The sequence below is a fragment of the Coregonus lavaretus genome (assembly GCF_964263955.1).
Source record: "Coregonus lavaretus genome assembly, contig: HAP1_SCAFFOLD_527, whole genome shotgun sequence".
Taxonomy (NCBI): Eukaryota; Metazoa; Chordata; class Actinopteri; order Salmoniformes; family Salmonidae; genus Coregonus; species Coregonus lavaretus.
The window spans coordinates 185154-329332 of NW_028165900.1; the positions used below are offsets into that span (position 1 = coordinate 185154).

General features: G+C 48.9%; 4 protein-coding genes across 6 annotated transcripts in view; 2 read left to right on the plus strand and 2 right to left on the minus strand.

The window, feature by feature from the left end:
• LOC311115318 (ribosome biogenesis protein wdr12-like) overlaps positions 1-31161 on the minus strand; it is a 38979-nt gene extending 7818 nt beyond the window's left edge. Inside the window, exons 1-9 of the mRNA XM_084190508.1 lie at positions 31020-31161; positions 30551-30645; positions 20703-20797; positions 20175-20281; positions 19190-19305; positions 17644-17798; positions 16889-16934; positions 16695-16783; positions 1794-1934 (exon numbers count right to left, since the gene is read on the minus strand). Of these exons, the coding sequence (XP_084046634.1) occupies positions 1794-1934; positions 16695-16783; positions 16889-16934; positions 17644-17798; positions 19190-19305; positions 20175-20281; positions 20703-20797; positions 30551-30645; positions 31020-31060 (885 nt within the window). The 5' untranslated portion in view covers positions 31061-31161. The remainder of the gene's footprint in view (positions 1-1793; positions 1935-16694; positions 16784-16888; positions 16935-17643; positions 17799-19189; positions 19306-20174; positions 20282-20702; positions 20798-30550; positions 30646-31019) is intronic.
• Positions 31162-46661: 15500 nt separating this feature from the next.
• LOC311115315 (nucleolar protein 58-like) lies at positions 46662-61745 on the minus strand. 2 transcript variants are annotated; one of them, XM_084190504.1, is made up of 12 exons: positions 61552-61745; positions 60834-60910; positions 60636-60688; positions 59533-59794; positions 59203-59267; positions 58508-58915; positions 58132-58295; positions 57882-58016; positions 52202-52263; positions 48414-48556; positions 47242-47375; positions 46662-47151 (listed from the first exon to the last, which is right to left on the minus strand). In XM_084190504.1, the coding sequence occupies exons 1-12, from the start codon at positions 61594-61596 to the stop codon at positions 47095-47097; spliced, it is 1605 nt and encodes a 534-aa protein (XP_084046630.1). In that variant the 5' UTR covers positions 61597-61745; the 3' UTR covers positions 46662-47094. The 2 variants fall into 2 exon arrangements, with proteins under 2 accessions (XP_084046630.1, XP_084046631.1); XM_084190505.1 differs by having other exon boundaries at positions 47242-47369; positions 61552-61709.
• Positions 61746-65764: 4019 nt separating this feature from the next.
• On the plus strand, positions 65765-106364 carry LOC311115316 (FMR1-interacting protein NUFIP1-like). 2 transcript variants are annotated; one of them, XM_084190506.1, is made up of 10 exons: positions 65765-66175; positions 66527-66597; positions 69335-69439; positions 71434-71496; positions 72213-72289; positions 82058-82150; positions 82383-82540; positions 104284-104415; positions 105339-105574; positions 105726-106364. In XM_084190506.1, exons 1-10 carry the CDS (start codon positions 65968-65970, stop codon positions 106314-106316), a joined length of 1734 nt encoding a protein of 577 aa, XP_084046632.1. In that variant the 5' UTR covers positions 65765-65967; the 3' UTR covers positions 106317-106364. The 2 variants fall into 2 exon arrangements, with proteins under 2 accessions (XP_084046632.1, XP_084046633.1); XM_084190507.1 differs by having other exon boundaries at positions 65877-66175; positions 69338-69439.
• Positions 106365-121729: 15365 nt separating this feature from the next.
• Positions 121730-144179, plus strand: part of LOC311115321 (TSC22 domain family protein 1-like) — a 27326-nt gene continuing 4876 nt past the window's right edge. The window contains exons 1-2 of the mRNA XM_084190509.1: positions 121730-124034; positions 141661-141712. Of these exons, the coding sequence (XP_084046635.1) occupies positions 121753-124034; positions 141661-141712 (2334 nt within the window). The 5' untranslated portion in view covers positions 121730-121752. The remainder of the gene's footprint in view (positions 124035-141660; positions 141713-144179) is intronic.

The window sequence follows — 144179 nt, forward strand, 5'->3', positions numbered from 1 at the left end:
GTCTAGGGAGTCTCTCCCCAGTGTGGTCTAGGGAGTCTCTCACCAGTGTGGTCTAGGGAGTCTCTCCCCAGTGGGGTCTAGGGAGTCTCTCCCCAGTGGGGTCTAGGGAGTCTCTCCCCAGTGGAGTCTAGGGAATCTCTCCCCAGTGTGGTCTAGGGTTAGGGAGTCTCTCCCCAGTGTGGTCTAGGGAATCTCTCCCCAGTGTGGTCTAGGGTTAGGGAGTCTCTCCCCAGTGGGGTCTAGGGAGTCTCTCCCCAGTGTGGTCTAGGGTTAGGGAGTCTCTCCCCAGTGTGGTCTAGGGAGTCTCTCCCCAGTGTGGTCTAGGGAGTCTCTCCCCAGTGTGGTCTAGGGAGTCTCTCCCCAGTGTGGTCTAGGGAGTCTCTCCCCAGTGTGGTCTAGGGAGTCTCTCCCCAGTGGGGTCTAGGGAGTCTCTCCCCAGTGTGGTCTAGGGTTAGGGAGTCTCTCCCCAGTGGGGTCTAGGGAGTCTCTCCCCAGTGTGGTCTAGGGTTAGGGAGTCTCTCCCCAGTGGGGTCTAGGGTTAGGGTTAGGGTTAGGGAGTCTCTCCCCAGTGTGGTCTAGGGAGTCTCTCCCCAGTGGGGTCTAGGGTTAGGGAGTCTCTCCCCAGTGTGGTCTAGGGAGTCTCTCCCCAGTGGGGTCTAGGGTTAGGGAGTCTCTCCCCAGTGTGGTCTAGGGTTAGGGAGTCTCTCCCCAGTGGGGTCTAGGGTTAGGGAGTCTCTCCCCAGTGTGGTCTAGGGTTAGGGAGTCTCTCCCCAGTGTGGTCTAGGGTTAGGGAGTCTCTCCCCAGTGTGGTCTAGGGTTAGGGAGTCTCTCCCCAGTGTGGTCTAGGGAGTCTCTCCCCAGTGTGGTCTAGGGAGTCTCTCCCCAGTGTGGTCTAGGGAGTCTCTCCCCAGTGGGGTCTAGGGAGTCTCTCCCCAGTGGGGTCTAGGGAGTCTCTCCCCAGTGTGGTCTAGGGTTAGGGAGTCTCTCCCCAGTGTGGTCTAGGGAGTCTCTCCCCAGTGTGGTCTAGGGAGTCTCTCCCCAATGTGGTCTAGGGAGTCTCTCCCCAGTGTGGTCTAGGGAGTCTCTCACCAGTGTGGTCTAGGGAGTCTCTCCCCAGTGTGGTCTAGGGAGTCTCTCACCAGTGTGGTCTAGGGAGTCTCTCCCCAGTGTGGTCTAGGGTTAGGGAGTCTCTCCCCAGTGTGGTCTAGGGAGTCTCTCCCCAGTGTGGTCTAGGGAGTCTCTCACCAGTGTGGTCTAGGGTTAGGGAGTCTCTCCCCAGTGGGGTCTAGGGTTAGGGAGTCTCTCACCAGTGTGGTCTAGGGAGTCTCTCCCCAGTGTGGTCTAGGGAGTCTCTCCCCAGTGTGGTCTAGGGAGTCTCTCCCCAGTGTGGTCTAGGGAGTCTCTCCCCAGTGTGGTCTAGGGAGTCTCTCCCCAGTGTGGTCTAGGGAGTCTCTCCCCAGTGTGGTCTAGGGTTAGGGAGTCTCTCACCAGTGTGGTCTAGGGTTAGGGTTAGGGAGTCTCTCCCCAGTGTGGTCTAGGGAGTCTCTCCCCAGTGTGGTCTAGGGTTAGGGAGTCTCTCCCCAGTGTGGTCTAGGGTTAGGGAGTCTCTCCCCAGTGGGGTCTAGGGTTAGGGAGTCTCTCCCCAGTGTGGTCTAGGGAGTCTCTCCCCAGTGTGGTCTAGGGAGTCTCTCCCCAGTGTGGTCTAGGGAGTCTCTCCCCAGTGGGGTCTAGGGAGTCTCTCCCCAGTGTGGTCTAGGGAGTCTCTCACCAGTGTGGTCTAGGGAGTCTCTCACCAGTGTGGTCTTCACGCCTCCGGTCTCGGCGTTCCAGAGTCGGATGGTGTGGTCCCAGGATGCACTGCAGATCTCCTCGCTGTCCAACCAGAGGACAGACGACACCGCCTCGTTGTGACCAGACAATGTCATGAGGGGAGTCTAGAGGAGGAAGATGATTAATACACTACTGATCAACTGGATAGGAGCCCTGGGAGCCCCTAACCCTGGGTAACATCATGAGGGGTATCTAGAGGAGGAAGATGACCTGGGAGCCCCTAACCCTGGGTAACATCATGAGGGGTATCTAGAGGAGGAAGATGACCTGGGAGCCCCTAACCCTGGGTAACATCATGAGGGGTATCTAGAGGAGGAAGATGACCTGGGAGCCCCTAACCCTGGGTAACATCATGAGGGGTATCTAGAGGAGGAAGATGACCTGGGAGCCCCTAACCCTGGGTAACATCATGAGGGGTATCTAGAGGAGGAAGATGAGGGACCTGGGAGCCCCTAACCCTGGGTAACATCATGAGGGGTATCTAGAGGAGGAAGATGACCTGGGAGCCCCTAACCCTGGGTAACATCATGAGGGGTATCTAGAGGAGGAAGATGACCTGGGAGCCCCTAACCCTGGGTAACATCATGAGGGGTATCTAGAGGAGGAAGATGACCTGGGAGCCCCTAACCCTGGGTAACATCATGAGGGGTATCTAGAGGAGGAAGATGACCTGGGAGCCCCTAACCCTGGGTAACATCATGAGGGGTATCTAGAGGAGGAAGATGACCTGGGAGCCCCTAACCCTGGGTAACATCATGAGGGGTATCTAGAGGAGGAAGATGAGGGACCTGGGAGCCCCTAACCCTGGGTAACATCATGAGGGGTATCTAGAGGAGGAAGATGACCTGGGAGCCCCTAACCCTGGGTAACATCATGAGGGGTATCTAGAGGAGGAAGATGACCTGGGAGCCCCTAACCCTGGGTAACATCATGAGGGGTATCTAGAGGAGGAAGATGAGGGACCTGGGAGCCCCTAACCCTGGGTAACATCATGAGGGGTATCTAGAGGAGGAAGATGACCTGGGAGCCCCTAACCCTGGGTAACATCATGAGGGGTATCTAGAGGAGGAAGATGACCTGGGAGCCCCTAACCCTGGGTAACATCATGAGGGGTATCTAGAGGAGGAAGATGAGGGACCTGGGAGCCCCTAACCCTGGGTAACATCATGAGGGGTATCTAGAGGAGGAAGATGAGGGACCTGGGAGCCCCTAACCCTGGGTAACATCATGAGGGGTATCTAGAGGAGGAAGATGACCTGGGAGCCCCTAACCCTGGGTAACATTGAGGGGTATCTAGAGGAGGAAGATGACCTGGGAGCCCCTAACCCTGGGTAACATCATGAGGGGTATCTAGAGGAGGAAGATGACCTGGGAGCCCCTAACCCTGGGTAACATCATGAGGGGTATCTAGAGGAGGAAGATGACCTGGGAGCCCCTAACCCTGGGTAACATCATGAGGGGTATCTAGAGGAGGAAGATGACCTGGGAGCCCCTAACCCTGGGTAACATCATGAGGGGTATCTAGAGGAGGAAGATGACCTGGGAGCCCCTAACCCTGGGTAACATCATGAGGGGTATCTAGAGGAGGAAGATGACCTGGGAGCCCCTAACCCTGGGTAACATCATGAGGGGTATCTAGAGGAGGAAGATGACCTGGGAGCCCCTAACCCTGGGTAACATCATGAGGGGTATCTAGAGGAGGAAGATGACCTGGGAGCCCCTAACCCTGGGTAACATCATGAGGGGTATCTAGAGGAGGAAGATGACCTGGGAGCCCCTAACCCTGGGTAACATCATGAGGGGTATCTAGAGGAGGAAGATGACCTGGGAGCCCCTAACCCTGGGTAACATCATGAGGGGTATCTAGAGGAGGAAGATGACCTGGGAGCCCCTAACCCTGGGTAACATCATGAGGGGTATCTAGAGGAGGAAGATGAGGGACCTGGGAGCCCCTAACCCTGGGTAACATCATGAGGGGTATCTAGAGGAGGAAGATGACCTGGGAGCCCCTAACCCTGGGTAACATCATGAGGGGTATCTAGAGGAGGAAGATGACCTGGGAGCCCCTAACCCTGGGTAACATCATGAGGGGTATCTAGAGGAGGAAGATGACCTGGGAGCCCCTAACCCTGGGTAACATCATGAGGGGTATCTAGAGGAGGAAGATGACCTGGGAGCCCCTAACCCTGGGTAACATCATGAGGGGTATCTAGAGGAGGAAGATGACCTGGGAGCCCCTAACCCTGGGTAACATCATGAGGGGTATCTAGAGGAGGAAGATGACCTGGGAGCCCCTAACCCTGGGTAACATCATGAGGGGTATCTAGAGGAGGAAGATGACCTGGGAGCCCCTAACCCTGGGTAACATCATGAGGGGTATCTAGAGGAGGAAGATGACCTGGGAGCCCCTAACCCTGGGTAACATCATGAGGGGTATCTAGAGGAGGAAGATGACCTGGGAGCCCCTAACCCTGGGTAACATCATGAGGGGTATCTAGAGGAGGAAGATGAGGGACCTGGGAGCCCCTAACCCTGGGTAACATCATGAGGGGTATCTAGAGGAGGAAGATGACCTGGGAGCCCCTAACCCTGGGTAACATCATGAGGGGTATCTAGAGGAGGAAGATGAGGGACCTGGGAGCCCCTAACCCTGGGTAACATCATGAGGGGTATCTAGAGGAGGAAGATGACCTGGGAGCCCCTAACCCTGGGTAACATCATGAGGGGTATCTAGAGGAGGAAGATGACCTGGGAGCCCCTAACCCTGGGTAACATCATGAGGGGTATCTAGAGGAGGAAGATGACCTGGGAGCCCCTAACCCTGGGTAACATCATGAGGGGTATCTAGAGGAGGAAGATGAGGGACCTGGGAGCCCCTAACCCTGGGTAACATCATGAGGGGTATCTAGAGGAGGAAGATGACCTGGGAGCCCCTAACCCTGGGTAACATCATGAGGGGTATCTAGAGGAGGAAGATGACCTGGGAGCCCCTAACCCTGGGTAACATCATGAGGGGTATCTAGAGGAGGAAGATGACCTGGGAGCCCCTAACCCTGGGTAACATCATGAGGGGTATCTAGAGGAGGAAGATGACCTGGGAGCCCCTAACCCTGGGTAACATCATGAGGGGTATCTAGAGGAGGAAGATGACCTGGGAGCCCCTAACCCTGGGTAACATCATGAGGGGTATCTAGAGGAGGAAGATGACCTGGGAGCCCCTAACCCTGGGTAACATCATGAGGGGTATCTAGAGGAGGAAGATGACCTGGGAGCCCCTAACCCTGGGTAACATCATGAGGGGTATCTAGAGGAGGAAGATGACCTGGGAGCCCCTAACCCTGGGTAACATCATGAGGGGTATCTAGAGGAGGAAGATGAGGACCTGGGAGCCCCTAACCCTGGGTAACATCATGAGGGGTATCTAGAGGAGGAAGATGACCTGGGAGCCCCTAACCCTGGGTAACATCATGAGGGGTATCTAGAGGAGGAAGATGACCTGGGAGCCCCTAACCCTGGGTAACATCATGAGGGGTATCTAGAGGAGGAAGATGACCTGGGAGCCCCTAACCCTGGGTAACATCATGAGGGGTATCTAGAGGAGGAAGATGACCTGGGAGCCCCTAACCCTGGGTAACATCATGAGGGGTATCTAGAGGAGGAAGATGACCTGGGAGCCCCTAACCCTGGGTAACATCATGAGGGGTATCTAGAGGAGGAAGATGAGGGACCTGGGAGCCCCTAACCCTGGGTAACATCATGAGGGGTATCTAGAGGAGGAAGATGACCTGGGAGCCCCTAACCCTGGGTAACATCATGAGGGGTATCTAGAGGAGGAAGATGACCTGGGAGCCCCTAACCCTGGGTAACATCATGAGGGGTATCTAGAGGAGGAAGATGACCTGGGAGCCCCTAACCCTGGGTAACATCATGAGGGGTATCTAGAGGAGGAAGATGAGGGACCTGGGAGCCCCTAACCCTGGGTAACATCATGAGGGGTATCTAGAGGAGGAAGATGAGACCTGGGAGCCCCTAACCCTGGGTAACATCATGAGGGGTATCTAGAGGAGGAAGATGAGGGACCTGGGAGCCCCTAACCCTGGGTAACATCATGAGGGGTATCTAGAGGAGGAAGATGACCTGGGAGCCCCTAACCCTGGGTAACATCATGAGGGGTATCTAGAGGAGGAAGATGACCTGGGAGCCCCTAACCCTGGGTAACATCATGAGGGGTATCTAGAGGAGGAAGATGACCTGGGAGCCCCTAACCCTGGGTAACATCATGAGGGGTATCTAGAGGAGGAAGATGACCTGGGAGCCCCTAACCCTGGGTAACATCATGAGGGGTATCTAGAGGAGGAAGATGACCTGGGAGTGGGTAACATCATGAGGGGTATCTAGAGGAGGAAGATGACCTGGGAGCCCCTAACCCTGGGTAACATCATGAGGGGTATCTAGAGGAGGAAGATGACCTGGGAGCCCCTAACCCTGGGTAACATCATGAGGGGTATCTAGAGGAGGAAGATGAGGGACCTGGGAGCCCCTAACCCTGGGTAACATCATGAGGGGTATCTAGAGGAGGAAGATGACCTGGGAGCCCCTAACCCTGGGTAACATCATGAGGGGTATCTAGAGGAGGAAGATGACCTGGGAGCCCCTAACCCTGGGTAACATCATGAGGGGTATCTAGAGGAGGAAGATGAGGGACCTGGGAGCCCCTAACCCTGGGTAACATCATGAGGGGTATCTAGAGGAGGAAGATGACCTGGGAGCCCCTAACCCTGGGTAACATCATGAGGGGTATCTAGAGGAGGAAGATGACCTGGGAGCCCCTAACCCTGGGTAACATCATGAGGGGTATCTAGAGGAGGAAGATGAGGGACCTGGGAGCCCCTAACCCTGGGTAACATCATGAGGGGTATCTAGAGGAGGAAGATGAGGACCTGGGAGCCCCTAACCCTGGGTAACATCATGAGGGGTATCTAGAGGAGGAAGATGACCTGGGAGCCCCTAACCCTGGGTAACATCATGAGGGGTATCTAGAGGAGGAAGATGACCTGGGAGCCCCTAACCCTGGGTAACATCATGAGGGGTATCTAGAGGAGGAAGATGACCTGGGAGCCCCTAACCCTGGGTAACATCATGAGGGGTATCTAGAGGAGGAAGATGACCTGGGAGCCCCTAACCCTGGGTAACATCATGAGGGGTATCTAGAGGAGGAAGATGACCTGGGAGCCCCTAACCCTGGGTAACATCATGAGGGGTATCTAGAGGAGGAAGATGACCTGGGAGCCCCTAACCCTGGGTAACATCATGAGGGGTATCTAGAGGAGGAAGATGACCTGGGAGCCCCTAACCCTGGGTAACATCATGAGGGGTATCTAGAGGAGGAAGATGACCTGGGAGCCCCTAACCCTGGGTAACATCATGAGGGGTATCTAGAGGAGGAAGATGACCTGGGAGCCCCTAACCCTGGGTAACATCATGAGGGGTATCTAGAGGAGGAAGATGACCTGGGAGCCCCTAACCCTGGGTAACATCATGAGGGGTATCTAGAGGAGGAAGATGACCTGGGAGCCCCTAACCCTGGGTAACATCATGAGGGGTATCTAGAGGAGGAAGATGACCTGGGAGCCCCTAACCCTGGGTAACATCATGAGGGGTATCTAGAGGAGGAAGATGACCTGGGAGCCCCTAACCCTGGGTAACATCATGAGGGGTATCTAGAGGAGGAAGATGACCTGGGAGCCCCTAACCCTGGGTAACATCATGAGGGGTATCTAGAGGAGGAAGATGAGGACCTGGGAGCCCCTAACCCTGGGTAACATCATGAGGGGTATCTAGAGGAGGAAGATGACCTGGGAGCCCCTAACCCTGGGTAACATCATGAGGGGTATCTAGAGGAGGAAGATGACCTGGGAGCCCCTAACCCTGGGTAACATCATGAGGGGTATCTAGAGGAGGAAGATGAGGACCTGGGAGCCCCTAACCCTGGGTAACATCATGAGGGGTATCTAGAGGAGGAAGATGACCTGGGAGCCCCTAACCCTGGGTAACATCATGAGGGGTATCTAGAGGAGGAAGATGACCTGGGAGCCCCTAACCCTGGGTAACATCATGAGGGGTATCTAGAGGAGGAAGATGACCTGGGAGCCCCTAACCCTGGGTAACATCATGAGGGGTATCTAGAGGAGGAAGATGACCTGGGAGCCCCTAACCCTGGGTAACATCATGAGGGGTATCTAGAGGAGGAAGATGACCTGGGAGCCCCTAACCCTGGGTAACATCATGAGGGGTATCTAGAGGAGGAAGATGACCTGGGAGCCCCTAACCCTGGGTAACATCATGAGGGGTATCTAGAGGAGGAAGATGACCTGGGAGCCCCTAACCCTGGGTAACATCATGAGGGGTATCTAGAGGAGGAAGATGACCTGGGAGCCCCTAACCCTGGGTAACATCATGAGGGGTATCTAGAGGAGGAAGATGACCTGGGAGCCCCTAACCCTGGGTAACATCATGAGGGGTATCTAGAGGAGGAAGATGACCTGGGAGCCCCTAACCCTGGGTAACATCATGAGGGGTATCTAGAGGAGGAAGATGACCTGGGAGCCCCTAACCCTGGGTAACATCATGAGGGGTATCTAGAGGAGGAAGATGACCTGGGAGCCCCTAACCCTGGGTAACATCATGAGGGGTATCTAGAGGAGGAAGATGACCTGGGAGCCCCTAACCCTGGGTAACATCATGAGGGGTATCTAGAGGAGGAAGATGACCTGGGAGCCCCTAACCCTGGGTAACATCATGAGGGGTATCTAGAGGAGGAAGATGACCTGGGAGCCCCTAACCCTGGGTAACATCATGAGGGGTATCTAGAGGAGGAAGATGACCTGGGAGCCCCTAACCCTGGGTAACATCATGAGGGGTATCTAGAGGAGGAAGATGACCTGGGAGCCCCTAACCCTGGGTAACATCATGAGGGGTATCTAGAGGAGGAAGATGACCTGGGAGCCCCTAACCCTGGGTAACATCATGAGGGGTATCTAGAGGAGGAAGATGAGGGACCTGGGAGCCCCTAACCCTGGGTAACATCATGAGGGGTATCTAGAGGAGGAAGATAGGACCTGGGAGCCCCTAACCCTGGGTAACATCATGAGGGGTATCTAGAGGAGGAAGATGACCTGGGAGCCCCTAACCCTGGGTAACATCATGAGGGGTATCTAGAGGAGGAAGATGACCTGGGAGCCCCTAACCCTGGGTAACATCATGAGGGGTATCTAGAGGAGGAAGATGAGGGACCTGGGAGCCCCTAACCCTGGGTAACATCATGAGGGGTATCTAGAGGAGGAAGATTAGGGACCTGGGAGCCCCTAACCCTGGGTAACATCATGAGGGGTATCTAGAGGAGGAAGATGACCTGGGAGCCCCTAACCCTGGGTAACATCATGAGGGGTATCTAGAGGAGGAAGATGACCTGGGAGCCCCTAACCCTGGGTAACATCATGAGGGGTATCTAGAGGAGGAAGATGACCTGGGAGCCCCTAACCCTGGGTAACATCATGAGGGGTATCTAGAGGAGGAAGATGACCTGGGAGCCCCTAACCCTGGGTAACATCATGAGGGGTATCTAGAGGAGGAAGATGAGACCTGGGAGCCCCTAACCCTGGGTAACATCATGAGGGGTATCTAGAGGAGGAAGATGACCTGGGAGCCCCTAACCCTGGGTAACATCATGAGGGGTATCTAGAGGAGGAAGATGACCTGGGAGCCCCTAACCCTGGGTAACATCATGAGGGGTATCTAGAGGAGGAAGATGACCTGGGAGCCCCTAACCCTGGGTAACATCATGAGGGGTATCTAGAGGAGGAAGATGACCTGGGAGCCCCTAACCCTGGGTAACATCATGAGGGGTATCTAGAGGAGGAAGATGACCTGGGAGCCCCTAACCCTGGGTAACATCATGAGGGGTATCTAGAGGAGGAAGATGACCTGGGAGCCCCTAACCCTGGGTAACATCATGAGGGGTATCTAGAGGAGGAAGATGACCTGGGAGCCCCTAACCCTGGGTAACATCATGAGGGGTATCTAGAGGAGGAAGATGACCTGGGAGCCCCTAACCCTGGGTAACATCATGAGGGGTATCTAGAGGAGGAAGATGACCTGGGAGCCCCTAACCCTGGGTAACATCATGAGGGGTATCTAGAGGAGGAAGATGACCTGGGAGCCCCTAACCCTGGGTAACATCATGAGGGGTATCTAGAGGAGGAAGATGACCTGGGAGCCCCTAACCCTGGGTAACATCATGAGGGGTATCTAGAGGAGGAAGATGACCTGGGAGCCCCTAACCCTGGGTAACATCATGAGGGGTATCTAGAGGAGGAAGATGACCTGGGAGCCCCTAACCCTGGGTAACATCATGAGGGGTATCTAGAGGAGGAAGATGACCTGGGAGCCCCTAACCCTGGGTAACATCATGAGGGGTATCTAGAGGAGGAAGATGACCTGGGAGCCCCTAACCCTGGGTAACATCATGAGGGGTATCTAGAGGAGGAAGATGAGGGACCTGGGAGCCCCTAACCCTGGGTAACATCATGAGGGGTATCTAGAGGAGGAAGATGACCTGGGAGCCCCTAACCCTGGGTAACATCATGAGGGGAGAACATTCCAAACATGTCTGAAGACCCAGTTCACTACCACAGAACAAAACATAGCTATAACCCATCGCTAACGCTCCTCACCCTGGTCTGATAGGGTTAGTCTGGGTTAAGGTAAGGGTTAGGCTGCTCTCCTCACCCTGGTCAGTCTGATAGGGTTAGTCTGGGTTAAGGTAAGGGTTAGGCTGCTCTCCTCACCCTGGTCAGTCTGATAGGGTTAGTCTGGGTTAAGGTAAGGGTTAGGCTGCTCTCCTCACCCTGGTCAGTCTGATAGGGTTAGTCTGGGTTAAGGTAAGGGTTAGGCTGCTCTCCTCACCCTGGTCAGTCTGATAGGGTTAGTCTGGGTTAAGGTAAGGGTTAGGCTGCTCTCCTCACCCTGGTCAGTCTGATAGGGTTAGTCTGGGTTAAGGTAAGGGTTAGGCTGCTCTCCTCCCCCTGGTCAGTCTGATAGGGTTAGTCTGGGTTAAGGTAAGGGTTAGGCTGCTCTCCTCACCCTGGTCAGTCTGATAGGGTTAGTCTGGGTTAAGGTAAGGGTTAGGCTGCTCTCCTCACCCTGGTCAGTCTGATAGGGTTAGTCTGGGTTAAGGTAAGGGTTAGGCTGCTCTCCTCACCCTGGTCAGTCTGATAGGGTTAGTCTGGGTTAAGGTAAGGGTTAGGCTGCTCTCCTCACCCTGGTCAGTCTGATAGGGTTAGTCTGGGTTAAGGTAAGGGTTAGGCTGCTCTCCTCACCCTGGTCAGTCTGATAGGGTTAGTCTGGGTTAAGGTAAGGGTTAGGCTGCTCTCCTCACCCTGGTCAGTCTGATAGGGTTAGTCTGGGTTAAGGTAAGGGTTAGGCTGCTCTCCTCACCCTGGTCAGTCTGATAGGGTTAGTCTGGGGTAAGGTAAGGGTTAGGCTGCTCTCCTCACCCTGGTCAGTCTGATAGGGTTAGTCTGGGTTAAGGTAAGGGTTAGGCTGCTCTCCTCACCCTGGTCAGTCTGATAGGGTTAGTCTGGGTTAAGGTAAGGGTTAGGCTGCTCTCCTCACCCTGGTCAGTCTGATAGGGTTAGTCTGGGTTAAGGTAAGGGTTAGGCTGCTCTCCTCACCCTGGTCAGTCTGATAGGGTTAGTCTGGGTTAAGGTAAGGGTTAGGCTGCTCTCCTCACCCTGGTCAGTCTGATAGGGTTAGTCTGGGTTAAGGTAAGGGTTAGGCTGCTCTCCTCACCCTGGTCAGTCTGATAGGGTTAGTCTGGGTTAAGGTAAGGGTTAGGCTGCTCTCCTCACCCTGGTCAGTCTGATAGGGTTAGTCTGGGTTAAGGTAAGGGTTAGGCTGCTCTCCTCACCCTGGTCAGTCTGATAGGGTTAGTCTGGGTTAAGGTAAGGGTTAGGCTGCTCTCCTCACCCTGGTCAGTCTGATAGGGTTAGTCTGGGTTAAGGTAAGGGTTAGGCTGCTCTCCTCACCCTGGTCAGTCTGATAGGGTTAGTCTGGGTTAAGGTAAGGGTTAGGCTGCTCTCCTCACCCTGGTCAGTCTGATAGGGTTAGTCTGGGTTAAGGTAAGGGTTAGGCTGCTCTCCTCACCCTGGTCAGTCTGATAGGGTTAGTCTGGGTTAAGGTAAGGGTTAGGCTGCTCTCCTCACCCTGGTCAGTCTGATAGGGTTAGTATGGGTTAAGGTAAGGGTTAGGCTGCTCTCCTCACCCTGGTCAGTCTGATAGGGTTAGTCTGGGTTAAGGTAAGGGTTAGGCTGCTCTCCTCACCCTGGTCAGTCTGATAGGGTTAGTCTGGGTTAAGGTAAGGGTTAGGCTGCTCTCCTCACCCTGGTCAGTCTGATAGGGTTAGTCTGGGTTAAGGTAAGGGTTAGGCTGCTCTCCTCACCCTGGTCAGTCTGATAGGGTTAGTCTGGGTTAAGGTAAGGGTTAGGCTGCTCTCCTCACCCTGGTCAGTCTGATAGGGTTAGTCTGGGTTAAGGTAAGGGTTAGGCTGCTCTCCTCACCCTGGTCAGTCTGATAGGGTTAGTCTGGGTTAAGGTAAGGGTTAGGCTGCTCTCCTCACCCTGGTCAGTCTGATAGGGTTAGTCTGGGTTAAGGTAAGGGTTAGGCTGCTCTCCTCACCCTGGTCAGTCTGATAGGGTTAGTCTGGGTTAAGGTAAGGGTTAGGCTGCTCTCCTCACCCTGGTCAGTCTGATAGGGTTAGTCTGGGTTAAGGTAAGGGTTAGGCTGCTCTCCTCACCCTGGTCAGTCTGATAGGGTTAGTCTGGGTTAAGGTAAGGGTTAGGCTGCTCTCCTCACCCTGGTCAGTCCGATAGGGTTAGTCTGGGTTAAGGTAAGGGTTAGGCTGCTCTCCTCACCCTGGTCAGTCCGATAGGGTTAGTCTGGGTTAAGGTAAGGGTTAGGCTGCTCTCCTCACCCTGGTCAGTCCGATAGGGTTAGTCTGGGTTAAGATAAGGGTTAGGCTGCTCTCCTCACCCTGGTCAGTCCGATAGGGTTAGTCTGGGTTAAGATAAGGGTTAGGCTGCTCTCCTCACCCTGGTCAGTCTGATAGGGTTAGTCTGGGTTAAGGTAAGGGTTAGGCTGCTCTCCTCACCCTGGTCAGTCTGATAGGGTTAGTCTGGGTTAAGGTAAGGGTTAGGCTGCTCTCCTCACCCTGGTCAGTCTGATAGGGTTAGTCTGGGTTAAGGTAAGGGTTAGGCTGCTCTCCTCACCCTGGTCAGTCTGATAGGGTTAGTCTGGGTTAAGGTAAGGGTTAGGCTGCTCTCCTCACCCTGGTCAGTCTGATAGGGTTAGTCTGGGTTAAGGTAAGGGTTAGGCTGCTCTCCTCACCCTGGTCAGTCTGATAGGGTTAGTCTGGGTTAAGGTAAGGGTTAGGCTGCTCTCCTCACCCTGGTCAGTCTGATAGGGTTAGTCTGGGTTAAGATAAGGGTTAGGCTGCTCTCCTCACCCTGGTCAGTCCGATAGGGTTAGTCTGGGTTAAGATAAGGGTTAGGCTGCTCTCCTCACCCTGGTCAGTCCGATAGGGTTAGTCTGGGTTAAGGTAAGGGTTAGGCTGCTCTCCTCACCCTGGTCAGTCCGATAGGGTTAGTCTGGGTTAAGGTAAGGGTTAGGCTGCTCTCCTCACCCTGGTCAGTCCGATAGGGTTAGTCTGGGTTAAGGTAAGGGTTAGGCTGCTCTCCTCACCCTGGTCAGTCCGATAGGGTTAGTCTGGGTTAAGGTAAGGGTTAGGCTGCTCTCCTCACCCTGGTCAGTCCGATAGGGTTAGTCTGGGTTAAGGTAAGGGTTAGGCTGCTCTCCTCACCCTGGTCAGTCCGATAGGGTTAGTCTGGGTTAAGGTAAGGGTTAGGCTGCTCTCCTCACCCTGGTCAGTCCGATAGGGTTAGTCTGGGTTAAGGTAAGGGTTAGGCTGCTCTCCTCACCCTGGTCAGTCTGATAGGGTTAGTCTGGGTTAAGGTAAGGGTTAGGCTGCTCTCCTCACCCTGGTCAGTCTGATAGGGTTAGTCTGGGTTAAGGTAAGGGTTAGGCTGCTCTCCTCACCCTGGTCAGTCTGATAGGGTTAGTCTGGGTTAAGGTAAGGGTTAGGCTGCTCTCCTCACCCTGGTCAGTCTGATAGGGTTAGTCTGGGTTAAGGTAAGGGTTCGGCTGCTCTCCTCACCCTGGTCAGTCTGATAGGGTTAGTCTGGGTTAAGGTAAGGGTTAGGCTGCTCTCCTCACCCTGGTCAGTCTGATAGGGTTAGTCTGGGTTAAGGTAAGGGTTAGGCTGCTCTCCTCACCCTGGTCAGTCTGATAGGGTTAGTCTGGGTTAAGGTAAGGGTTAGGCTGCTCTCCTCACCCTGGTCAGTCTGATAGGGTTAGTCTGGGTTAAGGTAAGGGTTAGGCTGCTCTCCTCACCCTGGTCAGTCTGATAGGGTTAGTCTGGGGTAAGGTAAGGGTTAGGCTGCTCTCCTCACCCTGGTCAGTCTGATAGGGTTAGTCTGGGGTAAGGTAAGGGTTAGGCTGCTCTCCTCACCCTGGTCAGTCTGATAGGGTTAGTCTGGGTTAAGGTAAGGGTTAGGCTGCTCTCCTCGCCCTGGTCAGTCTGATAGGGTTAGTCTGGGTTAAGGTAAGGGTTAGGCTGCTCTCCTCGCCCTGGTCAGTCTGATAGGGTTAGTCTGGGTTAAGGTAAGGGTTAGGCTGCTCTCCTCACCCTGGTCAGTCTGATAGGGTTAGTCTGGGTTAAGGTAAGGGTTAGGCTGCTCTCCTCACCCTGGTCAGTCTGATAGGGTTAGTCTGGGTTAAGGTAAGGGTTAGGCTGCTCTCCTCACCCTGGTCAGTCTGATAGGGTTAGTCTGGGTTAAGGTAAGGGTTAGGCTGCTCTCCTCACCCTGGTCAGTCTGATAGGGTTAGTCTGGGTTAAGGTAAGGGTTAGGCTGCTCTCCTCACCCTGGTCAGTCTGATAGGGTTAGTCTGGGTTAAGGTAAGGGTTAGGCTGCTCTCCTCACCCTGGTCAGTCTGATAGGGTTAGTCTGGGTTAAGGTAAGGGTTAGGCTGCTCTCCTCACCCTGGTCAGTCTGATAGGGTTAGTCTGGGTTAAGGTAAGGGTTAGGCTGCTCTCCTCACCCTGGTCAGTCTGATAGGGTTAGTCTGGGTTAAGGTAAGGGTTAGGCTGCTCTCCTCACCCTGGTCAGTCTGATAGGGTTAGTCTGGGTTAAGGTAAGGGTTAGGCTGCTCTCCTCACCCTGGTCAGTCTGATAGGGTTAGTCTGGGTTAAGGTAAGGGTTAGGCTGCTCTCCTCACCCTGGTCAGTCTGATAGGGTTAGTCTGGGTTAAGGTAAGGGTTAGGCTGCTCTCCTCACCCTGGTCAGTCTGATAGGGTTAGTCTGGGTTAAGGTAAGGGTTAGGCTGCTCTCCTCACCCTGGTCAGTCCGATAGGGTTAGTCTGGGTTAAGGTAAGGGTTAGGCTGCTCTCCTCACCCTGGTCAGTCCGATAGGGTTAGTCTGGGTTAAGGTAAGGGTTAGGCTGCTCTCCTCACCCTGGTCAGTCTGATAGGGTTAGTCTGGGTTAAGGTAAGGGTTAGGCTGCTCTCCTCACCCTGGTCAGTCTGATAGGGTTAGTCTGGGTTAAGGTAAGGGTTAGGCTGCTCTCCTCACCCTGGTCAGTCTGATAGGGTTAGTCTGGGTTAAGGTAAGGGTTAGGCTGCTCTCCTCACCCTGGTCAGTCTGATAGGGTTAGTCTGGGTTAAGGTAAGGGTTAGGCTGCTCTCCTCACCCTGGTCAGTCTGATAGGGTTAGTCTGGGTTAAGGTAAGGGTTAGGCTGCTCTCCTCACCCTGGTCAGTCCGATAGGGTTAGTCTGGGTTAAGGTAAGGGTTAGGCTGCTCTCCTCACCCTGGTCAGTCCGATAGGGTTAGTCTGGGTTAAGGTAAGGGTTAGGCTGCTCTCCTCACCCTGGTCAGTCCGATAGGGTTAGTCTGGGTTAAGGTAAGGGTTAGGCTGCTCTCCTCACCCTGGTCAGTCTGATAGGGTTAGTCTGGGTTAAGGTAAGGGTTAGGCTGCTCTCCTCACCCTGGTCAGTCTGATAGGGTTAGTCTGGGTTAAGGTAAGGGTTAGGCTGCTCTCCTCACCCTGGTCAGTCTGATAGGGTTAGTCTGGGTTAAGGTAAGGGTTAGGCTGCTCTCCTCACCCCGGTCAGTCTGATAGGGTTAGTCTGGGTTAAGGTAAGGGTTAGGCTGCTCTCCTCACCCCGGTCAGTCTGATAGGGTTAGTCTGGGTTAAGGTAAGGGTTAGGCTGCTCTCCTCACCCCGGTCAGTCTGATAGGGTTAGTCTGGGTTAAGGTAAGGGTTAGGCTGCTCTCCTCACCCCGGTCAGTCTGATAGGGTTAGTCTGGGTTAAGGTAAGGGTTAGGCTGCTCTCCTCACCCTGGTCAGTCTGATAGGGTTAGTCTGGGTTAAGGTAAGGGTTAGGCTGCTCTCCTCACCCTGGTCAGTCTGATAGGGTTAGTCTGGGTTAAGGTAAGGGTTAGGCTGCTCTCCTCACCCTGGTCAGTCTGATAGGGTTAGTCTGGGTTAAGGTAAGGGTTAGGCTGCTCTCCTCACCCTGGTCAGTCTGATAGGGTTAGTCTGGGTTAAGGTAAGGGTTAGGCTGCTCTCCTCACCCTGGTCAGTCTGATAGGGTTAGTCTGGGTTAAGGTAAGGGTTAGGCTGCTCTCCTCACCCTGGTCAGTCTGATAGGGTTAGTCTGGGTTAAGGTAAGGGTTAGGCTGCTCTCCTCACCCTGGTCAGTCCCAGCTGTTCAGTCTTCTGTTTCTTCCTGGGTCTGCTGGGAGTCTCCTCTTCCTCCTCCTCCTCCTCCTCCGTGGCCACTGGCAGGACAACAGAACAGTTAGCAGGGATAACACAGGAGATCCACAGTTAACATGGATCCTATAGAGAGCAGGGAGCTGTAAACTAATCCAATAGGACTGTACCTGCTGACCAGATCTTCAGCATCTTGTCCCAGGAACCACTGCAGAACTGAGAGGAATGAAGACAAAACACATCTATTAGTTCCTGAGCAGTGACGTAGACAGCTGCATATCTAGAATAATAATAATAAATCATATTTCTCCCCCTCTTCTCCTTCCTGTCTTCTCCCCCCCTCTTCTCCTTCCTGTCTTCTCCCCCCCTTCTCCTTCCTGTCTTCTCCCCCCCTTCTCCTTCCTGTCTTCTCACCCCTTCTTCTCCTTCCTGTCTTCTCCCCCCCTCTCCTTCCTGTCTTCTCCCCCCCTTCTCCTTCCTGTCTTCTCCCCCCTTCTCCTTCCTGTCTTCTCCCCCCCTTCTCCTTCCTGTCTTCTCACCCCTCTTCTCCTTCCTGTCTTCTCACCCCTCTTCTCCCCCCCTCCTCCTTCCTGTCTTCCCCTTCCTGTCTTCTCACCCCTCTTCTCCCCCCTTCTCCTTCCTGTCTTCTCACCCCTCTTCTCCCCCCCTTCTCCTTCCTGTCTTCTCACCCCTCTTCTCCCCCCCTCCTCCTTCCTGTCTTTTCCTTCCTGTCTTCTCACCCCTCTTCTCCCCCCGTCCTCCTTCCTGTCTTCTCCTTCCTGTCTTCTCACCCCTCTTCTCCTCCATGTCTTCTCCTCCCCCCCTTCTCCTTCCTGTCTTCTCCCCCCCTCCTCCTTCCTGTCTTCTCCTTCCTGTCTTCTCACCCCTGTCTTCTCCTCCATGTCTTCTCCTCCCCCCCCCTCACCTTAGTGCGTGTGGGATCAGTGGCGATAGTGTCAACGCTCCCAGCGTGTCCACGGCAACAGTGTCTAGCTTTCAGCTTGTTCCTCTCAGAGTTCCACTCCCACAGCAGAATGGTTTGGTCCAGAGAGGCAGTGAGCAGCAGGGAGGTCAGACCATCTAGACAAACATAGGGGTGTCAGGATGAGACCATCTAGACCAGGGTTCCCCAACTGGCCGCCCCCGCAGGTGATTTTATTTCCCTAACCCAAGTTGAGCAATTCTATTTTAAAATTGTTGGAAATAAAAAACGGTAAAAACACCAGCAAATCAGCTCCAAGTGACCCAGACCCTCCCCCTCACCTCTCTTCATCCTCCCCCTCACCTCTCTTTATCCTCCCCCTCACCTCTCTTCATCCTCCCCCTCACCTCTCTTCATCCTCCCCCTCACCTCTCTTGACCCAGACCCTCCCCCTCACCTCTCTTACATTTTACGTCATTTAGCAGACACTCTTATCCAGAGCGACTTACATTATTTAATTTTTATTTTTCATACCCCCGTGGGAATCGAACCCACAACCCTGCCGTTGCAAACGCCATGCTCTACCAACTGAGCTACATCCCTGCCGGCCATTCCCTCCCCTACCCTGGACGACGCTGGGCCAATTGTGCGCCGCCCCATTGGTCTCCCGGTCACGGCCGGCTACGACAGAGCCTGGATTCGAACCAGGATCTCTAGTGGCACAGCTAGCACTGCGATGCAGTGCCTTAGACCACTCACCTCTCTTGACCCCCCCCCCCCCCCCCCTTGACCCAGACCCTCCCCCTCACCTCTCTTGACCCTCCCCCTCACCTCTCTTGACACAGACCCTCCCCCTCACCACTCTTGACCCAGACCCTCCCCCTCACCTCTCTTGACCCTCCCCCTCACCTCTCTTGACCCTCCCCCTCACCTCTCTTGACCCTCCCCCTCACCTCTCTTGACCCTCCCCCTCACCTCTCTTGACCCAGACCCTCCCCCTCACTCTTGACCCAGACCCTCCCCCTCACCACTCTTGACCCAGACCCTCCCCCTCACCTCTCTTGACCCAGACCCTCCCCCTCACCTCTCTTGACCCTCCCCCTCACCTCTCTTGACCCAGACCCTCCCCCTCACCTCTCTTGACCCTCCCCCTCACCTCTCTTGACACAGACCCTCCCCCTCACTCTTGACCCAGACCCTCCGCCTCACCACTCTTGACCCAGACCCTCCCCCTCACCTCTCTTGACCCAGACCCTCCCCCTCACCTCTCTTGACCCTCCCCCCCCTCTCTTGACCCAGACCCTCCCCCTCACCTCTCTTGACCCAGACCCTCCCCCTCACCTCTCTTGACCCTCCCCCCCCTCTCTTGACCCAGACCCTCCCCCTCACCTCTCTTGACCCAGACCCTCCCCCTCACCTCTCTTGACCCAGACCCTCCCCCTCACCTCTCTTGACCCTCCCCCCCCTCTCTTGACCCAGACCCTCCCCCTCACCTCTCTTGACCCAGACCCTCCCCCTCACCCCTCTTGACCCAGACCCTCCCCCTCACCTCTCTTGACCCAGGCCACGTCCTTCACCACGTCCGTGTGTCCGGCCACCGTCATCACAGCCTTGCCCTCCAGAGACCAGATCCTGGCCGTCTTATCGTAGGAACCCGTCAGGATCCTGGAGCAGACATCATTAACATAGGGTATCTGGGTTAGGGCCTCTTACCATTCAGAGTCTGGGGTTAGACATCATGTCTCTTACCATTCAGAGTCTGGGGTTAGACATCATGTCTCTTACCATTCAGAGTCTGGGGTTAGACATCATGTCTCTTACCATTCAGAGTCTGGGGTTAGACATCATGTCTCTTACCATTCAGAGTCTGGGGTTAGACATCATGTCTCTTACCATTCAGAGTCTGGGGTTAGACATCATGTCTCTTACCATTCAGTGTCTGGGGTTAGACATCATGTCTCTTACCATTCAGAGTCTGGGGTTAGACATCATGTCTCTTCCCATTCAGAGTCTGGGGTTAGACATCATGTCTCTTACCATTCAGGGTTAGACATCATGTCTCTTACCATTCAGAGTCTGGGGTTAGACATCATGTCTCTTACCATTCAGAGTCTGGGGTTAGACATCATGTCTCTTACCATTCAGAGTCTGGGGTTAGACATCATGTCTCTTACCATTCAGAGTCTGGGGTTAGACATCATGTCTCTTCCCATTCAGAGTCTGGGGTTAGACATCATGTCTCTTACCATTCAGAGTCTGGGGTTAGACATCATGTCTCTTACCATTCAGAGTCTGGGGTTAGACATCATGTCTCTTACCATTCAGAGTCTGGGGTTAGACATCATGTCTCTTACCATTCAGAGTCTGGGGTTAGACATCATGTCTCTTACCATTCAGAGTCTGGGGTTAGACATCATGTCTCTTACCATTCAGAGTCTGGGGTTAGACATCATGTCTCTTACCATTCAGAGTCTGGGGTTAGACATCATGTCTCTTACCATTCAGTGTCTGGGGTTAGACATCATGTCTCTTACCATTCAGAGTCTGCCTCCACTGAGCTGATCCAGTCATCATGCATCATACACTCCTCTGGTTGGGGAGCGGTGAACCTCTCCACATACTCGATCTCCACCACATCTTCCTGTAACACACACACACACACACACACACACAGTCAAAACACGCTTCAAGTCATATTGTCATACTAAGCAGGCTATTAGTAAACCCTACTGTCCAGAGGTCCTCCGAGTGTCCAGAGGTCCTCCTACTGTCCAGAGGTCCTATTAGTAAACCCTACTGTCCAGAGGTCCTCCGAGTGTCCAGAGGTCCTCCTACTGTCTAGAGGTCCTATTAGTAAACCCTACTGTCCAGAGGTCCTATTAGTAAACCCTACTGTCCAGAGGTCCTCCGAGTGTCCAGAGGTCCTCCTACTGTCCAGAGGTCCTCCTACTGTCTAGAGGTCCTCCTACTGTTCAGAGGTCCTCCTACTGTCTAGAGGTCCTCCTACTGTCCAGAGGTCCTCCTACTGTCCAGAGGTCCTACTGTCCAGAGGTCCTACTCACCGTTGAGATGCCTTCAGCCTCCATGTGATTGGACAACGACGTCCGCAGGAACTGACCTCGCACCAGGAAGTCAAATTCAATCTGGCTGTGAGACCCTTCAACAACAAAACACACACAAAGATGAGACACCCAATATGATGCTAATACATTAGTCAACAGTGATCTTCAACCAGTCCTGAAATAATGCAATTTGAGAATAATAGTTAAAAGGACAAACAATATGTTTAATGTGACATAAGGCCAGATATGATCAATATGTTTAATGTGACATAAGGCCAAATATGATCAATATGTTTAATGTGACATAAGGCCAGATAAGGAATGGACAACGGCAGCAGGTGAATATTGGTCTCCTGAGTGTAGACATGTCTTCCTATAGACCTGGGGCTCTCAGATGTCTCCTGAATATAGAACGGAGGACCTTGTATCTCCTGTTATTAGGGATCAACGAGTTGAAGAGAATGAGGAAGAGTCTGAAGAGCGGAAAGGAAACAGAGTCGGGAAAAGGAAATCCGCGACGTGTCCACGAGGACATTGCTGGTTTGTCTGGTCCGTTTGGGGTATCGGGGTGGGTGGAGAGTTAGGAAGCATGGGGGTTTGTCTGGTCCGTTTGGGGTATCGGGGTGGGTGGAGAGTTAGGAAGCATGGGGTTTTGTCTGGTCCGTTTGGGGTATCGGGGTGGGTGGAGAGTTAGGAAGCATGGGGGTTTGTCTGGTCCGTTTGGGGTATCGGGGTGGGTGGAGAGTTAGGAAGCATGGGGTTTTGTCTGGTCCGTTTGGGGTATCGGGGTGGGTGGAGAGTTAGGAAGCATGGGGTTTGTCTGGTCCGTTTGGGGTATCGGGGTGGGTGGAGAGTTAGGAAGCATGGGGTTTGTCTGGTCCGTTTGGGGTATCGGGGTGGGTGGAGAGTTAGGAAGCATGGGGTTTGTCTGGTCCGTTTGGGGTATCGGGGTGGGTGGAGAGTTAGGAAGCATGGGGTTTGTCTGGTCCGTTTGGGGTATCGGGGTGGGTGGAGAGTTAGGAAGCATGGGGTTTGTCTGGTCCGTTTGGGGTATCGGGGTGGGTGGAGAGTTAGGAAGCATGGGGTTTTGTCTGGTCCGTTTGGGGTATCGGGGTGGGTGGAGAGTTAGGAAGCATGGGGTTTGTCTGGTCCGTTTGGGGTATCGGGGCGGGTGGAGAGTTAGGAAGCATGGGGTTTTGTCTGGTCCGTTTGGGGTATCGGGGCGGGTGGAGAGTTAGGAAGCATGGGGTTTTGTCTGGTCCGTTTGGGGTATCGGGGTGGGTGGAGAGTTAGGAAGCATGGGGTTTTGTCTGGTCCGTTTGGGGTATCGGGGTGGGTGGAGAGTTAGGAAGCATGGGGTTTTGTCTGGTCCGTTTGGGGTATCGGGGTGGGTGGAGAGTTAGGAAGCATGGGGTTTTGTCTGGTCCGTTTGGGGTATCGGGGTGGGTGGAGAGTTAGGAAGCATGGGGTTTGTCTGGTCCGTTTGGGGTATCGGGGTGGGTGGAGAGTTAGGAAGCATGGGGTTTTGTCTGGTCCGTTTGGGGTATCGGGGTGGGTGGAGAGTTAGGAAGCATGGGGTTTTGTCTGGTCCGTTTGGGGTATCGGGGTGGGTGGAGAGTTAGGAAGCATGGGGTTTTGTCTGGTCCGTTTGGGGTATCGGGGTGGGTGGAGAGTTAGGAAGCATGGGGTTTTGTCTGGTCCGTTTGGGGTATCGGGGTGGGTGGAGAGTTAGGAAGCATGGGGGTTTGTCTGGTCCGTTTGGGGTATCGGGGTGGGTGGAGAGTTAGGAAGCATGGGGTTTTGTCTGGTCCGTTTGGGGTATCGGGGTGGGTGGAGAGTTAGGAAGCATGGGGTTTTGTCTGGTCCGTTTGGGGTATCGGGGTGGGTGGAGAGTTAGGAAGCATGGGGTTTTGTCTGGTCCGTTTGGGGTATCGGGGTGGGTGGAGAGTTAGGAAGCATGGGGTTTGTCTGGTCCGTTTGGGGTATCGGGGTGGGTGGAGAGTTAGGAAAGGTGCAGTCAGTCAAGGCAGCATGAAATGGATTCATTATGATTGATGTCAGTGGGGGCTGCTGAGGGGAGGACGGCTCATAATAATGTCCGGAACGGAGCCAATGGAATGGCATCACCATGGAAACCATGTGTTTGATACCATTCCACTGATTCAGCTCCAGCCATTACCACCAGTTAGTCCTCCCCAATTAAGGTGCCACCAACACCCTATATCCCAGAGGGATGGGGCTTCGTTCAACTGGGGGAACAAGAGGTTTTAGTCTGCGGAAGGGGTTATAACAGTGTCTCCAAGTGTAGAGGTTGGCTGGAGGGAGGAGAGTCTGGCCCTGATGCTGTGCTGTGAGGTGGCTGGAGGGAGGAGAGTCTGGCCCTGATGCTGTGCTATGAGGTGGCTGGAGGGAGGAGAGTCTGGCCCTGATGCTGTGCTATGAGGTGGCTGGAGGGAGGAGAGTCTGGCCCTGATGCTGTGCTGTGAGGTGGCTGGAGGGAGGAGAGTCTGGCCCTGATGCTGTGCTGTGAGGTGGCTGGAGGGAGGAGAGTCTGGCCCTGATGCTGTGCTATGAGGTGGCTGGAGGGAGGAGAGTCTGGCCCTGATGCTGTGCTGTGAGGTGGCTGGAGGGAGGAGAGTCTGGCCCTGATGCTGTGCTGTGAGGTGGCTGGAGGGAGGAGAGTCTGGCCCTGATGCTGTGCTGTGAGGTGGCTGGAGGGAGGAGAGTCTGGCCCTGATGCTGTGCTGTGAGGTGGCTGGAGGGAGGAGAGTCTGGCCCTGATGCTGTGCTATGAGGTGGCTGGAGGGAGGAGAGTCTGGCCCTGATGCTGTGCTGTGAGGTGGCTGGAGGGAGGAGAGTCTGGCCCTGATGCTGTGCTGTGAGGTGGCAGGAGGGAGGAGAGTCTGGCCCTGATGCTGTGCTATGAGGTGGCTGGAGGGAGGAGAGTCTGGCCCTGATGCTGTGCTGTGAGGTGGCTGGAGGGAGGAGAGTCTGGCCCTGATGCTGTGCTATGAGGTGGCTGGAGGGAGGAGAGTCTGGCCCTGATGCTGTGAGGTGGCTGGAGGGAGGAGAGTCTGGCCCTGATGTTGTGCTATGAGGTGGCTGGAGGGAGGAGAGTCTGGCCCTGATGCTGTGCTGTGCGGTGGCTGGAGGGAGGAGAGTCTGGCCCTGATGTTGTGCTATGAGGTGGCTGGAGGGAGGAGAGTCTGGCCCTGATGCTGTGCTATGAGGTGGCTGGAGGGAGGAGAGTCTGGCCCTGATGCTGTGCTGTGAGGTGGCTGGAGGGAGGAGAGTCTGGCCCTGATGCTGTGCTGTGAGGTGGCTGGAGGGAGGAGAGTCTGGCCCTGATGCTGTGCTGTGAGGTGGCTGGAGGGAGGAGAGTCTGGCCCTGATGCTGTGCTGTGAGGTGGCTGGAGGGAGGAGAGTCTGGCCCTGATGCTGTGCTGTGAGGTGGCTGGAGGGAGGAGAGTCTGGCCCTGATGCTGTGCTGTGAGGTGGCTGGAGGGAGGAGAGTCTGGCCCTGATGCTGTGCTATGAGGTGGCTGGAGGGAGGAGAGTCTGGCCCTGATGCTGTGCTATGAGGTGGCTGGAGGGAGGAGAGTCTGGCCCTGATGCTGTGCTATGAGGTGGCTGGAGGGAGGAGAGTCTGGCCCTGATGCTGTGCTATGAGGTGGCTGGAGGGAGGAGAGTCTGGCCCTGATGCTGTGCTATGAGGTGGCTGGAGGGAGGAGAGTCTGGCCCTGATGCTGTGCTATGAGGTGGCTGGAGGGAGGAGAGTCTGGCCCTGATGCTGTGCTGTGAGGTGGCTGGAGGGAGGAGAGTCTGGCCCTGATGCTGTGCCCCGAGGGCTGGAGGGAGGAGAGTCTGGCCCTGATGCTGTGCTATGAGGTGGCTGGAGGGAGGAGAGTCTGGCCCTGATGCTGTGCTATGAGGTGGCTGGAGGGAGGAGAGTCTGGCCCTGATGCTGTGCTATGAGGTGGCTGGAGGGAGGAGAGTCTGGCCCTGATGCTGTGCTATGAGGTGGCTGGAGGGAGGAGAGTCTGGCCCTGATGCTGTGCTATGAGGTGGCTGGAGGGAGGAGAGTCTGGCCCTGATGCTGTGCTATGAGGTGGCTGGAGGGAGGAGAGTCTGGCCCTGATGCTGTGCTGTGAGGTGGCTGGAGGGAGGAGAGTCTGGCCCTGATGCTGTGCTATGAGGTGGCTGGAGGGAGGAGAGTCTGGCCCTGATGCTGTGCTATGAGGTGGCTGGAGGGAGGAGAGTCTGGCCCTGATGCTGTGCTGTGAGGTGGCTGGAGGGAGGAGAGTCTGGCCCTGATGCTGTGCTGTGAGGTGGCTGGAGGGAGGAGAGTCTGGCCCTGATGCTGTGCTGTGAGGTGGCTGGAGGGTGGAGAGTCTGGCCCTGATGCTGTGCTATGAGGTGGCTGGAGGGAGGAGAGTCTGGCCCTGATGCTGTGCTATGAGGTGGCTGGAGGGAGGAGAGTCTGGCCCTGATGCTGTGCTGTGAGGTGGCTGGAGGGAGGAGAGTCTGGCCCTGATGCTGTGCTATGAGGTGGCTGGAGGGAGGAGAGTCTGGCCCTGATGCTGTGCTGTGTTTATATATGCAGAGGCATTGAGAAGGGGCCAGGGTGTTCTGTATGCAGAGGCATTGAGAAGGGGCCAGGGTGTTCTGTATGCAGAGGTATTGAGAAGGGGCCAGGGTGTTTATATATGCAGAGGCATTGAGAAGGGGCCAGGGTGTTTATATATGCAGAGGCATTGAGAAGGGGCCAGGGTGTTCTGTATGCAGAGGCATTGAGAAGGGGCCAGGGTGTTCTGTATGCAGAGGTATTGAGAAGGGGCCAGGGTGTTCTGTATGCAGAGGTATTGAGAAGGGGCCAGGGTGGAGAGGGAGGGAATGCTCCATCCGTCCCTTGTAGCTCAGTTGGTAGAGCGTGGCGCTTGCAACGCCAGGGTTGTGGGTTCGTTTTTCCACGGGGGGCCAGTATGAAAAATGTATGCACTCACTAACTGTAAGTCGCTCTGGATAAGAGTGTCTGCTAAATGACTAAAATGTAAAAATGTTGTGATAGAAGAGCCTACGGCAACAGTGAACGTTCCCATGTCAGCGTGTGGAACCCAGAATATGTACCTTGATATATCCAGGTTCTTGGCCTTCATCGCGATAGTCATGAATTGTGCTGTGCAAGTAGAAAGCAGGTCAGAGATAACTGCCATTATTGTGAAAGCGGACAGATGTTTTCTGGAAGTTGGAGACATAACTGCAGAGGATCTACAGAAGATGTTGGAAGGAGTGCCGCCCTCCCAGGCCGAGGAGGGATTCATTTACCTGAACTCTGTAGTATGGATAGTGGGCTAAGGGACCTGAACTCTGTAGTATAGATAGTGGGCTAAGGGACCTGAACTCTGTAGTATAGATAGTGGGCTAAGGGACCTGAACTCTGTAGTATAGATAGTGGGCTAAGGGACCTGAACTCTGTAGTATAGATAGTGGGCTAAGGGACCTGAACTCTGTAGTATAGATAGTGGGCTAAGGGACCTGAACTCTGTAGTATAGATAGTGGGCTAAGGGACCTGAACTCTGTAGTATAGATAGTGGGCTAAGGGACCTGAACTCTGTAGTATAGATAGTGGGCTAAGGGACCTGAACTCTGTAGTATAGATAGTGGGCTAAGGGACCTGAACTCTGTAGTATAGATAGTGGGCTAAGGGACCTGAACTCTGTAGTATAGATAGTGGGCTAAGGGACCTGAACTCTGTAGTATGGATAGTGGGCTAAGGGACCTGAACTCTGTAGTATAGATAGTGGGCTAAGGGACCTGAACTCTGTAGTATAGATAGTGGGCTAAGGGACCTGAACTCTGTAGTATAGATAGTGGGCTAAGGGACCTGAACTCTGTAGTATAGATAGTGGGCTAAGGGACCTGAACTCTGTAGTATAGATAGTGGGCTAAGGGACCTGAACTCTGTAGTATAGATAGTGGGCTAAGGGACCTGAACTCTGTAGTATAGATAGTGGGCTAAGGGACCTGAACTCTGTAGTATAGATAGTGGGCTAAGGGACCTGAACTCTGTAGTATAGATAGTGGGCTAAGGGACCTGAACTCTGTAGTATAGATAGTGGGCTAAGGGACCTGAACTCTGTAGTATAGATAGTGGGCTAAGGGACCTGAACTCTGTAGTATAGATAGTGGGCTAAGGGACCTGAACTCTGTAGTATAGATAGTGGGCTAAGGGACCTGAACTCTGTAGTATAGATAGTGGGCTAAGGGACCTGAACTCTGTAGTATAGATAGTGGGCTAAGGGACCTGAACTCTGTAGTATAGATAGTGGGCCAAGGGACCTGAACTCTGTAGTATAGATAGTGGGCTAAGGGACCTGAACTCTGTAGTATAGATAGTGGGCTAAGGGACCTGAACTCTGTAGTATAGATAGTGGGCTAAGGGACCTGAACTCTGTAGTATAGATAGTGGGCTAAGGGACCTGAACTCTGTAGTATGGATAGTGGGCTAAGGGACCTGAACTCTGTAGTATAGATAGTGGGCGAAGGGACCTGAACTCTGTAGTATAGATAGTGGGCTAAGGGACCTGAACTCTGTAGTATAGATAGTGGGCTAAGGGACCTGAACTCTGTAGTATAGATAGTGGGCTAAGGGACCTGAACTCTGTAGTATAGATAGTGGGCTAAGGGACCTGAACTCTGTAGTATAGATAGTGGGCTAAGGGACCTGAACTCTGTAGTATAGATAGTGGGCTAAGGGACCTGACCTCTGTAGTATAGATAGTGGGCTAAGGGACCTGAACTCTGTAGTATAGATAGTGGGCTAAGGGACCTGAACTCTGTAGTATAGATAGTGGGCTAAGGGACCTGAACTCTGTAGTATAGATAGTGGGCTAAGGGACCTGAACTCTGTAGTATAGATAGTGGGCTAAGGGACCTGAACTCTGTAGTATAGATAGTGGGCTAAGGGACCTGAACTCTGTAGTATAGATAGTGGGCTAAGGGACCTGAACTCTGTAGTATAGATAGTGGGCTAAGGGACCTGAACTCTGTAGTATAGATAGTGGGCTAAGGGACCTGAACTCTGTAGTATAGATAGTGGGCTAAGGGACCTGAACTCTGTAGTATAGATAGTGGGCTAAGGGACCTGAACTCTGTAGTATAGATAGTGGGCCAAGGGACCTGAACTCTGTAGTATAGATAGTGGGCTAAGGGACCTGAACTCTGTAGTATAGATAGTGGGCTAAGGGACCTGAACTCTGTAGTATAGATAGTGGGCTAAGGGACCTGAACTCTGTAGTATAGATAGTGGGCTAAGGGACCTGAACTCTGTAGTATGGATAGTGGGCTAAGGGACCTGAACTCTGTAGTATAGATAGTGGGCGAAGGGACCTGAACTCTGTAGTATAGATAGTGGGCTAAGGGACCTGAACTCTGTAGTATAGATAGTGGGCTAAGGGACCTGAACTCTGTAGTATAGATAGTGGGCTAAGGGACCTGAACTCTGTAGTATAGATAGTGGGCTAAGGGACCTGAACTCTGTAGTATAGATAGTGGGCTAAGGGACCTGAACTCTGTAGTATAGATAGTGGGCTAAGGGACCTGACCTCTGTAGTATAGATAGTGGGCTAAGGGACCTGAACTCTGTAGTATAGATAGTGGGCTAAGGGACCTGAACTCTGTAGTATAGATAGTGGGCTAAGGGACCTGAACTCTGTAGTATAGATAGTGGGCTAAGGGACCTGAACTCTGTAGTATAGATAGTGGGCTAAGGGACCTGAACTCTGTAGTATAGATAGTGGGCTAAGGGACCTGAACTCTGTAGTATAGATAGTGGGCTAAGGGACCTGAACTCTGTAGTATAGATAGTGGGCTAAGGGACCTGAACTCTGTAGTATAGATAGTGGGCTAAGGGACCTGAACTCTGTAGTATGGATAGTGGGCTAAGGGACCTGAACTCTGTAGTATGGATAGTGGGCTAAGGGACCTGAACTCTGTAGTATAGATAGTGGGCTAAGGGACCTGAACTCTGTAGTATAGATAGTGGGCTAAGGGACCTGAACTCTGTAGTATAGATAGTGGGCTAAGGGACCTGAACTCTGTAGTATAGATAGTGGGCTAAGGGACCTGAACTCTGTAGTATAGATAGTGGGCTAAGGGACCTGAACTCTGTAGTATAGATAGTGGGCTAAGGGACCTGAACTCTGTAGTATAGATAGTGGGCTAAGGGACCTGAACTCTGTAGTATAGATAGTGGGCTAAGGGACCTGAACTCTGTAGTATAGATAGTGGGCTAAGGGACCTGAACTCTGTAGTATAGATAGTGGGCTAAGGGACCTGAACTCTGTAGTATAGATAGTGGGCTAAGGGACCTGAACTCTGTAGTATAGATAGTGGGCTAAGGGACCTGAACTCTGTAGTATAGATAGTGGGCTAAGGGACCTGAACTCTGTAGTATAGATAGTGGGCTAAGGGACCTGAACTCTGTAGTATAGATAGTGGGCTAAGGGACCTGAACTCTGTAGTATAGATAGTGGGCCAAGGGACCTGAACTCTGTAGTATAGATAGTGGGCTAAGGGACCTGAACTCTGTAGTATAGATAGTGGGCTAAGGGACCTGAACTCTGTAGTATAGATAGTGGGCTAAGGGACCTGAACTCTGTAGTATAGATAGTGGGCTAAGGGACCTGAACTCTGTAGTATGGATAGTGGGCTAAGGGACCTGAACTCTGTAGTATAGATAGTGGGCGAAGGGACCTGAACTCTGTAGTATAGATAGTGGGCTAAGGGACCTGAACTCTGTAGTATAGATAGTGGGCTAAGGGACCTGAACTCTGTAGTATAGATAGTGGGCTAAGGGACCTGAACTCTGTAGTATAGATAGTGGGCTAAGGGACCTGAACTCTGTAGTATAGATAGTGGGCTAAGGGACCTGAACTCTGTAGTATAGATAGTGGGCTAAGGGACCTGAACTCTGTAGTATAGATAGTGGGCTAAGGGACCTGAACTCTGTAGTATAGATAGTGGGCTAAGGGACCTGAACTCTGTAGTATAGATAGTGGGCTAAGGGACCTGAACTCTGTAGTATAGATAGTGGGCTAAGGGACCTGAACTCTGTAGTATAGATAGTGGGCTAAGGGACCTGAACTCTGTAGTATAGATAGTGGGCTAAGGGACCTGAACTCTGTAGTATAGATAGTGGGCTAAGGGACCTGAACTCTGTAGTATAGATAGTGGGCTAAGGGACCTGAACTCTGTAGTATAGATAGTGGGCTAAGGGACCTGAACTCTGTAGTATAGATAGTGGGCTAAGGGACCTGAACTCTGTAGTATAGATAGTGGGCTAAGGGACCTGAACTCTGTAGTATAGATAGTGGGCTAGGGGACCTGAACTCTGTAGTATAGATAGTGGGCTAGGGGACCTGAACTCTGTAGTATAGATAGTGGGCTAAGGGACCTGAACTCTGTAGTATAGATAGTGGGCTAAGGGACCTGAACTCTGTAGTATAGATAGTGGGCTAAGGGACCTGAACTCTGTAGTATAGATAGTGGGCTAAGGGACCTGAACTCTGTAGTATAGATAGTGGGCTAAGGGACCTGAACTCTGTAGTATAGATAGTGGGCTAAGGGTAGGTAGTGTAGTATATTTAGTTTGGGGTGAGGTTTGGGGGTTGTGTTTATTTCTAGTTAAATTTTTTGAACAGATGAAGTACATATACAGTTGGTGGCTGTAATGCAACATTATATTGGATGCCAACCACCATTAAACCCCAACGAGGAAGGAAAGGAAAGCACCATTAAACCCCAACCAGGAAGGAAAGGAAAGCACCATTGTAAACTCTATTCTCACCATGCTTTGCTTCCAGCAGCTTGTTGATGACGTTGCTGAGTTCCTGCACCTCTGAGGCAGCAGGGATGGAGAAAGGGACGTCATCTACGGAATATCTGAGGGACAACGTTGGTAGGTTGTTATATAAATAACTCAACATGACTAAGTCACTGCTAACAGACAAATAGACCGTTGGCTAGGTAACGTCAAACTTGTTGTAGTTATCAGCTAGGCTAGCACACATAACAACCCATAGGATTTGTATTCACAATCTCCCCTGGTCAAACTAGCTAACACTAACTTCAATAAATCAACATTGTCGAAGCACCTTTATGCAGTTCGCCAGCTAAGGATACAATATGATTAACAACAGCATGGCTAACACTCCCATAGAGTTCTCCTTCATGCTCGCTAGCAAGTTAGCTAGCTAGCTTACTGGCAAAAGAGAACGCTAACTGGCTATCTTCACAATTCAGCAATAAATACTTACTTTTTGTTGTCCGTAAAGAACCTTGTTTGTAACTGAGACATGTCTCTTCTGGTGTTGAACACTAACTCTATAAAACTGCTTCCTAGACTGCGTTGCTATACACATCAAGCAGTACGTCATGCCATGTGGTTCAGAATCAGCGTGCCTGCGTCAGCTGTGGCAGACATATTAGTGGATCACAGAAAAGTCAAAAGTCGATAACTTTTCCCTACTCCTCTAGTAATGTCTTGGGGGGTGGGGGGGCCTAAACGTAAAATAGTTTTTTTTGTCCTGAAAGCAGCCATCGAGCACCCCCTAGCATATTTAGGGACATTTTCTGGCCATACATCGTATATTATAGACGAGATGATAGCCAGCAATGCATGTTAAAAGGCCTTTTCACACTGCATTGTTGCTAACCCCAGGCTATTTTTTATTTTATTTATTTAACCTTTATTTAACCAGGTAAGCCAGTTGAGAACAGGTTCTCATTTACAACTGCGACCTGGCCAAGATAAAGCAAAGCAGTGCGATAAAAACAACACAGAGTTACATATGGGGTAAAAAAAGCATAAGGTCAAAAATACAACAGAAAATATATATACAGTGTGTGCAAATGTAGCAAGTTATGGAGGTAAGGCAATAAATAGGCTATAGTGCAAAATAATTACAATAGTATTAACACTGGAATGCTAGATGTGCAAGAGATGATGTGCAAATAGAGATACTGGGGTGCAAAATAGCAAAATAAATAACAATATAGGGATGAGGTAGTTGGGTGGGCTAATTTCAGATGGGCTGTGTACAGGTGCAGTGATCGGTAAGGTGCTCTGACAACTGATGCTTAAAGTTAGTGAGGGAGATAAGAGTCTCCAGCTTCAGAGATTTTTGCAATTCGTTCCGGTCATTGGCAGCAGAGAACTGGAAGGAATGGCGGCCAAAGGAGGTGTTGGCTTTGGGGATGACCAGTGAGATATACCCGCTGGAGCGCAGACTACGGGTGGGTACTGCTATGGTGACCAATGAGCTAAGATAAGGCGGGGATTTGCCTAGCAGTGATTTATAGATGGCCTGGAGCCAGTGGGTTTGACGACGAACATGTAGTGAGGACCAGCCAACAAGAGCGTACAGGTCACAGTGGTGGGTATTATATGGGGCTTTGGTGACAAAACGGATGGCACTGTGATAGACTACATCCAATTTGCTGAGTAGAGTGTTGGAGGCTATTTTGTAAATGACATCGCCGAAGTCAAGGATCGGTAGGATAGTCAGTTTTACGTTTGGCAGCATGAGTGAAGGAGGCTTTGTTGCGAAATAGGAAGCCGATTCTAGATGTAACTTTGGATTGTAGATTCTTTATGTGAGTCTGGAAGGAGAGTTTACAGTCTAACCAGACACCTAGGTATTTGTAGTTGTCCACATACTCTAGGTCAGACCCGTCGAGAGTGGTGATTCTAGTCGGGTGGGCGGGTGCCAGCAGCGTTCGATTGAAAAGCATGCATTTAGTTTTACTAGTGTTTAAGAGCAGTTGGAGGCTACTGAAGGAGTGTTGTATGGAATTGAAGCTCGTTTGGAGGTTTGTTAACACAGTGTCCAATGAAGGGCCAGATGTATACAAAATGGTGTCGTCTGCGTAGAGGTGGATCTGAGAGTCACCAGCAGCAAGAGCGACATCATTGATATACACAGAGAAAAGAGTCGGCCCAAGAATTGAACCCTGTGGCACCCCCATAGAGACTGCCATAGGTCCAGACAACAGGCCCTCCGATTTGACACACTGAACTCTATCTGAGAAGTAGTTGGTGAACCAGGCGAGGCAGTCATTTGAGAAACCAAGGCTATTTAGTCTGCCAATAAGAATGCGGTGGTTGACAGAGTCGAAAGCCTTGGCCAGGTCGATGAAGACGGCTGCACAGTACTGTCTATTATCAATCGCGGTTATAATCGCGGTTATAATATCTAAGAATGGCTTTGGGCTAGCTTATCCAGTGTTCACACAAGCGTTTGTTAACCCTGGTCTAAACTCCGCCCTCAGCTGATGATTCAACCCTGGGCTAAACTCCGCCCTCAGCTGATGATTCCACCCTGGTCTAAACTCCGCCCTCAGCTGATGATTCCACCCTGGGCTAAACTCCGCCCTCAGCTGATGATTCCACCCTGGGCTAAACTCCGCCCTCAGCTGATGATTCAACCCTGGGCTAAACTCCGCCCTCAGCTGATGATTCCACCCTGGGCTAAACTCCGCCCTCAGCTGATGATTCACACTTGTATTCCAAAGCCCTGGGCTTACGGACAAACACATTTGTGACCAATGTTAAGCAATAAGGCATTCATTAACATTCTTTCCTCTTGCTTCTAAATCAAATCAAATGTATTGGTCACATACACATGGTTAGCAGATGTTGTTGCGAGTGGAGCGAAAGGCTTGTGCTTCTAGTTCCGACAGTGCAGTAATATCTAACCAGTAATATCTAACAGTTCCACAACCAATACCTAATACACACAAATCTAACTAAAGGAATGGAATAAGAATATATAAATATATGGATGAGCAATGTCATTATCAGAGCAGCATAGGCTAAGATGCAATAGATAGTATAGAATACAGTATATACATATGAGATGGGTAATGCAAGATATGTAAACATTATTAAGATAGTATAGAATACAGTATATACATATGAGATGGGTAATGCAAGATATGTAAACATTATTAAGATAGTATAGAATACAATATATACATATGAGATGGGTAATGCAAGATATGTAAACATTATTAAGATAGTATAGAATACAATATATACATATGAGATGGGTAATGCAAGATACAGTGGGGGAAAAAAGTATTTAGTCAGCCACCAATTATGCAAGTTCTCCCACTTAAAAAGATGAGAGAGGCCTGTAATTTTCATCATAGGTACACATCAACTATGACAGACAAAATGAGAAAAAAAATCCAGAAAATCACATTGTAGGATTTTTAATGAATTTATTTGCAAATTATGGTGGTCATTGGCGCTCCACCGTTCCTTGTTGCACACTGTTTACATTTACATTTACATTTTAGTCATTTAGCAGACGCTCTTATCCAGAGCGACTTACAGTTAGTGAGTGCATACATTATTTATTTATTTATTATTTTTTCATACTGGCCCCCCGTGGGAATTGAACCCACAACCCTGGCGAACCCACAACCCTGGCGTTGCTACATCCCTGCCAGCCATTCCCTCCCCTACCCTGGACGACGCTGGTCCAATTGTGCGCCGCCCAATGGGTCTCCCGGTCGCGGCCGGCTACGACAGAGCCTGGATACGAACCAGGATCTCTAGTGGCACAGCTATGCCTTAGACCACTGCGCCACTCGGGAGATATGCCTGTTGCCAGGTATACGTTGCTATCATAATAACCTGTAGAGTCAGCACTTTTTGCAGTACCCATGTCCTTGGACGGTTCACAGATCAAAGAAGCAGTGTAGTCTAGTATTTTGAGACACAAGTTCTTATCTCATCTTACCCCCTAACGTTCCTCACATGAATCACAGCCTGTTATGTGAAACAATTTATATCAGTATAGTACAAACCTATGCTTATCATTAATGCATTCCTTCTAAGTTATTCATCACAAACATTTATGAGAATAATAAATCCCCACAATAGAAAACAATATATACATATGAGATGGGTAATGCAAGATATGTAAACATTATTAAAGTGACTAGTGTTCCATTTATTAAAGTGGCCAGTGATTTTCAAGTCTGTATGTAGGCAGCAGCCTCTCTGTGCTAGTGATGGCTGTTTAACAGTCTGATGGCCTTGAGATAGAAGCTGATTTTCATTCTCTCGGTCCCAGCTTTGATGCACCTGTACTGACCTCGCCTTCTGGATGATAGCGGGGTGAACAGGCAGTGGCTCGGGTGGTAGTTGTCCTTGATGATCTTTTTGGCCTTCCTGTGACATCGGGTGCTGTAGGTGTCCTGGAGGGCAGGTCGTTTGCCCCCAGTGATGCGTTGTGCAGACTGCACCACCCTCTGGAGAGCCCTGCGGTTTTGGGCGGTGCAGTTGCCGTACCAGGCGGTGATACAGCCCGACAGGATGCTCTCAATTGTGCATCTCTAAAAGTTTGTGAGGGTTTTAGGTGCCAGGCCACATTTCTTCAGCCTCCTGAGGTTGAAGAGACGCTGTTGCGCCTTCTTCACCACACTGTCTGTGTGGGTGGACCATTTCAGTTTGTCAGTGATATGTACGCTGAGGAACTTAAAACTTTCTACCTTCTCCACTGCGGTCCTGTCGATGTGGGGTGCTCCCTCTGCTGTTTCCTGAAGTCCACGATCATCTCCTTTGTTTTGTTGACGTTGAGTGAGAGGTTATTTTCCTGACACCACACTCCGAGAGCCCTCACCTCCTCCCTGTAGGCTGTCTAATCGTTGTTGGTAATCAAGCCTACTACTGTTGTGTCGTCTGCAAACTTGATGATTGAGTTGGAAGCGTGCTTGGCTACGCAGTCATGGGTGAACAGGGAGTACAGGAGGGGGCTGAGCACACACCCTTGTGGGGCCCCAGTGTTGAGGATCAGCAAAGTGGAGATGTTGTTTCCTACCTTCACCACCTGGGGGCGGCCCGTCAGGAAGTCCAGGACCCAGTTGCACAGGGCGGGGTTCAGACCCAGGGCCTCGAGCTTAATGATGAGCTTGGAGGGTACTATGGTGTTGAATGCTGAGCTATAGTCAATTAACAGCATTCTTACATAGGTATTCCTCTTGTCCAGATGGGATAGGGCAGTGTGCAGTGTGATGGCGATTGCATCGTCTATGGATCTATTGAGGCAGTAAGCAAATTGAAGTGGGTCTAGGGTGACAGGTAAGGTAGAGGTGAAATTATCCTTGACTAGTCTCTCAAAGCACTTCATGATGACAGAAGTGAGTACTACGGGGCGATAGTCATTTAGTTCAGTTACCTTTGCATTCTTGGGTACAGGAACAATGGTGGCCATCTTGAAGCATGTGGGGACAGCAGACTGGGAAAGGGAGAGATTGACTATGTCTGTAAACACACCAGCCAGCTAGCCTGCGCATGCTCTGAGGACGTGGCTAGGGATGCCGTCTGGGCCGGCAGCCTTGCGAGGGTTAACGCCTCTAAATGTCTTACTCACGTCGGCCACGGAGAAGGAGAGCCCACAGTCCTTAGTAGCTGGCAAATAACTTCTTTAGCTTGTCTGATAGCAAGACGTCGGTGTCCTAGCATTTTATTTCCATCAGTCAGTACGTTTACATGCACAGTAATCATTTGATATTAAACTGATTATGGCAGTAGGCAGATGATGCTGTAGTCATGGAAACACCGTACTCTGCTTATCTTAATAGACATCAGCTCAAACTCTAAGGAAGCAAACACCGATTAAAACACCTGGTTTTCTGAGCAGTCTTTCCAATGAATAGGACATGGAAACACCTTCATTGTTGTTCCAGCAGTGTATTTAATCTTAGCCTGTGCTAGCACCAGCCGAGAGTGCCTCCCTCCTTAGTGAAAGTGAAGTGAGTTCGGAGCAACTGAATGTATGCGTCTTAGAAGTAGTCGTCACATAGAAACTTCATATGTCCGAACTCATAACCAAATATGCTTCCCAAAAATAACATGGTCGCTGTGGTAGAATTTTAATTTAAATGTTCTGCATTTATCAGTCCCATGATGACAAAGCGAAAACAGGTTTAGCCATTTTTGCAAATGTATTAGAAATAAAAAACAGATACCTTATTTACATAAGTATGCAGACCCTTTGTTATGAATCTCGTAATTTTGCTCAGGTCAATCCTGTTTCCATTGATCTTCCTTGAGATGTTTCTACAACTTGATTGGAGTCCACCTGAGATAAATTCAATTTGGAAAGGCACACCTGTCTATATAAGGTCCCACAGTTGACAGTGCATGTCAGAGCAAAAACCAAGCCATGAGGTCGAAGGAATTGTCCGTAGAGCTCCGAGACAGGATTGTGTCGAGGCACAGATCTGGGGAAGGGTAACAAAAATGTCTGCAGCATTGAAGGTCCCCAAGAACACAGTGGCCTCCATCATTCTTAAATGGAAGAAGTTTGGAACCACCAAGACTCTTCCTAGAGCTGGCCGCCCGGCCAAACTGAGCAATCGGGGGAGAAGGGCCTTTGTCAGGGAGGTGACCAAGAACCCAATGATCACTTTGACAGAGCTCCAGAGTTCAGCCCGCTTGGAGTTTGCCAAGAGGCACCTAAACGACTCTGACCATGACAAACAAGGTTATCTGGTCTGATGTTACCTAGATTGAACTCGGGAGCGTGATTCCCATTACATAACAGGGCACTCCGGGAACGTGATTCCCATTACATAACAGGGCACTCCGGGAACTCGGGAGCCTGATTCCCATTACATAACAGGGCACTCCGGGAACTCGGGAGCCTGATTCCCATTACATAACAGGGCACTCCGGGAACTTTGAGGCTGATTCCCATTACATAACAGGGCACTCCGGGAACTCGGGAGGCTGATTCCCATTACATAACAGGGCACTCCGGGAACTCGGTAGCCTGATTCCCATTACATAACAGGGCACTCTGGGAACTCGGGAGCCTGATTCCCATTACATAACAGGGCACTCCGGGAACTCGGTAGCCTGATTCCCATTACATAACAGGGCACTCCGGGAACTCGGTAGCCTGATTCCCATTACATAACAGGGCACTCTGGGAACTCGGTAGCCTGATTCCCATTACATAACAGGGCACTCCGGGAACTCGGGAACGTGATTCCCATTACATAACAGGGCACTCCGGGAACTCGGGAACGTGATTCCCATTACATAACAGGGCACTCCGGGAACTCGGGAACGTGATTCCCATTACATAACAGGGCACTCCGGGAACTCGGCAGCCTGATTCCCATTACAAATACAGCACTGACTCTTCAACAACAACATATTTGTTTCTTCTGCAAACACTTGCCATGTGCCACTACGTTCATCCCCCTCTGGCCTGCTAGGGTTAACCCTAACCCTAACCCTAACCCTAACCCTCTGGCCTGCTAGGGTTAACCCTAACCCTAACCCTCTGGCCTGCTAGGGTTAACCCTAACCCTAACCCTCTGGCCTGCTAGGGTTAACCCTAACCCTAACCCTAACCCTAACCCTAACCCTCTGGCCTGCTAGGGTTAACCCTAACCCTAACCCTAACCCTCTGGCCTGCTAGGGTTAACCCTAACCCTAACCCTAACCCTCTGGCCTGCTAGGGTTAACCCTAACCCTAACCCTAACCCATCCACCTCTGGCCTGCTAGGGTTAACCCTAACCCTAACCCTAACCCTAACCCTAACCCTCTGGCCTGCTAGGGTTAACCCTAACCCTAACCCTAAGGCCTGCTAGCCCCCCTACCTCTACGAAAGCACAGTTCCCGCTCACTACGTTCATCCACCTCTGGCCTGCTAGGGTTAACCCTAACCCTAACCCTAACCCTCTGGCCTGCTAGGGTTAACCCTAACCCTAACCCTCTGGCCTGCTAGCCCCCCTACCTCTATGGAAGCACAGTTCCCGCTCAGCCCAGTCACTTGCCATGTGTTCAAACACTTTCTAGGTTCAAAATATGTTGAAAAGCTGTCAACTACCTTATCCATTTCCCATCTGAGAAGGCCTATGTATTAAGCTAGGTCACATGTAGGGTTAAGGAGTGGTTTCACAGACTACACCTAGTTCTGGACTAGAAAGACATTTGTCTGGAGATTTTCCATTGATCTGGCTTTATAGTCCAGGACAAGGCTCAATCTGTGTCTGGGACACCTCATAAATGAGTGGAATGGGATGATGTCTTACATGAAAAAACACCTTTACAATACCAAGTACATTAATGGGGTAAATCTATTCTAAGAGAATGTATTAGGCTGTTTGAGAGAAGGTTTGAATCCTAATCAACTCATCCAATGTGAGTACATCTGTTGTTGAAGTACAGTAGATCAATAAAGCTACAGTACTCTAGCAGTAGTCAAGCTGCTTATGCTGAAAAGCCTTGTTAGTGCATAGGTGAAATTAGCATAGGAATTTCCTGTCTTTCAGCTTCAGACAAAAGCTAATATTTCACTTTAAAAAATGTTTTTGTATGAATATATATGAATGATAGTAAAAAGCTTTGGAGCGCCTTAAATTAAATTTTGGGAAAAAAGGCAAACTCAGCTCCATCATTCACTGAATCAGATGGCTCATTCATCACAAAGCCAACTGATATTGCCAACTACTTTAATACTTTTTTCATTGGCAAGATTAGCAAATGTAGGTATGACATGCCAGCAACAATTGCTGACACTACCATCCAAGTATATCTGACCAAATTATGAAAGACAAGCGTTGTAATTTTGAATTCCGTAAAGTGAGTGTGGAAGAGGTGAAAAAGTATTGTTGTCTGTTAACAATGACAAGCCACCAGGGTCTGACAACTTGGATGGAAAATTGCTGAGGATAATAGCGGACGATATTGCCACTCCTATTTGTCATATTTTCAATTTAAGCCTACTAGAAAGTGTGTGCCCCCAGGCTTGGAGGGAAGCAAAATTCATTCTGCTACCTAAGAATAGTAAAGCCCCCTTTACTGGCTCAAATAGCCGACCAATCAGCCTGTTACCAACCCTTAGTAAACTTTTGGATAAAATGGTGTTTGACCAGATACAACGCTATTTTACAGTAAAGAAATTGACAACAAACTTTCAGCAAGTTTATAGAGAAGGACATTCAACAAGCACAGCACTTACACAAATGACTGATGATTGGCTGAGAGAAATTGGTGGTCCTCTGTAGCTCAGCTGGTAGAGCACGGCGCTTGTAATGCCAAGGTAGTGGGTTCGATCCCCGGGACCACCCATACACAAAAATGTATGCACGCATGACTGTAAGTCGCTTTGGATAAAAGCATCTGCTAAATGGCATATTATTATTATTATTATAAATTGATGATAAAAAGATTGTGGGGGCTGTTTTGTTAGACTTCAGTGCGGCTTTTGACATTATTGATCATAGCTTTACACCCCCTGCTATATTGTGGATAAAGAGTTACCTGTCTAACAGAACACAGAGGGTGTTCTTTAATGGAAGCCTCTCCAACATAATCCAGGTAGAATCAGGAATTCCCCAGGGCAGCTGTCTAGGCCCCTTATTTTTATCAATCTTTACTAATGTCATGCCACTGGATTTGAGTAAAGCCAGAGTGTCTATGTATGTGGATGACTCAACACTATACACGTCAGCTACTACAGCGACTGAAATGACAGCAACACTTAACAAAGAGCTGCAGTTAGTTTCAGAATGGGTGGCAAGGAATAAGTTAGTCCTGAATATTAACAAAACTAAAAGCATTGTATTTGAGTGAAATCATTCATCTCACCCCCTAACCCCAGGCTCAGTCACACCCCCTAACCCCAGGCTCAGTCTCACCCCCTAACCCCAGGCTCACCCCCTAACCCCAGGCTCAGTCACACCCCCTAACCCCAGGCTCAGTCTCACCCCCTAACCCCAGGCTCAGTCTCACCCCCTAACCCCAGGCTCAGTCTCACCCCCTAACCCCAGTCTCACCCCCTAACCCCAGTCTCACCCCCTAACCCCAGGCTCAGTCTCACCCCCTAACCCCAGGCTCAGTCTCACCCCCTAACCCCAGGCTCAGTCTCACCCCCTAACCCCAGTCTCACCCCCTAACCCCAGTCTCACCCCCTAACCCCAGGCTCAGTCTCACCCCCTAACCCCAGGCTCAGTCTCACCCCCTAACCCCAGGCTCAGTCTCACCCCCTAACCCCAGGCTCAGTCTCACCCCCTAACCCCAGGCTCAGTCTCACCCCCTAACCCCAGGCTCAGTCTCACCCCCTAACCCCAGTCTCACCCCCTAACCCCAGGCTCAGTCTCACCCCCTAACCCCAGGCTCAGTCTCACCCCCTAACCCCAGTCTCACCCCCTAACCCCAGGCTCAGTCTCACCCCCTAACCCCAGTCTCACCCCCTAACCCCAGGCTCAGTCTCACCCCCTAACCCCAGTCTCAGTCTCACCCCCTAACCCCAGGCCCAGTCTCACCCCCTAACCCCAGTCTCACCCCCTAACCCCAGGCTCAGTCTCACCCCCTAACCCCAGGCTCAGTCTCACCCCCTAACCCCAGGCTCAGTCTCACCCCCTAACCCCAGTCTCACCCCCTAACCCCAGTCTCACCCCCTAACCCCAGGCTCAGTCACACCCCCTAACCCCAGGCTCAGTCTCACCCCCTAACCCCAGTCTCACCCCCTAACCCCAGTCTCCCCCCCTAACCCCAGTCTCACCCCCTAACCCCAGTCTCCCCCCCTAACCCCAGTCTCACCCCCTAACCCCAGTCTCACCCCCTAACCCCAGTCTCACCCCCTAACCCCAGTCTCACCCCCTAACCCCAGTCTCACCCCCTAACCCCAGGCTCAGTCTCACCCCCTAACCCCAGGCTCAGTCTCACCCCCTAACCCCAGTCTCACCCCCTAACCCCAGGCTCAGTCTCACACCCCCTAACCCCAGGCTCAGTCTCACCCCCTAACCCCAGTCTCACCCCCTAACCCCAGTCTCACCCCCTAACCCCAGGCTCAGTCACACCCCCTAACCCCAGGCTCAGTCTCACCCCCTAACCCCAGTCTCACCCCCTAACCCCAGTCTCCCCCCCTAACCCCAGTCTCACCCCCTAACCCCAGTCTCCCCCCCTAACCCCAGTCTCACCCCCTAACCCCAGTCTCACCCCCTAACCCCAGTCTCACCCCCTAACCCCAGGCTCACCCCCTAACCCCAGGCCCAGTCTCCCCCCCTAACCCCAGTCTCACCCCCTAACCCCAGGCTCACCCCCTAACCCCAGGCCCAGTCTCACCCCCTAACCCCAGTCTCACCCCCTAACCCCAGTCTCACCCCCTCACCCCAGTCTCACCCCCTAACCCCAGTCTCACCCCCTAACCCCAGTCTCACCCCCTCACCCCCTCACCCCAGTCTCACCCCCTAACCCCAGTCTCACCCCCTAACCCCAGTCTCCCCACCTAACCCCAGTCTCCCCCCCTAACCCCAGTCTCCCCCCCTAACCCCAGTCTCACCCCCTAACCACAGGCTCACCCCCTAACCCCAGTCTCACCCTAACCCCAGTCTCACCCCCTAACCCCAGGCTCACCCCCTAACCCCAGTCTCACCCCCTAACCCCAGTCTCACCCCCTAACCCCAGTCTCACCCCCTAACCCCAGGCCCAGTCTCACCCTAACCCCAGTCTCACCCCCTAACCCCAGTCTCACCCCAGTCTCACCCCCTAACCCCAGTCTCACCCCCTAACCCCAGGCCCAGTCTCACCCCCTAACCCCAGTCTCACCCCCTAACCCCAGTCTCACCCCCTAACCCCAGTCTCACCCCCTAACCCCAGTCTCACCCCCTAACCCCAGGCCCAGTCTCACCCCCTAACCCCAGTCTCACCCCCTAACCCCAGTCTCACCCCCTAACCCCAGGCTCAGTCTCACCCCCTAACCCCAGGCTCACCCCCTAACCCCAGTCTCACCCCCTAACCCCAGGCTCAGTCTCACCCCCTAACCCCAGTCTCACCCCCTAACCCCAGTCTCACCCCCTAACCCCAGGCTCACCCCCTAACCCCAGGCCCAGTCTCACCCCCTAACCCCAGTCTCACCCCCTAACCCCAGGCCCAGTCTCACCCCCTAACCCCAGGCCCAGTCTCACCCTAACCCCAGGCCCAGTCTCACCCCCTAACCCCAGTCTCACCCCCTAACCCCAGGCCCAGTCTCACCCTAACCCCAGTCTCACCCCCTAACCCCAGTCTCACCCCCTAACCCCAGTCTCACCCCCTAACCCCAGGCCCAGTCTCACCCTAACCCCAGTCTCACCCCCTAACCCCAGTCTCACCCCCTAACCCCAGTCTCACCCCCTAACCCCAGGCCCAGTCTCACCCCCTAACCCCAGTCTCACCCCCTAACCCCAGTCTCACCCCCTAACCCCAGGCTCAGTCTCACCCCCTAACCCCAGGCTCACCCCCTAACCCCAGTCTCACCCCCTAACCCCAGGCTCAGTCTCACCCCCTAACCCCAGTCTCACCCCCTAACCCCAGGCTCACCCCCTAACCCCAGGCCCAGTCTCACCCCCTAACCCCAGTCTCACCCCCTAACCCCAGTCTCACCCCCTAACCCCAGGCTCAGTCTCACCCCCTAACCCCAGGCTCACCCCCTAACCCCAGTCTCACCCCCTAACCCCAGGCTCAGTCTCACCCCCTAACCCCAGTCTCACCCCCTAACCCCAGTCTCACCCCCTAACCCCAGGCTCAGTCTCACCCCCTAACCCCAGTCTCACCCCCTAACCCCAGTCTCACCCCAGGCTCAGTCTCACCCCCTAACCCCAGTCTCACCCCCTAACCCCAGTCTCACCCCCTAACCCCAGTCTCACCCCCTAACCCCAGGCCCAGTCTCACCCCCTAACCCCAGGCTCAGTCTCACCCCCTAACCCCAGTCTCACCCCCTAACCCCAGTCTCACCCCCTAACCCCAGTCTCACCCCCTAACCCCAGTCTCACCCCCTAACCCCAGGTCTGTCTGTCAGAGTTTAATATACACTGCTCAAAAAAATAAAGGGAACACTAAAATAACACATCCTAGATCTGAATGAATGAAATAATCTTATTAAATACTTTTTTCTTTACATAGTTGAATGTGCTGACAACAAAATCACACAAAAATTATCAATGGAAATCAAATTTATTTGGAGTCACACTCAAAATTAAAGTGGAAAACCACACTACAGGCTGATCCAACTTTGATGTAATGTCCTTAAAACAAGTCAAAATGAGGCTCAGTAGTGTGTGTGGCCTCCACGTGCCTGTATGACCTCCCTACAACGCCTGGGCATGCTCCTGATGAGGTGGCGGAAGGTCTCCTGAGGGATCTCCTCCCAGACCTGGACTAAAGCATCCGCCAACTCCTGGACAGTCTGTGGTGCAACGTGGCGTTGGTGGATGGAGCGAGACATGATGTCCCAGATGTGCTCAATTGGATTCAGGTCTGGGGAACGGGCGGGCCAGTCTATAGCATCAATGCCTTCCTCTTGCAGGAACTGCTGACACACTCCAGCCACATGAGGTCTAGCATTGTCTTGCATTAGGAGGAACCCAGGGCAAACCGCACCAGCATATGGTCTCACAAGGGGTCTGAGGATCTCATCTCGGTACCTAATGGCAGTCAGGCTACCTCTGGCGAGCACATGGAGGGCTGTGCGGCCCCCCAAAGAAATGCCACCCCACACCATGACTGACCCACCGCCAAACCGGTCATGCTGGAGGATGTTGCAGGCAGCAGAACGTTCTCCACGGCGTCTCCAGACTGTCACATGTGCTCAATGTGAACCTGCTTTCATCTGTGAAGAGCACAGGGCGCCAGTGGCGAATTAGCCAATCTTGGTGTTCTCTGGCAAATGCCAAACGTCCTGCACGGTGTTGGGCTGTAAGCACAACCCCCACCTGTGGACGTCGGGCCCTCATAGAGTCTGTTTCTGACCGTTTGAGCAGACACATGCACATTTGTGGCTTGCTGGAGGTCATTTTGCAGGACTTGCAGTGCTCCTCCTGCTCCTCCTTGCACAAAGGCGGAGGTAGCGGTCCTGCTGCTGGGTTGTTGCCCTCCTACGGCCTCCTCCACGTCTCCTGATGTACTGGCCTGTCTCCTGGTAGCGCCTCCATGCTCTGGACACTACGCTGACAGACACAGCAAACCTTCTTGCCACAGCTCGCATTGATGTGCCATCCTGGATGAGCTGCACTACCTGAGCCACTTGTGTGGGTTGTAGACTCCGTCTCATGCTACCACTAGAGTGAAAGCACCGCCAGCATTCAAAAGTGACCAAAACATCAGCTAGGAAGCATAGGAACTGAGAAGTGGTCTGTGGTCACCACCTGCAGAACCACATCTTTATTGGGGGTGTCTTGCTAATTGCCTATAATTTCCACCTGTTGTCTATTCCATTTGCACAACAGCATGTGACATTTATTGTCAATCAGTGTTGCTTCCTAAGTGGACAGTTTGATTTCACAGAAGTGTGATTGACTTGGACATACATTGTGTTGTTTAAGTGTTCCCTTAATTTTTTTGAGCAGTGTATATTGCATTTGGAAACTATTCAGACCCCTGGACTTTTTCCACATTACAGCCTTACTCTAAAATTGATTAAATAAAAATCCTCAATCTACACACAAAACCCCATAATGACAAAGCGAAAACAGTTTTGCCATTTTCGCTAATTTATTACAAATAAAATAACAGAAATACCTTATTTACATGAGTATTCAGACCCTTTGCTATGAGACTCAAAATTGAGTGCAGATGCATCCTGTTTCCAGTGATCATCCTTGAGATGTTTCTACAGCTTTGAGTCCACCTGTGGTAAATTAAATTGATTTAATATGATTTGGAAAGGCACACACCTGTCTATATAAGGTTCCACAGTTGACAGTGCACGTCAGAGCAAAAACCAAGCCATGAGGTCGAAGGAATTGTCCGTAGAGCTCCGAGACAGGATTGTGTCAAGGCACAGATCTGGGGAATGGTACCAAAACATCTCTGCAGCATTGAAGGTCCCCAAGAACAGTGGCCTCCATCATTCTTAAATGGAAGAAGTTTGGAACCGCCTAGACTCTTCCTAGAGCTGGCCGCCCGGCCAAACTGAGCAATCGGTGGAGAAGGGCCTTGGTCAGGGAGGTGACCAAGAACCCGATGGTCACTCTGACAGAGCTCTAGAGTTCCTATGTGGAGAACCTTCCAGAAGGACAACCATCTCTGCAGCACTCCACTAAAATCAGGCCTTTACGATAGAGTGGCCAGGCGGAAGCCACTCTTCAGTAAAAGGCACATTCAAACACCCGCTTGGAGTTTGCCAAAAGCCACCCAAAGGACTCTCAGACCATGAGAAACAAGATTCTCTGGTCTGATGAAACCAAGATTGAACTCTTTGGCCTGAATGCCAAGCATCACGTCTGGAAGAAACCTGGCACCATCCCTACGGTGAAGCATGGGTGGCAGCATCATGCTGTGGGGATGTTTTTCAGTGGCAGGGACTGGGAGACTAGTGAGGATCGAGGGGAAGATGAACGGAGCAAAGTAGAGAGATCCTTGATGAAAACCTGCTCCAGAGCGCTCAGGACCTCAGACTGGGGCAATGGTTCACCTTCATAGGAGTGGCTTCGGGACAAGTCTCTGAATCTTCTTGAGTGGCCCAGCAAGAGCCCAGCCTTTAACCCGATCTAACATCTCTGGAGACCTCAAAATAGTTGTGCAGCATCGCTCCCCATCCAACCTGACAGAGCTTGAGAGGATCTGCAGAGAAGAATGGGAGAAACTCTCCAAATTTGTAGTGTCATACCGAAGAAGACTCGAGGCTGTAATCGCTGCCAAAGGTGCTTCAACAAAGTACTGAGTAAAGGGTATGAATACTTATGTAAATGTAATATTTCAGTTTTGTATTTTGAATACATTTGCAAAATATCTATAAACTTGTTTTTGCTTTGTCATTATGGGGTATTATGTGTAGATTGATTAGGGGGGGAAAAAACTATTTAATCAATTTTAGAATAAGGCTGTAATGTAACAAAACGTGGAAAGGTGTCTGAAAACACTATAGCTAGAATGAAGGGAAATACCATCGTCTGAGAAAATGGATTTAATCCACCAGAGCAGAAGTTGACTGTTATGGACAAAGACTTGTGGGAAACAACAGACATCAAAACAGCTTTTAAAAATGGTATGTTGTTAAACCAGTGGAGAAATGAAATGTTTTAACATGAACATTGACAAGCTGATATTGTATACAATCCATTGGCTCTTTAGGTTACAGTATACTAAAAAAGGGTCATCTTAAACGCAAATCCACACAGTAGGATTTTTACACGATCATTAAGTCTCATTCCTAATCATAACATATCAGCTGCTGGTCATTCTGAAATAACCTCGGTCTCCAGTTCCTCTCTCCGCTAGCCTTTAAACGGCTAATACATGACAGTCAGGGCCCTGGTAGATACATGTGCAACGACAACTAAAAGTCCTAATATAATACAGTTTCTCCCCAACCAGAAGCAGATTATTCTCCCTCTTCCTCCTTGACCTTCTTCTTTTTCTTCTTCTTCTTCTTTGATGACTAAATCACAAGAAATAGGGTTATGGTTAGTATGTTTGTTCAGACAGAACAGCTGAGATGAGCATGTCCCCATCATGCATTGCTACGTACTTCCTCTGTGGGAGAGACGGTCGCCTCCTCTTCCTCCTCCTTCACGTCCATCGCCTCCTCCGCTGCCTCGGCTTTCCTCGCCTTCTTTTTCTTCTTCTTGGGAGTTTCTTCTGCTGCCGTTGACGCCTCTGGTTCTGAATGAAAACAGAACGCACCGTGAGACAAGACAACTTAATACAGACTGCTGAGATTTTTTTATTTTATATGAATAGACGGCTGAGAATGGGTCTCATGTTCTGGATTGTGTTATAGACGGCTGAGAACGGGTCTCATGTTCTGGATTGTGTTATAGACGGCTGAGAACGGGTCTCATGTTATGGATTGTGTTATAGTCGGCTGAGAACAGGTCTCATGTTATGGATTGTGTTATAGACGGCTGAGAATGGGTCTCATGTTATGGATTGTGTTATAGGCGGCTGAGAACGGGTCTCATGTTATGGATTGTGTTATAGACGGCTGAGAACGGGTCTCATGTTCTGGATTGTGTTATAGACGGCTGAGAATGGGTCTCATGTTATGGATTGTGTTATAGGCGGCTGAGAACGGGTCTCATGTTATGGATTGTGTTATAGACGGCTGAGAACGGGTCTCATGTTATGGATTGTGTTATAGACGGCTGAGAATGGGTCTCATGTTATGGATTGTGTTATAGGCAGCTGAGAACGGGTCTCATGTTATGGATTGTGTTATAGACGGCTGAGAACGGGTCTCATGTTATGGATTGTGTTATAGACGGCTGAGAACGGGTCTCATGTTATGGATTGTGTTATAGACGGCTGAGAACGGGTCTCATGTTATGGATTGTGTTATAGACGGCTGAGAACGGGTCTCATGTTATGGATTGTGTTATAGACGGCTGAGAACGGGTCTCATGTTATGGATTGTGTTATAGACGGCTGAGAACGGGTCTCATGTTCTGGATTGTGTTATAGGCGGCTGAGAACGGGTCTCATGTTATGGATTGTGTTATAGGCAGCTGAGAACGGGTCTCATGTTATGGATTGTGTTATAGACGGCTGAGAACGGGTCTCATGTTATGGATTGTGTTATAGACGGCTGAGAACGGGTCTCATGTTATGGATTGTGTTATAGACGGCTGAGAATGGGTCTCATGTTAGGAATTGTGTTTATATAAATAGGATGTTGTATTATGGAAGAGGGGCCCAACTGACCTTCCACAGGTTCTTTCTTGGGTTTCTTGGATTTGACTGCCACCGGTGTGACCACCTCTTCCTCCTCCACCTCCTCAAACTTCCTCTTCTTGGAAACAGAGGGGAGGGTGGAGTCTCCGGAGGGGTCGTACACCTTCACGTCACTATGGAGACACGACAGAATGTTAACATAGACATGACAAAACGTTAGTTACCAGTAGGGCTGGTAATTAGTCGACTGGTCGATAGGCCGTTAGTCGACCAAGACGTTTTTTAGTCGAGCAGTAGCAAATCATTTTTTTTTGTGTGTAACACTAGACACCCTTCTGATTCGCTCCCATTTCATTGCGGAGGCCGAGGCTAACCCTAGTGCGGAGGCTAACCCTAGTGCGGAGGCTAACCCTAGTGCGGAGGCTAACCCTAGTGCGGAGGCGGAGGCTAACCCTAGTGCGGAGGCTAACCCTAGTGCGGAGGCCGAGGCCAACCCTAGTGCGGAGGCTAACCCTAGTGCGGAGGCCGAGGCCAACCCTAGTGCGGAGGCCGAGGCTAACCCTAGTGCGGAGGCGGAGGCCAACCCTAGTGCGGAGGCAAACCCTAGTGCGGAGGCTAACCCTAGTGCGGAGGCTAACCCTAGTGCGGAGGCTAACCCTAGTGCGGAGGCTAACCCTAGTGCGGAGGCTAACCCTAGTGCGGAGGCTAACCCTAGTGCGGAGGCTAACCCTAGTGCGGAGGCTAACCCTAGTGCGGAGGCTAACCCTAGTGCGGAGGCCAACCCTAGTGCGGAGGCCAACCCTAGTGCGGAGGCCAACCCTAGTGCGGAGGCCGAGGCCAACCCTAGTGCGGAGGCTAACCCTAGTGCGGAGGCTAACCCTAGTGCGGAGGCTAACCCTAGTGCGGAGGCCGAGGCCAACCCTAGTGCGGAGGCTAACCCTAGTGCGGAGGCCGAGGCCAACCCTAGTGCGGAGGCCGAGGCCAACCCTAGTGCGGAGGCCGAGGCCAACCCTAGTGCGGAGGCCGAGGCCAACCCTAGTGCGGAGGCCGAGGCAAACCCTAGTGCGGAGGCTAACCCTAGTGCGGAGGCTAACCCTAGTGCGGAGGCTAACCCTAGTGCGGAGGCTAACCCTAGTGCGGAGGCTAACCCTAGTGCGGAGGCCAACCCTAGTGCGGAGGCTAACCCTAGTGCGGAGGCTAACCCTAGTGCGGAGGCCAACCCTAGTGCGGAGGCCAACCCTAGTGCGGAGGCCAACCCTAGTGCGGAGGCAAACCCTAGTGCGGAGGCCAACCCTAGTGCCGAGGCTAACCCTAGTGCCGAGGCTAACCCTAGTGCGGAGGCTAACCCTAGTGCGGAGGCTAACCCTAGTGCGGAGGCTAACCCTAGTGCGGAGGCTAACCCTAGTGCGGAGGCTAACCCTAGTGCGGAGGCCAACCCTAGTGCGGAGGCTAACCCTAGTGCCGAGGCTAACCCTAGTGCCGAGGCTAACCCTAGTGCCGAGGCTAACCCTAGTGCCGAGGCTAACCCTAGTGCGGAGGCTAACCCTAGTGCGGAGGCTAACCCTAGTGCGGAGGCGGAGGCCAACCCTAGTGCGGAGGCTAACCCTAGTGCGGAGGCTAACCCTAGTGCGGAGGCCAACCCTAGTGCGGAGGCTAACCCTAGTGCGGAGGCCGAGGCTAACCCTAGTGCGGAGGCTAACCCTAGTGCGGAGGCCAACCCTAGTGCGGAGGCTAACCCTAGTGCGGAGGCTAACCCTAGTGCGGAGGCCAACCCTAGTGCGGAGGCTAACCCTAGTGCGGAGGCTAACCCTAGTGCGGAGGCTAACCCTAGTGCGGAGGCCAACCCTAGTGCGGAGGCTAACCCTAGTGCGGAGGCTAACCCTAGTGCGGAGGCTAACCCTAGTGCGGAGGCCAACCCTAGTGCGGAGGCTAACCCTAGTGCGGAGGCCAACCCTAGTGCGGAGGCCGAGGCCAACCCTAGTGCGGAGGCTAACCCTAGTGCGGAGGCCAACCCTAGTGCGGAGGCCGAGGCCAACCCTAGTGCGGAGGCCAACCCTAGTGCGGAGGCCAACCCTAGTGCGGAGGCCAACCCTAGTGCGGAGGCTAACCCTAGTGCGGAGGCCAACCCTAGTGCGGAGGCCGAGGCCAACCCTAGTGCGGAGGCTAACCCTAGTGCGGAGGCTAACCCTAGTGCGGAGGCTAACCCTAGTGCGGAGGCCGAGGCCAACCCTAGTGCGGAGGCTAACCCTAGTGCGGAGGCCGAGGCCAACCCTAGTGCGGAGGCCGAGGCTAACCCTAGTGCGGAGGCGGAGGCCAACCCTGGTGCGGAGGCTAACCCTAGTGCGGAGGCTAACCCTAGTGCGGAGGCTAACCCTAGTGCGGAGGCTAACCCTAGTGCGGAGGCCAACCCTAGTGCGGAGGCCAACCCTAGTGCCGAGGCTAACCCTAGTGCGGAGGCTAACCCTAGTGCGGAGGCTAACCCTAGTGCGGAGGCTAACCCTAGTGCGGAGGCTAACCCTAGTGCGGAGGCTAACCCTAGTGCGGAGGCTAACCCTAGTGCGGAGGCTAACCCTAGTGCGGAGGCTAACCCTAGTGCGGAGGCCAACCCTAGTGCGGAGGCCAACCCTAGTGCGGAGGCTAACCCTAGTGCGGAGGCCGCAGGGATGGTACAGTCCAAGAAGGGGAGTGTGGCTAAGACGTACAATGTATGTCTCACCAGAATGCGCTCTCTCTCGCCAATTCGTGCAAATTCATTGTTTGCGTTTGATTTTTAGTCTATCAATTCCCCATTACATTCATCACTAGTAGAACATTTACTGTTAATTCCAATCATTTATAATCTACAATGTTTGTTCGGTTAATGCACTCAATATATTATTTTCCCAGTCTTTTACCGTTCTCATTGTCGGAGTGGACACATTGTTTGCAGAGTGCACAACCTACGCTATAATATATATATATATATATATTATTTACATGACATTTACGTCATTTAGCAGACGCTCTATATATACACACATACATATACACTCACCTGCTACAGATGTGAGAAACAACTTTTGGTTGATTTCATTCCATTTACGAGTTTTGTCAATTTAGTCCTTGTCTTTTGTTTGGAGCTCCTGTCCATGTTGAGTAAAGACGCATAGAAGTAGTCCTAGAGGCTACCTGGCCTGAACTCTAATGGAGGCATAAATGTGCCCATTTGGGGATCTGATAGTATTTATGATTGGCTTAACGGACTACCACTAATGACCTGTGGAGCTTCTCACAATGTTTTCTTCACCTCAAACAGCAAGAAAACAAAGTCTGTTTTTACATCCATTGAGAATTACAATCGTTCCTCAATGTATTTGAAAAATCTTCCCAGCTCTCTCCATTTCGATTACCACTCAGCGTGAAAGGGAAAAGTAATGCTCTGATCAATTCTTATCCAGAGACACGACAGACGGCTAGTTACCAGAGACACGACAGAAGGTTAGTTACCAGAGACACGACAGACGGCTAGTTACCAGAGACACGACAGACGGCTAGTTACCAGAGACACGACAGACGGCTAGTTACCAGAGACACGACAGACGGCTAGTTACCAGAGACACAACAGACGGCTAGTTACCAGAGACACGACAGACGGCTAGTTACCAGAGACACGACAGACGGCTAGTTACCAGAGACACGACAGACGGCTAGTTACCAGACACACGACTAGTTACCAGAGACACGACAGACGGCTAGTTACCAGACACACGACAGACGGCTAGTTACCAGAGACACGACAGGTTAGTTACACAACACAGTTGTCTCCAGGTGTAACTCACCTCTTGTGTTGGTATTTGTCAGACTTGGCCATGGCTTTGCCTGTTCCACTGATTCTTCTGATCTGAAGGGAGAAACCAGGGTCAGTACAATATTAGGGGAGGAGTAGGGGACTAATAAGAGTAGGGGACCACAGTAGGGGACTAGTAGATTAGGGGACCAGTAGATTAGGGGACTAGTAGATTAGGGGACCACAGTAGGGGACTAGTAGATTAGGGGACCACAGTAGGGGACTAGTAGATTAGGGGACCACAGTAGGGGACTAGTAGATTAGGAGACCACAGTAGGGGACTAGTAGATTAGGGGACCACAGTAGGGGACTAGTAGATTAGGGGACCAGAGTAGATTAGGGGACTAGTAGATTAGGGGACCACAGTAGGGGACCAGTAGATTAGGGGACAACAGTAGGGGACTAGTAGATTAGGGGACCACAGTAGGGGACCACAGTAGGGGACTAGTAGATTAGGGGACTAGTAGATTAGGGGACTAGTAGATTAGGGGACCACAGTAGGGGACTAGTAGATTAGGGGACCACAGTAGGGGACCAGTAGATTAGGGGACCACAGTAGGGGACCAGTAGATTAGGGGACCACAGTAGGGGACTAGTAGATTAGGGGACTAGTAGATTAGGGGACTAGTAGATTAGGGGACCACAGTAGGGGACTAGTAGATTAGGGGACCACAGTAGGGGACTAGTAGATTAGGGGACCACAGTAGGGGACTAGTAGATTAGGGGACCACAGTAGGGGACTAGTAGATTAGGGGACCACAGTAGGGGACTAGTAGATTAGGGGACCACAGTAGGGGACTAGTAGATTAGGGGACCACAGTAGGGGACCAGTAGATTAGGGGACCACAGTAGGGGACTAGTAGATTAGGGGACTAGTAGATTAGGGGACTAGTAGATTAGGGGACCAGTAGATTAGGGGACTAGTAGATTAGGGGACCACAGTAGGGGACCAGTAGATTAGGGGACCACAGTAGGGGACTAGTAGATTAGGGGACCAGAGTAGATTAGGGGACTAGTAGATTAGGGGACCACAGTAGGGGACCAGTAGATTAGGGGACAACAGTAGGGGACTAGTAGATTAGGGGACCACAGTAGGGGACCAGTAGATTAGGGGACCACAGTAGGGGACCAGTAGAGTAGGGGACCACAGTAGGGGACTAGTAGATTAGGGGACCACAGTAGGGGACTAGTAGATTAGGGGACCACAGTAGGGGACTAGTAGATTAGGGGACTAGTAGATTAGGGGACCACAGTAGGGGACTAGTAGATTAGGGGACCACAGTAGGGGACTAGTAGATTAGGGGACCACAGTAGGGGACTAGTAGATTAGGGGACCACAGTAGGGGACTAGTAGATTAGGGGACTAGTAGATTAGGGGACCACAGTAGGGGACTAGTAGATTAGGGGACCACAGTAGGGGACTAGTAGATTAGGGGACCACAGTAGGGGACTAGTAGATTAGGGGACCACAGTAGGGGACTAGTAGATTAGGGGACCACAGTAGGGGACTAGTAGATTAGGGGACCACAGTAGGGGACCAGTAGATTAGGGGACCACAGTAGGGGACTAGTAGATTAGGGGACTAGTAGATTAGGGGACCAGTAGATTAGGGGACCAGTAGATTAGGGGACCACAGTAGGGGACCAGTAGATTAGGGGACCACAGTAGGGGACTAGTAGATTAGGGGACCAGAGTAGATTAGGGGACTAGTAGATTAGGGGACCACAGTAGGGGACCAGTAGATTAGGGGACAACAGTAGGGGACTAGTAGATTAGGGGACCACAGTAGGGGACCAGTAGATTAGGGGACCACAGTAGGGGACCAGTAGAGTAGGGGACCACAGTAGGGGACTAGTAGATTAGGGGACCACAGTAGGGGACTAGTAGATTAGGGGACCACAGTAGGGGACTAGTAGATTAGGGGACCACAGTAGGGGACTAGTAGATTAGGGGACCACAGTAGGGGACTAGTAGATTAGGGGACCACAGTAGGGGACTAGTAGATTAGGGGACCACAGTAGGGGACCAGTAGATTAGGGGACCACAGTAGGGGAGCAGTAGATTAGGGGACCACAGTAGGGGACTAGTAGATTAGGGGACTAGTAGATTAGGGGACCACAGTAGGGGACTAGTAGATTAGGGGACCACAGTAGGGGACTAGTAGATTAGGGGACCACAGTAGGGGACCAGTAGATTAGGGGACCACAGTAGGGGACTAGTAGATTAGGGGACCACAGTAGGGGACTAGTAGATTAGGGGACCAGAGTAGGGGATCAGTAGATTAGGGGACCAGTAGATTAGGGGACAACAGTAGGGGACTAGTAGATTAGGGGACCACAGTAGGGGACTAGTAGATTAGGGGACCACAGTAGGGGACCAGTAGATTAGGGGACCACAGTAGGGGACCAGTAGATTAGGGGACCACAGTAGGGGACTAGTAGATTAGGGGACTAGTAGATTAGGGGACTAGTAGATTAGGGGACCACAGTAGGGGACTAGTAGATTAGGGGACCACAGTAGGGGACCAGTAGATTAGGGGACCACAGTAGATTAGGGGACCAGTAGATTAGGGGACCACAGTAGGGGACTAGTAGATTAGGGGACCACAGTAGGGGACTAGTAGATTAGGGGACCACAGTAGGGGACTAGTAGAGTAGGGGACCACAGTAGGGGACCACAGTAGGGGACCACAGTAGGGGACTAGTAGATTAGGGGACCACAGTAGGGGACTAGTAGATTAGGGGACCACAGTAGGGGACTAGTAGATTAGGGGACCACAGTAGGGGACTAGTAGATTAGGAGACCACAGTAGGGGACTAGTAGATTAGGGGACTAGTAGATTAGGGGACTAGTAGATTAGGGGACCACAGTAGGGGACTAGTAGATTAGGGGACCACAGTAGGGGACTAGTAGATTAGGGGACCACAGTAGATTAGGGGACCAGTAGATTAGGGGACCACAGTAGGGGACTAGTAGATTAGGGGACCACAGTAGGGGACTAGTAGATTAGGGGACCACAGTAGGGGACTAGTAGAGTAGGGGACCACAGTAGGGGACCACAGTAGGGGACCACAGTAGGGGACTAGTAGATTAGGGGACCACAGTAGGGGACTAGTAGATTAGGGGACCACAGTAGGGGACTAGTAGATTAGGGGACCACAGTAGGGGACTAGTAGATTAGGAGACCACAGTAGGGGACTAGTAGATTAGGGGACCACAGTAGGGGACTAGTAGATTAGGGGACCAGAGTAGATTAGGGGACTAGTAGATTAGGGGACCACAGTAGGGGACCAGTAGATTAGGGGACAACAGTAGGGGACTAGTAGATTAGGGGACCACAGTAGGGGACTAGTAGATTAGGGGACCACAGTAGGGGACCAGTAGATTAGGGGACCACAGTAGGGGACTAGTAGATTAGGGGACCACAGTAGGGGACTAGTAGATTAGGGGACCAGAGTAGGGGACTAGTAGATTAGGGGAGCAGTAGATTAGGGGACCACAGTAGGGGACTAGTAGATTAGGGGACCACAGTAGGGGACTAGTAGATTAGGGGACCACAGTAGGGGACCAGTAAATTAGGGGACCACAGTAGGGGACTAGTAGATTAGGGGAGCAGTAGATTAGGGGACCACAGTAGGGGACTAGTAGATTAGGGGACCACAGTAGGGGACTAGTAGATTAGGGGACCACAGTAGGGGACTAGTAGATTAGGGGAGCAGTAGATTAGGGGACCACAGTAGGGGACTAGTAGATTAGGGGACCACAGTAGGGGACTAGTAGATTAGGGGACCACAGTAGGGGACTAGTAGATTAGGGGACCACAGTAGGGGACTAGTAGATTAGGGGACTAGTAGATTAGGGGACCACAGTAGGGGACTAGTAGATTAGGGGACCACAGTAGGGGACTAGTAGATTAGGGGACCACAGTAGATTAGGGGACCAGTAGATTAGGGGACCACAGTAGGGGACTAGTAGATTAGGGGACCACAGTAGGGGACTAGTAGATTAGGGGACCACAGTAGGGGACTAGTAGAGTAGGGGACCACAGTAGGGGACCACAGTAGGGGACTAGTAGATTAGGGGACCACAGTAGGGGACTAGTAGATTAGGGGACCACAGTAGGGGACTAGTAGATTAGGGGACCACAGTAGGGGACTAGTAGATTAGGAGACCACAGTAGGGGACTAGTAGATTAGGGGACCACAGTAGGGGACTAGTAGATTAGGGGACCAGAGTAGATTAGGGGACTAGTAGATTAGGGGACCACAGTAGGGGACCAGTAGATTAGGGGACAACAGTAGGGGACTAGTAGATTAGGGGACCACAGTAGGGGACTAGTAGATTAGGGGACCACAGTAGGGGACCAGTAGATTAGGGGACCACAGTAGGGGACTAGTAGATTAGGGGACCACAGTAGGGGACTAGTAGATTAGGGGACCAGAGTAGGGGACTAGTAGATTAGGGGAGCAGTAGATTAGGGGACCACAGTAGGGGACTAGTAGATTAGGGGACCACAGTAGGGGACTAGTAGATTAGGGGACCACAGTAGGGGACCAGTAAATTAGGGGACCACAGTAGGGGAGCAGTAGATTAGGGGACCACAGTAGGGGACTAGTAGATTAGGGGACCACAGTAGGGGACTAGTAGATTAGGGGACCACAGTAGGGGACTAGTAGATTAGGGGAGCAGTAGATTAGGGGACCACAGTAGGGGACTAGTAGATTAGGGGACCACAGTAGGGGACTAGTAGATTAGGGGACCACAGTAGGGGACTAGTAGATTAGGGGACCACAGTAGGGGACTAGTAGATTAGGGGACCACAGTAGGGGACTAGTAGATTAGGGGACTAGTAGATTAGGGGACCACAGTAGGGGACCAGTAGATTAGGGGACCACAGTAGGGGACTAGTAGATTAGGGGACCACAGTAGGGGACTAGTAGATTAGGGGACCAGAGTAGGGGACTAGTAGATTAGGGGAGCAGTAGATTAGGGGACCACAGTAGGGGACTAGTAGATTAGGGGACCACAGTAGGGGACTAGTAGATTAGGGGACCACAGTAGGGGACCAGTAAATTAGGGGACCACAGTAGGGGACTAGTAGATTAGGGGAGCAGTAGATTAGGGGACCACAGTAGGGGACTAGTAGATTAGGGGACCACAGTAGGGGACTAGTAGATTAGGGGACCACAGTAGGGGACTAGTAGATTAGGGGACCACAGTAGGGGACTAGTAGATTAGGGGACCACAGTAGGGGACTAGTAGATTAGGGGACCACAGTAGGGGACTAGTAGATTAGGGGACCACAGTAGGGGACTAGTAGATTAGGGGACCAGTAGATTAGGGGACCACAGTAGGGGACTAGTAGAGTAGGGGACCACAGTAGGGGACTAGTAGAGTAGGGGACCACAGTAGGGGACTAGTAGATTAGGGGACCACAGTAGGGGACTAGTAGATTAGGGGACCACAGTAGGGGGACTAGTAAAGTAAGGGACCACAGTAGGGGACTAGTAGTGAGACTAGTTGGATATCTCTGTTCAATAATACAAGCTCAGATGAGGTAGTGACTGAAAAGCATCAGGTAGTTTCAGGACTGTTGACATTAGTCATCATCATCACTGCTTGGCATCTCATGTAGTCTGGTTGTTCTGGGCCTCCACCAGAGATCTACTTACTCCCTTCTCCTCTAGGTGGCGTAGTCTGGCCTCCAGCTTGGCACGGTTCTCAACTCCCATCTCAGCGTTGGTGTCCTCTCCCAGGGCATCGTAGCGGATCGCCAGAGATGCTTTGGCTGCCAGCATCCTGGAGATCTGAGAGGCCAGAAAGCAGCTGGATCAGAACGGTATCACCCCTGGAACATGACAGCAGTCCCGTAGTGTGAAGAGACATTCTACTTCTAGTGTTGGGATGGAACAAAAGCCTCACCTTGCCCTTGTTCTTGGCAGAGGTCTGCCCCACCAGAGAGGCGTGGTAGATGAGACCATATTTAGGCGTGTCCCTGCGTGTCTTCAGGGCTCTGAACAGGGCCTTCTCTGCTCCCAGGATCTGGACTGTGGAGGCCGGGTGCTTGGCCAGGTTCAACAGGGACCCTGTCAGAGAGAACCACAACATTTAGGAGCAGTTGGACTTTCCAGCTGCCTGCTACAGGTGTCCAGGTAAGAGGTCTCAATACAAGCTCAGATGAGGTAGTGACTGAAAAGCATCAGGTTTCAGGATTGTGACATATAGTCGTCATAATCACAGCTTGTTTTGTGTTGTGAATGATTCCTGCTGTGTGATTGGCTGTTATATCATGACTCACCGGCGTGGGAGATGAGCCGCGCCCCCACCAGTTCCCCCACCATGACAGTCAGGTTGGGAGCGATAGCCATCATCCTGTTCTTCAGATAGTCGTACAGCTGGGTGCGGTACTCTGTGATCTCTATCACCTGGTCACACAGGTGCATAATGTTACCGATGTCCTCCTCTGACACCTCCGTTCCCATGGAGATCTCTGCAGCCAGTTTGACCTCTGCCTCAACCTCTTCAGGTAGATGTTCGGACAGGTCCGTGGTGGCCACGTTGGTACGGGCCCCTATCTTCCGGACACTCTTGCAGTAGGCCAGGTTGTCTGTGATGATCTTCCCCACCTCGGGGAAGTGCCAACCGTACCACTCCCTGCAGCGCATGATGTAGTTGTTGAGCTCCTTGTCCAGGTCATCTAGTAGAGCTAGACAGACCATAATACTAGTTACAGAGCTAGACAGACCATAATACTAGTTACAGAGCTAGACAGACCATAACACTATTTAGAGACAGACCATAACACTAGTTACAGAGCTAGACAGACCATAACACTAGTTACAGAGCTAGACAGACCATAATACTAGTTACAGAGCTAGACAGACCATAATACTAGTTAGAGACAGACCATAATACTAGTTACAGAGCTAGACAGACCATAATACTAGGTACATTAGGTTGTGGCCCATCCCTGGTCTAAGAGGAGGTACTTACAGATAGCTTGAACTATCATGGTATCCACTTTGTCAGGGCTGAACTTCAGCTTGTAACGGGACAAACTGTGGAAACAGAAACAGATCAGGATCTTCCATAGCAGCCTTTCAGGTCTTTTATGAATATGACAGAGGTGCTGCCTCAGGGGTAGTGACGAATGCTGAGGAAATCTACACGAGGTTTCAGACAGCAAGATATAATCATCGGCAACACACTTCATGTTAATGATTTTAAATGTAAGTAAATTATAAAGTGTTAGTCTAATGTATTTTTCGTTATAAGACTAGTCTAATGGAGATCCTAATGAATCCAGTGTGTGATCCACCCTACCTGTGAGCCAGTCCCAGAGACATGGCGCTGATCTCCCGGGGGGGCAGGCCAGTGATCAGGGCCTCCATCTGTGTCCTGATCCCTCTCATCAGTTCAGCCACCGCAGGGCTGTGGACGCAGCTCAGGTTCAACTTCTCCTTGATCACGCCTCCCAGTTTAGCGTCGCTGATGGCCAGCTGTTCATGAGCTTCTTTAGCCACCACTTTCTTCAGGATCTTCTTCAGACTCTTCCCCATTTTCCCTTCTGTCATGGCAGTGGCCGCTGGGCACAGGAGAGGGAAGGTGTGTTATAGATCCACGTGAGAGAGAGAGATCCAACATGAAGACAGGAGAGAAGGTACACTACATGACCAAAAGTATGTGGACACCAACTCTAAATATGGAGTTGGTCCCCCCCTTTGCTGCTATAACAGCCTCCACTCTTCTGGGAAGGCTTTCCACTAGATGTTGGAACATTGCTGTGGGGACTTGCTTCCATTCAGCCACAAGAGCATTAGTGAGGTCGGGCACTGATGTTGGGCGATTAGGCCTGGCTCGCAGTCTGCGTTCCAATTCTTCCCAACGGTGTTCGACGGGGTTGCGGTGAGGACTTGATGCAGGCCAGTCAAGTTCTTCCACACCGATCTCGTACACTATAGTGAGAGCAGGAAGTGTATACTGGCTTCGGCTTCTCACGATGGACAAACAGCATTAACCTGCCTGGCAGAGTGTAACAGTGTTGCTTCCGTCCGTCTCCTCGCCCCTACCTGGGCTTGAACCAGGGACCCTCTGCACACATCGACAACAATCACCCTCGAAGCACCGTTACCCGTCGCTCCACAAAAGCAGCGGCCCTTACAGAGCAAAGGGAAACAACTACTTCAAGGTCTCAGAGCAAGTGACGTCACCGATTGAAATGCTACTAGCGCGCACCGCTAACTAGCTAGCCAGTTCACACTGGTTTCACTCACTCCCCTTTTGACCTTCTCCTTTTCTGCAGCAACCAGTGATCCGGGTCAACAGCATCAATGTAACAGTGTTGCTAGTGTGTAACTAGCTGGTTCCATGGGCACTACCTGGTAGACTATAGTGAGAGCAACAGGAAAGGGGAAAGGAGTCTGTACCTGCCAAAGCCTCTGTTGTGTCCTGGAATTTCTCAAAGTGCTTCAACTTCACTCTGGAAGGAGAAATGGTGCAACGTGTTATTTGACAACTCCAGAATCATGTTCGTTATGCTGATAATATGTAATACTACTGTTCATTGACAACGTATTCAATCGAATCTAAACACTCCTTTATCCAAACATGGGGCCAAAACTCACACTTTGTTGGCCTTCTCCGGCGTTTCGAACTCCTTCCATAAACTGTCCACCTCTTGGAGCTTTGACTCGTCGAGGACCTGGAACAAAAAAAGGTTTAAAGATCTATCAAGTACACAGGCATTCCTTAAATTACCTTCATTTAACTAAACTCGGTTTACATGTGTTGTCATTCAAACTCCTCTGTGAACTGGGTCATGATCAGTAACGGGTGAGCCTGGCAAGAAAGCCAGCATGCGGTCCTTCCAAAATACCACGCACCAGTTATGCTAACTAGGCTAGGAAGAGTAGCCTATTTTAACTGTTGGGTAAGCATTGGCAGCAAATAAATAATTCAACTTTAAAAACGGCAAAACGGGTTCAAATAGTTGTACAGTTACAAAAGTCCAGTCCAAGGTAGCAAAGTATCCGTGGCTATCCAGCAGATATCCGTAGCTTGTTAACTTGCCACATGCAACGTGGTTGCTTGACTACTGCGTGTTGGATGAGAAGGCCCAGCTGCAGTGAAAATAAGGATTGCACGCCAGAACTACCACGACGACCTGAATAGAGAACCAACGGGTACTGTAAACACAGTGAAACAGTTCTTGACATCGAAATAGTTTGTATTTTAATGCAATAGATGGCTAGCTGCACTGCGAAAACGGTTAGATTATTTAAAATGTCATGCATCCATCTAAAAATCTTAGAATTTAGAATATAACTTTAGCTAAATACTCACTTTAAATATTGCATAACCAGCAGCGGTTTCAAATAAAACAAGCATCTCTGACGCTTTTTCACCAAGTTTAAACAAATAATGTATCTCCTTCTCTAGTCACCACGCTGCTCCAACTGAAGAGTGCTGCACGCGGTGATCTGTGTGCTGCACCCGGAAGCACGTTCTCTCTTCAACATCGCGAGAACTTGCAGAATGAACCACCCGGAAACACGTTCTCTCTTCAACATCGCGAGAAGTTGCAGAATGAACCACCCGGAAACACGTTCTCTCTTCAACATCGCGAGAAGTTGCAGAATGAACCAACAGGAAACACGTTCTCTCTTCAACATCGCGAGAAGTTGCAGAATGAACCACCCGGAAACACGTTCTCTCTTCAACATCGCGAGAAGTTGCAGAATGAACCACCCCGGAAACACGTTCTCTCTTCAACATCGCGAGAAGTTGCAGAATGAACCACCCGGAAACACGTTCTCTCTTCAACATCGCGAGAAGTTGCAGAATGAACCAACAGGAAACACGTTCTCTCTTCAACATCGCGAGAAGTTGCAGAATGAACCTTTTGGAGGCATAAACAAATCAGACAATAACATTTTGGTCGCGTACCGCCAACACAAATTTAGCAGTTGTTATCGCGGGTGTAGAGAAATGCTTATGTTCCATACAGTAATACCTAGCAATACAAAACAATACGCGCAAATTCCACCGAAATAAGACAGGAATTACGTTTTTTTTTTTTTTAAGTATATATGTTTGCTGTCACACACTGGTTAGTTGTTTTACAGGCTCAGCTGTAGTAGTATGGCGACCCTGGAGCAAATTAGGGTTTTTTACCTTGTTGGCTTGGTATTCAAAACAGAGACCTTTCGGTTAATGGCCCAACACTAACCACTAGGCTACCTAGTCCGGAATATAAATATATACACTACCAGTCAAAAGTTTGGACACACCTACTCATTCAAGGGTTTTTCTTAATTTTTAATATTTTCTACATTGTAGAATAATAGTGAAGACATCAAAACTATAAAATAACACATATGGAATCTCTTTGCCTGTTTGACGAACATCAATACAGGACTAAGATTGAATCGTACTACACCGGCTCTGACACTCGTCGGATGTGGCAGGGCTTGAAAACTATTACAGACTACAAAGGGAAGCACAGCCGCGAGCTGCCCAGTGACACAAGCCTACCAGACGAGCTAAACCACTTCTATGCTCGCTTCGAGGCAAGCAACACTGAAGCATGCATGAGAGCACCAGCTGTTCCAGATGACTATGTGATCAAGCTCTCCGTATCCGACATGAATAAGACTTTTAAGCAGGTCAACATTCACAAGGCCAGACGGATGCAGACGGATTACCAGGACGTGTACTCCGAGCATGTGCTGACCAACTGGCAAGTGTCTTCACTGACATTTTCAACATGTCCCTGACTGAGTCTGTAATACCAACATGTTTCAAGCAGACCACCGTAGTCCCCGTGCCCAAGGACACTAAGATAACATGCCTAAATGACTCCCGACCCGTAGCACTCACGTCTGTAGCCATGAAGTGCTTTGAAAGGCTGGTCATGGCTCACATCAACACCATTATCCCAGAAACCCTAGACCCACTCCAATTTGCATACCGCCCCAACAGATCCCCAGATGATGCAATCTCTATTGCACTCCACACTGCCCTTTCCCGCCTGGACAAGAGGCACACCTACGTGAGAATGCTATTCATTGACTACAGCTCAGCGTTCAACATCAACGATGAGACAGCCTATAGGGAGGAGGTCAGAGACCTGGCCGTGTGGTGCCAGGATAACAACCTCTCCCTCAACGTGATCAAGACAAAGGAGATGATTGTGGACTATTATATTATTACAACAGGAAAAAAAAGAGGACTGACCACACCCCCATTCTCATCGACAGGGCTGTAGTGGAACAGGTTGAAGCTTCAAGTTCCTTGGTGTCCACATCACCAACAAACTATCATGGTCCAAACACACCAAGACAGTCGTGAAGAGGGCACGACAAAGCCTATTCCCCCTCAGGAGACTGAAAAGATTTGGCATGGGTCCTCAGATCCTCAAAAAGTTATACAGCTGCACCATCGAGAGCATCCTGACTGGTTGCATCACCACCTGGTATGGCAACTGCTCGGCCTCCGACCGCAAGGCACTACAGAGGGTAGTGCGTATGGCCCAGTACATCACTGGGGCCAAGCTTCCTGCCATCCAGGACCTCTATACCAGGCGGTGTCAGAGAAAGGCCCTAAAATTTGTCAAAGACTCCAGCCACCCTAGTCATAGACTGTTCTCTCTGCTATCGCACGGCAAGCGGTACCGGAGAACCAAGTCTAGGTCCAAAAGGCTTCTTAACAGCTTCTACCCTCAAGCCATAAGACTCCTGAACAGCTAATCATGCCTACCCGGACTATTTGCATTGCCATCTGATGCAGCACTCCATCACTCTCCTTCTTGGTAAAATAGCCCTTACACATCTAAAATAAGCAAAGAGAAATGACAGTCCATCATTACTTTAAGACATGAAGGTCAGTCAATACGGAACATTTCAAGAACTTTGAACGTTTCTTCAAGTGCAGTCGCAAAAACCATCAAGCGCTATGATGAAACTAGCTCTCATGAGGACCGTCAAGGCAAAGGATGGCTATTTAAAGAATCTCAAATATAAAATATATTTTGATTTGTTTAACACTTTTTTGGTTACTACATGATTCCATATGTGTTATTTCATAGTTTTGATGTCTTCACTATTATTCTACAATGTAAAAAATAGTAAAAAATAAAGAAAAACCCTTGAATGAGGAGGTGTGTCCAAACCTTTGACTGGTAGTGTATGTATATGATGGTGCGTATAGACATTATGGACAGTATATGAATAGAAAAGGTGTGTACAGCAGTAGTTATATAGAGTACCACAGTATGAGTCATAATACCCATAAAACCTAGCGGTCAAACATGGAAATGGTTCCAATCGTTTTTCCATCATTCATTTTTCCCATAGGGGATTTTAGAAACACATAAAATAAGGGCTGTGTTTCGTGTAGGCTTACCCTGGCGTGACGTTTTGTTTACCGTGTAAATCTCTCTCGGACAAGATTCCTTTTATCAATATATTCGCCTGTATTTAATTAATTAGCTGCTAATGTGGCTATCATAAAGAACTACAAATGCCATGATGATCTGGACGAGACTGCCAAATCGAGACAAATGTAAGAATCTCTGGATTAACTATCTAATGTTAGCTAAATGTAGTAATTAATACATTGGCTAAACATTTTTAAATGGACAATTCTGTGAACTGTCTTGTGCAAGTTTTAAATTGACACAATACCTGTTAGCAAAGGTGTCAGCTAGAGATAATGTGCAGGAGCTTGCAGGGATTTGTAGTTTTGCATGATGTCTACTTTGATGATAATTAGCAGTTTCGAATCTGAGAGTAAATTGAGCAGTTTATATTGATATTAGTCACCTTGTCCGAGAGAGATTTAGATGGTTATGAAAACGTCACGTCAGGGTAAGCTTTCAAGAAACACAGCCCTTATTTTAAGTGTTTCTAAAATCCCTTATGGGAAAAATGAATGGTGGAAAAACGATTGGAACCATTTCCCTCTTTGACCACTAGGTTTTATTTGTATAATCAAATCAAATCATCACATTTATTTGTCACATACACGTGTTTAGCAGATGTTATCGCGGGTGTAGCGAAATGCTTGTGCTTCTAGCTCCGACAGTGCAGTAATATCTAACAATTTCACAACATATACCCAATACACACAAATCTATGTAAGGAATGGAATTTAAGAATATATACATATATGGACAAGCAATGACACCTCCACTGTGGGGCTCTATCGGATGAGCCTTGAATAGGATACCGTATATACATATTAAGTGGGTAAAACAGTATGTGAACCTTATTAAAGTGACCAGTGTTCAATGACTATGTACATAGGGCAGATATAATTCTACATGAGTTAGTTTTCATAAACTACATGAGTTATGGTACATTTTCATTGTGCCTAAATCGTTGTTACTTCAAATAATTATATTATTGAATTGTTTTTGGTTGGTGTAAACTATCGGATATGACGTTCAGTCTGGCGAACATGCTTTGCGCATCTAAACTTGTCGCGTTCACGTTCTAGTCGGAAGTAGGAAATTCTGAAATGTCCGACTTGATGACTGGTTGAAAGCGGCACGTGTATATAACTACAACCAGTACTTACATAGAAAGTCGGACATTTCAGAGTTTTCTAGTTCCGACTAGCACGTGAACGCGGCAGCTCGAGCAGAAAAATACACGTGTCGTAGCCGTTCTTATTATACTTCCGTGGTCGTAGCTAGACAAACATTTATACAAACGAATTGAACCGACACAACGTTGAAGAAGAGGCGCCACCTACATCATGAATGATTTTGGAAGCTACCCTCCGCCGAACTTTGGCTCTCCTCCAGGTTCGATGGTGAGACCGCCGACGTTCCATCCACCTCCTAGCAACTTCCAGCCCAGTATGTGGAACTGGTACGAGCCGCCATCCGAGCCGTGGAGCTACAACGGCCAGGGAGAACACTGGAACGGCGGCCCCGAACCCGGTCGACCCAGAGGCTCATATGGTGAGTACTATACTAATACTAACAAGGAGAGTTCTGGTACTAGTAGCGGCCTGGCTGAGAGCCCCTGGTGGACTACTGTTACTGTCAGGTCTGTTGAAGGAAACTCCCATGACGCAATTTAGTGGAGTAGGGCCGACTAAGCGTGGCCCATTATAATGGAGGTCTATAATTTGGGCTAGGTTGAACCAATATCTGGGCAGAGGAGATGCTGGTTCAGGGCTAGGTCTGACTAAACTTGACTTGAAAGCACTTCTCCTGCATCATTATCAGAACAGAAGTGTCAGATTGGTGATGACTGAACTGAACCCAGCTGTAGGCTACATGTCGTAATATTGTGGTATTGACCCACAGGCCGGAACTTCCATCGTGGACATGGAAACGGAAGGCAGGACTATGGTCCTCCCAACAACCAGTGGAAAAAGGTAGTACAGCCACTATCAAACTAAAAGCCAGGTCTCTGATATATCTACAGGGAACTGCCAAAGTCATGGAAACACTGAGTGTACAAAACATTAACAACTCCTTTCTAATATTGAATTGCACCCCCTCTTTGCCCTCAGAACAGCCTCAATTTGTCAGGGCATGGACTCTACAAGGTGTCGAAAGCGTTCCACAGGGATGCTGGCCCATGTTGACTCAATGCTTCCCACAGTTGTCAAGTTGGATGGATGTTCTTTGGGTGGTGGACAATTCTTGATACACACAGGAAACTGTTGAGTGTGAAAAACCCAGCAGCGTTGCAGTTCTTGACACAAGCCTGGCACCGACTACCATACCCCGTTCAACTACAGTTAAATATTTTGTCTTGCCCATTCACCCTCTGAATGGCACACATACACAATCCATGTCTCAAGGCTTAAAAATCCTTATTTAACCTGTCTCCTCCCCTTAGTCTCCTCCCCTTAGTCTCCTCCCCTTAGTCTCCTCCCCTTAGTCTCCTCCCCTTAGTCTCCTCCCCTTAGTCTCCTCCCCTTAGTCTCCTCCCCTTCTACACCTTCATCAACACATGGCCAACTTTGATGGGGATGGCAGCCACAAAAACAGGAAGTCATCATGAGGGTCCCAGTGGCTCGTGGGTCTTCGTACCCACATCCATTTTGTTTTCCATCAACAAAACACCAAACGATGGAGTTTCTCATGGAACAATGGTGTCGCCTCCCTCCAACAGAGTTCCAGACACTTGTAGAATCTGTCCCAAGGTGCCTTGAAGCAGTTCTGGCCGCTGGTGGCCCAATGCCCAATTAAAGGGAATGGAAAATGTTTACTTCATATTCATGATCTCCAGCACCACCCCAACATCAACAATGAGAAAATGGTGCGTTTTCTATGTTTTTTTTTTAGTAAAACAGATTGAGGAAGATGGGTGTTTCCAATGACGACGTCGGTGTACATCGTTTTGATTTGAACCAATTATGAGGCCTTGCCTACTAATTGTCTATTAATGATGATGTCATTGGAAACACTTATCTTCCTCTGTTTTACTCCAAAACATAGAAACGCTCCATTTTCACATGTTGGGGTGTTGCTGCAGATGATGAATATGAAGTGGTGACGTTTCCCTTTAAGACACTGTGTTGGGGTGTTGCTGCAGATGATGAATATGAAGTGGTGACGTTTCCCTTTAAGACACTGTGTTGGGGTGTTGCTGCAGATGATGAATATGAAGTGGTGACGTTTCCCTTTAAGACACTGTGTTGGGGTGTTGCTGCAGATGATGAATATGAAGTGGTGACGTTTCCCTTTAAGACACTGTGTTGGGGTGCTGCTGCAGATGATGAATATGAAGTGGTGACGTTTCCCTTTAAGACACTGTGTTGGGGTGCTGCTGCAGATGATGAATATGAAGTGGTGACGTTTCCCTTTAAGACACTGTGTTGAGGTGCTGCTGCAGATGATGAATATGAAGTGGTGACGTTTCCCTTTAAGACACCATGTTGGGGTGTTGCTGCAGATGATGAATATGAAGTGGTGACGTTTCCCTTTAAGACACTGTGTTGAGGTGCTGCTGCAGATGATGAATATGAAGTGGTGACGTTTCCCTTTAAGACACTGTGTTGGGGTGCTGCTGCAGATGATGAATATGAAGTGGTGACGTTTCCCTTTAAGACACTGTGTTGCTGTTTCCTTTATTTTGGCAGTTACCTGTACATACAACATAAACAGGAAGATGGGGCGGCAGGTACAGTGAGGGGAAAAAAGTATTTGATCCCCTGCTGATTTTGTACGTTTGCCCACTGACAAAGACATCAGTCTATAATTTTAATGGTATGTTTATTTGAACAGTGAGAGACAGAATAACAACAAAAAAATCCAGAAAAATCCATGTCAAAAATGTTATACATTGATTTGCATTTTAATGAGGGAAATAAGTATTTGACCCCTCTGCAAAACATGACTTAGTACTTGGTGGCAAAACCCTTGTTGGCAATCACAGAGGTCAGACGTTTCTTGTAGTTGGCCAACAGGTTTGCACACATCTCAGGAGGGATTTTGTCCCACTCCTCTTTGCAGATCTTCTCCAAGTAATTAAGGTTTCGAGGCTGACGTTTGGCAACTCGAACCTTCAGCTCCCTCCATAGATTTTCTATGGGATTAAGGTCTGGAGATGGCGTCAGCTACATTGTCTTAGATTGGTCAGTCTAGCGGCCAGTTATTTAAAGCATGGTTGAATTTCCGACCAGGGTGGGGCCCATTGATCATCAGTTATCATATTAAAAACTGCAAGCATTCGCCTCCACCCTATCGCAAAATGAATAGAATTGGATGAAATTAGTGAAAAATTGCAGAATTCTCTCCGCCCCAGGGCAAAATGGGCAGAATTCTCTCCGCCCCAGGGCAAAATGGGCAGAATTCTCTCCGCCCCAGGGCAAAATGGGCAGAATTCTCTCCGCCCCAGGGCAAAATGGGCAGAATTGCAGGAAATGAACTTTAAAACGTACATTTTTTTTCTCCTGTCATGAGGGGGCCGCTAAAATGTTTTGCTCGCAAGCTGTGTGGGGGTGTATGGATGTAGCTACACAGACCCTCTATAGCCCCTCATGATGAGTTGTGTTTCTTTGTGGCCCCCGCTCCCATCAGTTGTCCAGCCCTGTCTTACAGTGTAACACTCCAATAGGGAGACTGATTTGACTGTAATGGTTCAAATGTTTTTCTTTCCAGCAGAAAAATAAAAAAGAGCCAGTTTTTTCACATTTCTGTGACCCGTGTGACAGAGGCTTCAAAAACCAAGACAAGTACGACGAACACGTCTCTCAACATGTCAAGGTAACGGATTCTCATGATCGAATGATTCTGAGGTGATGAACTGAACGTGATGACATCATACTAGGTCATCAGGGTTCCAAGTTTCCATTGTTGGTCTACCTTTAGTAAAACAGGCAAAGCATTGTGTTAGTCTACCTTTAGTAAAACAGGCAAAGCATTGTGTTAGTCTACCTTTAGTAAAACAGGCAAAGCATTGTGTTAGTCTACCTTTAGTAAAACAGGCAAAGCATTGTGTTGGTCTACCTTTAGTAAAACAGGCAAAGCATTGTGTTAGTCTACCTTTAGTAAAACAGGCAAAGCATTGTGTTAGTCTACCTTTAGTAAAACAGGCAAAGCATTGTGTTAGTCTACCTTTAGTAAAACAGGCAAAGCATTGTGTTGGTCTACCTTTAGTAAAACAGGCAAAGCATTGTGTTAGTCTACCTTTAGTAAAACAGGCAAAGCATTGTGCTAGTCTACCTTTAGTAAAACAGGCAAAGCATTGTGTTGGTCTACCTTTAGTAAAACAGGCAAAGCATTGTGTTAGTCTACCTTTAGTAAAACAGGCAAAGCATTGTGTTGGTCTACCTTTAGTAAAACAGGCAAAGCATTGTGTTAGTCTACCTTTAGTAAAACAGGCAAAGCATTGTGTTGGTCTACCTTTAGTAAAACAGGCAAAGCATTGTGTTAGTCTACCTTTAGTAAAACAGGCAAAGCATTGTGTTAGTCTACCTTTAGTAAAACAGGCAAAGCATTGTGTTAGTCTACCTTTAGTAAAACAGGCAAAGCATTGTGTTAGTCTACCTTTAGTAAAACAGGCAAAGCATTGTGTTAGTCTACCTTTAGTAAAACAGGCAAAGCATTGTGTTAGTCTACCTTTAGTAAAACAGGCAAAGCATTGTGTTAGTCTACCTTTAGTAAAACAGGCAAAGCATTGTGTTGGTCTACCTTTAGTAAAACAGGCAAAGCATTGTGTTAGTCTACCTTTAGTAAAACAGGCAAAGCATTGTGTTAGTCTACCTTTAGTAAAACAGGCAAAGCATTGTGTTAGTCTACCTTTAGTAAAACAGGCAAAGCATTGTGTTGGTCTACCTTTAGTAAAACAGGCAAAGCATTGTGTTAGTCTACCTTTAGTAAAACAGGCAAAGCATTGTGTTGGTCTACCTTTAGTAAAACAGGCAAAGCATTGTGTTAGTCTACCTTTAGTAAAACAGGCAAAGCATTGTGTTAGTCTACCTTTAGTAAAACAGGCAAAGCATTGTGTTGGTCTACCTTTAGTAAAACAGGCAAAGCATTGTGTTAGTCTACCTTTAGTAAAACAGGCAAAGCATTGTGTTGGTCTACCTTTAGTAAAACAGGCAAAGCATTGTGTTAGTCTACCTTTAGTAAAACAGGCAAAGCATTGTGTTAGTCTACCTTTAGTAAAACAGGCAAAGCATTGTGTTAGTCTACCTTTAGTAAAACAGGCAAAGCATTGTGTTAGTCTACCTTTAGTAAAACAGGCAAAGCATTGTGTTAGTCTACCTTTAGTAAAACAGGCAAAGCATTGTGTTGGTCTACCTTTAGTAAAACAGGCAAAGCATTGTGTTAGTCTACCTTTAGTAAAACAGGCAAAGCATTGTGTTGGTCTACCTTTAGTAAAACAGGCAAAGCATTGTGTTGGTCTACCTTTAGTAAAACAGGCAAAGCATTGTGTTAGTCTACCTTTAGTAAAACAGGCAAAGCATTGTGTTAGTCTACCTTTAGTAAAACAGGCAAAGCATTGTGTTGGTCTACCTTTAGTAAAACAGGCAAAGCATTGTGTTAGTCTACCTTTAGTAAAACAGGCAAAGCATTGTGTTGGTCTACCTTTAGTAAAACAGGCAAAGCATTGTGTTGGTCTACCTTTAGTAAAACAGGCAAAGCATTGTGTTAGTCTACCTTTAGTAAAACAGGCAAAGCATTGTGTTGGTCTACCTTTAGTAAAACAGGCAAAGCATTGTCTTCCTTTAGTAAAAGAGACTTCTGTTTTCTAGTGCTCGGTTGAAGACTGCAGCTTCACTGCTCATGAGAAGCTGGTCAACATTCACTGGAAGAATGTAAGTAGTAACCCCCATTAACCCTAACCTGACCCCCATTAACCCTAACCCCCATTAACCCCTAACCTGACCCCCATTAACCCTAACCCCCATTAACCCCTAACCTGACCCCCATTAACCCTAACCCCCATTAACCCTAACCCCCATTAACCCTAACCTGACCCCCTCTTCATCTGGATAGAGTCATAATGAACCTAGACCATAGACCCCCTCTTCATCTGGATAGAGTCATAATGAACCTAGACCATAGACCCCCTCTTCATCTGGATAGAATCATACATTACCCTAACTCCTCCTGTATAAAACATACATTAACCTGACTCCTCCTGTATAAAACATACATTAACCTGACTCCTCCTGTATAAAACATACATTAACCTGACTCCTCCTGTATAAAACATACATTAACCTGACTCCTCCTGTATAAAACATACATTAACCTGACTCCTCCTGTATAAAACATACATTAACCTGACTCCTCCTGTATAGAACATACATTACCCTAACTCCTCCTGTATAAAACATACATTACCCTAACTCCTCCTGTATAAAACATACATTACCCTAACTCCTCCTGTATAAAACATACATTACCCTAACTCCTCCTGTATAGAACATACATTAACCTAACTCCTCCTGTATAGAACATACATTACCCTAACTCCTCCTGTATAAAACATACATTACCCTAACTCCTCCTGTACCATCTCCTATAGAACCATGCCCCAGGAGCAAAGAGAATCAAGCTGGACACTGAAGAGGAGATCTCTAAATGGAGAGAGGAGCGGCGCAGGTCAGTACTGTAGTTGATGTTTTTAAACATGGTGAAGCTTCGCTGTAAGATCCAGTCACTCATCTGGCAATGCTTTGGTTTCCTACACTTCTCTTGAAATGACTCCTTTTGGATTAGATCTGATTCTGTCCATATGAACCATGTTCTGTTACCACCAGGATCAGGGCCTAAAATTAACACCTGCCAAATGTGGGTAGATTTAGGCAATACTAAGTTGTCTGTTTTACCAGCCATGTTGGCGGGTGCTCGGGGCTCCACAGTATGGGGCTGGGCGGTGTACCGTATTTTACCATATACCGGTATTGATGCACTGACCGGTTTGGGTTTTTACTTTACCTTCTAGAACGGTATTTGAATGTTTGGTTTGTTAAATGTGAAACGCTGTGGGTAACATCCATTTTTATAGTTTCCTTAGCTACTTGAGTCCTCTCTCTCCATGCAGCTTCCACACAGACCTCGCCCCGCCCCCTGTCACTCAAGGTGCACATTTGTTGTTCAAATCAAATCAAATGTTATTGGCCACATGCACTGAATACAACAGGTGCAGACATTACAGTGAACTGCTTACTTACAGCCCTTAACCAACAGTGCATTTATTTTAAATAAAAAAGTAGAATAAAACAACAAGAAAAAAGTGTTGAGAAAAAAAGAGCAGAAGTAAAATAAAATAGCAGTAGGGAGGCTATATATACAGGGGAGTACCGGTGCAGAGTCAATGTGCCGGGGCAACGGCTAGTTGAGGTAGTTGAGGTGATATGTACATGACGGTAGAGTTAAAGTGACTATGCATAAATAATTAACAGAGTAGCAGCAGCGTAAAAAGATGGGGTGGGGGGGCAGTGCAAATAGTCCGGGTAGCCATGATTAGCTGTTCAGGAGTCTTATGGCTTGGGGGTAGAAGCTGTTGAGAAGTCTTTTGGACCTAGACTTGGCACTCCGGTACCGCTTGCCGTGCGGTAGCAGAGAGAACAGTCTATGACTAGGGTGGCTGGAGTCTTTGACAATTTTGAGGGCCTTCCTCTGACACCGCCTGGTATAGAGGTCCTGGATGGCAGGAAGCTTTGCCCCAGTGATGTACTGGGCCGTACGCACTACCCTCTGTAGTGCCTTGCGGTCGAGGCCAAGCAGTTGCCATACCAGGCGGTGATGCAACCAGTCAGGATGCTCTCGATGGTGCAGCTGTATAACTTTTTGAGGATCTGAGGACCCATGCCAAATCTTTTTAGTCTCCTGAGGGGGAATAGGCTTTGTCGTGCCCTCTTCACGACTGTCTTGGTGTGTTTGGACCATGATAAATGATCGGCTATGAAAAGCCAACTGAGAGACCTGAGCCCTAGGACCATACGTCGGGACTACCGGCCGTGGTGACTCCTTGCTATCCCCAGTCCGCCTGGCCTTGCTGCTATTCCAGTTTAAACTGTTCTGCCTGCGGTTATGGAACCCCTACCTGTCCCAGACCTGCTGTTTTAAACTCTAATGATCGGCTATGAAAAGCCAACTGAGATTTATTCCTGATTATTATTTGACCATGCTTGTCACTTATGAACATTTTTGAACATCTTGGCATGGTTCTGTTATAATCTCCACCCGGCACAGCCAGAAGAGGACTGGCCACCCCTCATAGCCTGGTTCCTCTCTAGGTTTCTTCCTAGGTTTTGCCTTTCTAGGGAGTTTTTCCTAGCCACCGTGCTTCTACACCTGCATTACTAGCTGTTTGGGGTTTTAGGCTGGGTTTCTGTACAGCACTTCGAGATATTAGCTGATGTAAGAAGGGCTATATAAAATAAAATTGATTGATTGATTGATGTGGACACCAAGGAACTTGAAGCTCTCAACCTGTTCCACTACAGCCCCGTCGATGAGAATGGGGGCGTGCTCAGTCCTCTTTTTTTTCCTGTAGTCCACAATCATCTCCTTTGTCTTGGTCACGTTGAGGGAGAGGTTGTTGTCCTGGCACCACACTGCCAGGTCTCTGACCTCCTCCCTATAGGCTGTCTCATCGTTGTCGGTGATCAGGCCTACCACTGTTGTGTCGTCGGCAAACTTAATGATGGTGTTGGAGTCGTGCCTGGCCATGTAGTCATGGGTGAACAGGGAGTACAGGAGGGGACTGAGCACGCACCCCTGAGGGGCCCCCGTGTTGAGGATCAGTGTGGCAGATGTGTTGTTACCTACCCTTACCACCTGGGGGCGGACCGTCAGGAAGTCCAGGATCCAGTTGCAGAGGAAGGTGTTTAGTCCCATGATCCTTAGCTTAGTTATGAGATTTGAGGGCACTATGTTGTTGAACGCTGAGCTGTATTCAATGAATAGCATTCTCACGTAGGTGTTCCTCTTGTCCAGGTGTGAAAGGGCAGTGTGGAGTGCAATAGAGATTGCATCATCTGTGGATCTGTTGGGGCGGTATGCAAATTGGAGTGGGTCTAGGGTTTTGGGGATAATGTTGTTGATGTGAGCCATGACCAGCCTTTCAAAGCACTTCATGGCTACAGACGTCAGTGCTACGGGGCGGTAGTCATTTAGGCAGGTTATCTTAGAGTCCTTGGGCACAGGGACTATGGTGGTCTGCTGGAAACTCTCTAGCATGAGACTCTTGCGTTCAGTCTCTACATGGTCAATGACGCACGTGTTGTTTCCTCTACCATGAGACTCTACATGGTCAATGCAGCACATGGTGGTTCCTCTACCATGAGACTCTACATGGTCAATGACGCACATGGTGGTTCCTCTACCATGAGACTCTACATGGTCAATGCAGCACATGGTGGTTCCTCTACCATGAGACTCTACATGGTCAATGCAGCACATGGTGGTTCCTCTACCATGAGACTCTGGTCAATGCAGCACATGGTGGTTCCTCTACCATGAGACTCTACATGGTCAATGCAGCACATGGTGGTTCCTCTACCATGAGATTCTACATGGTCAATGCAGCACATGGTGGTTCCTCTACCATGAGACTCTACATGGTCAATGCAGCACATGGTGGTTCCTCTACCATGAGATTCTACATGGTCAATGCAGCACATGGTGGTTCCTCTACCATGAGACTCTACATGGTCAATGCAGCACATGGTGGTTCCTCTACCATGAGACTCTACATGGTCAATGCAGCATGTGTTGTTTCCTCTACCATGAGACTCTACATGGTCAATGCAGCACATGGTGGTTCCTCTACCATGAGACTCTACATGGTCAATGCAGCACATGGTGGTTCCTCTACCATGAGACTCTACATGGTCAATGCAGCACATGGTGGTTCCTCTACCATGAGATTCTACATGGTCAATGCAGCACATGGTGGTTCCTCTACCATGAGACTCTACATGGTCAATGCAGCACATGGTGGTTCCTCTACCATGAGACTCTACATGGTCAATGCAGCATGTGTTGTTTCCTCTACCATGAGACTCTACATGGTCAATGCAGCACATGGTGGTTCCTCTACCATGAGACTCTACATGGTCAATGCAGCACATGGTGGTTCCTCTACCATGAGACTCTACATGGTCAATGCAGCACATGGTGGTTCCTCTACCATGAGATTCTACATGGTCAATGCAGCACATGGTGGTTCCTCTACCATGAGACTCTACATGGTCAATGCAGCACATGGTGGTTCCTCTACCATGAGACTCTACATGGTCAATGCAGCATGTGTTGTTTCCTCTACCATGAGACTCTACATGGTCAATGCAGCATGTGTTGTTTCCTCTACCATGAGACTCTACATGGTCAATGCAGCACATGGTGGTTCCTCTACCATGAGACTCTACATGGTCAATGCAGCACATGGTGGTTCCTCTACCATGAGACTCTACATGGTCAATGCAGCACATAAAACAATGTTGATGACAACAATGTTGTTTTCACTTTGCTTCTTAATATAAATCCACTAGCATTCTATAATTTGACTTTTTGTTTGTGGTTCTTACATCTGTAAACAGCTAGTTTGTGTTTTCTTAGTAAGTTGTGCCTAAATCTTGTTAGCCGCTAATGCTAATCGCTAACTAGCCAATACATGTACTGAGTCAGAGCCAATGTAACCAGCTATACAGGCTGATAATACCAGGGATGGTGGAGAACTACATCTGCACACTATCTTCTAAATCAAAGAGGAAAACACAAAGCAAGAATATGTTGGATACATGAAGTAGCTAAGAGAGAACATTCAATGTAGCCAACGATTATAGAGTCCCCTAGGAAACACTTGTCAACACTTTGGTTCCTACCCTGGCACAATAACCCCTCCCTGGCATTATCATTGGTTGTCATGTCAACGCTGTATTCAAAGTGCCCACTATTATATTCTAACTATAGAATTTGAATAATCATTATATTTCCGTGATTCCAACAGTTCACCAAGTGTTTTGCTCTAAATCACAAGTCAAATCGCAATTTCAACATTTGGTTAAAAATAAGGCCTAGATTGTTTGGCCATATCGTGCAGCCTTACGTGGCAGTGTGGAAATGATCTCAAATGAGTGCAGGAAATGCAGACATTGATGAAAAATGATTTTGGTTTGAATTGAACAGTATAAAACATTCAGAATAGAGAAAGACCCATTTGAAATCACTTAGAATGTACAGTATGTGTTGCCACGCTAGGGTCACGCACTACTCATAAAGCAAATGTTGAACTATTATTATTAAAAAATGTCAAGTTCCGTCTAATTTACAGTGATACACTTATATTTTACATTTTAGTCATTTAGCAGATGCTCTTATCCAGAGCGACTTACAGGAGCAATTAGGGTTAAGTGCCTTGCTCAAGGGCACATCGACAGATTTTTCACCTAGTCGACTTGAGGATTAGAACCAGCGACCTTTCGGTTACTGGCACAACGCTCTTAACCACTAAGCTACCTGCCGCCCACTTCACCCAACACGCAACACTGCCTGGCTGGGGAGCTGTGAGACAGACAGACAGCAACACTGCCTGACTGGGGAGCTGTGAGACAGACAGACAGCAACACTGCCTGACTGGGGAGCTGTGAGACAGACAGACAGACAGCAACACTGCCTGACTGGGGAGCTGTGAGACAGACAGACAGACAGACAGCAACACTGCCTGACTGGGGAGCTGTGAGACAGACAGACAGACAGCAACACTGCCTGACTGGGGAGCTGTGAGACAGACAGACAGACAGACAGACAGCAACACTGCCTGACTGGGGAGCTGTGAGACAGACAGACAGACAGACAGACAGCAACACTGCCTGACTGGGGAGCTGTGAGACAGACAGACAGCAACACTGCCTGACTGGGGAGCTGTGAGACAGACAGACAGCAACACTGCCTGACTGGGGAGCTGTGAGACAGACAGACAGCAACACTGCCTTACTGGGGAGCTGTGAGACAGACAGACAGACAGACAGCAACACTGCCTGACTGGGGAGCTGTGAGACAGACAGACAGACAGACAGCAACACTGCCTGACTGGGGAGCTGTGAGACAGACAGACAGACAGCAACACTGCCTGACTGGGGAGCTGTGAGACAGACAGACAGACAGCAACACTGCCTGACTGGGGAGCTGTGAGACAGACAGACAGCAACACTGCCTTACTGGGGAGCTGTGAGACAGACAGACAGCAACACTGCCTGACTGGGGAGCTGTGAGACAGACAGACAGACAGACAGCAACACTGCCTGACTGGGGAGCTGTGAGACAGACAGACAGACAGCAACACTGCCTGACTGGGGAGCTGTGAGACAGACAGACAGACAGCAACACTGCCTTACTGGGGAGCTGTGAGACAGACAGACAGACAGCAACACTGCCTGACTGGGGAGCTGTGAGACAGACAGACAGACAGCAACACTGCCTGACTGGGGAGCTGTGAGACAGACAGACAGCAACACTGCCTGACTGGGGAGCTGTGAGACAGACAGACAGACAGCAACACTGCCTGACTGGGGAGCTGTGAGACAGACAGACAGACAGCAACACTGCCTGACTGGGGAGCTGTGAGACAGGCAGCAACACTGCCTGACTGGGGAGCTGTGAGACAGACAGACAGCAACACTGCCTGACTGGGGAGCTGTGAGACAGACAGACAGCAACACTGCCTGACTGGGGAGCTGTGAGACAGACAGACAGCAACACTGCCTGACTGGGGAGCTGTGAGACAGACAGACAGCAACACTGCCTGACTGGGGAGCTGTGAGACAGACCGACAGACAGCAACACTGCCTGACTGGGGAGCTGTGAGACAGACAGACAGACAGCAACACTGCCTGACTGGGGAGCTGTGAGACAGACAGACAGCAACACTGCCTGACTGGGGAGCTGTGAGACAGAGAGACAGCAACACTGCCTGACTGGGGAGCTGTGAGACAGACAGACAGCAACACTGCCTGACTGGGGAGCTGTGAGACAGACAGACAGCAACACTGCCTTACTGGGGAGCTGTGAGACAGACAGACAGACAGCAACACTGCCTGACTGGGGAGCTGTGAGACAGACAGACAGACAGCAACACTGCCTGACTGGGGAGCTGTGAGACAGGCAGACAGCAACACTGCCTGACTGGGGAGCTGTGAGACAGACAGACAGCAACACTGCCTGACTGGGGAGCTGTGAGACAGACAGACAGCAACACTGCCTGACTGGGGAGCTGTGCGCACAGTGATTGAGGTGCTGAAGATTACTTTTTAGAAGCGCTGCGCACAGGCATAAAAGTTGGTCTAATTTAATGAAGTCTACTAAAGTGTGACTTTGTTGAAGCGCCCAGGCTTCTACTACTAAAGTGTGACTTTGTTGAAGCGCCCAGGCTTCTACTACTAAAGTGTGACTTTGTTGAAGCGCCCAGGCTTCTACTACTAAAGTGAGAATCTGTTGAAGCGCCCAGGCTTCTACTACTAAAGTGTGACTTTGTTGAAGCGCCCAGGCTTCTACTACTAAAGTGTGACTTTGTTGAAGCGCCCAGGCTTCTACTACTAAAGTGAGAATCTGTTGAAGCGCCCAGGCTTCTACTACTAAAGTGTGACTTTGTTGAAGCGCCCAGGCTTCTACTACTAAAGTGTGACTTTGTTGAAGCGCCCAGGCTTCTACTACTAAAGTGTGACTTTGTTGAAGCGCCCAGGCTTCTACTACTAAAGTGTGACTTTGTTGAAGCGCCCAGGCTTCTACTACTAAAGTGAGAATCTGTTGAAGCGCCCAGGCTTCTACTACTAAAGTGTGACTTTGTTGAAGCGCCCAGGCTTCTACTACTAAAGTGTGACTTTGTTGAAGCGCCCAGGCTTCTACTACTAAAGTGAGAATCTGTTGAAGCGCCCAGGCTTCTACTACTAAAGTGTGACTTTGTTGAAGCGCCCAGGCTTCTACTACTAAAGTGTGACTTTGTTGAAGCGCCCAGGCTTCTACTACTAAAGTGTGACTTTGTTGAAGCGCCCAGGCTTCTACTACTAAAGTGTGAATCTGTTGAAGCGCCCAGGCTTCTACTACTAAAGTGTGACTTTGTTGAAGCGCCCAGGCTTCTACTACTAAAGTGTGACTTTGTTGAAGCGCCCAGGCTGCTACTACTAAAGTGAGAATCTGTTGAAGCGCCCAGGCTTCTACTACTAAAGTGTGACTTTGTTGAAGCGCCCAGGCTTCTACTACTAAAGTGAGAATCTGTTGAAGCGCCCAGGCTTCTACTACTAAAGTGTGACTTTGTTGAAGCGCCCAGGCTTCTACTACTAAAGTGAGAATCTGTTGAAGCGCCCAGGCTTCTACTACTAAAGTGAGAATCTGTTGAAGCGCCCAGGCTTCTACTACTAAAGTGTGACTTTGTTGAAGCGCCCAGGCTTCTACTACTAAAGTGTGACTTTGTTGAAGCGCCCAGGCTTCTACTACTAAAGTGAGAATCTGTTGAAGCGCCCAGGCTTCTACTACTAAAGTGAGAATCTGTTGAAGCGCCCAGGCTTCTACTACTAAAGTGAGAATTTGTTGAAGCGCCCAGGCTTCTACTACTAAAGTGAGAATCTGTTGAAGCGCCCAGGCTTCTACTACTAAAGTGTGACTTTGTTGAAGCGCCCAGGCTTCTACTACTAAAGTGTGACTTTGTTGAAGCGCCCAGGCTTCTACTACTAAAGTGTGACTTTGTTGAAGCGCCCAGGCTTCTACTACTAAAGTGAGAATCTGTTGAAGCGCCCAGGCTTCTACTACTAAAGTGTGACTTTGTTGAAGCGCCCAGGCTTCTACTACTAAAGTGTGACTTTGTTGAAGCGCCCAGGCTTCTACTACTAAAGTGTGACTTTGTTGAAGCGCCCAGGCTTCTACTACTAAAGTGTGAATCTGTTGAAGCGCCCAGGCTTCTACTACTAAAGTGTGACTTTGTTGAAGCGCCCAGGCTTCTACTACTAAAGTGTGACTTTGTTGAAGCGCCCAGGCTTCTACTACTAAAGTGAGAATCTGTTGAAGCGCCCAGGCTTCTACTCCTAAAGTGTGACTTTGTTGAAGCGCCCAGGCTTCTACTACTAAAGTGAGAATCTGTTGAAGCGCCCAGGCTTCTACTACTAAAGTGAGAATCTGTTGAAGCGCCCAGGCTTCTACTACTAAAGTGAGAATCTGTTGAAGCGCCCAGGCTTCTACTACTAAAGTGAGAATCTGTTGAAGCGCCCAGGCTTCTACTACTAAAGTGTGACTTTGTTGAAGCGCCCAGGCGTCTACTACTAAAGTGAGAATCTGTTGAAGCGCCCAGGCTTCTACTACTAAAGTGTGACTTTGGTGAAGCGCCCAGGCTTCTACTACTAAAGTGTGACTTTGTTGAAGCGCCCAGGCTTCTACTACTAAAGTGAGAATCTGTTGAAGCGCCCAGGCTTCTACTACTAAAGTGAGAATCTGTTGAAGCGCCCAGGCTTCTTCTACTAAAGTGTGACTTTGTTGAAGCGCCCAGGCGTCTACTACTAAAGTGTGACTTTGTTGAAGCGCCCAGGCTTCTACTACTAAAGTGTGACTTTGTTGAAGCGCCCAGGCTTCTACTACTAAAGTGTGACTTTGTTGAAGCGCCCAGGCTTCTACTACTAAAGTGTGACTTTGTTGAAGCGCCCAGGCTTCTACTACTAAAGTGTGACTTTGTTGAAGCGCCCAGGCTTCTACTACTAAAGTGTGACTTTGTTGAAGCGCCCAGGCTTCTACTACTAAAGTGAGAATCTGTTGAAGCGCCCAGGCTTCTACTACTAAAGTGAGAATCTGTTGAAGCGCCCAGGCTTCTACTACTAAAGTGTGACTTTGTTGAAGCGCCCAGGCTTCTACTACTAAAGTGTGACTTTGTCCTCGTGTTTCTTGGCTAATTACATGGTTTTGTTCACACTAGGTTGTTCAATGTTAGTTTGCGTTTGCTCAACTGCTACTAGCAAAGGAATGTTGGAGATTCATTTCTGACACAGACAAGCGAATCCTACGGTTACCACGGTAAAGGCCCACCCCTTAAAGGGGCAGTGTAAATGTTTTGTCTCAACCAAGTGACTCATTGACACTTTTTTGGTTACTACATGATTCCATATGTGTTATTTCATAGTTTTTATGTCTTCACTATTATTCTACAATGTAGAAAATAATAAAATTTAAGAAAACCCCTTGAAAGAGCAGGTGTGTCCAAACTTTTGACTGGTCCTGTAAGTGTCATCTGCATACAGATGAATGTGACTGGTTTTTGCAGATAGACCAATATTATGAATATAAATGGTAAAGAGGACGGGTCCCTAAATCAACCCTTGCAGGACACCTTTTAGTTATTTCAAGGTGACTTGACACTTTGGAGCTTTGGTTCTGTCTGCACAGGAACTACCCAACCCTGGTGAATGTGGAGAAGAAGAGGAAGGTGATGGATGCCAGGGAGGAGAGGGGAGCGGTGCTGGAGACGGCTCAGTTTGGGTATGTGTCATTTCTTCTTCCTACATAGTTAGGTTACATATACAACAGGATGATATTGTAGTGATTCACAAGTTTCCTCCACACTGAATAGTTCAGACCAATATGAGCTCAACTATTAAGACCATGATAGAACATGTTGGAAGTTCTGTTACCATAAGACATGTTGTGTTGCCATGACAATATATGGAAGTTCTGTTGCCATGCTAGAACATGCTGTGTGTTCTGTTGTCAGGAGGATGAGGGGTAGAGGTCGCGGACAGCGTGGTGGAAGGTTCCGGAGGGGAAGAGGGTCCAGACCAGGTCCTCCTCATCAGTCAGAGAGACCACCACCCCTCACTCAGTCCCCCAGGGAGGGAGACCCCCTGGGGGCTCTTGCCAACAGCGACCCAGGTCAGTGATCCAGGAACCTGCCAGAGACTACCATTTTGAAGGTCCTAATGTCTGTTCCTGTATAAACAAATCCTGTCGACGCTGACCCTTACTCTAACCTCTGACCTCTGTACTCTGATAGAGAGGAGGTCCTAACTCTGACCTCTAACCCCCCTGTAGACTCTGATAGAGAGGAGGTCCTAACTCTGACCTCTAACCCCCCTGTAGACTCTGATAGAGAGGAGGTCCTAACTCTGACCTCTGACCTCTAACCCCCCTATAGACTCTGATAGAGAGGAGGTCCTAACTCTGACCTCTAACCCCCCTGTAGACTCTGATAGAGAGGAGGTCCTAACTCTGACCTCTGACCTCTAACCCCCCTGTAGACTCTGATAGAGAGGAGGTCCTAACTCTGACCTCTGACCTCTAACCCCCCTATAGACTCTGATAGAGAGGAGGTCCTAACTCTGACCTCTGACCTCTAACCCCCCTGTAGACTCTGATAGAGAGGAGGTCCTAACTCTGACCTCTAACCCCCCTGTAGACTCTGATAGAGAGGAGGTCCTAACTCTGACCTCTAACCCCCCTGTAGACTCTGATAGAGAGGAGGTCCTAACTCTGACCTCTGACCTCTAACCCCCCTGTAGACTCTGATAGAGAGGAGGTCCTAACTCTGACCTCTGACCTCTAATCCCCCTGTAGACTCTGATAGAGAGGAGGTCCTAACTCTGACCTCTAACCCCCCTGTAGACTCTGATAGAGAGGAGGTCCTAACTCTGACCTCTAACCCCCCTGTAGACTCTGATAGAGAGGAGGTCCTAACTCTGACCTCTGACCCCCCTGTAGACTCTGATAGAGAGGAGGTCCTAACTCTGACCTCTAACCCCCCTGTAGACTCTGATAGAGAGGAGGTCCTAACTCTGACCTCTAACCCCCCTGTAGACTCTGATAGAGAGGAGGTCCTAACTCTGACCTCTGACCTCTAACCCCCCTGTAGACTCTGATAGAGAGGAGGTCCTAACTCTGACCTCTAACCCCCCTGTAGACTCTGATAGAGAGGAGGTCCTAACTCTGACCTCTGACCTCTAACCCCCCTATAGACTCTGATAGAGAGGAGGTCCTAACTCTGACCTCTGACCTCTAACCCCCCTGTAGACTCTGATAGAGAGGAGGTCCTAACTCTGACCTCTAACCCCCCTGTAGACTCTGATAGAGAGGAGGTCCTAACTCTGACCTCTGACCTCTAACCCCCCTGTAGACTCTGATAGAGAGGAGGTCCTAAATCTGACCTCTGACCTCTAACCCCCCTGTAGACTCTGATAGAGAGGAGGTCCTAACTCTGACCTCTGACCTCTAACCCCCCTGTAGACTCTGATAGAGAGGAGGTCCTAACTCTGACCTCTAACCCCCCTGTAGACTCTGATAGAGAGGAGGTCCTAACTCTGACCTCTGACCTCTAACCCCCCTGTAGACTCTGATAGAGAGGAGGTCCTAACTCTGACCTCTAACCCCCCTGTAGACTCTGATAGAGAGGAGGTCCTAACTCTGACCTCTAACCCCCCTGTAGACTCTGATAGAGAGGAGGTCCTAACTCTGACCTCTGACCTCTAACCCCCCTGTAGACTCTGATAGAGAGGAGGTCCTAACTCTGACCTCTGACCTCTAACCCCCCTGTAGACTCTGATAGAGAGGAGGTCCTAACTCTGACCTCTGACCTCTAACCCCCCTGTAGACTCTGATAGAGAGGAGGTCCTAACTCTGACCTCTGACCTCTAACCCCCCTATAGACTCTGATAGAGAGGAGGTCCTAACTCTGACCTCTGACCTCTAACCCCCCTGTAGACTCTGATAGAGAGGAGGTCCTAACTCTGACCTCTAACCCCCCTGTAGACTCTGATAGAGAGGAGGTCCTAACTCTGACCTCTGACCTCTAACCCCCCTGTAGACTCTGATAGAGAGGAGGTCCTAACTCTGACCTCTGACCTCTAACCCCCCTGTAGACTCTGATAGAGAGGAGGTCCTAACTCTGACCTCTAACCCCCCTGTAGACTCTGATAGAGAGGAGGTCCTAACTCTGACCTCTGACCCCCCTGTAGACTCTGATAGAGAGGAGGTCCTAACTCTGACCTCTAACCCCCCTGTAGACTCTGATAGAGAGGAGGTCCTAACTCTGACCTCTAACCCCCCTGTAGACTCTGATAGAGAGGAGGTCCTAACTCTGACCTCTGACCTCTAACCCCCCTATAGACTCTGATAGAGAGGAGGTCCTAACTCTGACCTCTAACCCCCCTGTAGACTCTGATAGAGAGGAGGTCCTAACTCTGACCTCTGACCTCTAACCCCCCTGTAGACTCTGATAGAGAGGAGGTCCTAACTCTGACCTCTGACCTCTAACCCCCCTATAGACTCTGATAGAGAGGAGGTCCTAACTCTGACCTCTGACCTCTAACCCCCCTGTAGACTCTGATAGAGAGGAGGTCCTAACTCTGACCTCTAACCCCCCTGTAGACTCTGATAGAGAGGAGGTCCTAACTCTGACCTCTAACCCCCCTGTAGACTCTGATAGAGAGGAGGTCCTAACTCTGACCTCTGACCTCTAACCCCCCTGTAGACTCTGATAGAGAGGAGGTCCTAACTCTGACCTCTGACCTCTAATCCCCCTGTAGACTCTGATAGAGAGGAGGTCCTAACTCTGACCTCTAACCCCCCTGTAGACTCTGATAGAGAGGAGGTCCTAACTCTGACCTCTAACCCCCCTGTAGACTCTGATAGAGAGGAGGTCCTAACTCTGACCTCTGACCCCCCTGTAGACTCTGATAGAGAGGAGGTCCTAACTCTGACCTCTAACCCCCCTGTAGACTCTGATAGAGAGGAGGTCCTAACTCTGACCTCTAACCCCCCTGTAGACTCTGATAGAGAGGAGGTCCTAACTCTGACCTCTGACCTCTAACCCCCCTGTAGACTCTGATAGAGAGGAGGTCCTAACTCTGACCTCTAACCCCCCTGTAGACTCTGATAGAGAGGAGGTCCTAACTCTGACCTCTGACCTCTAACCCCCCTATAGACTCTGATAGAGAGGAGGTCCTAACTCTGACCTCTGACCTCTAACCCCCCTGTAGACTCTGATAGAGAGGAGGTCCTAACTCTGACCTCTAACCCCCCTGTAGACTCTGATAGAGAGGAGGTCCTAACTCTGACCTCTGACCTCTAACCCCCCTGTAGACTCTGATAGAGAGGAGGTCCTAAATCTGACCTCTGACCTCTAACCCCCCTGTAGACTCTGATAGAGAGGAGGTCCTAACTCTGACCTCTGACCTCTAACCCCCCTGTAGACTCTGATAGAGAGGAGGTCCTAACTCTGACCTCTAACCCCCCTGTAGACTCTGATAGAGAGGAGGTCCTAACTCTGACCTCTGACCTCTAACCCCCCTGTAGACTCTGATAGAGAGGAGGTCCTAACTCTGACCTCTAACCCCCCTGTAGACTCTGATAGAGAGGAGGTCCTAACTCTGACCTCTAACCCCCCTGTAGACTCTGATAGAGAGGAGGTCCTAACTCTGACCTCTGACCTCTAACCCCCCTGTAGACTCTGATAGAGAGGAGGTCCTAACTCTGACCTCTGACCTCTAACCCCCCTGTAGACTCTGATAGAGAGGAGGTCCTAACTCTGACCTCTGACCTCTAACCCCCCTGTAGACTCTGATAGAGAGGAGGTCCTAACTCTGACCTCTGACCTCTAACCCCCCTATAGACTCTGATAGAGAGGAGGTCCTAACTCTGACCTCTGACCTCTAACCCCCCTGTAGACTCTGATAGAGAGGAGGTCCTAACTCTGACCTCTAACCCCCCTGTAGACTCTGATAGAGAGGAGGTCCTAACTCTGACCTCTGACCTCTAACCCCCCTGTAGACTCTGATAGAGAGGAGGTCCTAACTCTGACCTCTGACCTCTAACCCCCCTATAGACTCTGATAGAGAGGAGGTCCTAACTCTGACCTCTGACCTCTAACCCCCCTGTAGACTCTGATAGAGAGGAGGTCCTAACTCTGACCTCTAACCCCCCTGTAGACTCTGATAGAGAGGAGGTCCTAACTCTGACCTCTAACCCCCCTGTAGACTCTGATAGAGAGGAGGTCCTAACTCTGACCTCTGACCTCTAACCCCCCTGTAGACTCTGATAGAGAGGAGGTCCTAACTCTGACCTCTGACCTCTAATCCCCCTGTAGACTCTGATAGAGAGGAGGTCCTAACTCTGACCTCTAACCCCCCTGTAGACTCTGATAGAGAGGAGGTCCTAACTCTGACCTCTGACCTCTAACCCCCCTGTAGACTCTGATAGAGAGGAGGTCCTAACTCTGACCTCTAACCCCCCTGTAGACTCTGATAGAGAGGAGGTCCTAACTCTGACCTCTAACCCCCCTGTAGACTCTGATAGAGAGGAGGTCCTAACTCTGACCTCTGACCCCCCTGTAGACTCTGATAGAGAGGAGGTCCTAACTCTGACCTCTAACCCCCCTGTAGACTCTGATAGAGAGGAGGTCCTAACTCTGACCTCTGACCTCTAACCCCCCTGTAGACTCTGATAGAGAGGAGGTCCTAACTCTGACCTCTAACCCCCCTGTAGACTCTGATAGAGAGGAGGTCCTAACTCTGACCTCTGACCTCTAACCCCCCTGTAGACTCTGATAGAGAGGAGCTCCTAACTCTGACCTCTGACCTCTAACCCCCCTGTAGACTCTGATAGAGAGGAGGTCCTAACTCTGACCTCTAACCCCCCTGTAGACTCTGATAGAGAGGAGGTCCTAACTCTGACCTCTAACCCCCCTGTAGACTCTGATAGAGAGGAGGTCCTAACTCTGACCTCTGACCTCTAACCCCCCTGTAGACTCTGATAGAGAGGAGGTCCTAACTCTGACCTCTAACCCCCCTGTAGACTCTGATAGAGAGGAGGTCCTAACTCTGACCTCTGACCTCTAACCCCCCTGTAGACTCTGATAGAGAGGAGGTCCTAACTCTGACCTCTGACCTCTAACCCCCCTGTAGACTCTGATAGAGAGGAGGTCCTAACTCTGACCTCTAACCCCCCTGTAGACTCTGATAGAGAGGAGGTCCTAACTCTGACCTCTGACCTCTAACCCCCCTGTAGACTCTGATAGAGAGGAGCTCCTAACTCTGACCTCTGACCTCTAACCCCCCTGTAGACTCTGATAGAGAGGAGGTCCTAACTCTGACCTCTAACCCCCCTGTAGACTCTGATAGAGAGGAGGTCCTAACTCTGACCTCTGACCTCTAACCCCCCTGTAGACTCTGATAGAGAGGAGGTCCTAACTCTGACCTCTGACCTCTAACCCCCCTGTAGACTCTGATAGAGAGGAGGTCCTAACTCTGACCTCTAACCCCCCTGTAGACTCTGATAGAGAGGAGGTCCTAACTCTGACCTCTAACCCCCCTGTAGACTCTGATAGAGAGGAGGTCCTAACTCTGACCTCTGACCTCTAACCCCCCTGTAGACTCTGATAGAGAGGAGGTCCTAACTCTGACCTCTAACCCCCCTGTAGACTCTGATAGAGAGGAGGTCCTAACTCTGACCTCTAACCCCCCTGTAGACTGATAGAGAGGAGGTCCTAACTCTGACCTCTGACCTCTAACCCCCCTATAGACTCTGATAGAGAGGAGGTCCTAACTCTGACCTCTAACCCCCCTGTAGACTCTGATAGAGAGGAGGTCCTAACTCTGACCTCTGACCTCTAACCCCCCTGTAGACTCTGATAGAGAGGAGGTCCTAACTCTGACCTCTGACCTCTAACCCCCCTATAGACTCTGATAGAGAGGAGGTCCTAACTCTGACCTCTGACCTCTAACCCCCCTGTAGACTCTGATAGAGAGGAGGTCCTAACTCTGACCTCTAACCCCCCTGTAGACTCTGATAGAGAGGAGGTTCTAACTCTGACCTCTGACCTCTAATCCCCCTGTAGACTCTGATAGAGAGGAGGTCCTAACTCTGACCTCTAACCCCCCTGTAGACTCTGATAGAGAGGAGGTCCTAACTCTGACCTCTGACCTCTAACCCCCCTGTAGACTCTGATAGAGAGGAGGTCCTAACTCTGACCTCTAACCCCCCTGTAGACTCTGATAGAGAGGAGGTCCTAACTCTGACCTCTAACCCCCCTGTAGACTCTGATAGAGAGGAGGTCCTAACTCTGACCTCTGACCCCCCTGTAGACTCTGATAGAGAGGAGGTCCTAACTCTGACCTCTAACCCCCCTGTAGACTCTGATAGAGAGGAGGTCCTAACTCTGACCTCTAACCCCCCTGTAGACTCTGATAGAGAGGAGGTCCTAACTCTGACCTCTGACCTCTAACCCCCCTGTAGACTCTGATAGAGAGGAGGTCCTAACTCTGACCTCTAACCCCCCTGTAGACTCTGATAGAGAGGAGGTCCTAACTCTGACCTCTGACCTCTAACCCCCCTGTAGACTCTGATAGAGAGGAGGTCCTAACTCTGACCTCTAACCCCCCTGTAGACTCTGATAGAGAGGAGGTCCTAACTCTGACCTCTGACCTCTAACCCCCCTGTAGACTCTGATAGAGAGGAGGTCCTAACTCTGACCTCTGACCTCTAATCCCCCTGTAGACTCTGATAGAGAGGAGGTCCTAACTCTGACCTCTAACCCCCCTGTAGACTCTGATAGAGAGGAGGTCCTAACTCTGACCTCTGACCTCTAACCCCCCTGTAGACTCTGATAGAGAGGAGGTCCTAACTCTGACCTCTAACCCCCCTGTAGACTCTGATAGAGAGGAGGTCCTAACTCTGACCTCTAACCCCCCTGTAGACTCTGATAGAGAGGAGGTCCTAACTCTGACCTCTGACCCCCCCTGTAGACTCTGATAGAGAGGAGGTCCTAACTCTGACCTCTAACCCCCCTGTAGACTCTGATAGAGAGGAGGTCCTAACTCTGACCTCTAACCCCCCTGTAGACTCTGATAGAGAGGAGGTCCTAACTCTGACCTCTGACCTCTAACCCCCCTGTAGACTCTGATAGAGAGGAGGTCCTAACTCTGACCTCTAACCCCCCTGTAGACTCTGATAGAGAGGAGGTCCTAACTCTGACCTCTGACCTCTAACCCCCCTGTAGACTCTGATAGAGAGGAGGTCCTAACTCTGACCTCTAACCCCCCTGTAGACTCTGATAGAGAGGAGGTCCTAACTCTGACCTCTGACCTCTAACCCCCCTGTAGACTCTGATAGAGAGGAGGTCCTAACTCTGACCTCTAACCCCCCTGTAGACTCTGATAGAGAGGAGGTCCTAACTCTGACCTCTGACCTCTAACCCCCCTGTAGACTCTGATAGAGAGGAGGTCCTAACTCTGACCTCTGACCTCTAATCCCCCTGTAGACTCTGATAGAGAGGAGGTCCTAACTCTGACCTCTAACCCCCCTGTAGACTCTGATAGAGAGGAGGTCCTAACTCTGACCTCTGACCTCTAACCCCCCTGTAGACTCTGATAGAGAGGAGGTCCTAACTCTGACCTCTAACCCCCCTGTAGACTCTGATAGAGAGGAGGTCCTAACTCTGACCTCTAACCCCCCTGTAGACTCTGATAGAGAGGAGGTCCTAACTCTGACCTCTGACCCCCCTGTAGACTCTGATAGAGAGGAGGTCCTAACTCTGACCTCTAACCCCCCTGTAGACTCTGATAGAGAGGAGGTCCTAACTCTGACCTCTAACCCCCCTGTAGACTCTGATAGAGAGGAGGTCCTAACTCTGACCTCTGACCTCTAACCCCCCTGTAGACTCTGATAGAGAGGAGGTCCTAACTCTGACCTCTAACCCCCCTGTAGACTCTGATAGAGAGGAGGTCCTAACTCTGACCTCTGACCTCTAACCCCCCTGTAGACTCTGATAGAGAGGAGGTCCTAACTCTGACCTCTGACCTCTAACCCCCCTGTAGACTCTGATAGAGAGGAGGTCCTAACTCTGACCTCTAACCCCCCTGTAGACTCTGATAGAGAGGAGGTCCTAACTCTGACCTCTGACCTCTAACCCCCCTGTAGACTCTGATAGAGAGGAGGTCCTAACTCTGACCTCTGACCTCTAACCCCCCTGTAGACTCTGATAGAGAGGAGGTCCTAACTCTGACCTCTAACCCCCCTGTAGACTCTGATAGAGAGGAGGTCCTAACTCTGACCTCTAACCCCCCTGTAGACTCTGATAGAGAGGAGGTCCTAACTCTGACCTCTGACCTCTAACCCCCCTGTAGACTCTGATAGAGAGGAGGTCCTAACTCTGACCTCTGACCTCTAACCCCCCTGTAGACTCTGATAGAGAGGAGGTCCTAACTCTGACCTCTAACCCCCCTGTAGACTCTGATAGAGAGGAGGTCCTAACTCTGACCTCTGACCTCTAACCCCCCTGTAGACTCTGATAGAGAGGAGGTCCTAACTCTGACCTCTGACCTCTAACCCCCCTGTAGACTCTGATAGAGAGGAGGTCCTAACTCTGACCTCTAACCCCCCTGTAGACTCTGATAGAGAGGAGGTCCTAACTCTGACCTCTAACCCCCCTGTAGACTCTGATAGAGAGGAGGTCCTAACTCTGACCTCTGACCTCTAACCCCCCTGTAGACTCTGATAGAGAGGAGGTCCTAACTCTGACCTCTGACCTCTAACCCCCCTGTAGACTCTGATAGAGAGGAGGTCCTAACTCTGACCTCTAACCCCCCTGTAGACTCTGATAGAGAGGAGGTCCTAACTCTGACCTCTGACCTCTAACCCCCCTGTAGACTCTGATAGAGAGGAGGTCCTAACTCTGACCTCTAACCCCCCTGTAGACTCTGATAGAGAGGAGGTCCTAACTCTGACCTCTAACCCCCCTGTAGACTCTGATAGAGAGGAGGTCCTAACTCTGACCTCTGACCTCTAACCCCCCTATAGACTCTGATAGAGAGGAGGTCCTAACTCTGACCTCTAACCCCCCTGTAGACTCTGATAGAGAGGAGGTCCTAACTCTGACCTCTGACCTCTAACCCCCCTGTAGACTCTGATAGAGAGGAGGTCCTAACTCTGACCTCTGACCTCTAACCCCCCTATAGACTCTGATAGAGAGGAGGTCCTAACTCTGACCTCTGACCTCTAACCCCCCTGTAGACTCTGATAGAGAGGAGGTCCTAACTCTGACCTCTAACCCCCCTGTAGACTCTGATAGAGAGGAGGTCCTAACTCTGACCTCTGACCTCTAACCCCCCTGTAGACTCTGATAGAGAGGAGGTTCTAACTCTGACCTCTGACCTCTAATCCCCCTGTAGACTCTGATAGAGAGGAGGTCCTAACTCTGACCTCTAACCCCCCTGTAGACTCTGATAGAGAGGAGGTCCTAACTCTGACCTCTGACCTCTAACCCCCCTGTAGACTCTGATAGAGAGGAGGTCCTAACTCTGACCTCTAACCCCCCTGTAGACTCTGATAGAGAGGAGGTCCTAACTCTGACCTCTAACCCCCCTGTAGACTCTGATAGAGAGGAGGTCCTAACTCTGACCTCTGACCCCCCTGTAGACTCTGATAGAGAGGAGGTCCTAACTCTGACCTCTAACCCCCCTGTAGACTCTGATAGAGAGGAGGTCCTAACTCTGACCTCTAACCCCCCTGTAGACTCTGATAGAGAGGAGGTCCTAACTCTGACCTCTGACCTCTAACCCCCCTGTAGACTCTGATAGAGAGGAGGTCCTAACTCTGACCTCTAACCCCCCTGTAGACTCTGATAGAGAGGAGGTCCTAACTCTGACCTCTGACCTCTAACCCCCCTGTAGACTCTGATAGAGAGGAGGTCCTAACTCTGACCTCTAACCCCCCTGTAGACTCTGATAGAGAGGAGGTCCTAACTCTGACCTCTAACCCCCCTGTAGACTCTGATAGAGAGGAGGTCCTAACTCTGACCTCTGACCTCTAACCCCCCTGTAGACTCTGATAGAGAGGAGGTCCTAACTCTGACCTCTGACCTCTAACCCCCCTGTAGACTCTGATAGAGAGGAGGTCCTAACTCTGACCCCCCTGTAGACTCTGATAGAGAGGAGGTCCTAACTCTGACCTCTAACCCCCTGTAGACTCTGATAGAGAGGAGGTCCTAACTCTGACCTCTGACCTCTAACCCCCCTGTAGACTCTGATAGAGAGGAGGTCCTAACTCTGACCTCTAACCCCCCTGTAGACTCTGATAGAGAGGAGGTCCTAACTCTGACCTCTAACCCCCCTGTAGACTCTGATAGAGAGGATGTCCTAACTCTGACCTCTAACCCCCCTGTAGACTCTGATAGAGAGGAGGTCCTAACTCTGACCTCTGACCTCTAACCCCCTGTAGACTCTGATAGAGAGGAGGTCCTAACCTGACCTCTCAACCCCCCTGTAGACTCTGATAGAGAGGAGGTCCTAACTCTGACCTCTAACCCCCCTGTAGACTCTGATAGAGAGGAGGTCCTAACTCTGACCTCTGACCTCTAACCCCCCTGTAGACTCTGATAGAGAGGAGGTCCTAACTCTGACCTCTAACCCCCCTGTAGACTCTGATAGAGAGGAGGTCCTAACTCTGACCTCTGACCTCTAACCCCCCTGTAGACTCTGATAGAGAGAGGTCCTAACTCTGACCTCTGACCTCTAACCCCCCTGTAGACTCTGATAGAGAGGAGGTCCTAACTCTGACCTCTGACCTCTAACCCCCCTGTAGACTCTGATAGAGAGGAGGTCCTAACTCCTACTCTGACCTCTAACCCCCCTGTAGACTCTGATAGAGAGGAGGTCCTAACCTCTGAACTCTGACCTCTAACCCCCCTGTAGACTCTGATAGAGAGGAGGTCCTAACTCTGACCTCTAACCCCCCTGTAGACTCTGATAGAGAGGAGGTCCTAACTCTGACCTCTACCCCCCTGTAGACTCTGATAGAGAGGAGGTCCTAACTCTGACTCCCGCACTCTAACCCCCCTGTAGACTCTGATAGAGAGGAGGTCCTAACTCTGACCTCTGACCTCTAACCCCTGTAGACTTTGATAGAGAGGAGGTCCTAACTCTGACCTCTAACCCCCTGTAGACTCTGATAGAGAGGAGGTCCTAACTCTGACCTCTGACCTCTAACCCCCCTGTAGACTCTGATAGAGAGGAGGTCCTAACTCTGACCTCTAACCCCCCTGTAGACTCTGATAGAGAGGAGGTCCTAACTCTGACCTCTGACCTCTAACCCCCTGTAGACTCTGATAGAGAGGAGGTCCTAACTCTGACCTCTGACCTCTAACCCCCCTGTAGACTCTGATAGAGAGGAGGTCCTAACTCTGACCTCTGACCTCCCCCCTGTAGACTCTGATAGAGAGGAGGTCCTAACTCTGACCTCTAACCCCCTGTAGACTCTGATAGAGAGGAGGTCCTAACTCTGACCTCTAACCCCCCTGTAGACTCTGATAGAGAGGAGGTCCTAACTCTGACCTCGATACCCCCCTGTAGACTCTGATAGAGAGGAGGTCCTAACTCTGACCTCTAACCCCCCTGTAGACTCTGATAGAGAGGAGGTCCTAACTCTGACCTCTAACCCCCCTGTAGACTCTGATAGAGAGGAGGTCCTAACTCTGACCTCTGACTCCCCCTGTAGACTCTGATAGAGAGGAGGTCCTAACTCTGACCTCTAACCCCCCTGTAGACTCTGATAGAGAGGAGGTCCTAACTCTGCCTCTAACCCCCCTGTAGACTCTGATAGAGAGGAGGTCCTAACTCTGACCTCTGACCTCTAACCCCCCTGTAGACTCTGATAGAGAGGAGGTCCTAACTCTGACCTCTAACCCCCCTGTAGACTCTGATAGAGAGGAGGTCCTAACTCTGACCTCTGACCTCTAACCCCCCTGTAGACTCTGATAGAGAGGAGGTCCTAACTCTGACCTCTAACCCCCCTGTAGACTCTGATAGAGAGGAGGTCCTAACTCTGACCTCTAACCCCCCTGTAGACTCTGATAGAGAGGAGGTCCTAACTCTGACCTCTAACCCCCCTGTAGACTCTGATAGAGAGGAGGTCCTAACTCTGACCTCTGACCTCTAACCCCCCTGTAGACTCTGATAGAGAGGAGGTCCTAACTCGACTCTGACCTCTAACCCCCTGTAGACTCTGATAGAGAGGAGGTCCTAACTCTGACCTCTAACCCCCCTGTAGACTCTGATAGAGAGGAGGTCCTAACTCTGACCTCTGACCTCTAACCCCCCTGTAGACTCTGATAGAGAGGAGGTCCTAACTCTGACCTCTAACCCCCCTGTAGACTCTGATAGAGAGGAGGTCCTAACTTCCGAACTCTAACCCCCCTGTAGACTCTGATAGAGAGGAGGTCCTAACTCTGACCTCTGACCTCTAACCCCCCTGTAGACTCTGATAGAGAGGAGGTCCTAACTCTGACTCTCTAACCCCCTGTAGACTCTGATAGAGAGGAGGTCCTAACCTGACCCTCTGACCTCTAACCCCCCTGTAGACTCTGATAGAGAGGAGGTCCTAACTCTGACCTCTGACCTCTAACCCCCCTGTAGACTCTGATAGAGAGGAGGTCCTAACTCTGACCTCTAACCCCCCTGTAGACTCTGATAGAGAGGAGGTCCTAACTCTGACCTCTGACCTCTAACCCCCCTGTAGACTCTGATAGAGAGGAGGTCCTAACTCTGACCTCTGACCTCTAACCCCCCTGTAGACTCTGATAGAGAGGAGGTCCTAACTCTGACCTCTAACCCCCCTGTAGACTCTGATAGAGAGGAGGTCCTAACTCTGACCTCTGACCTCTAACCCCCCTGTAGACTCTGATAGAGAGGAGGTCCTAACTCTGACCTCTGACCTCTAACCCCCCTGTAGACTCTGATAGAGAGGAGGTCCTAACTCTGACCTCTAACCCCCCTGTAGACTCTGATAGAGAGGAGGTCCTAACTCTGACCTCTAACCCCCCTGTAGACTCTGATAGAGAGGAGGTCCTAACTCTGACCTCTGACCTCTAACCCCCCTGTAGACTCTGATAGAGAGGAGGTCCTAACTCTGACCTCTGACCTCTAACCCCCCTGTAGACTCTGATAGAGAGGAGGTCCTAACTCTGACCTCTAACCCCCCTGTAGACTCTGATAGAGAGGAGGTCCTAACTCTGACCTCTGACCTCTAACCCCCCTGTAGACTCTGATAGAGAGGAGCTCCTAACTCTGACCTCTGACCTCTAACCCCCCTGTAGACTCTGATAGAGAGGAGGTCCTAACTCTGACCTCTAACCCCCCTGTAGACTCTGATAGAGAGGAGGTCCTAACTCTGACCTCTAACCCCCCTGTAGACTCTGATAGAGAGGAGGTCCTAACTCTGACCTCTGACCTCTAACCCCCCTGTAGACTCTGATAGAGAGGAGGTCCTAACTCTGACCTCTGACCTCTAACCCCCCTGTAGACTCTGATAGAGAGGAGGTCCTAACTCTGACCTCTAACCCCCCTGTAGACTCTGATAGAGAGGAGGTCCTAACTCTGACCTCTGACCTCTAACCCCCCTGTAGACTCTGATAGAGAGGAGGTCCTAACTCTGACCTCTAACCCCCCTGTAGACTCTGATAGAGAGGAGGTCCTAACTCTGACCTCTAACCCCCCTGTAGACTCTGATAGAGAGGAGGTCCTAACTCTGACCTCTGACCTCTAACCCCCCTGTAGACTCTGATAGAGAGGAGGTCCTAACTCTGACCTCTAACCCCCCTGTAGACTCTGATAGAGAGGAGGTCCTAACTCTGACCTCTGACCTCTAACCCCCCTGTAGACTCTGATAGAGAGGAGGTCCTAACTCTGACCTCTGACCTCTAACCCCCCTATAGACTCTGATAGAGAGGAGGTCCTAACTCTGACCTCTGACCTCTAACCCCCCTGTAGACTCTGATAGAGAGGAGGTCCTAACTCTGACCTCTAACCCCCCTGTAGACTCTGATAGAGAGGAGGTCCTAACTCTGACCTCTGACCTCTAACCCCCCTGTAGACTCTGATAGAGAGGAGGTCCTAACTCTGACCTCTGACCTCTAATCCCCCTGTAGACTCTGATAGAGAGGAGGTCCTAACTCTGACCTCTAACCCCCCTGTAGACTCTGATAGAGAGGAGGTCCTAACTCTGACCTCTGACCTCTAACCCCCCTGTAGACTCTGATAGAGAGGAGGTCCTAACTCTGACCTCTAACCCCCCTGTAGACTCTGATAGAGAGGAGGTCCTAACTCTGACCTCTAACCCCCCTGTAGACTCTGATAGAGAGGAGGTCCTAACTCTGACCTCTGAACCCCCCTGTAGACTCTGATAGAGAGGAGGTCCTAACTCTGACCTCTAACCCCCCTGTAGACTCTGATAGAGAGGAGGTCCTAACTCTGACCTCTAACCCCCCTGTAGACTCTGATAGAGAGGAGGTCCTAACTCTGACCTCTGACCTCTAACCCCCCTGTAGACTCTGATAGAGAGGAGGTCCTAACTCTGACCTCTAACCCCCCTGTAGACTCTGATAGAGAGGAGGTCCTAACTCTGACCTCTGACCTCTAACCCCCCTGTAGACTCTGATAGAGAGGAGGTCCTAACTCTGACCTCTAACCCCCCTGTAGACTCTGATAGAGAGGAGGTCCTAACTCTGACCTCTAACCCCCCTGTAGACTCTGATAGAGAGGAGGTCCTAACTCTGACCTCTGACCTCTAACCCCCCTGTAGACTCTGATAGAGAGGAGGTCCTAACTCTGACCTCTGACCTCTAACCCCCCTGTAGACTCTGATAGAGAGGAGGTCCTAACTCTGACCTCTAACCCCCCTGTAGACTCTGATAGAGAGGAGGTCCTAACTCTGACCTCTAACCCCCCTGTAGACTCTGATAGAGAGGAGGTCCTAACTCTGACCTCTGACCTCTAACCCCCCTGTAGACTCTGATAGAGAGGAGGTCCTAACTCTGACCTCTAACCCCCCTGTAGACTCTGATAGAGAGGAGGTCCTAACTCTGACCTCTAACCCCCCTGTAGACTCTGATAGAGAGGAGGTCCTAACTCTGACCTCTAACCCCCCTGTAGACTCTGATAGAGAGGAGGTCCTAACTCTGACCTCTGACCTCTAACCCCCCTGTAGACTCTGATAGAGAGGAGGTCCTAACTCTGACCTCTAACCCCCCTGTAGACTCTGATAGAGAGGAGGTCCTAACTCTGACCTCTAACCCCCCTGTAGACTCTGATAGAGAGGAGGTCCTAACTCTGACCTCTGACCTCTAACCCCCCTGTAGACTCTGATAGAGAGGAGGTCCTAACTCTGACCTCTAACCCCCCTGTAGACTCTGATAGAGAGGAGGTCCTAACTCTGACCTCTGACCTCTAACCCCCCTGTAGACTCTGATAGAGAGGAGGTCCTAACTCTGACCTCTGACCTCTAACCCCCCTGTAGACTCTGATAGAGAGGAGGTCCTAACTCTGACCTCTGACCTCTAACCCCCCTGTAGACTCTGATAGAGAGGAGGTCCTAACTCTGACCTCTAACCCCCCTGTAGACTCTGATAGAGAGGAGGTCCTAACTCTGACCTCTAACCCCCCTGTAGACTCTGATAGAGAGGAGGTCCTAACTCTGACCTCTGACCCCCCTGTAGACTCTGATAGAGAGGAGGTCCTAACTCTGACCTCTAACCCCCCTGTAGACTCTGATAGAGAGGAGGTCCTAACTCTGACCTCTAACCCCCCTGTAGACTCTGATAGAGAGGAGGTCCTAACTCTGACCTCTGACCTCTAACCCCCCTGTAGACTCTGATAGAGAGGAGGTCCTAACTCTGACCTCTAACCCCCCTGTAGACTCTGATAGAGAGGAGGTCCTAACTCTGACCTCTGACCTCTAACCCCCCTGTAGACTCTGATAGAGAGGAGGTCCTAACTCTGACCTCTAACCCCCCTGTAGACTCTGATAGAGAGGAGGTCCTAACTCTGACCTCTGACCTCTAACCCCCCTGTAGACTCTGATAGAGAGGAGGTCCTAACTCTGACCTCTAACCCCCCTGTAGACTCTGATAGAGAGGAGGTCCTAACTCTGACCTCTGACCTCTAACCCCCCTGTAGACTCTGATAGAGAGGAGGTCCTAACTCTGACCTCTGACCTCTAATCCCCCTGTAGACTCTGATAGAGAGGAGGTCCTAACTCTGACCTCTAACCCCCCTGTAGACTCTGATAGAGAGGAGGTCCTAACTCTGACCTCTGACCTCTAACCCCCCTGTAGACTCTGATAGAGAGGAGGTCCTAACTCTGACCTCTAACCCCCCTGTAGACTCTGATAGAGAGGAGGTCCTAACTCTGACCTCTAACCCCCCTGTAGACTCTGATAGAGAGGAGGTCCTAACTCTGACCTCTGACCCCCCTGTAGACTGATAGAGAGGAGGTCCTAACTCTGACCTCTAACCCCCCTGTAGACTCTGATAGAGAGGAGGTCCTAACTCTGACCTCTAACCCCCCTGTAGACTCTGATAGAGAGGAGGTCCTAACTCTGACCTCTGACCTCTAACCCCCCTGTAGACTCTGATAGAGAGGAGGTCCTAACTCTGACCTCTAACCCCCCTGTAGACTCTGATAGAGAGGAGGTCCTAACTCTGACCTCTGACCTCTAACCCCCCTGTAGACTCTGATAGAGAGGAGCTCCTAACTCTGACCTCTGACCTCTAACCCCCCTGTAGACTCTGATAGAGAGGAGGTCCTAACTCTGACCTCTAACCCCCCTGTAGACTCTGATAGAGAGGAGGTCCTAACTCTGACCTCTGACCTCTAACCCCCCTGTAGACTCTGATAGAGAGGAGGTCCTAACTCTGACCTCTGACCTCTAACCCCCCTGTAGACTCTGATAGAGAGGAGGTCCTAACTCTGACCTCTAACCCCCCTGTAGACTCTGATAGAGAGGAGGTCCTAACTCTGACCTCTAACCCCCCTGTAGACTCTGATAGAGAGGAGGTCCTAACTCTGACCTCTGACCTCTAACCCCCCTGTAGACTCTGATAGAGAGGAGGTCCTAACTCTGACCTCTGACCTCTAACCCCCCTGTAGACTCTGATAGAGAGGAGGTCCTAACTCTGACCTCTAACCCCCCTGTAGACTCTGATAGAGAGGAGGTCCTAACTCTGACCTCTGACCTCTAACCCCCCTGTAGACTCTGATAGAGAGGAGCTCCTAACTCTGACCTCTGACCTCTAACCCCCCTGTAGACTCTGATAGAGAGGAGGTCCTAACTCTGACCTCTAACCCCCCTGTAGACTCTGATAGAGAGGAGGTCCTAACTCTGACCTCTGACCTCTAACCCCCCTGTAGACTCTGATAGAGAGGAGGTCCTAACTCTGACCTCTGACCTCTAACCCCCCTGTAGACTCTGATAGAGAGGAGGTCCTAACTCTGACCTCTGACCTCTAACCCCCCTGTAGACTCTGATAGAGAGGAGGTCCTAACTCTGACCTCTAACCCCCCTGTAGACTCTGATAGAGAGGAGGTCCTAACTCTGACCTCTGACCTCTAACCCCCCTGTAGACTCTGATAGAGAGGAGGTCCTAACTCTGACCTCTAACCCCCCTGTAGACTCTGATAGAGAGGAGGTCCTAACTCTGACCTCTAACCCCCCTGTAGACTCTGATAGAGAGGAGGTCCTAACTCTGACCTCTGACCTCTAACCCCCCTATAGACTCTGATAGAGAGGAGGTCCTAACTCTGACCTCTAACCCCCCTGTAGACTCTGATAGAGAGGAGGTCCTAACTCTGACCTCTGACCTCTAACCCCCCTGTAGACTCTGATAGAGAGGAGGTCCTAACTCTGACCTCTGACCTCTAACCCCCCTATAGACTCTGATAGAGAGGAGGTCCTAACTCTGACCTCTGACCTCTAACCCCCCTGTAGACTCTGATAGAGAGGAGGTCCTAACTCTGACCTCTAACCCCCCTGTAGACTCTGATAGAGAGGAGGTCCTAACTCTGACCTCTGACCTCTAACCCCCCTGTAGACTCTGATAGAGAGGAGGTTCTAACTCTGACCTCTGACCTCTAATCCCCCTGTAGACTCTGATAGAGAGGAGGTCCTAACTCTGACCTCTAACCCCCCTGTAGACTCTGATAGAGAGGAGGTCCTAACTCTGACCTCTGACCTCTAACCCCCCTGTAGACTCTGATAGAGAGGAGGTCCTAACTCTGACCTCTAACCCCCCTGTAGACTCTGATAGAGAGGAGGTCCTAACTCTGACCTCTAACCCCCCTGTAGACTCTGATAGAGAGGAGGTCCTAACTCTGACCTCTGACCCCCCTGTAGACTCTGATAGAGAGGAGGTCCTAACTCTGACCTCTAACCCCCCTGTAGACTCTGATAGAGAGGAGGTCCTAACTCTGACCTCTAACCCCCCTGTAGACTCTGATAGAGAGGAGGTCCTAACTCTGACCTCTGACCTCTAACCCCCCTGTAGACTCTGATAGAGAGGAGGTCCTAACTCTGACCTCTAACCCCCCTGTAGACTCTGATAGAGAGGAGGTCCTAACTCTGACCTCTGACCTCTAACCCCCCTGTAGACTCTGATAGAGAGGAGGTCCTAACTCTGACCTCTAACCCCCCTGTAGACTCTGATAGAGAGGAGGTCCTAACTCTGACCTCTAACCCCCCTGTAGACTCTGATAGAGAGGAGGTCCTAACTCTGACCTCTGACCTCTAACCCCCCTGTAGACTCTGATAGAGAGGAGGTCCTAACTCTGACCTCTGACCTCTAACCCCCCTGTAGACTCTGATAGAGAGGAGGTCCTAACTCTGACCTCTAACCCCCCTGTAGACTCTGATAGAGAGGAGGTCCTAACTCTGACCTCTAACCCCCCTGTAGACTCTGATAGAGAGGAGGTCCTAACTCTGACCTCTGACCTCTAACCCCCCTGTAGACTCTGATAGAGAGGAGGTCCTAACTCTGACCTCTAACCCCCCTGTAGACTCTGATAGAGAGGAGGTCCTAACTCTGACCTCTAACCCCCCTGTAGACTCTGATAGAGAGGAGGTCCTAACTCTGACCTCTAACCCCCCTGTAGACTCTGATAGAGAGGAGGTCCTAACTCTGACCTCTGACCTCTAACCCCCCTGTAGACTCTGATAGAGAGGAGGTCCTAACTCTGACCTCTGACCTCTAACCCCCCTGTAGACTCTGATAGAGAGGAGGTCCTAACTCTGACCTCTAACCCCCCTGTAGACTCTGATAGAGAGGAGGTCCTAACTCTGACCTCTGACCTCTAACCCCCCTGTAGACTCTGATAGAGAGGAGGTCCTAACTCTGACCTCTAACCCCCCTGTAGACTCTGATAGAGAGGAGGTCCTAACTCTGACCTCTGACCTCTAACCCCCCTGTAGACTCTGATAGAGAGGAGCTCCTAACTCTGACCTCTGACCTCTAACCCCCCTGTAGACTCTGATAGAGAGGAGGTCCTAACTCTGACCTCTAACCCCCCTGTAGACTCTGATAGAGAGGAGGTCCTAACTCTGACCTCTGACCTCTAACCCCCCTGTAGACTCTGATAGAGAGGAGGTCCTAACTCTGACCTCTGACCTCTAACCCCCCTGTAGACTCTGATAGAGAGGAGGTCCTAACTCTGACCTCTGACCTCTAACCCCCATGTAGACTCTGATAGAGAGGAGGTCCTAACTCTGACCTCTGACCCCCCTGTAGACTCTGATAGAGAGGAGGTCCTAACTCTGACCTCTAACCCCCCTGTAGACTCTGATAGAGAGGAGGTCCTAACTCTGACCTCTAACCCCCCTGTAGACTCTGATAGAGAGGAGGTCCTAACTCTGACCTCTAACCCCCTTGTAGACTCTGATAGAGAGGAGGTCCTAACTCTGACCTCTGACCTCTAACCCCCCTGTAGACTCTGATAGAGAGGAGGTCCTAACTCTGACCTCTAACCCCCCTGTAGACTCTGATAGAGAGGAGGTCCTAACTCTGACCTCTGACCTCTAACCCCCATGTAGACTCTGATAGAGAGGAGGTCCTAACTCTGACCTCTGACCCCCCTGTAGACTCTGATAGAGAGGAGGTCCTAACTCTGACCTCTAACCCCCCTGTAGACTCTGATAGAGAGGAGGTCCTAACTCTGACCTCTAACCCCCCTGTAGACTCTGATAGAGAGGAGGTCCTAACTCTGACCTCTAACCCCCCTGTAGACTCTGATAGAGAGGAGGTCCTAACTCTGACCTCTGACCTCTAACCCCCCTGTAGACTCTGATAGAGAGGAGGTCCTAACTCTGACCTCTAACCCCCCTGTAGACTCTGATAGAGAGGAGGTCCTAACTCTGACCTCTGACCCCCCTGTAGACTCTGATAGAGAGGAGGTCCTAACTCTGACCTCTGACCTCTAACCCCCCTGTAGACTCTGATAGAGAGGAGGTCCTAACTCTGACCTCTAACCCCCCTGTAGACTCTGATAGAGAGGAGGTCCTAACTCTGACCCCTAACCCCCCTGTAGACTCTGATAGAGAGGAGGTCCTAACTCTGACCTCTGACCTCTAACCCCCCTATAGACTCTGATAGAGAGGAGGTCCTAACTCTGACCTCTAACCCCCCTGTAGACTCTGATAGAGAGGAGGTCCTAACTCTGACCTCTAACCCCCCTGTAGACTCTGATAGAGAGGAGGTCCTAACTCTGACCTCTGACCTCTAACCCCCCTGTAGACTCTGATAGAGAGGAGGTCCTAACTCTGACCTCTAACCCCCCTGTAGACTCTGATAGAGAGGAGGTCCTAACTCTGACCTCTAACCTCTAACCCCCCTGTAGACTCTGATAGAGAGGAGGTCCTAACTCTGACCTCTAACCCCCCTGTAGACTCTGATAGAGAGGAGGTCCTAACTCTGACCTCTAACCCCCCTGTAGACTCTGATAGAGAGGAGGTCCTAACTCTGACCTCTGACCTCTAACCCCCCTGTAGACTCTGATAGAGAGGAGGTCCTAACTCTGACCTCTGACCTCTAACCCCCCTGTAGACTCTGATAGAGAGGAGGTCCTAACTCTGACCTCTGACCTCTAACCCCCCTGTAGACTCTGATAGAGAGGAGGTCCTAACTCTGACCTCTAACCCCCCTGTAGACTCTGATAGAGAGGAGGTCCTAACTCTGACCTCTGACCTCTAACCCCCCTGTAGACTCTGATAGAGAGGAGGTCCTAACTCTGACCTCTGACCTCTAACCCCCCTGTAGACTCTGATAGAGAGGAGGTCCTAACTCTGACCTCTAACCCCCCTGTAGACTCTGATAGAGAGGAGGTCCTAACTCTGACCTCTGACCTCTAACCCCCCTGTAGACTCTGATAGAGAGGAGGTCCTAACTCTGACCTCTGACCTCTAACCCCCCTGTAGACTCTGATAGAGAGGAGGTCCTAACTCTGATCTCTAACCCCCCTGTAGACTCTGATAGAGAGGAGGTCCTAACTCTGACCTCTAACCCCCCTGTAGACTCTGATAGAGAGGAGGTCCTAACTCTGACCTCTAACCCCCCTGTAGACTCTGATAGAGAGGAGGTCCTAACTCTGACCTCTAACCCCCCTGTAGACTCTGATAGAGAGGAGGTCCTAACTCTGACCTCTAACCCCCCTGTAGACTCTGATAGAGAGGAGGTCCTAACTCTGACCTCTGACCTCTAACCCCCCTGTAGACTCTGATAGAGAGGAGGTCCTAACTCTGACCTCTAACCCCCCTGTAGACTCTGATAGAGAGGAGGTCCTAACTCTGACCTCTGACCTCTAACCCCTTGTAGACTCTGATCCAGAGGAGCCAGTCAGTGGAGGTGGGGTGACTGTACCTCCTAAACAGATGACGTCAGGGCTGGGATCTCTGATGGCCAGCTACGGCTCCATGAGCGACAGCGACAGTGACCAGGAACCTCAAGGTGAGCTCTAAATGTCAGCTGTCTGTTTCCCCCATACGGAGGCCTGTTTCCCCCATACGGAGGCCTGTTTCCCCCATACGGAGGCCTGTTTCCCCCATACGGAGGCCTGTTTCCCCCATACGGAGGCCTGTTTCCCCCATACGGAGGCCTGTTTCCCCCATACGGAGGCCTGTTTCCCCCATACGGAGGCCTGTTTCCCCCATACGGAGGCCTGTTTCCCCCATACGGAGGCCTGTTTCCCCCATACGGAGGCCTGTTTCCCCCATACGGAGGCCTGTTTCCCCCCATACGGAGGCCTGTTTCCCCCCATACGGAGGCCTGTTTCCCCCATACGGAGGCCTGTTTCCCCCATACGGAGGCCTGTTTCCCCCATACGGAGGCCTGTTTCCCCCATACGGAGGCCTGTTTCCCCCAAACGGAGGCCTGTTTCCCCCATACGGAGGCCTGTTTCCCCCATACGGAGGCCTGTTTCCCCCATACGGAGGCCTGTTTCCCCCATACGGAGGCCTGTTTCCCCCATACGGAGGCCTGTTTCCCCCATACGGAGGCCTGTTTCCCCCATACGGAGGCCTGTTTCCCCCATACGGAGGCCTGTTTCCCCCATACGGAGGCCTGTTTCCCCCATACGGAGGTCTGTTTCCCCCATACGGAGGCCTGTTTCCCCCATACGGAGGCCTGTTTTCTGTGTCTGTGGAGGCAACAAACACACGTCACCAATGATTCCACTGTTTTACTATGGACTTGTTGTTGAATCTTAAAGTGAGTCCTAAAAACATATTTTAAAATGTTATGACGTCTAAAGTTTGACTTGTTACTTGAGTCCTTTTAGCTTTCATATTTGGACTATAAAAGGCCTTTACTTTCATTGTGTTTCGTTACTCAACATGTTGAGATGTGATCTTAGTGGTGTGTCCCTGTCTCAGCCCTGCCCATCCAGAGGACCAGTCAGTTGCTGAAGGAGAACCAGGCCATGCTGAAGGCTCTGCCAGCCAAGCCCCAGAACAGTGCTTCATCTGGGGCTAAGAGACTCTACCCTGAGCCCCCCCAGGAACCACAGCCTGGATCTGGTCCTCACAGACCTGGCAGGGGGGGAGGAGCGAGAGGAGGACGAAACAACATGGACACCCCCCAACAGCGCCGCGCCACTCTGCTTGAGATGGTAAGACACCGGCAAAGAGGCAACAAGGCACAACTGATTTTGAGATAAAAGCTAAACATTTTCAAGTCTATGTATTATGAATGTAGTTGGCATGTGTAGTTAGCATTTTTCTACCTGCTGACTGTTTCAATGTGACCCCTGACCTTTACAGTTACTGGCCCCAGACGTCCGCCATGAGAGGAACGTGCTCCTGCAGTGTGTTCGCTACATTGTCCGAAACAACTTCTTTGTACTGGGGGGTCAAACTCAGGACCAGGAGGGAACTCGGGGCAGAAAAGTGATCACAGCTCACCCTAACCTTGACCCCCAGACACAGGAAGTGAGATCAGATGATCTGAGGGGTCCACTCCCAGCGACCTCTGTGGTTGGTCCAGATGCAACAGGTGACCAGGTGAGGTCATCACCAGAAGGTACCCAGAAACCACCAGTCTGTCAGGGACCTTCAGAGGTGGACATTTTGAATGGTGAAGCTGTCCATCCTGAGGAGATCCCAGGTGCAGCCTCAAACCCTGATGTCATAACTCAGCCTAAATCTAACCATGAGCCTGAGGTCCAGGGGACTGTGGCCCAACAAGCAGGAGAAGACCAGAGCATGCTGGACAACACACAGAGTGGACCAGCCTGCTCACAGTCACATCCCCTCCAGGAACCTCCAATGGACTTGGCTGTGAATGCTGGAGATGGTCACCCTGAAGACCACTCCCAGACCTCCAACTATGATGACGAAGTCTGGGAAACCTAAGACCCCTGAAGTCACCCTAACCCTTAAATCAACTGTCACCTTGACCCCTGAAGTCACCCTTAAATCAACTGTCACCTTGACCCCTGACGTCACCCTAACCCTTAAATCAACTGTCACCTTGACCCCTGAAGTCACCCTAACCCTTAAATCAACTGTCACCTTGACCCCTGACGTCACCCTAACCCTTAAATCAACTGTCACCTTAACCCCTAAAGTCACCCTAACCCTTAAATCAACTGTCACCTTGACCCCTGAAGTCACCCTAACCCTTAAATCAACTGTTACCTTGACCCCTGACGTCACCCTAACCCTTAAATCAACTGTTACCTTAACCCCTGACGTCACCCTAACCCTTAAATCAACTGTCACCTTGACCCCTGAAGTCACCCTAACCCTTAAATCAACTGTCACCTTGACCCCTGACGTCACCCTAACCCTTAAATCAACTGTCACCTTAACCCCTAAAGTCACCCTAACCCTTAAATCAACTGTCACCTTGACCCCTGAAGTCACCCTAACCCTTAAATCAACTGTTACCTTGACCCCTGACGTCACCCTAACCCTTAAATCAACTGTCACCTTAACCCCTAAAGTCACCCTAACCCTTAAATCAACTGTCACCTTGACCCCTGAAGTCACCCTAACCCTTAAATCAACTGTTACCTTGACCCCTGACGTCACCCTAACCCTTAAATCAACTGTTACCTTAACCCCTGACGTCACCCTTAAATCAACTGTCACCTTAACCCCTGACGTCACCCTTAAATCAAGACTGTTACCTTGACCCCTGACTGTAGTTGGGGGCGGGAGTTCCTGTATAAACACAGTCACTTCCTTTACAACTTCCTTCACAACAGCTGTGAAGTATGAATGCCCTGACTTCTGCAGAGGCTGTATCGCAGGAAATGCTGTACGGACGTTGGCGGATTGACCATGCAGAGCCTTTAACCCTTGACCTTTCACCTTGTCTCTGATGGACATGTTGGTGATAGACTGGCCCCTTGACCTTTCACCTTGTCTCTGATGGACATGTTGGTGATAGACTGGCCCTTTGACCTTTCACCTTGTCTCTGATGGACATGTTGGTGATAGACTGGCCCCTTGACCTTTCACCTTGTCTCTGATGGACATGTTGGGGATAGACTGTCCCCTTGACCTTTCACCTTGTCTCTGATGGACATGTTGGTGATAGACTGGCCCTTTGACCTTTCACCTTGTCTCTGATGGACATGTTGGTGATTTACTTCCCTACGCTAACCCTAACCCTACTCTAACCCTAACCCTACGCTGTCATTATGTTTTCATCTAAACATCAACTACCTCTGGCATTTTATTTGATATGTACACTTCTTTTTTCAACATGTAAATAAATGACTAAGTAGTTCTACTATGGGAACACAACACAGGATATTGGGATTGTTCATGAACACTCTTTGTGTAGGCTACCAGCAGTGGTGTAGTCCATTTCACTCTTTGTGTAGGCTACCAGCAGTGGTGTAGTCCATTTCACTCTTTGTGTAGGCTACCAGCAGTGGTGTAGTCCATTTCACTCTTTGTGTAGGCTACCAGCAGTGGTGTAGTCCATTTCACTCTTTGTGTAGGCTACCAGCAGTGGTGTAGTCCATTTCACTCTTTGTGTAGGCTACCAGCAGTGGTGTAGTCCATTTCACTCTTTGTGTAGGCTACCAGCAGTGGTGTAGTCCATTTCACGCTTTGTGTAGGCTACCAGCAGTGGTGTAGTCCATTTCACTCTTTGTGTAGGCTACCAGCAGTGGTGTAGTCCATTTCACTCTTTGTGTAGGCTACCAGCAGTGGTGTAGTCCATTTCACTCTTTGTGTAGGCTACCAGCAGTGGTGTAGTCCATTTCACTCTTTGTGTGGGCTACCAGCAGTGGTGTAGTCCATTTCACTCTTTGTGTAGGCTACCAGCAGTGGTGTAGTCCATTTCACTCTTTGTCCTTTCACGCTTCTAGTTTGTCTCAATGAGAGAAGTAGACGCCAACAGAGGCATCGATTTTCTGCTCTTAAATGAGTCTGTTGTTGTCTATAGACACTACATGCTGCCACTTGGTATATAATATATTATATACTACATGCTGCCACTTGGTATATAGTATATTATACACTACATGCTGCCACTTGGTATATAGTATATTATATACTACATGCTGCCACTTGGTATACAATATATGATATACTACATGCTGCCACTTGGTATATAATATATTATACACTACATGCTGCCACTTGGTATATAGTATATTATATACTACATGCTGCCACTTGGTATATAATATATTATATACTACATGCTGCCACTTGGTATATAGTATATTATACACTGTATAATCTGAATATTGAATTGTTATGCTGATGACATACAGTGAGGGGGAAAAAGTATTTGATCCCCTGCTGATTTTGTACGTTTGCCCACTGACAAAGAAATGATCAGTCTATAATTTTAATGGTAGGTTTATTTAAACAGTGAGACAGAATAACAAAACAATCCAGAAAAACGCATGTCAAAAATGTTAAATTGATTTGCATTTTAATGAGGGAAATAAGTATTTGACCCCCTCTCAATCAGAAAGATTTCTGGCTCCCAGGTGTCTTTTATACAGGTAACGAGCTGAGATTAGGAGCACACTCTTAAAGGGAGTGCTCCTAATCTCAGTTTGTTACCTGTATAAAAGACACCTGTCCACAGAAGCAATCAATCAATCAGATTCCAAACTCTCCACCATGGCCAAGACCAAAGAGCTCTCCAAGGATGTCAGGGACAAGATTGTAGACCTACACAAGGCTGGAATGGGCTACAAGACCATCGCCAAGGAGCTTGGTGAGAAGGTGACAACAGTTGGTGCGATTATTTGCAAAATGGAAGAAACACAAAATAACTGTCAATCTCCCTCGGCCTGGGGCTCCATGCAAGATCTCACCTCGTGGAGTTGCAATGACCTACCATAAAAATTATAGACTGATAATGTCTTTGTCAGTGGGCAAACGTACTAAATCAACAGGGGATAAAATACTTTTTCCCCTCACTGTATGTGAGGACAAAAGGGAATCCAGGTTGTTACAACCAAACTGACACTCAAGGTTTAATGTCACATGCACTAGTACAGCCTTTCTTGCTAACGGCAGGTAGCTTAGTGGTTAAGAGCGTTGTGCCAGTAACCGAAAGGTTGATGGTTCTAATCCCTGAGCCGACTAGGTGAAAAATCTGTCGATGTGCCCTTGAGCAAGGCACTTAACCCTAATTGCTCCTGTAAGTCGCTCTGGATAAGAGCGTCTGCTAAATGACTAAAATGTAAAATGTAACTCTAACCCCAACAATGCAGTAATCAATAACAATGTAATACTAAAAATAACAAGGTAGAACAAAAACACCAGATATAAAAATGAGAACATGATAAAGTAAGTATATTATATACAGGGTCAGTTCCAGTACCATATTAACAATGTGCAGGGATACTGGAGTGATAGAGGTAGATATGTATAGGGGTCAGGTGACTAGACATCAGGATATATGATAATCAGAGTAGCAGCAGGTATATCCAGGGTCAGTAGATATGTATAGGGGTCAGGTGACTAGACATCAGGATATATGATAATCAGAGTAGCAGGTATATACAGGGTCAGTAGATATGTATAGGGGTCAGGTGACTAGACATCAGGATATATGATCATCAGAGTAGCAGCAGGTATATACAGGGTCAGTAGATATGTATAGGGGTCAGGTGACTAGACATCAGGATATATGATAATCAGAGCAGCAGGTATATACAGGGTCAGTAGATATGTATAGGGGTCAGGTGACTAGACATCAGGATATATGATAATCAGAGCAGCAGGTATATACAGGGTCAGTAGATATGTATAGGGGTCAGGTGACTAGACATCAGGATATATGATAATCAGAGCAGCAGGTATATACAGGGTCAGTAGATATGTATAGGGGTCAGGTGACTAGACATCAGGATATATGATAATCAGAGTAGCAGGTATATACAGGGTCAGTAGATATGTATAGGGGTCAGGTGACTAGACATCAGGATATATGATAATCAGAGTAGCAGGTATATACAGGGTCAGTAGATATGTATAGGGGTCAGGTGACTAGACATCAGGATATATGATAATCAGAGTAGCAGCAGGTATATCCAGGGTCAGTAGATATGTATAGGGGTCAGGTGACTAGACATCAGGATATATGATAATCAGAGTAGCAGGTATATACAGGGTCAGTAGATATGTATAGGGGTCAGGTGACTAGACATCAGGATATATGATAATCAGAGTAGCAGCAGGTATATACAGGGTCAGTAGATATGTATAGGGGTCAGGTGACTAGACATCAGGATATATGATAATCAGAGTAGCAGCAGGTATATACAGGGTCAGTAGATATGTATAGGGGTCAGGTGACTAGACATCAGGATATATGATAATCAGAGCAGCAGGTATATACAGGGTCAGTAGATATGTATAGGGGTCAGGTGACTAGACATCAGGATATATGATAATCAGAGTAGCAGGTATATACAGGGTCAGTAGATATGTATAGGGGTCAGGTGACTAGACATCAGGATATATGATAATCAGAGCAGCAGGTATATACAGGGTCAGTAGATATGTATAGGGGTCAGGTGACTAGACATCAGGATATATGATAATCAGAGTAGCAGCAGGTATATACAGGGTCAGTAGATATGTATAGGGGTCAGGTGACTAGACATCAGGATATATGATAATCAGAGTAGCAGCAGGTATATACAGGGTCAGTAGATATGTATAGGGGTCAGGTGACTAGACATCAGGATATATGATAATCAGAGCAGCAGGTATATACAGGGTCAGTAGATATGTATAGGGGTCAGGTGACTAGACATCAGGATATATGATAATCAGAGTAGCAGGTATATACAGGGTCAGTAGATATGTATAGGGGTCAGGTGACTAGACATCAGGATATATGATAATCAGAGCAGCAGGTATATACAGGGTCAGTAGATATGTATAGGGGTCAGGTGACTAGACATCAGGATATATGATAATCAGAGTAGCAGCAGGTATATACAGGGTCAGTAGATATGTATAGGGGTCAGGTGACTAGACATCAGGATATATGATAATCAGAGCAGCAGGTATATACAGGGTCAGTAGATATGTATAGGGGTCAGGTGACTAGACATCAGGATATATGATAATCAGAGTAGCAGGTATATACAGGGTCAGTAGATATGTATAGGGGTCAGGTGACTAGACATCAGGATATATGATAATCAGAGTAGCAGGTATATACAGGGTCAGTAGATATGTATAGGGGTCAGGTGACTAGACATCAGGATATATGATAATCAGAGTAGCAGGTATATACAGGGTCAGTAGATATGTATAGGGGTCAGGTGACTAGACATCAGGATATATGATAATCAGAGTAGCAGGTATATACAGGGTCAGTAGATATGTATAGGGGTCAGGTGACTAGACATCAGGATATATGATAATCAGAGTAGCAGCAGGTATATACAGGGTCAGTAGATATGTATAGGGGTCAGGTGACTAGACATCAGGATATATGATAATCAGAGTAGCAGGTATATACAGGGTCAGTAGATATGTATAGGGGTCAGGTGACTAGACATCAGGATATATGATAATCAGAGCAGCAGGTATATACAGGGTCAGTAGATATGTATAGGGGTCAGGTGACTAGACATCAGGATATATGATAATCAGAGTAGCAGCAGGTATATACAGGGTCAGTAGATATGTATAGGGGTCAGGTGACTAGACATCAGGATATATGATAATCAGAGTAGCAGGTATATACAGGGTCAGTAGATATGTATAGGGGTCAGGTGACTAGACATCAGGATATATGATAATCAGAGTAGCAGGTATATACAGGGTCAGTAGATATGTATAGGGGTCAGGTGACTAGACATCAGGATATATGATAATCAGAGTAGCAGGTATATACAGGGTCAGTAGATATGTATAGGGGTCAGGTGACTAGACATCAGGATATATGATAATCAGAGTAGCAGGTATATACAGGGTCAGTAGATATGTATAGGGGTCAGGTGACTAGACATCAGGATATATGATAATCAGAGCAGCAGGTATATACAGGGTCAGTAGATATGTATAGGGGTCAGGTGACTAGACATCAGGATATATGATAATCAGAGTAGCAGGTATATACAGGGTCAGTAGATATGTATAGGGGTCAGGTGACTAGACATCAGGATATATGATAATCAGAGTAGCAGCAGGTATATACAGGGTCAGTAGATATGTATAGGGGTCAGGTGACTAGACATCAGGATATATGATAATCAGAGTAGCAGCAGGTATATACAGGGTCAGTAGATATGTATAGGGGTCAGGTGACTAGACATCAGGATATATGATAATCAGAGTAGCAGGTATATACAGGGTCAGTAGATATGTATAGGGGTCAGGTGACTAGACATCAGGATATATGATAATCAGAGTAGCAGGTATATACAGGGTCAGTAGATATGTATAGGGGTCAGGTGACTAGACATCAGGATATATGATAATCAGAGTAGCAGCAGGTATATACAGGGTCAGTAGATATGTATAGGGGTCAGGTGACTAGACATCAGGATATATGATAATCAGAGTAGCAGCAGGTATATACAGGGTCAGTAGATATGTATAGGGGTCAGGTGACTAGACATCAGGATATATGATAATCAGAGTAGCAGCAGGTATATACAGGGTCAGTAGATATGTATAGGGGTCAGGTGACTAGACATCAGGATATATGATAATCAGAGTAGCAGGTATATACAGGGTCAGTAGATATGTATAGGGGTCAGGTGACTAGACATCAGGATATATGATAATCAGAGTAGCAGGTATATACAGGGTCAGTAGATATGTATAGGGGTCAGGTGACTAGACATCAGGATATATGATAATCAGAGTAGCAGCAGGTATATACAGGGTCAGTAGATATGTATAGGGGTCAGGTGACTAGACATCAGGATATATGATAATCAGAGTAGCAGCAGGTATATACAGGGTCAGTAGATATGTATAGGGGTCAGGTGACTAGACATCAGGATATATGATAATCAGAGTAGCAGCAGGTGTATATACAGGGTCAGTAGATATGTATAGGGGTCAGGTGACTAGACATCAGGATATATGATAATCAGAGTAGCAGGTATATACAGGGTCAGTAGATATGTATAGGGGTCAGGTGACTAGACATCAGGATATATGATAATCAGAGTAGCAGCAGGTATATACAGGGTCAGTAGATATGTATAGGGGTCAGGTGACTAGACATCAGGATATATGATAATCAGAGTAGCAGCAGGTATATACAGGGTCAGTAGATATGTATAGGGGTCAGGTGACTAGACATCAGGATATATGATAATCAGAGTAGCAGCAGGTATATACAGGGTCAGTAGATATGTATAGGGGTCAGGTGACTAGACATCAGGATATATGATAATCAGAGTAGCAGCAGGTATATACAGGGTCAGTAGATATGTATAGGGGTCAGGTGACTAGACATCAGGATATATGATAATCAGAGTAGCAGGTATATACAGGGTCAGTAGATATGTATAGGGGTCAGGTGACTAGACATCAGGATATATGATAATCAGAGTAGCAGCAGGTATATACAGGGTCAGTAGATATGTATAGGGGTCAGGTGACTAGACATCAGGATATATGATAATCAGAGTAGCAGCAGGTATATCCAGGGTCAGTAGATATGTATAGGGGTCAGGTGACTAGACATCAGGATATATGATAATCAGAGTAGCAGCAGGTATATACAGGGTCAGTAGATATGTATAGGGGTCAGGTGACTAGACATCAGGATATATGATAATCAGAGTAGCAGGTATATACAGGGTCAGTAGATATGCATAGGGGTCAGGTGACTAGACATCAGGATATATGATAATCAGAGTAGCAGGTATATACAGGGTCAGTAGATATGTATAGGGGTCAGGTGACTAGACATCAGGATATATGATAATCAGAGTAGCAGGTATATACAGGGTCAGTAGATATGTATAGGGGTCAGGTGACTAGACATCAGGATATATGATAATCAGAGTAGCAGGTATATACAGGGACAGTAGATATGTATAGGGGTCAGGTGACTAGACATCAGGATATATGATAATCAGAGTAGCAGCAGGTATATACAGGGTCAGTAGATATGTATAGGGGTCAGGTGACTAGACATCAGGATATATGATAATCAGAGTAGCAGGTATATACAGGGTCAGTAGATATGTATAGGGGTCAGGTGACTAGACATCAGGATATATGATAATCAGAGTAGCAGGTATATACAGGGTCAGTAGATATGTATAGGGGTCAGGTGACTAGACATCAGGATATATGATAATCAGAGTAGCAGCAGGTATATACAGGGTCAGTAGATATGTATAGGGGTCAGGTGACTAGACATCAGGATATATGATAATCAGAGTAGCAGCAGGTATATACAGGGTCAGTAGATATGTATAGGGGTCAGGTGACTAGACATCAGGATATATGATAATCAGAGTAGCAGGTATATACAGGGTCAGTAGATATGTATAGGGGTCAGGTGACTAGACATCAGGATATATGATAATCAGAGTAGCAGGTATATACAGGGTCAGTAGATATGTATAGGGGTCAGGTGATTAGACATCAGGATATATGATAATCAGAGTAGCAGCAGGTATATCCAGGGTCAGTAGATATGTATAGGGGTCAGGTGACTAGACATCAGGATATATGATAATCAGAGTAGCAGGTATATACAGGGTCAGTAGATATGTATAGGGGTCAGGTGACTAGACATCAGGATATATGATAATCAGAGTAGCAGGTATATACAGGGTCAGTAGATATGTATAGGGGTCAGGTGACTAGACATCAGGATATATGATAATCAGAGTAGCAGGTATATACAGGGTCAGTAGATATGTATAGGGGTCAGGTGACTAGACATCAGGATATATGATAATCAGAGCAGCAGGTATATACAGGGTCAGTAGATATGTATAGGGGTCAGGTGACTAGACATCAGGATATATGATAATCAGAGCAGCAGGTATATACAGGGTCAGTAGATATGTATAGGGGTCAGGTGACTAGACATCAGGATATATGATAATCAGAGTAGCAGCAGGTATATACAGGGTCAGTAGATATGTATAGGGGTCAGGTGACTAGACATCAGGATATATGATAATCAGAGTAGCAGCAGGTATATACAGGGTCAGTAGATATGTATAGGGGTCAGGTGACTAGACATCAGGATATATGATAATCAGAGTAGCAGGTATATCCAGGGTCAGTAGATATGTATAGGGGTCAGGTGACTAGACATCAGGATATATGATAATCAGAGTAGCAGGTATATACAGGGTCAGTAGATATGTATAGGGGTCAGGTGACTAGACATCAGGATATATGATAATCAGAGTAGCAGGTATATACAGGGTCAGTAGATATGTATAGGGGTCAGGTGACTAGACATCAGGATATATGATAATCAGAGTAGCAGGTATATACAGGGTCAGTAGATATGTATAGGGGTCAGGTGACTAGACATCAGGATATATGATAATCAGAGTAGCAGGTATATACAGGGTCAGTAGATATGTATAGGGGTCAGGTGACTAGACATCAGGATATATGATAATCAGAGTAGCAGCAGCTACAGTGGGGGAAAAAAGTATTTAGTCAACCACTAATTGGTCAAGTTCTCCCACTTAAAAAGATGAGAGAGGCCTGTAATTTTCATCATAGGTACACGTCAACTATGACAGACAAATTGAGATTTTCTTTCTCCAGAAAATCACATTGTAGGATTTTTAATTAATTAATTTGCAAATTATGGTGGAAAATAAGTATTTGGTCACCTACAAACAAGCAAGATTTCTGGCTCTCACAGACCTGTAACTTCTTCTTTAAGAGGCTCCTCTGTCCTCCACTCGTTACCTGTATTAATGGCACCTGTTTGAACTTGTTATCAGTATAAAAGACACCTGTCCACAACCTCAAACAGTCACACTCCAAACTCCACTATGGCCAAGACCAAAGAGCTGTCAAAGGACACCAGAAACAAAATTGTAGACCTGCACCAGGCTGGGAAGACTGAATCTGCAATAGGTAAGCAGCTTGGTTTGAAGAAATCAACTGTGGGAGCAATTATTAGGAAATGGAAGACATACAAGACCACTGATAATCTCCCTCGATCTGGGGCTCCACGCAAGATCTCACCCCGTGGGGTCAAAATGATCACAAGAACGGTGAGCAAAAATCCCAGAACCACACGGGGGGACCTAGTGAATGACCTGCAGAGAGCTGGGACCAAAGTAACAAAGCCTACCATTAGTAACACACTACGCCGCCAGGGACTCAAATCCTGCAGTGCCAGACGTGTCCCCCTGCTTAAGCCAGTACATGTCCAGGCCCGTCTGAAGTTTGCTAGAGTGCATTTGGATGATCCAGAAGAGGATTGGGAGAATGTCATATGGTCAGATGAAACCAAAATATAACTTTTTGGTAAAAACTCAACTCGTCGTGTTTGGAGGACAAAGAATGCTGAGTTGCATCCAAAGAACACCATACCTACTGTGAAGCATGGGGTTGGAAACATCATGCTTTGGGGCTGTTTTTCTGCAAAGGGACCAGGACGACTGATCCGTGTAAAGGAAAGAATGAATGGGGCCATGTATCGTGAGATTTTGAGTGAAAACCTCCTTCCATCAGCAAGGGCATTGAAGATGAAACGTGGCTGGGTCTTTCAGCATGACAATGATCCCAAACACACCGCCCGGGCAACGAAGGAGTGGCTTCGTAAGAAGCATTTCAAGGTCCTGGAGTGGCCTAGCCAGTCTCCAGATCTCAACCCCATAGAAAATCTTTGGAGGGAGTTGAAAGTCCGTGTTGCCCAGCGACAGCCCCAAAACATCACTGCTCTAGAGGAGATCTGCATGGAGGAATGGGCCAAAATACCAGCAACAGTGTGTGAAAAACTTGTGAAGACTTACAGAAAACGTTTGACCTGTGTCATTGCCAACAAAGGGTATATAACAAAGTATTGAGAAACTTTTTTTATTGACCAAATACTTATTTTCCACCATAATTTGCAAATAAATTCATTAAAAATCCTACAATGTGATTTTCTGGATTTCTTTTCCTCATTTTGTCTGTCATAGTTGACGTGTACCTATGATGAAAATTACAGGCCTCTCTCATCTTTTTAAGTGGGAGAACTTGCACAATTGGTGGCTGACTAAATACTTTTTTCCCCCACTGTGTATGTGTATATATATATATATATATATATATACATACATACATACATACATACTTCCAGCCCATACATACATACTTCCAGCCCATACATACATACTTTCAGCCCATACATACTATATACATTTTATGGACAGTCAAATTCTACAATAATTATATTTTGTTTGTTTTTACTCCTGAACCATCCGGTTTGCTTCTATATGCCATATTTTTCTAACTGTGCTCTTTCACATCCCGCCTCTTCTTTCCCTCCCTTCATGGTTTGACTGTCCAACACCATACCTCCTGTCATTGCCTATTCATCATTCAGCTATATTGCTATAGCTTGTTGCCTGGGGCTGGGGAGGGACAGATATCAGGCAGGGGAGGGACAGAGATCAGGCAGGGGGGGGACAGGGGGAACATGCCTCTAAGGTGGATCAGTGTCATGTGGGTGATCATCCAGGTATGATGCATGAGGTAAACATAAAGTTCTGTGCACATGGGGCTGTCTGTTAGCACGCATCGTACTGGTGGAAACGGCTTTGTTTCCCCCCTATCCTTCCTACCAAATGACTATACTGAACAAACATAGAAACGCAACATGTAAAGTGTTAGTCCCATGTTTCATGAGCTGAAATAAAACATCCCAGAAATGTTCCATACGCACAAAAAGCTTATTTCTCTCATTTTGTACACACATTTGTTTACATCCCTGTTAGTTAGCATTTCTCCTTTTTCAAGATAATCCATCCACCTGACAGGTGTGGCATATCAAGATGCTGATTAAATAGCATGATCATTACACAGGTGCACCTTGTGCTGGGGACAATAAAAGGCCACTCTAAAATATGCAGTTTTGTCACACAACACAATGCCAAAGATGTCTCAAGTTTTGAGGGAGCATGTAATTGGCACAATGACTGCAGGAATGTCCACCAGAGCTGAATATTCATTTCTCTACAACAACCAACCTCCAACGTTGTTTTAGAGAATTTGGCAGTAGGTCCAACCGGCCTCGCAACCGCAGACCACCAGCCCAGGACCTCCACATCCGGCTTCTTCACCTGCGGGATCGTCTGAGACCAGCCACCCGGACAGTTGATGAAACTGTGGGTTTGCACAACCGAAGAATTTCTGCACAAACTGTCAGAAACCGTCTCAGGGAAGCTCATCTGCGTGCTCGTCGTCCTCACTAGGGTCTTGACATGACTGCAGTTCGGCGTTGTAACCGACTTCAGTGGGCAAATGCTCACCTTCGATGGCCACTGGCATGCTGGAGAAGTGTGCTCTCCACGGATGAATCCCGGTTTCAACTGTACCGGGCAGATGGCAGACAGTGTAGCGTGTATGGCATCGTGTGGGTGAGCGGTTTGCTGATGTCAATGTTGTGAACATGGTGGCGGTGGGGTTAAGGTATGGGCAGGTATGGGCAGGTATGCTAGGACAATGAACACAATTGCATTTTATCGATGGCAATTTGAATGCACAGAAATACCGTGACGAGATCCTGAGGCCCATTGTCGTGCCATTCAGAATCAACAGCCTGATCAACTCTATGAGACGGAGCTGTCGCGCTGCATGAAACAAACGGTGGTCACCAGATACTGACTGGTTGTCTGATCCTCTCACCTACCTTTTTATTTAAGGTATCTGTGACCAACAGATGCATATCTGTATTCCCAGTCATGTAAAATCCATAGATTAGGGCCTAATGAATTTATTTCAATTGACTGATTTCCTATGAACTGTAACTCAGTAAAATCTTAGAGATTGTTACATTTATATTTTTGTTCAGTGTATAATGTTCACTGTTGTTGCCTACCTCCAGTCTAACACTAACCTTTCAGTCTTGGATTCCTTTGTAACTCAGTTGGTAGAGCATGGCGCTTGTAAACACCAGTGTTGTGGGTTCGATTCCCGGGTCCACCATACTTAAAATGTATGGACGCTTGACTAAGTACCTTTGGGAAAAAGCGTCTGCTAAATGCCATATATTATTAGTATTATATAATCATGAAAGTGAGTTGTCATTTTATGTGAGTGGGAAACAAAGTTCCATTTTATACAGCTATTTAAGTAGAGGTCATTTCAGGGACCGACTGGTGGCTGATCCTAGCTAAAGCAGCTGTTCTGCCAGCTAGTAGAGGTCATTTCAGGGACCGACTGGTAGCTGATCCTAGCTAAAGCAGCTGTTCTGCCAGCTAGTAGAGGTCATTTCAGGGACCGACTGGTGGCTGATCCTAGCTAAAGCAGCTGTTCTGCCAGCTAGTAGAGGTCATTTCAGGGACCGACTGGTAGCTGATCCTAGCTACAGCAGCTGTTCTGCCAGCTAGTAGAGGTCATTTCAGGGACCGACTGGTAGCTGATCCTAGCTAAAGCAGCTGTTCTGCCAGCTAGTAGAGGTCATTTCAGGGACCGACTGGTAGCTGATCCTAGCTACAGCAGCTGTTCTGCCAGCTAGTAGAGGTCATTTCAGGGACCGACTGGTAGCTGATCCTAGCTAAAGCAGCTGTTCTGCCAGCTAGTAGAGGTCATTTCAGGGACCGACTGGTAGCTGATCCTAGCTAAAGCAGCTGTTCTGCCAGCTAGTAGAGGTCATTTCAGGGACCGACTGGTAGCTGATCCTAGCTAAAGCAGCTGTTCTGCCAGCTAGTAGAGGTCATTTCAGGGACCGACTGGTAGCTGATCCTAGCTACAGCAGCTGTTCTGCCATCTAGTAGAGGTCATTTCAGGGACCGACTGGTAGCTGATCCTAGCTAAAGCAGCTGTTCTGCCAGCTAGTAGAGGTCATTTCAGGGACCGACTGGTAGCTGATCCTAGCTAAAGCAGCTGTTCTGCCAGCTAGTAGAGGTCATTTCAGGGACCGACTGGTAGCTGATCCTAGCTAAAGCAGCTGTTCTGCCAGCTAGTAGAGGTCATTTCAGGGACCGACTGGTAGCTGATCCTAGCTAAAGCAGCTGTTCTGCCAGCTAGTAGAGGTCATTTCAGGGACCGACTGGTAGCTGATCCTAGCTAAAGCAGCTGTTCTGCCAGCTAGTAGAGGTCATTTCAGGGACCGACTGGTAGCTGATCCTAGCTAAAGCAGCTGTTCTGCCAGCTAGTAGAGGTCATTTCAGGGACCGACTGGTAGCTGATCCTAGCTAAAGCAGCTGTTCTGCCAGCTAGTAGAGGTCATTTCAGGGACCGACTGGTAGCTGATCCTAGCTAAAGCAGCTGTTCTGCCAGTTAGTTGAGGGCATGCGCAGTAGCCTCCTCTCTTCTCGTCGTCGGAGTGAGCTAGCTACATTTACATTTTAGTCATTTAGCAGACGCACTTATCCAGAGCGACTTACAGGAGCAATTAGGGTTAAGAGCCTTGCTTAAGGGCACATCGACAGATTTTTCACCTAGTCGGCTCGGGGATTGGCACAACGCTCTTACCCACTAAGCTACCTGCCGCCCCCTAGCTAGCTAGCTAACGTTGTGTCAAAGGGGCCAAGCGAGAGGATGATGATACAACTACGCTAGCTAGAAACCGTCTAGATGGATCCAAACAAGTTGATGTGCTAAGAGGATGATGATACAACTACGCTAGCTAGAAACCGTCTAGATGGATTCAAACAAGTTGATGTGCTGAGAGGATGTTGTTTATAGTGATGGGTGTCTGACTGAATTTTTCGACGACAAACTTTTGACCAGAGTCTAGAAGATGACTCAACGTCTGGTGATGCCAGCGATGGAGGTGATCTCTTACGACAGCTTCTGGCACTGAATTTGGCACTATATTATTGACGTCAAATCATATTTCTGCCAGTGAGATGTTTGACGTTGTTTAAACGTTTCTAAAAGTGCCTCTTCGTAGCCTACATTTCAGCTAGATAGAAAACATAGCTAAGCTAGCTTGGTTGTTCTGGCCAAGTCTGAGCTAACGCGTTAGTAATTCGCATTCACTTCAATATCGACTGCTTATCAGACGCAATTACAGAGGGAAGTGCTCAACTACTGAAAACAGAAAATTACATCGACGTCCCAGCTTTGTTGTGATTTATTGTGGGACTGTCACCTTGCCTATGTTACGTTAGCTACCGTTGGCTAACTATTAGGTAACTATTAGCTAGCTAACCTCTGACTACAGTGACGTTACTAGCTAATGTTATGTATGTCTGGCCATAACAAGCAGCTAGCATTAGTAGCTACACAGCTAGTCCCCCGTTACTGGCTTCGTGTTGGTCACAAAATGCATCAACAGGACTTTTCAGGAGATTCTACTGGGTCTAGGAAGATGTCTTTCCACAATAGAAGAGGCAGTAACACCACCGGTAGTGGTGGAGTATCTGGGTCTGCTGCAGGTAGCAGTAATGTAATTCCCACTGATGATTATCAGTCAACTAGCCAGGCTGGGTCCTCCTCCCCTGGGCCACACCACCACCCCCTGAGCCTTAACCTCTCCCAGTCCGGGTCTCAGGTGAAAAAGAAGAGTGGCTTCCAGATAACTAGCGTGACCCTGGCCCAGGTCTCTGTAAGCACCAACAACAGCATAGCGGACGACACAGAGAGTTATGATGACATGGATGAATCCCACACAGAAGACCTTTCCTCCTCTGAAATGCTGGATGTGTCCGTATCTCGGGACACCGGCGTCCCGGAGAGAAGCTCCTCGGATGAGACCCTGAACAGCCCCCATGGGGTGGAGACCCCAGGCGCAGCGTCCCCTAACCAACCCCTGATCCCTCACTCCCTACCCCAGGGCCCTCCTAGCGAACCCCTGCAGCCTCGGGGTCCTCCGCAGCCTGGCAACATGGTGAACGGGACTGTGCATAATCTGCAAGAGAATGTGGTGGCAGCAGCCTTTACTGTCTCAGTGGCAGGGGGGAGTTCCTCTGGAATGGCTGGGCCCAACCAGACCCAGATGGGGCAGGGTATGGTGGAGAACACCACCACTCAGTTCTCTGGTACCATCACTGCTGGGCCAGGCATGGATGTGTCATCCATAGACGGTGGTAGTGGTGGCCCTCCCTCTGCGGACCCTATAAGCTTTGACAGTAGTGGAGGCCGTCAAGGGACATCCAGTGGAGTAGGGTCTCTCCCTGGAGGCACAGGGCCCACCAATAGCACCCAGATTGGGATGGCAGGAGTGGTGGCACAGGCTATGACCTCCAGCACCCAGACACAGACCCAAGCCGCTCCGGGGTCTCGCTTCAGAGTGGTGAAGCTGGACTCTAACTCGGAGCCGTTCCGTAAGGGAAGATGGATGTGTACAGAGTACTATGAGAAGGAGGTTCCCCCTGCCGCGCCGACTTCTGACCCAGCCCCTGCACCCAGCGCTGCCGGCCCAGAGAGCGAAGCATGGAATGGGAGTGTGGTGGCCAGTGTTGTCCAGTACGGAGGCCCAGAGATGGAAGCAGGGAATGGGAGTGTGGTGGCCAGTGTTGTCCAGTACGGAGGCCCAGAGATGGAAGCAGGGAATGGGAGTGTGGTGGCCAGTGTTGTCCAGTACGGAGGCCCAGAGATGGAAGCAGGGAATGGGAGTGTGGTGGCCAGTGTTGTCCAGTACGGAGGCCCAGAGATGGAAGCAGGGAATGGGAGTGTTGTGGCCAGTGTTGTCCAGTACGGAGGCCCAGAGATGGAAGCAGGGAATGGGAGTGTGGTGGCCAGTGTTGTCCAGTACGGAGGCCCAGAGATGGAAGCAGGGGCATCCCAGACCCTGCAGCCATACCAGCAGCACCAGGACTACACCAGCCCTCAGACTGTCCACATGGTCCCTCAGGACCCTAACCCTCTCCTGCTGCAGCAGACCAGCATGGTCCCCCCTGGTACTCTACCTGCAGCCCCCCAGGTGAATGCCCAGGGTGCTGGGAGTCAGGCCATGCCCAAGCAGGTGCCCTATGCTATGGACCATGCCCAGACAGGCCAGCCCACGCAGCAGCTCCCAGCGGTGCTAGTGAGCCAGACAGGCAGCCGGCCTTCAGACTTCATCCAGCCTACGGCTCCTCTCCAGTCCCAGGTCCTCCCCCCACACCCTGGCTCTCTTGGGGTGTCCATGCCTGGCCCAGCCGCTGTCCCTCAACCCCTTCCGAGTCAGCTCCAGAATCTCCCAGCCCAGCAGCTGCACCGTCACCCTCACCCCCAGCACCCTTCCGCCCCTTTCGTGACCACACTCCGAGCCGACCTCCAGCCCCTCCTGACCCACGGGGTGCCCCTCAGCCACACCAGCCTGGCCCAAAGCGGGGCTCCGTACGGGGGCAGCATCCCCAGCCTGACGGCATCCCAGCTGGAGGATGCCCAGAGGCTGCTGTTCCAACACCAGCCCCGGCTGGGAGCTGCAGGACGAGGCTGCTCCATGGAGAACATGGGGAAGGCTGGAGATGCCAGTGCCTTAGTGGCTGCTGCTGCAGGCCTGAGGACACAGTCTGCAGATGGAGAGGAGGACAGGTAAGGATGGATGGATGGATGGATGGATGGATGGCCTCTGTGTTGGAATTAGAACGGTTGAAGGTAGACTCAGCAATATGACATCATAGACTGCTCTAAGTAGGCCTACCTTACTGGGATTGTTTTAAATTAAAATGGTAAAAAATAAACAAATAGCTTCTTAGCAAAGAGCAATTTCTCAAGCAAGAGCTTTGCTAGACTGTCTGGGAGTGGTCTGAGTGGGGAGGGGCCAACTGAAAACTAGCTGTTATTGGCAGAGCGGTTTGGAACCCACATATTGTTCTGTTAACTAATTTACCGCCTGTGTGTTTATATACAGGACCAGTCAAAGGGTTGGACACACCTACTCATTCCAGGGGTTTTCTTTATTTGTTATATTTTCTACATTGTAGAATAATAGTGAAGACATCAAAACTATGAAATAACACATATGGAATCATGTAGTAACCAAAAAAGGGTTAAACAAATCAACATATATTTTATATTTGAGATTCTTCAAAGTAGCCACCCTTTGCCTATATGACAGCTTTGCACACTCTTGGCATTTTCTTAACCAGCTTCATGAGGTAGTCACCTGGAATGCATTTCAATCAATAGGTGTACATTGTTAAGAGTTAATATGTGAAATGTCTTTCCTTAATGCGTTTGAGCCAATCAGTTGTGACAAGGTAGGGGTGGGATACAGAAGATAGCCCTATTTGGTAAAAGACCAAGTCCATATTATGGCAGAACAGCTCAAATAATCAGAGAGAACAGACCAAGTCCATATTATGGCAGAACAGCTCAAATAATCAGAGAGAACAGACCAAGTCCATATTATGGCAGAACAGCTCAAATAAGCAGAGAGAACAGACCAAGTCCATATTATGGCAGAACAGCCCAAATAAGCAGAGAGAACAGACCAAGTCCATATTATGGCAGAACAGCTCAAATAAGCAGAGAGAACAGACCAAGTCCATATTATGGCAGAACAGCTCAAATAAGCAGAGAGAACAGACCAAGTCCATATTATGGCAGAACAGCTCAAATAAGCAGAGAGAACAGACCAAGTCCATATTATGGCAGAACAGCTCAAATAAGCAGAGAGAACAGACCAAGTCCATATTATGGCAGAACAGCTCAAATAAGCAAAGAGAACAGACCAAGTCCATATTATGGCAGAACAGCTCAAATAATCAGAGAGAACAGACCAAGTCCATATTATGGCAGAACAGCTCCAATAAGCAGAGAGAACAGACCAAGTCCATATTATGGCAGAACAGCTCAAATAAGCAGAGAGAACAGACCAAGTCCATATTATGGCAGAACAGCTCAAATAATCAGAGAAAGGACAGTCCAGTATCACGTTAAGACATTAAGTCAGTCAATACGGAACATTTCTTTTGTTGCAAAGAAAAAGTCATATCTCAGACTGCCCATCTTTAATCTTTTCTTTTTATTGGCCAGTCTGAGATATTACTTTTTCTTTGCAACTCTGCCTAGAAGGTCAGCATCCCGGAGTCGCCTCTTCACTGTTGACATTGAGACTGGTGTTTTGCGGGTACTATTTAATGAAGCTGCCAGTTGAGGACCTGTGAGGCGTCTGTTTCTCAAACTAGACACTCTAATGTATTTGTCCTCTTCCTCAGTTGTGCACCGGGGCCTCCCACTCCTCTTTCTATTCTGGTTAGAGCCAGTTTGCGCTGTTCTGTGAAGGGAGTAGTACACAGCGTTATACGAGATCTTCAGTTTCTTGGCAATTTCTCACATGGAATAGCCTTCATTTATCAGAACAAGAATAGACTGACGAGTTTCAGAAGAACGTTATTTGTTTCTGGACATTTTGAGCCTGTAATCGGACCCACAATTGCTGATGCTCCAGATACTCAACTAGTCTCAAGAAGGCCAGTTTTATTGCTGCTGTACACAGAGAATCAAGAGAATAATATATTTAGTACTGATCAAATCAATAGTCTATTTAGTCCTGATCTAATAAAGAGAAGTGTATTTACTCTTGATCGAATAAAGATAAGTCTATTTAGTCATGATCCAATCAAGAGAATAGTTGATTTAGTCCTGATCAAATTTAAGAAGTCTATTTAGTCCTGATCAAATCAAGAGAATAGTTGATTTAGTCCTGATCAAATTTAAGAAGTCTATTTAGTCCTGATCAAATCAAGAGAATAGTTGATTTAGTCCTGATCAAATTTAAGAAGTCTATTTAGTCCTGATCAAATCAAGAGAATAGTTGATTTAGTCCTGATCAAATTTAAGAAGTCTATTTAGTCCTGATCCAATCAAGAGAATAGTCTATTTAGCCCTGATCAAATCAAGAGAATAGTTGATTTAGTCCTGATCAAATCAAGAGAAGTTGATTTAGTCCTGATCAAATCAAGAGAAAAGTTGATTTAGTCCTGATCAAATTTAAGAAGTCTATTTAGTCCTGATCAAATCAAGAGAATAGTCTATTTAGCCCTGATCAAATCAAGAGAATAGTCTATTTAGTCCTGATCAAATCAAGAGAATAGTCGATTTAGCCCTGATCAAATCAAGAGAATAGTCTATTTAGTCCTGATCAAATCAAGAGAATAGTCTATTTAGTCCTGATCAAATCAAGAGAATAGTCTATTTAGCCTTAAAATGGGAAATGACCCTTTACGTTGGCTGGCTTGTAGGCTACAACCTAGTGTTTTATTAGTGCTGAACGATTAGTGCTTTTTGAGGTCGTTTCGGTTAGATTATTTACAAAAAATAATGGATTTAGTTTTTGATCCTTTTTTTAGACATTAAATGCATTAAGTGAGTTTAATGCTGTAACAACAGAATAGAACCATGAGTTAAAGTCCCAAGATGGAAGAGACGTCCCATTACTGCTATCTCTTGTTTATTTCATCACTTTATTATTACATTTTACATTTTAGTCATTTAGCAGACGCTCTTATCCAGAGCCACTTCCTTATTCTCATCTCTATAGAGCTGCAGACGCTCTTATCCAGAGCCACTTCCTTATTCTCATCTCTATAGAGCTGCAGACGCTCTGATCCAGAGCCACTTCCTTATTCTCATCTCTATAGAGCTGCAGACGCTCTTATCCAGAGCCACTTCCTTATTCTCATCTCTATAGAGCTGCAGACGCTCTTATCCAGAGCCACTTCCTTATTCTCATCTCTATAGAGCTGCAGACGCTCTGATCCAGAGCCACTTCCTTATTCTCATCTCTATAGAGCTGCAGACGCTCTGATCCAGAGCCACTTCCTTATTCTCATCTCTATAGAGCTGCAGACGCTCTTATCCAGAGCCACTTCCTTATTCTCATCTCTATAGAGCTGCAGACGCTCTTATCCAGAGCCACTTCCTTATTCTCATCTCTATAGAGCTGCAGACGCTCTTATCCAGAGCCACTTCCTTATTCTCATCTCTATAGAGCTGCAGACGCTCTTATCCAGAGCCACTTCCTTATTCTCATCTCTATAGAGCTGCAGACGCTCTGATCCAGAGCCACTTCCTTATTCTCATCTCTATAGAGCTGCAGACGCTCTTATCCAGAGCCACTTCCTTATTCTCTTCTCTATAGAGCTGCAGACGCTCTTATCCAGAGCCACTTCCTTATTCTCATCTCTATAGAGCTGCAGACGCTCTGATCCAGAGCCACTTCCTTATTCTCATCTCTATAGAGCTGCAGACGCTCTTATCCAGAGCCACTTCCTTATTCTCATCTCTATAGAGCTGCAGACGCTCTGATCCAGAGCCACTTCCTTATTCTCATCTCTATAGAGCTGCAGACGCTCTTATCCAGAGCCACTTCCTTATTCTCATCTCTATAGAGCTGCAGACGCTCTGATCCAGAGCCACTTCCTTATTCTCATCTCTATAGAGCTGCAGACGCTCTGATCCAGAGCCACTTCCTTATTCTCATCTCTATAGAGCTGCAGACGCTCTGATCCAGAGCCACTTCCTTATTCTCATCTCTATAGAGCTGCAGACGCTCTGATCCAGAGCCACTTCCTTATTCTCATCTCTATAGAGCTGCAGACGCTCTGATCCAGAGCCACTTCCTTATTCTCATCTCTATAGAGCTGCAGACGCTCTTATCCAGAGCCACTTCCTTATTCTCATCTCTATAGAGCTGCAGACGCTCTTATCCAGAGCCACTTCCTTATTCTCATCTCTACAGAGCTGCTGTCTGACAGATTCACTATTTTAGTAGTTCTTCAGAGTAAATAAGTCATCCTTTTCTGACTGCTGAATCCCAACTATAAATCACTCAGATCGTGTATTTCCAGGCTCAGGAAGCCACTGCTCTCTATCCCTCTGATCACACGTTCTCTGTTCTCTCCGTTCTCTGTTCCCTCCGTTCTCTGTTCTCTCCGTTCTCTGTTCTCTCCGTTCTCTGTTCTCTCCGTTCTCTGTTCTCTCCGTTCTCTGTTCTCTCCGTTCTCTGTTCTCTCCGTCTCCGTGTTGTAGTTTCAGCGGGCAGGCAATGAATGATGTAGTTAATTCTGTGCTAAACTATGTAGAATATTGGCCTGTTGGAAACTACATCTCCCTGCTCCGTCGCCCAGTTCAGGCTGGATCTGATTTATCTCTACAGAGTCTGTACATAGTTCACAGGGGGAAAAAACTACGAAATGGAATTAAAATAATTAAACCGACGTCGGTCAATTAATTGTTTTAAAAACTGAAAATGACTGAAATGTCGGTTAATCGCTCAGCACTAGTGTTCATATTTACATGAGATCAAATCATGGAAGGATCTTCTTCTGATTGGATAACTGAGTACAAAATGTTCCCATGTATTCACTCAACCAATCTGTGATCGACAGCTGAACCAACAGCACAGGAGCTGTAGAGCCCTTTCTATAGGATAGATCACTATCTGAACATTGACTGTTTTAATAGAGGTGCTAGCACTGTAGAGCCCTGTCTATAGGATAGATCACTATCTGAACATTGACTGTTGTTTTAATAGAGGGGCTAGCACTGTAGAGCCCTGTCTATAGGATAGATCACTATCTGAACATTGACTGTTGTTTTAATAGAGGGGCTAGCACTGTAGAGCCCTGTCTATAGAATAGATCACTATCTGAACATTGACTGTTGTTTTAATAGAGGGGCTAGCACTGTAGAGCCCTGTCTATAGGATAGATCACTATCTGAACATTGACTGTTGTTTTAATAGAGGGGCTAGCACTGTAGAGCCCTGTCTATAGGATAGATCACTATCTGAACATTGACTGTTGTTTTAATAGAGGGGCTAGCACTGTAGAGCCCTGTCTATAGGATAGATCACTATCTGAACATTGACTGTTTTAATAGAGGGGCTAGCACTGTAGAGCCCTGTCTATAGGATAGATCACTATCTGAACATTGACTGTTGTTTTAATAGAGGGGCTAGCACTGTAGAGCCCTGTCTATAGGATAGATCACTATCTGAACATTGACTGTTGTTTTAATAGAGGGGCTAGCACTGTAGAGCCCTGTCTATAGGATAGATCACTATCTGAACATTGACTGTTTTAATAGAGGGGCTAGCACTGTAGAGCCCTGTCTATAGGATAGATCACTATCTGAACATTGACTGTTGTTTTAATAGAGGGGCTAGCACTGTAGAGCCCTGTCTATAGGATAGATCACTATCTGAACATTGACTGTTGTTTTAATAGAGGGGCTAGCACTGTAGAGCCCTGTCTATAGGATAGATCACTATCTGAACATTGACTGTTGTTTTAATAGAGGGGCTAGCACTGTAGAGCCCTGTCTATAGGATAGATCACTATCTGAACATTGACTGTTGTTTTAATAGAGGGGCTAGCACTGTAGAGCCCTGTCTATAGGATAGATCACTATCTGAACATTGACTGTTTTAATAGAGGGGCTAGCACTGTAGAGCCCTGTCTATAGGATAGATCACTATCTGAACATTGACTGTTGTTTTAATAGAGGGGCTAGCACTGTAGAGCCCTGTCTATAGGATAGATCACTATCTGAACATTGACTGTTTTAATAGAGGGGCTAGCACTGTAGAGCCCTGTCTATAGGATAGATCACTATCTGAACATTGACTGTTGTTTTAATAGAGGGGCTAGCACTGTAGAGCCCTGTCTATAGGATAGATCACTATCTGAACATTGACTGTTGTTTTAATAGAGGGGCTAGCACTGTAGAGCCCTGTCTATAGGATAGATCACTATCTGAACATTGACTGTTTTAATAGAGGAGCTAGCACTGTAGAGCCCTGTCTATAGGATAGATCACTATCTGAACATTGACTGTTGTTTTAATAGAGGGGCTAGCACTGTAGAGCCCTGTCTATAGGATAGATCACTATCTGAACATTGACTGTTGTTTTAATAGAGGGGCTAGCACTGTAGAGCCCTGTCTATAGGATAGATCACTATCTGAACATTGACTGTTTTAATAGAGGAGCTAGCACTGTAGAGCCCTGTCTATAGGATAGATCACTATCTGAACATTGACTGTTGTTTTAATAGAGGGGCTAGCACTGTAGAGCCCTGTCTATAGGATAGATCACTATCTGAACATTGACTGTTGTTTTAATAGAGGGGCTAGCACTGTAGAGCCCTGTCTTTAGGATAGATCACTATCTGAACATTGACTGTTGTTTTAATAGAGGGGCTAGCACTGTAGAGCCCTGTCTATAGGATAGATCACTATCTGAACATTGACTGTTGTTTTAATAGAGGGGCTAGCCCTGTAGAGCCCTGTCTATAGGATAGATCACAATCTGAACATTGACTGTTGTTTTAATAGAGGGGCTAGCACTGTAGAGCCCTGTCTATAGGATAGATCACTATCTGAACATTGACTGTTGTTTTAATAGAGGGGCTAGCACTGTAGAGCCCTGTCTATAGGATAGATCACTATCTGAACATTGACTGTTTTAATAGAGGAGCTAGCACTGTAGAGCCCTGTCTATAGGATAGATCACTATCTGAACATTGACTGTTGTTTTAATAGAGGAGCTAGCACTGTAGAGCCCTGTCTATAGGATAGATCACTATCTGAACATTGACTGTTGTTTTAATAGAGGGGCTAGCACTGTAGAGCCCTGTCTATAGGATAGATCACTATCTGAACATTGACTGTTGTTTTAATAGAGGGGCTAGCACTGTAGAGCCCTGTCTATAGGATAGATCACTATCTGAACATTGACTGTTGTTTTAATAGAGGGGCTAGCACTGTAGAGCCCTGTCTATAGGATAGATCACTATCTGAACATTGACTGTTGTTTTAATAGAGGGGCTAGCACTGTAGAGCCCTGTCTATAGGATAGATCACTATCTGAACATTGACTGTTGTTTTAATAGAGGGGCTAGCACTGTAGAGCCCTGTCTATAGGATAGATCACTATCTGAACATTGACTGTTGTTTTAATAGAGGGGCTAGCACTGTAGAGCCCTGTCTATAGGATAGATCACTATCTGAACATTGACTGTTGTTTTAATAGAGGGGCTAGCACTGTAGAGCCCTGTCTAAAGGATAGATCACTATCTGAACATTGACTGTTGTTTTAATAGAGGGGCTAGCACTGTAGAGCCCTGTCTATAGGATAGATCACTATCTGAACATTGACTGTTGTTTTAATAGAGGGGCTAGCACTGTAGAGCCATGTCTATAGGATAGATCACTATCTGAACATTGACTGTTTTAATAGAGGGGCTAGCACTGTAGAGCCCTGTCTATAGGATAGATCACTATCTGAACATTGACTGTTGTTTTAATAGAGGGGCTAGCACTGTAGAGCCCTGTCTATAGGATAGATCACTATCTGAACATTGACTGTTGTTTTAATAGAGGGGCTAGCACTGTAGAGCCCTGTCTATAGGATAGATCACTATCTGAACATTGACTGTTGTTTTAATAGAGGGGCTAGCACTGTAGAGCCCTGTCTATAGGATAGATCACTATCTGAACATTGACTGTTGTTTTAATAGAGGGGCTAGCACTGTAGAGCCCTGTCTATAGGATAGATCACTATCTGAACATTGACTGTTGTTTTAATAGAGGGGCTAGCACTGTAGAGCCCTGTCTATAGGATAGATCACTATCTGAACATTGACTGTTGTTTTAATAGAGGGGCTAGCACTGTAGAGCCCTGTCTAAAGGATAGATCACTATCTGAACATTGACTGTTGTTTTAATAGAGGGGCTAGCACTGTAGAGCCCTGTCTATAGGATAGATCACTATCTGAACATTGACTGTTGTTTTAATAGAGGGGCTAGCACTGTAGAGCCCTGTCTATAGGATAGATCACTATCTGAACATTGACTGTTTTAATAGAGGGGCTAGCACTGTAGAGCCCTGTCTATAGGATAGATCACTATCTGAACATTGACTGTTGTTTTAATAGAGGGGCTAGCACTGTAGAGCCCTGTCTATAGGATAGATCACTATCTGAACATTGACTGTTGTTTTAATAGAGGGGCTAGCACTGTAGAGCCCTGTCTATAGGATAGATCACTATCTGAACATTGACTGTTGTTTTAATAGAGGGGCTAGCACTGTAGAGCCCTGTCTATAGGATAGATCACTATCTGAACATTGACTGTTGTTTTAATAGAGGGGCTAGCACTGTAGAGCCCTGTCTATAGGATAGATCACTATCTGAACATTGACTGTTGTTTTAATAGAGGGGCTAGCACTGTAGAGCCCTGTCTATAGGATAGATCACTATCTGAACATTGACTGTTGTTTTAATAGAGGGGCTAGCACTGTAGAGCCCTGTCTAAAGGATAGATCACTATCTGAACATTGACTGTTGTTTTAATAGAGGGGCTAGCACTGTAGAGCCCTGTCTATAGGATAGATCACTATCTGAACATTGACTGTTGTTTTAATAGAGGGGCTAGCACTGTAGAGCCATGTCTATAGGATAGATCACTATCTGAACATTGACTGTTTTAATAGAGGGGCTAGCACTGTAGAGCCCTGTCTAAAGGATAGATCACTATCTGAACATTGACTGTTGTTTTAATAGAGGGGCTAGCACTGTAGAGCCCTGTCTATAGGATAGATCACTATCTGAACATTGACTGTTTTAATAGAGGGGCTAGCACTGTAGAGCCCTGTCTATAGGATAGATCACTATCTGAACATTGACTGTTGTTTTAATAGAGGGGCTAGCACTGTAGAGCCCTGTCTATAGGATAGATCACTATCTGAACATTGACTGTTGTTTTAATAGAGGGGCTAGCACTGTAGAGCCCTGTCTAAAGGATAGATCACTATCTGAACATTGACTGTTTTAATAGAGGGGCTAGCACTGTAGAGCCCTGTCTATAGGATAGATCACTATCTGAACATTGACTGTTGTTTTAATAGAGGGGCTAGCACTGTAGAGCCCTGTCTATAGGATAGATCACTATCTGAACATTGACTGTTGTTTTAATAGAGGGGCTAGCACTGTAGAGCCCTGTCTATAGGATAGATCACTATCTGAACATTGACTGTTGTTTTAATAGAGGGGCTAGCACTGTAGAGCCCTGTCTATAGGATAGATCACTATCTGAACATTGACTGTTGTTTTAATAGAGGGGCTAGCACTGTAGAGCCCTGTCTATAGGATAGATCACTATCTGAACATTGACTGTTGTTTTAATAGAGGGGCTAGCACTGTAGAGCCCTGTCTATAGGATAGATCACTATCTGAACATTGACTGTTGTTTTAATAGAGGGGCTAGCACTGTAGAGCCCTGTCTATAGGATAGATCACTATCTGAACATTGACTGTTGTTTTAATAGAGGGGCTAGCACTGTAGATCCCTGTCTATAGGATAGATCACTATCTGAACATTGACTGTTGTTTTAATAGAGGGGCTAGCACTGTAGAGCCCTGTCTATAGGATAGATCACTATCTGAACATTGACTGTTTTAATAGAGGGGCTAGCACTGTAGAGCCCTGTCTATAGGATAGATCACTATCTGAACATTGACTGTTTTAATAGAGGGGCTAGCACTGTAGAGCCCTGTCTAAAGGATAGATCACTATCTGAACATTTACTGTTGTTTTAATAGAGGGGCTAGCACTGTAGAGCCCTGTCTATAGGATAGATCACTATCTGAACATTGACTGTTGTTTTAATAGAGGGGCTAGCACTGTAGAGCCCTGTCTATAGGATAGATCACTATCTGAACATTGACTGTTGTTTTAATAGAGGGGCTAGCACTGTAGAGCCCTGTCTATAGGATAGATCACTATCTGAACATTGACTGTTTTAATAGAGGGGCTAGCACTGTAGAGCCCTGTCTATAGGATAGATCACTATCTGAACATTGACTGTTTTAATAGAGGGGCTAGCACTGTAGAGCCCTGTCTAAAGGATAGATCACTATCTGAACATTTACTGTTGTTTTAATAGAGGGGCTAGCACTGTAGAGCCCTGTCTATAGGATAGATCACTATCTGAACATTGACTGTTTTAATAGAGGAGCTAGCACTGTAGAGCCCTGTCTATAGGATAGATCACTATCTGAACATTGACTGTTGTTTTAATAGAGGGGCTAGCACTGTAGAGCCCTGTCTATAGGATAGATCACTATCTGAACATTGACTGTTGTTTTAATAGAGGGGCTAGCACTGTAGAGCCCTGTCTAAAGGATAGATCACTATCTGAACATTGACTGTTGTTTTAATAGAGGGGCTAGCACTGTAGAGCCCTGTCTATAGGATAGATCACTATCTGAACATTGACTGTTGTTTTAATAGAGGGGCTAGCACTGTAGAGCCCTGTCTATAGGATATATCACTATCTGAACATTGACTGTTGTTTTAATAGAGGGGCTAGCACTGTAGAGCCCTGTCTATAGGATAGATCACTATCTGAACATTGACTGTTGTTTTAATAGAGGGGCTAGCACTGTAGAGCCCTGTCTATAGGATAGATCACTATCTGAACATTGACTGTTGTTTTAATAGAGGGGCTAGCACTGTAGAGCCCTGTCTATAGGATAGATCACTATCTGAACATTGACTGTTGTTTTAATAGACGTAAGGATGAACATTGACTGTTTGATTGAGGTAAGGATGAACATTGACTGTTGTTTGAATAGAGGTAAGGATGAACATTGAGTGTCTGTTAAAGGTGAGGACATGTCAGTTGTTCAGGACCTGCCCTTTATATTTGGATCTAGGTTGTGACCGTCTCTCATTTGATAAGGCTGGATCTAGGTTGTGACCGTCTCTCATTTGATAAGGCTGGATCTAGGTTGTGACCGTCTCTCATTTGATATGGCTGGATCTAGGTTGTGACCGTCTCTCATTTGATATGGCTGGATCTAGGTTGTGACCGTCTCTCATTTGATAAGGCTGGATCTAGGTTGTGACCGTCTCTCATTTGATAAGGCTGGATCTAGGTTAGTGACTAACTCCTTAGCCTCGTTTAACCCTGCTCTAATTCTGATCTATCTATTCTGTGACCACAGTTAGCATTTCTACACAAAATGCAACCGTTTTTTTTTTGTGTCCAGTTGACTTCAGACTTGAACAGTCTTGGTTCCTGTGCAACCGATAGGTGGGGTTTTCACACAGGAGTACAGTCCCAACTCCCACCTGCTGCTGCAGTGGATCCCCTATAACCCTAACCCTGTTTATGGTTCCACCTATAGAGTACAGTCCCAACTCCCACCTGCTGCTGCAGTGGATCCCCTATAACCCTAACCCTGTTTATGGTTCCACCTATAGAGGACAGTCCCAACTCCCACCTGCTGCTGCAGTGGATCCCCTATAACCCTAACCCTGTTTATGGTTCCACCTATAGAGGACAGTCCCAACTCCCACCTGCTGCTGCAGTGGATCCCCTATAACCCTAACCCTGTTTATGGTTCCACCTATAGAGGACAGTCCCAACTCCCACCTGCTGCTGCAGTGGATCCCCTATAACCCTAACCCTGTTTATGGTTCCACCTATAGAGTCCAGTCCCAACTCCCACCTGCTGCTGCAGTGGATCCCCTATAACCCTAACCCTGTTTATGGTTCCACCTATAGAGTCCAGTCCCAACTCCCACCTGCTGCTGCAGTGGATCCCCTATAACCCTAACCCTGTTTATGGTTCCACCTATAGAGGACAGTCCCAACTCCCACCTGCTGCTGCAGTGGATCCCCTATAACCCTAACCCTGTTTATGGTTCCACCTATAGAGGACAGTCCCAACTCCCACCTGCTGCTGCAGTGGATCCCCTATAACCCTAACCCTGTTTATGGTTCCACCTATAGAGTACAGTCCCAACTCCCACCTGCTGCTGCAGTGGATCCCCTATAACCCTAACCCTGTTTATGGTTACACCTATAGAGTACAGTCCCAACTCCCACCTGCTGCTGCAGTGGATCCCCTATAACCCTAACCCTGTTTATAGTTCCACCTATAGAGTCCAGTCCCAACTCCCACCTGCTGCTGCAGTGGATCCCCTATAACCCTAACCCTGTTTATGGTTCCACCTATAGAGTGCAGTCCCATCTCCCACCTGCTGCTGCAGTGGATCCCCTATAACCCTGTTTATGGTTCCACCTATAGAGTACAGTCCCAACTCCCACCTGCTGCTGCAGTGGATCCCCTATAACCCTAACCCTGTTTATGGTTCCACCTATAGAGTACAGTCCCAACTCCCACCTGCTGCTGCAGTGGATCCCCTATAACCCTAACCCTGTTTATGGTTCCACCTATAGAGTGCAGTCCCAACTCCCACCTGCTGCTGCAGTGGATCCCCTATAACCCTAACCCTGTTTATGGTTCCACCTATAGAGTACAGTCCCAACTCCCACCTGCTGCTGCAGTGGATCCCCTATAACCCTGTTTATGGTTCCACCTATAGAGTCCAGTCCCAACTCCCACCTGCTGCTGCAGTGGATCCCCTATAACCCTAACCCTGTTTATGGTTACACCTATAGAGTCCAGTCCCAACTCCCACCTGCTGCTACAGTGGATCCCCTATAACCCTAACCCTGTTTATGGTTCCACCTATAGAGTACAGTCCCAACTCCCACCTGCTGCTGCAGTGGATCCCCTATAACCCTAACCCTGTTTATGGTTCCACCTATAGAGTACAGTCCCAACTCCCACCTGCTGCTGCAGTGGATCCCCTATAACCCTAACCCTGTTTATGGTTCCACCTATAGAGTACAGTCCCAACTCCCACCTGCTGCTGCAGTGGATCCCCTATAACCCTAACCCTGTTTATGGTTCCACCTATAGAGTCCAGTCCCAACTCCCACCTGCTGCTGCAGTGGATCCCCTATAACCCTAACCCTGTTTATGGTTCCACCTATAGAGTACAGTCCCAACTCCCACCTGCTGCTGCAGTGGATCCCCTATAACCCTAACCCTGTTTATGGTTCCACCTATAGAGGACAGTCCCAACTCCCACCTGCTGCTGCAGTGGATCCCCTATAACCCTAACCCTGTTTATGGTTCCACCTATAGAGTACAGTCCCAACTCCCACCTGCTGGTGCAGTGGATCCCCTATAACCCTAACCCTGTTTATGGTTCCACCTATAGAGTACAGTCCCAACTCCCACCTGCTGCTGCAGTGGATCCCCTATAACCCTAACCCTGTTTATGGTTCCACCTATAGAGTCCAGTCCCAACTCCCACCTGCTGCTGCAGTGGATCCCCTATAACCCTAACCCTGTTTATGGTTCCACTTATAGAGTCCAGTCCCAACTCCCACCTGCTGCTGCAGTGGATCCCCTATAACCCTAACCCTGTTTATGGTTCCACCTATAGAGTACAGTCCCAACTCCCACCTGCTGCTGCAGTGGATCCCCTATAACCCTAACCCTGTTTATGGTTACACCTATAGAGTCCAGTCCCAACTCCCACCTGCTGCTGCAGTGGATCCCCTATAACCCTAACCCTGTTTATGGTTCCACCTATAGAGTACAGTCCCAACTCCCACCTGCTGCTGCAGTGGATCCCCTATAACCCTAACCCTGTTTATGGTTACACCTATAGAGTACAGTCCCAACTCCCACCTGCTGCTGCAGTGGATCCCCTATAACCCTAACCCTGTTTATAGTTCCACCTATAGAGTCCAGTCCCAACTCCCACCTGCTGCTGCAGTGGATCCCCTATAACCCTAACCCTGTTTATGGTTCCACCTATAGAGTACAGTCCCAACTCCCACCTGCTGCTGCAGTGGATCCCCTATAACCCTAACCCTGTTTATGGTTCCACCTATAGAGTACAGTCCCAACTCCCACCTGCTGCTGCAGTGGATCCCCTATAACCCTAACCCTGTTTATGGTTCCACCTATAGAGTCCAGTCCCAACTCCCACCTGCTGCTGCAGTGGATCCCCTATAACCCTAACCCTGTTTATGGTTACACCTATAGAGTACAGTCCCAACTCCCACCTGCTTCTGCAGTGGATCCCCTATAACCCTAACCCTGTTTATGGTTCCACCTATAGAGTCCAGTCCCAACTCCCACCTGCTGCTGCAGTGGATCCCCTATAACCCTAACCCTGTTTATGGTTACACCTATAGAGGACAGTCCCAACTCCCACCTGCTGCTGCAGTGGATCCCCTATAACCCTAACCCTGTTTATGGTTACACCTATAGAGGACAGTCCCAACTCCCACCTGCTGCTGCAGTGGATCCCCTATAACCCTAACCCTGTTTATGGTTCCACCTATAGAGTACAGTCCCAACTCCCACCTGCTGCTGCAGTGGATCCCCTATAACCCTAACCCTGTTTATGGTTCCACCTATAGAGTCCAGTCCCAACTCCCACCTGCTGCTGCAGTGGATCCCCTATAACCCTAACCCTGTTTATGGTTACACCTATAGAGGACAGTCCCAACTCCCACCTGCTGCTGCAGTGGATCCCCTATAACCCTAACCCTGTTTATGGTTACACCTATAGAGGACAGTCCCAACTCCCACCTGCTGCTGCAGTGGATCCCCTATAACCCTAACCCAATAGGGTTTCTATAGGCTACCAAACAAAGTGGCCATAGTATTTAAAACATCTATTTTCACGTTATGGTCTACTGTACCAGACCAGGTCTGACTTTCCCTTGTATTAGTCATTCGTTCTGCTCATACATAGTCTACATTTGTTTTAGCATTTTAGTTACAATGAAGATGACAAATGTTGAAGCTGATTTTAAACCAGAAGTATTGGAGAAACGTTTCCCAACTGTTTCCCAACTGTTTCCCAGTGAGACTCCTCATCCTGTCCCGGGCTGCTTCCTGTGTTCTGGATGAGACTCCTCATCCTGTCCCGGGCTGCTTCCTGGGTTCTGGATGAGACTCCTCATCCTGTCCCGGGCTGCTTCCTGTGTTCTGGATGAGACTCCTCATCCTGTCCCGGGCTGCTTCCTGTGTTCTGGATGAGACTCCTCATCCTGTCCCGGGCTGCTTCCTGTGTTCTGGATGAGACTCCTCATCCTGTCCCGGGCTGCTTCCTGGGTTCTGGATGAGACTCCTCATCCTGTCCCGGGCTGCTTCCTGGGTTCTGGATGAGACTCCTCATCCTGTCCCGGGCTGCTTCCTGGGTTCTGGATGAGACTCCTCATCCTGTCCCGGGCTGCTTCCTGGGTTCTGGATGAGACTCCTCATCCTGTCCCGGGCTGCTTCCTGGGTTCTGGATGAGACTCCTCATCCTGTCCCGGGCTGCTTCCTGGGTTCTGGATGAGACTCCTCATCCTGTCCCGGGCTGCTTCCTGGGTTCTGGATGAGACTCCTCATCCTGTCCCGGGCTGCTTTCTGGGTTCTGGATGAGACTCCTCATCCTGTCCCGGGCTGCTTCCTGGGTTCTGGATGAGACTCCTCATCCTGTCCCGGGCTGCTTCCTGGGTTCTGTATGGTTTGGATGGCAGTGAACAGTTAGGTGCAGTTACATATGAAGCTGGGCCACAGGTGGGGGCGTTGCCACTTCAATTATTCAAATGAGGTCACTCTCCGCCAATGGCAGCCAGTACAGCGCTGTTTTCATGCATCATTTCTGCAGTTGGGACGGGAGCTGCAGATTCCCAGCTTAGCGGAGCCAGTCAGTCTCGCTGTGGTTATCCTTTGTGCTGCGTCAGTGCATAAGACTGCCCCGGTTGTCAGCTTGTACCGCCCGGAGAACGGACCTTCTGCCAATTCTGATGGGATCTTTTATTACACTGGACATTTTCTACATTTGAAGTATTGCCTTTTGTTTTAATGGATGGAAAATGATGAATTCCCATTGTTTTGCAGTGGAGATGGACCTTGGTGTTTGTCAACTGAGGAATTTGTCTATTTCTTTTCTGTCTTCCGTGCTTGCTAAAGAGACCAGTCCAGTCAGGCTTGACAATAGGTAACATGTTTTCCCAGCTTATTTATCAAACTTGTTTGCAAAGGCAATAGAATATGGCTATGCATCAAATGAATGGGACCGTGACGGTTAGAATTTCAATGTATTATGATGATTATATGCTTTAATGCGTGGTGCGGTCCTGCAGTATTGAGGGGTTCATAACTTGATGATCTCTGCAGTGTTAAACTTTTCCGCATCGTGTTGACTATAAATAATTTATAACCATAACATTATATAACCCTTACATAAACCTTGTAGCTAAAGCCCCACAACCTGATAGTTAAACCCCAACAATAATAATCTTATAGCTATATATAAAGACTAATAGTTGTACATTCCTTCATTCAGTCTGTTAATGTGACCCTAACCCAGAATGCACCTTCACTAATACCCACCGTGTCAACATCTGCCAAAACCCCAGTGACGTCTATATAGGGTTAGCTAACCCTAACCCCAGTGACGTCTATCTAGGGTTAGCTAACCCTAACCCCAGTGATATCTATATAGGGTTAGCTAACCCTAACCCCAGTGATGTCTATATAGGGTTAGCTAACCCCAGTGACGTCTATATAGGGTTAGCTAACCCTAACCCCAGTGATATCTATATAGGGTTAGCTAACCCTAACCCCAGTGATGTCTATATAGGGTTAGCTAACCCTAACCCCAGTGACGTCTATATAGGGTTAGCTAACCCTAACCCCAGTGATATCTATATAGGGTTAGCTAACCCTAACCCCAGTGACGTCTATCTAGGGTTAGCTAACCCTAACCCCAGTGACGTCTATATAGGGTTAGCTAACCCTAACCCCAGTGATGTCTATATAGGGTTAGCTAACCCTAACCCCAGTGATATCTATATAGGGTTAGCTAACCCTAACCCCAGTGACGTCTATATAGGGTTAGCTAACCCTAACCCCAGTGACGTCTATATAGGGTTAGCTAACCCTAACCCCAGTGACGTCTATATAGGGTTAGCTAACCCTAACCCCAGTGATGTCTATATAGGGTTAGCTAACCCTAACCCCACTGACGTCTATATAGGGTTAGCTAACCCTAACCCCAGTGACGTCTATATAGGGTTAGCTAACCCTAACCCCAGTGATGTCTATATAGGGTTAGCTAACCCTAACCCCAGTGATGTCTATATAGGGTTAGATAACCCTAACCCCAGTGACGTCTATATAGGGTTAGCTAACCCTAACCCCAGTGATGTCTATATAGGGTTAGCTAACCCTAACCCCAGTGATGTCTATATAGGGTTATAATGTGTTATTAGCTAACCCTAACCCCAACCCCAACCCTGTTATTGTTAAAGCTGGAGTTGTGTATGTTTGTGTTTCAGTTCTTCTGGTGCCAGTTTGGTGGCCATCGACAATAAAATCGAACAAGCAATGGTAAGTTAATATCCTCATCGTTAATATGTATATAATATAATCACATCTAAATGACTAAAAGGTCAAATGTAAATGTCAACTTTATTTAAACGGAATAGGACCGGTGTTCAGAGTACTGGAGTCTAATTAAAGTGTTGGAACATCTGACTGTTCTGGGAGAGAGAACGTGTCGGTAATAAAACCGTTGGATACTTGGTACAATAAAGACACTTTGATTGAATGACTGCAACCGTTTCTGTATTTGCCGTGATCCGGTTGGTCGGTTCCCTGTCAGGTGTTGCTAGGCAAGTCTGCTCTCAGATGCCCCGGTATAAATAACTTATCTGTTAGCTCCTCCCTGCCGATGCAGAACATTCTGTTCTCTAGCTTGTCAGTTTGAAGGCGGGAACTGCATTAGACCACTAACTAACTGCTATGGGAATGCTTCCTCTCATTAGACCACTAACTAACTGCTATGGGAATGCTTCCTCTCATTAGACCACTAACTAACTGCTATGGGAATGCTTCCTCTCATTAGACCACTAACTAACTGCTATGGGAATGCTTCCTCTCATTAGACCACTAACTAACTGCTATGGGAATGCTTCCACTCATTAGACCACTAACTAACTGCTATGGGAATGCTTCCACTCATTAGACCACTAACTAACTGCTATGGGAATGCTTCCTCTCATTAGACCACTAACTAACTAACTGCTATGGGAATGCTTCCTCTCATTAGACCACTAACTAACTGCTATGGGAATGCTTCCTCTCATTAGACCACTAACTAACTGCTATGGGAATGCTTCCTCTCATTAGACCACTAACTAACTGCTATGGGAATGCTTCCTCTCATTAGACCACTAACTAACTGCTATGGGAATGCTTCCTCTCATTAGACCACTAACTAACTGCTATGGGAATGCTTCCTCTCATTAGACCACTAACTAACTGCTATGGGAATGCCTCCAGTCATTAGACCACTAACTAACTGCTATGGGAATGCTTCCTCTCATTAGACCACTAACTAACTAACTGCTATGGGAATGCCTCCAGTCATTAGACCACTAACTAACTGCTATGGGAATGCTTCCTCTCATTAGACCACTAACTAACTAACTGCTATGGGAATGCCTCCAGTCATTAGACCACTAACTAACTGCTATGGGAATGCTTCCTCTCATTAGACCACTAACTAACTGCTATGGGAATGCTTCCTCTCATTAGACCACTAACTAACTGCTATGGGAATGCTTCCTCTCATTAGACCACTAACTAACTGCTATGGGAATGCTTCCTCTCATTAGACCACTAACTAACTGCTATGGGAATGCTTCCTCTCATTAGACCACTAACTAACTAACTGCTATGGGAATGCTTCCTCTCATTAGACCACTAACTAACTGCTATGGGAATGCTTCCTCTCATTAGACCACTAACTAACTGACTGCTATGGGAATGCCTCCAGTCATTAGACCACTAACTAACTGCTATGGGAATGCTTCCTCTCATTAGACCACTAACTAACTGCTATGGGAATGCTTCCTCTCATTAGACCACTAACTAACTGCTATGGGAATGCTTCCTCTCATTAGACCACTAACTAACTGCTATGGGAATGCTTCCTCTCATTAGACCACTAACTAACTAACTGCTATGGGAATGCTTCCTCTCATTAGACCACTAACTAACTGCTATGGGAATGCTTCCTCTCATTAGACCACTAACTAACTAACTAACTGCTATGGGAATGCTTCCTCTCATTAGACCACTAACTAACTGCTATGGGAATGCCTCCTCTCATTAGACCACTAACTAACTGCTATGGGAATGCTTCCACTCATTAGACCACTAACTAACTGCTATGGGAATGCCTCCAGTCATTAGACCACTAACTAACTGCTATGGGAATGCTTCCTCTCATTAGACCACTAACTAACTGCTATGGGAATGCTTCCTCTCATTAGACCACTAACTAACTAACTGCTATGGGAATGCTTCCAGTCATTAGACCACTAACTAACTGCTATGGGAATGCTTCCTCTCATTAGACCACTAACTAACTGCTATGGGAATGCTTCCAGTCATTAGACCACTAACTAACTGCTATGGGAATGCTTCCTCTCATTAGACCACTAACTAACTGCTATGGGAATGCTTCCTCTCATTAGACCACTAACTAACTGCTATGGGAATGCTTCCTCTCATTAGACCACTAACTAACTGCTATGGGAATGCTTCCTCTCATTAGACCACTAACTAACTAACTGCTATGGGAATGCTTCCTCTCATTAGACCACTAACTAACTAACTACTATGGGAATGCTTCCTCTCATTAGACCACTAACTAACTGCTATGGGAATGCTTCCTCTCATTAGACCACTAACTAACTGCTATGGGAATGCTTCCTCTCATTAGACCACTAACTAACTGCTATGGGAATGCTTCCTCTCATTAGACCACTAACTAACTAACTAACTGCTA

Coding starts and splice junctions, on each gene's coding strand:
- LOC311115316 (XM_084190506.1), top strand. CDS start 65,968: ATGAATGATTTTGGAAGCTACCCTCCGCCGAACTTTGGCTCTCCTCCA. Junction 69,440..71,433: donor ACGTCTCTCAACATGTCAAG/GTAACGGATTCT, acceptor TCTGTTTTCTAG/TGCTCGGTTGAAGACTGCAG. Junction 82,541..104,283: donor TCTTGCCAACAGCGACCCAG/GTCAGTGATCCA, acceptor AACCCCTTGTAG/ACTCTGATCCAGAGGAGCCA.
- LOC311115315 (XM_084190504.1), bottom strand. CDS start 61,596: ATGCTTGTTTTATTTGAAACCGCTGCTGGTTATGCAATATTTAAA. Junction 58,296..58,507: donor GCGGCTCATCTCCCACGCCG/GTGAGTCATGAT, acceptor TCTCTCTGACAG/GGTCCCTGTTGAACCTGGCC. Junction 58,017..58,131: donor CTGCCAAGAACAAGGGCAAG/GTGAGGCTTTTG, acceptor CTGGCCTCTCAG/ATCTCCAGGATGCTGGCAGC.